General features: G+C 33.0%; 1 protein-coding gene across 1 annotated transcript; it reads left to right on the forward strand.

Annotated features, from left to right (window-relative positions):
- The first annotated feature begins 866 nt into the window (after positions 1–866).
- LOC140442224 (uncharacterized) lies at positions 867–102,097 on the forward strand. Its single transcript, XM_072533302.1, has 6 exons — positions 867–1,077; positions 21,707–21,924; positions 23,180–23,365; positions 31,936–32,174; positions 58,195–58,345; positions 101,322–102,097. Exons 2-6 carry the CDS (start codon positions 21,708–21,710, stop codon positions 101,576–101,578), a joined length of 1,050 nt encoding a protein of 349 aa, XP_072389403.1. The 5' UTR covers positions 867–1,077; position 21,707; the 3' UTR covers positions 101,579–102,097.
- The last annotated feature ends 42,082 nt before the right edge of the window (positions 102,098–144,179 follow it).

Raw genomic sequence — 144,179 nt, forward strand, 5'->3', positions numbered from 1 at the left:
GGGGGGGGGCGGCCGGGTCTCATCCCCGGGGCCCGGCCTGGCTCTGGGCGGCCCTGTGTGGATACACGGTAGCGAAGGGGTTAATCTCAGAATTATCAACTAAAATATGGCTATATACCTACAAGATCAAGGCCAAATAAGTTAACCGTCAATTTGGAAAACAATAAGAATAACAGCTCACAATTTTAAAATAATCTTTTATTGAAAACGATTTCTAGAAAGTAAATCGAAACGTCGAATAAGAATTATAAAATGTAATTTTATTTTCAATCAATTGCGGCTTAATCCTTTCCAAAGATAATATTTAATAAATATAAATAGAAAAACAACATATACAGATGACTTAACTATGAACTGAAGAAGAAATATAAAATATTTTAAGTCAACCTAATCATTTTCTCTCTTCTAATAATAGAAACATTTTAATTATTAATAATTGTAAAACTATCTAACCCAATTCCAAAGAAAACAATAGAGCAATTCATCAAACAAACATCGCATAAACATTAATCCAAAACAAAAGTTAATAAATTAAATTGGAGTCCATCACAAGTACATAATATATCATGTCCCTGTCGTTATCTGAATCAATATTAACCTCAAACTCACACCAACATAAAAATCCAGTAAAAAATCAATTTTCAATTAAATAACTCATCAAGAGACCTGTAAATTAAGACACCAACTCTCTCCCAATCACTTAGCAATCACGATGCCAAGTCCCACCCCTCCGGAACCACTGCCAATGGCGACACGAGGGGCGGGATGAATTCCCGCACGTGTTCGGTATAATTTTTCAAGTCGGTTTACCTGGTGGGGTACTGCTATGAAAGTTATACCTGGAAAACGGTCTTGAAGAGAATCCAGTCAGGTGCTAAATGTTATACGTGAAGTGTTGACTCAAAAATCGGAGCTGTTTACGAAATCTCACAAGATTGAGAAAATCAGACAGTGATAATCGCGTTACACAGTGACTCTATGCTTCTAGTGAACTGATTTTGACTTGATATGAGGTGATACGGCCGAGTGAAGTTTATTTTTTGAGAAAATTTTGTACAGTTTCGCAGTTAGTTACAGGTAAACATTTTTCGTTTATTAATGAAATTTATACAAAATATCAGCCTATAGGTCTAAAGCTATTTTAATTTAATTAGGTATTATTGTTTTGAAATGAACCAGACATTTATTCGACTAGCACGAAAAATGCCTTCAAAACAGTAATTTTTGAAAAGATAAACATTTCTAATTATCTTGTTTTTGTTATTTAAAAATAATATTTCTTCAGCAGTTGTCTGCCGAAGTCGTAAATTAGAGAAATTTAAAATATTACTATTTTATTGGGAATAAGCCACAATTGAAGGTTAAAATAATTTTATTGACGTTTCAATTTACACTTCGGAAATTGTTCTCGCTCTGTGTAGAATTTTTTCCAACCTTCTACTTGAATATGCTGAACGTAACTTAAAGCCCTTTGGTCTTTGTTATTGTCTCTACATCTTCGTAAAAATTTGATTGAATTGTGACAATGTGCCAGTTTTTCAAGTAAAGAATTTCCAATCTCCGAAAATTCTGAATAACGCTGGGCACATAACGGTTTCTTAATATTGTTCTGAAGCTATTTTCTTGTGGCATTTTAAAGTAATTACTATTTTAATGGGAATAAGCCACAATTGAAGGTTAAAATAAGTTTATTGACTTTTCAATCTCCTGGTTCTCTAAAAAAGTTCTAATTTGCAATTCTAAATTCCACTATAAAAATGAGAACGATTTCCGAAGTGGAAATTGGAACGTCAACAAACTTATTTCAACCTTGAAATGTGGCTTATTCCCATTAAAATAGTATTTACTTTAAGATGCCCCAAGACAATAGCTCCAGAACAATATTCAAAATATTATTGCATTTTTACAACATATCTATAATAATCCCAAACAATCACATCATATTCAGTCATGACAGTTATACAATATGCTTTATTGTCACTGAACATTGTAAAATTTTATGGACAAAAAACAATTAAAATTTACTAAAATTACATAAATCGTCAATATCCCAAAATAAAAGATAATAAAATATACAATCCATTGCAAAAATTTAATTAAATTGCATAATAAAACCTTACGAACTAAGTCAAACTTAACTAGCATTTTGCCTTTAGTATACTACAAAGCTTACCAATAAATCGTAATATTTCTATACAGAAGGAGACAATGGTTGAAATATTGATTACTCTAGGACCAGAAACTTATTTCTAAAAATTAAACAATTTTTTACCAAGATCTTGATCTAACTATACGATATCGCATGATAAAATGCTATATACAGTATCCTACTACATGGTATGGAAGGCAGGACGCTGACAATTAGCCTTGGAAACTATCCTTGACACTTGGAAAACTTTATGTGAATATTCCGCCATATTCTAAAAATTTCATGGACTGACCATGTTAGAAATGGATACAATGAATGGACATGAATTGGCTCCCGCTTGCAGGTAATGAGCTCTCTACAGCTAAAAGGGTTTGCGTAAATTGGCTCCCGATGAAATTCTTGGAAGTTTAGATAGGTAGGCGATAGATTGTATTGGGATGGATGGCCAGTAAAAAATTGAATTTTTCATCATTCTTTAAATTCGTATAGCCTTCGCTGCAAACCTATACTGAAATGTTAAGCGAACGGGGAACACCCATGCTAGTGGCAAACAGTTTTAAATATAGTTTCCACAAGTTGCCATGACATAGTTCTTCTACCTACTCCTCTTCAGCTCTCTTCCCTTCAAATATTATTTGTAGAAGATTAGATTTGTCATTTCTTATTATGTGGCCTAGGTAAGTATTATGTGATAATGTCTCATGGTATTTAATTTTAATGTCCAGGCTTCGACTCCATATAAGACTGACCAAACGTAGCATTTAATGACTCTATTTTGGATGTCTAAGTTTAGTTTTGTGTTATAGATAATTTGCTTCCATTTATTGTACATGTTCCTAGCCTGTTTTATTTGTGTTTTTATTTCTTATCTTGATTCTACTTACCGTTCATTACTACTCCTAAGTATTTGAATTTATGAACTTGTTATAATTGAGTGTTATTTAGGTCAATGCGAAAATTTTTATCGGTTTTACTAATCACAATTAGCACTACTTTAGTTTTTTGAAGATTAATTATCAGTCACATTGCTTTACTTGCAACTCTGTCTATAATTCTATAACTTTGTCTACAGCTCTGTCTATTTACAGTATATTTTGTAATTTTTGTTTTCTATTTTTTCTGCTATCAGAGTATCAGAACGGTGTCGCCTGCATACTTAATATTGCTAATATATTTATTGTTTATTTTTATATCAACTTCGGCGTCGTCTGGTGCTTATTTGAATTTTTTTCGAGAATAATATAAACTTTTATTAATATTATAACCTTAGTTCATTCTCACATTGACTATACACTTGACTTTAACATTTTGATTTAATTCTCATAATTAAATGTTTTGCAATAATATTTAATGTAAATTGTTGTTTTTGCATACTAAACTTTTTATATAACTGATCTTTGATTGATAATATGTATTATCTAGTTCAAAATAATTCTAAAATTATCGTATAGTTATAGATAGGAAGATTCTCTATTCTCTATTCTCTCAGATTCAGATTGAGAAATGTTTATTGGTTGAAATTACAGTAATTGTTTAAAGTACTTAACCATTGGTCAGTTGCGGATCTTGTTTGAATATGCATTCAGAGTTCAAGTTAAGAGCAATGAAGACATAACGCAGCTCGGAGTCGAACACCAGATTTTTTCCGTCCAGCTTCATTTTCTGTAGCTTATACAACAATTTTTCATGCTGGACTCAAAAGCCTTCTAGAAGTCGATGAAACAGAGATATACTTTTTTCTAGTGATCGAGGCATTTTCGAGTGACTGTTTGAATCTCATACAACGCCTTTCTTGTACCCAAGACGTTTCTAAATCCAAACTACTGAGAGTGACTTATGTCTATTTCATATTTTATATAAATTCGATTTTGTATGATCTTTAAGAATATTATACTAAATACTCTTTTATCACTAAAAGAGTATACCGAAAACCATTCTTAAAAGAAATTTCATTGAACATCAAGTACGTTTTTTATAGAAAATAATACTACCACTAATAAAGGTTGACTATTGCAAATTCGTTTCTATCTTCTGCTTTTCTGAAACGAGTCTGTGTATTAAAGACGCGGTCTAGACGCGAATGTTTTTCAGCCAGGATATTTGTCGTCTACCAGGACCTCTTTTTCCTTCGATTTTACCCTTCCTAATTAGCTGCAACCACTCGTGCTTCCCATTTCTAAGTATGTGCCCAAAATATGCTCTTTCCCCTTTTTACTGATAGTCAAAAGTTCACTATATCTTCCCATTCTGTGAAACAATATTTTGTGCAAAATATGATCGGTCCATGGTATTTTCAAAAAAATTCTTCTAAAAAGCCACATCTCAAAAGCTTCCAGCTTTCTCATCAAGTCAGGAATGACAGCCCAAGCTGCAGCACAATAAAGAAGAATAGAGTGAATATTTTACATGACGATATCGGATTTGCAGATTGAGACTTTGGTTACTTATAAATTTCCTCATCTTCAAAAAGGCTGCTCTTGATTTCTCTATTCTTATCGAATTTCTGATTTAGAATTTAGATCTTCAGTAACCCAGACTCCATTTTTTTCTATTTACTCACTATATTTATTTCCTATCTGAATTCTTGTTATGACTTTACACCTCTTACTGATAACCATGGTTTTTATTTTCTTTGTTTATTGTTACACCAAACTGTGACACCCCAGTACCAAAAATTATGTTTAGTAGCGTCTGTAGGTCTTTCTCACTTTCAGCTGTATCGTCGGCATAACGAGTGTTTCCAAAACTTTATGTTATGAAAACCTGAGGGCTTCCTGAAGTAACAAAACCCAAATTAAAGATTATAAAAAGATTTTTACTGTTTATTTTAACATTCTTTTGTGATAGCTACCCTGATTTTCCCGCCAAAACTAGGGAAGTCTTCGTGTTGGATATTTAGGTAACACCATCTTTTTATTGATCTTCCCATCTTCTTTTTGTGCCATGTAAGAATTATAAGACTTTAACGATCACCATGGCAAAGGCTTCACGGTCTTCTGCAATATGAAAAAGTATGGCGTCCTTACGTATATCGGTTTCATCCTGGATGTTTCTCAGCCAAGTAGGTTGCTTTCTGTTTAAACCTCTTTGATTTTAAATTTCATTTATTTGGATAAAGGCAATTGAAGACTAAACATTTGGTTTTATTTTCCTTTATTTTGATCCCCTATTTCCTGACTACCATTCAGCGACATCATTCGAGATACTATTCAACGATGTCTGATAAAATTTCTGTATCATCCCCGTATTTAATAACTATATGAAGGGTTCTCCATTTACTCTTTTTCCTTCAATGTTTTTAAATAATTTGTTTGGAAATCAAATACAGCCCTGTCTAAATCCTCGTTGTAGAATATCTTTGTCATCAAACGATGGAACGACAACTTGCTGGTGGCACATTGGAAAACAGACGAGACCTACATCAGACATGACCTACATCAAAAGAAGAAGAATAGTTCTTAAGATTATAATAGGCAAAGTCATCTATTACATCAAATTTAAAACTAATTCATGGAAGCTTTTCAACAACATTTCCAGCAGATCGTCGTTGTACTATCATTCATATTGGAGAAGAGAAAGGATTTGTCGATAAAAATTTGTTCTGCTCTACGAGAGACTACCATGAAGAAATGTTAGGGCAACTGTAAGAATTATTATACTGAATGCAATATGTAAATATGCTCTAAAATTGATAAAGACAGATTAAAAAACATTACAAGTCATTTGAGGAAAAGGACAACACATTCGTGTAAAGAGTTATTGTTCTATGCAATAAATATTGAATAATATATAAATAATATCCTTCATTTCTAGAGTGATTCGTTCTAAATAAACAACGGGATATTAGATAAATATATATAGTACATCCTAATCGTCTTCAAACAGTGTCCAAATGTTTATTTTGATTTATAAAAACATCAATAATGGCTTAATAATGTAATTGATTCCAACACATTTAGTGAAAAGCTTCTATCGTACACGACTACATGACGATGACGATAATATTATGATTGCAGTGCGTGTGTTAATATTACAATATTGCCCTGATGGATATATACAGAACCGGCATTTTATTTACTTTGGAAACTCTGCTTCGTTTCTTTGCTTTTCTTTTCTTTTATGGAAAAAAGCCGGTGTAATTTTTTTCCTTTCAATATATTGTACATTTTTACAATAAAAGCAACGTTGTAAATAAAATCTGGAATTTAATTAAAAACCATAGTCAAAAATTTAAATCGCCAAATATTGTATTAATAATTTGTACAAATAAAATTTTTATTTTGCAAATAAAACATGGAATGTGTTGGAATCTTCTAATAATCTTAAGTTCTGTAGGTTGCTGGTTCACTGATATAAAAGGTTATTAGCTGTGTTCGTAAGGTAACTGTCAGCAAGCTAAAATTTAACACATTTATTCTAACTGAAAAATTACCAAAAAAAAAAGGATATTTAAATATAGATATATGAAAGTATAATAATGATAAAAAATACAGTAAGGTCTCGTTTTATGAGGTGGATATTCTTTGCCTTGTAAAAGTAGTGATTCTAAAATTACATAAAACCAAGACAAAAACAAAAAAGTTTCCAGAAATTAAAAAAAATCGGCTGCTTAAATTACTGATAACTTACTTCGAATATCCGAAAAAAATTCATACAAAAGCTTAAAAAACTGGTCCATATTTCTATTCTTTTGTGACTAGGAATTTTTATTTATTTAAATTGTGTCGATAAACAAGAAAACCGGGGAACCTGTTTATTTTACTAGTATTGTTGTTGAAAGTAAACTAATTATTTATAAACTGGTCTGCAGGTGGATGTTTTCCAAAGTTGTCTCTTCTAAAACTTGTTTAAAATAGCTTAATTCTTTAATACTCTTCCAGTTTCAATCATAATGTTTTTCTAACATCAACTACTTTTTCTTATTTTACTTGTAAAGTAAATCTTTGCCTTTTAAAGCACGTGATCTAAGAGATTTATTTATTAAGAGCGGTTTCAACATCCCGTCTTCTGATGTATTGCTACAAAGTATGTACCTAATATTGTTACTCGATCTTTACTTGCTCTATGTCCACTTGCAGTTTTTTCATTCTTTGCGATGTAAGTACAGTCAGGCATTTTTTCCAATACAGTCCTGTTTCATCAGCGTTAAATACCTGATCGGCACAATAGTCCCCATCTTCAATAATTTTCGCTGGCTCCTATGAAAATATTTTTCTTCTTCTTCTCATGGCGCCGTCTCCTTTCAAAGGTTGGCGATCCAAATGGCAATTGTAGTTTTGGAAACTGCTGCACGAAAGATTTCTGCGGATGAGCGGTCGAACCATCTCCTCAGGTCTTTCAGCCACGAGTTCTGGCATCTTCCTACTGATCTTTATAATGAATATTTTTGCTGCTGCTTTATCTGATGTACATGTGATACAATATGGAGAAATAAAAATATCGGGAAAGAAACGAAAGGCAGAACTTACAAAACAGTCATCATACCAATATTGACATACGCGGCAGAAACAAGACTTGACACAGAGAGGACAAAAAGGATGTTAGAAACAGCAGAGATGAAAACACACAGAAAAATTGATTGGAAGACACTATGGGACAGAGCTAGAAGTACAGATAGATATAGACGTAGATGCAAGGTGGGGAACATCAAGAACTGGGTAAGAAATAGGAGAGTAGAATGGAACGATCATATAAGCCGAATGACAACAAATAGAGTAGTAAAGACGGCAAGGACGGTTCCCCAATAGGAAGACCATCAGTAGGAAGACCACGAAAATGATGGAACGACAACTTACTGGAGGCACATTGAAAAATAGACAGAGTCGTGTCTGTATAAAAAGAAGAAGAAGAAGAATATTTTTATGGGATTTTCGACATTAGAGGATTGAGCTTTTTAGTTTCTATCAAAAGGTTTCAATTTCGGTATAAGTATTTCGTTGAAAGACTTACTTACGGTTTATGGCTTTATTTATATATTCCGAAGAAATAGGCAATTTCTTTGAGCTCATACATACAGATATATATAGCCAGGATTTTTCACGTTGGCGAAATTAGCAGGCAACATTTTTTCAATTACTTTTTTCTTTTTATCTTTCTCTGGAACATAAACGTTAGTAATTGTAATATTCTATACTCATATAAATATATTCTTGAGCAATTGCACAATATGTTTTATGCTTTTAAAGTTTTTGGTGTAAATACATTAGGATTACAGTGTTGTTAAGCGTTTGGTTTGGGTCCGAAGGAGGCTGTGTTGGAGGGCTTTTGATAAAATGATCATGTTATTGATTAAAACCAAAACTTGAATTTAGAACAGAATTGTTTGACTTTCTCTTTAGTAACGCGTAGGGGATAGCTGTGGCTGTGGTTTTTATCTAAGACAAGTATCGTTTTGCACTGAGTTTGGGAAACACAGACGTACTTTTAAAACCTTTTTGTGTCCAAGGTCCTTTACAAGTTAGGGTTCTGCCTAGCTTTACTCTGAAGGAACTGCAAAAAACAATGCCAACTTGTCCTTTGAGTTGTTGAATTATGCGGTACTTATCAGGAGTATTTTCAATTACCTAAAACAAAGTCAACTTCAGGGTGTTTGGAGCCAATAATAGTTGGCAATATTGAAGAGAGAATGCATTATATAAACTAAGTTTATATTATTTTATGTGTTACAGACAAAATATTCTAAAATTTAACGAACATATTTTTGAAGCGATGTGGAGTAGTTTTCAAAAGCAATACGAGGGGTTGTGTACACGATTAAAGAGAACAATTAGTTCGTCATTAATTATTTAAAGCTTTTCACAACAAATTTCATCGACGACGAGATAGTTAGTACTTTGAATTGCTTCATTCGGCAATTATATTTGACCCATTGATAATAAGGACTAGTAATTTAAATATTTTATCAAAAATATTAAGATTTCTTGACTTAAAAATAAGTTGGAATTAGTTTTGGAAGAACTTGATTTAAAAACTGATTTGGATAGTTTGTCAGAGATTATAAATTTATAAGTTTTTATATTACAAGATCTTACTTTACACTTTTCTCTTTTTTTTATTATTATTGTTCGGATAAATTTCCGCTGTCAGTTAAGTGAAGTTCTCGGGAAGAACCGCGTTGAGAATTTAAAAGTCGACTTTTCGGCACCCATTTTGGAGCCATTATCAAGAGGGATATGGTTCCGTTCGAGTTCGGGGTTTTATTTTGTCTATACCCTCACGTATGACGTACCAGTATCTTGTTCATCAGAAATACCAGAACCGTCAAATGGCACTGAGGTCTCAAATTGCCTACTCTTCAGTATCGAACGAGTTACTCATTTCTGAGGCTTCTCTTTTTTTGTCATGCCTATTTTATTCTCATGAGTCGGAACAAAATGCTGTTATCATTCAAGACTATAATCTCCCAGAGTTCTCCAGCTCTATAGGGCATCGTTTAGGAAACAGTTATCCCTCTGTACCATGCATTTCATCAATACGATTAATTACTAATTTGATGGAAATAAGCTACAATTAAAGTTACAATAAGTTTATTGATGTTTCAATTTCCACTTTGGAAATATTGTGATTTCCGAAGTGGAAATTGAAACGTTAATAAACTTATTTTTTACTTCAATTGTGGCTTATTTCCATTAAAATAGTAATTACTTTAAGATGCCACTAGAAAATAGCTTCAGAACAATATCAATACGATTATGTTACACCTAAGGATTAAGAAGCAGCTAATAATGATCCACAATTTGGTAATTTGCCAATTGAGCATGCTGCAGCTGCATGTTACCAGTTGATATACGGATGTTTAAACAAATATATATATATATATATATATATATATATATATATATATATATATATATATATATATATATATATATTTATCTTCAGGCATAAGTCAATCAGTAACATTCGATATTTGGTAATTCTGGTACTTAACCTTAATGACAGTTACCGAACTAAACGTTTTTGTGTCTGTTTTGTTTTTAATTTGAATTGTGTTTGTTTCTTATATTTTAATTGTGAACGTGAATTATACAACTAAATGTTACATGTCGAAGATAGCTCCAATCCATATTTTACCCACAAATCATGACTTGATGTTATTAAAATAAATCACACTGCCGTTAACCTCAATCCAGTAAGATATAAACAACAAACAATTATTAAATTGTATTTTACCATGTTTTCAATAATTGTAGCTCTCATCTGATGATGCCAATAAAAATTGGCGAAATATAATGAACTGTTGAACAGAGTACATTTGGCTTTCAATCAGCTGTATATCCAATTAACCTCAACCCCCTTATATATATATATATATATATATATATATATATATATATATATATATATATATATATATATATATATATATTACAGAATCCAACTTGTATATACAATATTTTGAAGACGGCTAACGCCATACTTCCGTCCTATTCCGCCAATCCTCCCGGTCCAAGACATGCTCCTCCTCCAAACCTCTCGATTCCATCGCTCTTCTAATTCCTTCATTCCATGAGCGTCAAGGTCTACCTCTTTTTCTTTTTCCAAGGGTCTTCCATCTATGAAGTTTTTGGGGCCAACGTTCGTCAGGTAGCATTCATATTATTTCTTATAGATTCGTTGGTCTTCCTTGCCAGCCTTGATGTTCTAGCACTTTTTCTCAAATAATCCATTTCAAATGCCAACAATCTTCTCTTCATGTCTGCATTAATTGTCCATACTTCAGAGCCATAACAAAGAACTGATTCAACCATGGTTTACCCTAATCTTTTTTTGTTCCTTTTGGAAATTTTTCGATCCCACCATAAGGAGTTCAGACATCCTACAATTTTACGTCCCTGATTAATTCGGTGTCTTATCAATGAGAGCACCTAACCTTGCATCTGAATTGGTAACTAAATATTCTGTTTTCTTCTTGCTGACTCGTAACCCCCATTTTACATATTCTCTGTATAGACGCTTTATCATAAATTCTAGATGATAATAATCTTGAGCTAGGACGACTTGGTCATCCACAAAGTTCAGGGAGAACAGTATGTAATTTCCTATGGGGATTCCCATTCCCTGGCAGTGGTTTTTCCAATTTTGGAGGGCTGCCTTAATATATAAATTAAACAGTAAGACTGACATGCTGCATCCTTGTCTTAGTCCTTTAGTTACTTTCATTGGATCTGATTAGTCTACTTCCGATTTTAGGTAAGTAGTGTTATCCCTGTATACTTTTGTGATTATTCCTAAAAGGTATGGACTAATGCCGAGTTGTTGTAAAGCTTAACACAATTTAAGCCTTGGAACTGTATCATACGCCTTTTCTAGGTCGATGAAGGCTAAATGTACTTCGGTACCAACCGCTATTCTTTTTTCTATTATTTGTTGGAGTATAAACAAGTTATCAGTGCAAGATCTACCAGGCGTAAATCCACTTTGGTCTTCGCTAGTTAGATGACCTACGTCATCTTATATTTTTTCATTTATTATCTTTCCAAACAATATCCCAAAAGTAGGTAGGACACTTAATCCTCTGTAGCAGTTAGGATCTTTTCGATTGCCCTTTTTAAAGATGGACACTTAGTGAGCGGTTTTCCATTCAGATGGTACTTTAATTTGTTGGCAGTATTGATTCATTAGAAAAGTTATTCGTTCTATTACGAGTGGACCTCCTGCTTTAAGTAACTCTACAGCTATATTGCCAGGTCCTGGAGATTAACACAGTAAGGACCTCGTTGTTAGTAGTATTAATGTTACTATTTGTTGGTCTCTCCATACTGTATTTCTCTCCCATTTATTCCAATCTGGATTCTTGGAGTAAATTTTTATAGTGATTTTCCCACTTTTCTATAGGAATTAAGGAGTTATGGGTGTTTTTCTGTAGATTATTGATAGTTCTTCATGCTTCCGTAGTCTGAGAACCACCAATTAAATTTTTATTCCCACAAATTGTTTTTTGCTTTTTTTATTTGATTGCTTACTTCTCCTTTTTCCTTTGATATGTTACTCTATTGCTAGATGTTTTATTTGTTAGCCATTTCTTATATATTTTGTTTTTTTCTTGTATTATTTCTTTTAGGTTTTCTGTCGTCCATGGTGGTTCGTGGTGTTTTTTGTCGTTGTTCTTTGTTCCTAATACTACATAAGCAATTTTTTTTATTATCGTTTTGAAGTTGTTGTATTCTTGTTCTACATCCATATTTCTTTCCATCTCATTTAGTTCATTTTCTAATCTAGATTGAAAAAGATGTTTAATACTTGACTGGAATAAAAGGTGCAATTTATATCTCTCCGTTTAGTATTGTGTAGTATTGTTTCTCTCACTTTTGGTGTTCTGTTTGTAGTATTGTTTAAAGGGGCATAAAAGATTAGCTAAAAGAAAGTAGTGATCTGTCCCACAGTTACATAGTACAGTATGTATAGTAATAATATAATTATTATACAGTAAAATAATCTTTGGAATTATACATCTTAAAGATAATAGGATAATTCACAAATGACAAGAACATACAGTATTATTAGAATACAGTCCGGCCCATTGTAACGTCCTGTCTGATACTAATATTCCCATTTTGTATATTTAGAGAGAATAACGTACTCGCTTAATGGAACAGGGGACGTAATGATGAATAATAGAATAAGTGAATAAGTAGTTATTCACATTTATTTATTATTGTGTACAAAAGAAATCATTTCTTAGGACGAAATCAAACGAAGTAATAAAATATCGTTATATTGGTGGATTAGGAAGGCATTTATCACGTTTAAAAAAGAGGAATATACTATAAAAAAGTGTAATATCTATGAAAATTACAATAAAACTATAGATTGCAGGTATACAATAAGGAAGTACAAAAAGGCGGTACCTTTATATTGTTCAAACATTTTGAACGTATGAATTGTTTTATTTGTGGTCCATTTTTCGGACAAGTTGAACAAAAGTAATCATAGCTTAATACATTTCTGTTTTTCTTTATAGCAGACTTTGAGTATTTTGTTGATATACATATTTTATTTCATTGTAAAAAGCTTCGATACCAAAAAGCTTTTGACAATGTATGACATCATGTGTTGTTACAGCCATTAAGGAAGATTGGTCTCGATGGAAAAGATATGAGCATGATCCAACAGCAGTACTGAAATCAAGACAGAATTAAGGATCTTCAACGGTAAGGGCGTGAAACAGGGCTTTATCCTCTTTCCCTTGCTCTTCATTCATGTAGAAAAGATCTTTTAACGTGCACAACACAGGCAAAAAGGTATCAATTCCCATAAATAATTTGCGATATGCTGATGAAACAGCTATCATACCAGACATAACATAGGCTAACATAGAGGCATTATTTATAAAGCTAAATGCAAAGTTTGTTTTGTTTCATTAACAGGTCAAATAGTTGTGATTAGGAAATAAGAATAAACTTTAACACCTCTAAACTCCCAAGTTTTTATATAATTTAAAATTTATCGCGCGACTTTATGTAAACCAATTACAAGTCAGTAGTCATTTTTGACTATCTAAAAATGACTATCTACAAAGTAATTGTAGAGCCCATTCTTACATATGGAGCAGAATGTTGGCAAATGACAGTAAAAGGAAAGAAAAAAGTTGACACGGTTGAAATGGACTACCTAAGAAGAGCTTGCCGTATATCAAGAGTAGAACGTATACCTAATTCTGAAATTAGAAGAAAAACAGATAGAGTACATACAACTTCTGAAAGAATAGAAACTAGACAGTTAATATGGTATGGACACGTACAGAGGATGGACGACAACAGATGGCCAAAAAGAGCTATGGAATACAATCCAAGTAATAGAAGGAAACGAGGAAGACCAGCCAAGTCTTGGATACAAGGTGTTATGGAAACCATGAAAGACAGAGCCATTGATGAAGACACCTGGAGAGATAGAAAAAGATGGCGATCGAAATGCGGGAAGCGGCAGAAGCTGTAGGATCCCCGCTTATATATATATATATATATATATATATATATATATATATATATATATATATATATATATATATATATATATATATATATATATATATATATATATATATATATATATATATATATATATATAGTCATTTTTTTAATAACCTATTGATTTTTAATTAAACTTTCAATTCAATAGTTTCATAAAAACAATTAATAATCATTATTCATTATTTAATGCAATAAAATTGAATTTGACGATTATTTTTTCTCATACTATAATTTTTTTCAAATTTACTCCAATGTATTGGCCCTCTCACAATAATTGCACTTTCCAGGAAACACGACTTCGATCAAGTACGTAACAATGCTCAAGTGAAGCAATACCTGAAGTTTGGACTAATTGTGTAAAGCACAGAGAGAATCATTTCATCTTACTTCAATGGTTTTCAATATCAAATCGGTAAAAATAGTAAAACGAACTAGATATTTTATTAAAAATATTATGTTTACCGATAAAGCAACATTTATTTGACAAGGGATTTTTTAAAGTCCGCATGCTATCAAAGAAAGACATTTTCAGGGCGAGTTGCGTAGAAGACTTTTCCCATTGTATCAAATCATCTTAATGCCACATTTTTTTAACGAAGAATAAGTAGGGAAAGTGATTTTGAATAATGGCCACCAAGAAGTTCCGAGTGTAATCACATTAATTTTTATTTTTAGGGATTTAAAATCGTTAATTCAAACAAATGAAATGAATATTCACGAAATGAATGGAAAAACTTTGCTATACGAATCTCGTGACCTATGTATTTATAAGCCATTACCTGGGCTATGGTAATACATGTCTTTGACAAATTGTTCGTATTTTCTGACCTATCATCATCAGAAACGAAAATCTACTACACCTGACCGAACAAAAAAGGGTAGAACATCAAATAAAGTCCAGAAAGTGGGGTTGGATTGGTCACACACTCAACAAATTCCAATATTGCAAAGATTGCCCTAGAGTGGAATCCCCAAGGAAGAAGAAAAAGAGGTCGCCTAGTATAAACTTCAGACTGGAGAAGATTCTTCATGGACGAGATAAGACCTGGTCTATGGATTTTTTAATCGAAAACAGTAAAAACTTTTGTCAAAAAAGTTTCAAATCAATTTTATTGTCAGAAATCATTAAGTAGTGCCCTCTATTAGTAAATGTAAATAAATAAAATAATCCTCCGTGTCATCAAAACTATTATTTAATTATTATCAAAAAATGAAAAAAAACTTTTCTACAGCAACATTTTCTTTCGACATATTTAGTTTAACGTACTACGTACACTTTACTATGAGTTTTTTTTAAAGATCTTCTAGAAAAAACATAAATTAAAGCTATATATAACATAAACCCATTAGTCGATCGTGGAGATGGTTTAATATTAAAGTTTCCGTGTTCTACACCCCTGTTTACGTTACGTTAGGTATATCGCGTAGCAATTACGGCGACAATCTCAGTGATCAATAGACGAAATCATCGCCCATCGCGTGATCAGGCCGACTCAAACCTCAAAACCTAAACAGCAGCAACTACACTTTCCGACCCTTGTGTTCTTACCCATCCTGTCCCCATCCCCGCACATCAATTTATTCATTTGGTCGTTGGTTTGTTCATTAGATGGACTTTTATCCAATGATTCACTTTTCCTACACGGTGGACAAAATGCGTGGTCATTAAATATGAAACATGCAAAGAATCGAAGACTACTTAGCAAAATAAATCTAACGATATTTAATAATTATTTAGACGTAAATATATTCGTAAATACACATGTGATTGCTAGGGATAGAGATCGACAAAATACTACAAAATGGTAAATAAATATCAATCAAAGTCAAGATAGAGCAATGAAAGCGAAAGATAAGAACTGAATTAATCAATCAATGAAATAATAAAGAAATGAACAACAAAATGGAAACTACATATAAACAAAATGGAAGAAAATTGATTAACTAAACAAATCATAAACTACGAATCGAAATTACAAGAAAATTTAGGTAAAAAATGGAGTGATATTCGATGCTGGAACAACCGCCTAATCCTTGGATTAAAGAAGATAAGTACTGTTCATTGCAAGATATTTCGAAATTAATTTTCTAGGTATCGTTGTATACAGGGTCGGACTTATATACTGATACATTTTATCAAAATTACGGCAATCTCACAAAGTAAAAGAAAAATACATACAAGTAATATTTTATATTAAAATATATATTTAACATAGTGAAAAAATACAAATACAAAAAAAAATAATTTTAAACTTAACTATCGTCTACATTTAAATCGGTATCACTAGCATCGCTATCGTTTAAATCTATAACTACTCTATTTATAATGTTTTGGAACTGTAAGTATGTTTCTTCTAATTTTTTGGCATACTCTATACATTTTTTCCTGTTATCTGCTGTAAAATTATTACATTCGGTCTTAATTAAAAAAACAGTCGAAAATTATTTAGGAAAATTATTATTTTTCCTTACAACTTTTTAATTGAGACGACAACAATTCTATTGGATTCATTACACAATAGTAAGGACGTAATCTTAATAATTCATGGCCATAATTCTCAGCTAACCTGTCGATAACATAATTTTTTTCACATTTAACTAGTTTGAATAGTTCTACAAGTTGTTTTTTGTGTAAGAATCCATAAAATATTTCATGTTTTGATAAAAATTATTGAATTTCAGCTTTGTTTAAATTAGTGTTTGGAATTTTATTCTTCAGTCTACAATGATACAGAGCATTATCCAAAATAATACCGCCATTTCTTTTTAATTTAGATAGTAATTGCTGCTCAAACCACTTTTCAAACAAAGTACTGTTCATATATTGATGATAATATAAGCGACAATCACTTACACTCTTAGCAGAGAGTAATAAAGCATCTTCTACCTATTCTTATTCTCCCCCACAATGTAAAATACAAATTCTCTTCCTTCTAGGGGGAGGAACATTGGTGACGCAATATTACCATGGGTCCAACATTTTTTAACTATATCGTTGGTGTCGAACCAAGTTTTATCCAAATAATACAAGTAATACAATGACAAAAGAAAAATGAAGTTCTTTTCAAATAAACTTTCTTTTTACAGAAGCCCATTTAGTGATAATTTGATATTAAGTAAACATTATCCTTTTACCTGAATAAAATTCCAAGAAATTTTGGACGTGTACGAACTCATCACTATATAGCCCCCCATAAAATTATTAGACCCTCGGACATATAGTAAACTGATCACCGGCATCCTTTGGAGATTGGTAAACTCATCACCGCAGATAGGTAAACTCATCACATAACTGAGATATTAATATGTCTCACGGTGTGGCCTATTAGACGTATCTGCCAATCTAAATGGTTTTGAGATCTAAAAATTTAGTTGCATAGGATTTCGATAGTGAACTTTAAAATGAAAATATTTGTCAATATGTGCTACTTTTGTTTATATCGGAAGTAGTCCCAACTTCGTTATTTGATTTTCATTGCATTTTTATATTTATCATTGAATTCTCGAGATAATTTGTTAAGCATACATTCGGTCTAAGTCTTACCGTTTTGGCGTTATTTGACTATCTTGAAAATAATAGACGATTTTGGACAGTTAGTAAATATAAAATACCTAAAAAATAGGAAAAGCTAAAAACTTGAGTGTGCTATTAGTGCATTGAAATCGAAGGAAACTTAATTTTTTACACGTGCAAAGCTTTACATTTTATGGCATCATTGGCGGAAATTTTTAAATTTAAAGTAATCAGCAATTCATTTATTGAGACAGAATGCATCAAAATGCTAAGTACAGTTTTCTATACTTTATCTTTCAATGACTTGTACAAAGATCCCACAATTAGAGTGCTTTTAAAAGCAATATTTTTACATTTTTTGGTTAGTTTTCGCCATTATTTGTAGGAGTCAGATGAGTTGTTCATTTCATTTTATAAACATCATGACAACTAACCTCAATTCGTGTAAGATACAAAATAATTTTTATTGTGTAATTTGTACTAATTTTGTTTATTGTAGCACCCTGATGATGCATATAAAGATTTGCGAAAGCTTGGTAGACTAAAAAGAGTACTTCTTTGTCCTATCTTCGGCTGCACACCCAAATATGTAGTTGTGTTTTGTAGTCCAAGTCGGTACCATATGAAAATTTTTTTTAATTTTTAGTTTTATGAAAAAAAAATTATTCTCTAGTTCTGAATGATCTAGAACTTCAATCATCAGAATCAGATATTAGTATTCTTCAGTCATTTACGCGGTTCGTTTAACAACATGAATTTCATTGAGACTTGAGAATATCCACAATTCATTTTTTTTTTGACAAACCGCGTATACTAAACTAAAAAAAATTAATATCTGATGATTGTATTCTAGGTTTTAGATCATTCAAAACTTTTTATGTAACATAATTATTTTATATAACAAAATTCATAAAACTAAAAATAAAAAGGTTTCACATATGGTGCCGACTTAATTGGATACCCTGTATATATATATATATATATATATATATATATATATATATATATATAAATATATATATATATAAATATATATATATATATATATATATATATATATATATATATATAACAATGTGACTTTAACAATTTAATTAGAAATCTCAAAATGTAATATCGGACAAGGTAATCTACAGCAACAAAGTAATATTATGCCTTGCCTACAAGAAACATACAGTTAACTTAAAGAACTTAATTACGCTGTTTTTTTTCTGTTTGATCATGATGATTCGCGAAAACCAGGGCGAAACAACTAAAGAAAAACGGTATAAAATTTCTACTTACCAGTTGTATGACATTTAGCCTTACACCCTTTCGTCGCACAAGTTCACAAAAGGCAATTCGATTTTTTTAGAGTTTCCCGCAATTAAAATTTGAAATTATTGATAACCATCATTTTTGTCCGCGTTGGCTCAGGACGTAATCAAATAGCAGTTTACTATCCATGTTGAAGAAACAAGGGCAAATAAAGAGAAATTTTTCTTTTTCCATGATTTTAGGTAGCTATCAATAGAATTTTGTGAAATTCCCAAATAAAAACCAATAAATTGCAGTTGCATTTAAGACATTTTGATTTGGATTATTTTGTGAAATTACCAAAAACTAGCCGTTTGCTGGGATTTTATGGTCTATAACTGATCCGGGGTGCAGGTAGGCCAGTGATCAGTTTACCAATCTCTTAGGGTCTATTTTGAAAACCCTACTTTTATGGCGGTGATGAGTTTGTACGGGTACACGTAAACTCATCACCAATTACCATAAATACCCTCGTACATAGTACAAACTCATCACCGCCATAAAAGTAGGGTTTTCAAAATAGACCCTAAGAGATTGGTAAACTGATCACTGGCGTACCTGCACCCCGGATCAGGTATAGACCATAAAATCCTTGCAAACGGCTAGTTTCTGGTAATTTCACAGAATAATCCAAATCCAGATGTCTTAAATGCAACTGCAATTTATTGGTTTTTATTTTAGAATTCCACAAAATTCTATTAATAGCTACCTAAAATCATGCGAAAAGAAAAATTTCTCTTCATTTGCCCTTGTTTCTTCAACATGGATAGTGAACTGCTAATTGATTACGTTCTGAGCGAACGCGGACAAAAAATTATGGTTATCAATAATTTCAAATTTCAATTGCGAAAGACTCTAAAAAAATCGAATTGCCTTTTGTGGACTTGTGCGACGAAAGGGTGTAAGGCTAAATGTCATACAACTGGTGAGTAGAAACTTTATACCGTTTTTGTTTAGTTGTTTCGCACTGGTTTTCGCGAATCATCCTGATCAAACAGAAAAAAATCAGCGCAATTAAGTTCTTTAAGTTAGTAAGTAACTGTATAAGATGTTTCTTGTAGGCAAGGCATAACATTACTTTGTTGCTGTAAATTACCTTTTTTGATATTACATTTTGAGATTTCTAATTAAATTGTTAAAATCACATTGTTATATACATATATATATATATATATATATATATATATATATATATATATATATATATATATATATATATATATATATATATATATATATATATAAATATATACATAGAGGGTATCCAATTAAGTCGGCACCATATGTGAAACCTTTTTATTTTTAGTTTTATCAATTTTGTTATATAAAATAATTGTGTTACATAAAAAGTTTTGAATGATCTAAAACCTAGAATACAATGATCAGATATTAAATTTTTTTTAGTTGTATACGCGGCTTGTCAAAAAAAAAATGAATTGTGTATATTCTCAAGGCTTAATAAAATTCATGTTGTTTAACGAACCGCCTAAATGACTGAAGAATACTAATATATATATATATATATACATATATATATATATATATATATATATATATATATATATATATATATATATATATATATATATATATATATACTGAAAAAGCGACAAACGCTTGTAGTCAACGCTGATCAGTTAGACTACAAAACACGAGTATTTGGGTGTGCAGCCGAAGATAGGACAAAGAAGTACTCTTTTTAGTCTACCAAGCTTTCGCAAATCTTTATTTGCATCATTAGGGTGCTACAATAAACAAAATTGGAACAAATTACAGAATAAAAATTATTTTGTATCTTACACTAATTGAGGTTAGTTGTCATGATGTTTATAAAATGAAATGAACAACTCATCTGTCTCATTAAATAATGGCGAAAACTAACCAAAAAATGTAAAAAAATTGCTTTTAAAAGCACTGCAGTTGTGGGAACAAATTATCTCGAGAATTCAATAAGAAATATAAAAATGCAGTGAAAATCAAATAACGAAGTTAAGGACTACCTAATATTTTCATTTTAAAGTTCACTATCGAAATCCTATGCAACTAAATTTTTAGATCTCAAAACCATTTAGATTGGCAGATACGTCTAATAGGTCACACCGTCAGACATATTAATATCTCAGTTAAATTTTAAAGCGAACTTGCTTAAAATAATTTCTGGAAACCAGGCAAAAATCCCGGTGATGAGTTTACCTATCTGCGGTGATGAGTTTACCAATCTCCAAAGGATGCCGGTGATCAGTTTACTATATCTCCGAGGGTCTAATAATTTTATGGGGGGCTATATAGTGATGAGTTCGTACACGTCCGTTTGTACTATGTACGAGGGTATTTATGGTAAATGGTGATGAGTTTACGTGTACCCGAAATTTTCTAATCTCTTATAAACACTGGCTTTACGTACCTAGAAATTTGTAATTCTGAAATCCAAGTACAAATGCAATTAACTCAAATTTGCAATTCAATTTAAATAGGTACACAAAATTATGCTTCAAATTTTATTTACCAATCGTTAACAACTCAAAATTGAAATACGTACCTAGCTACACCTACTTTGTATCATTTAGTAAAGTATCTTTAAACTTTGGATAGAATTTAAAATTGAACCTAATGTAACGAAAGACTAAGGGTGACTATTCGTTACAGCATTAATGGAGTACATTCATCATGTTGTGCTTGATATCGGCCCAGTCTCTTAATCTGGAGAATTCCATCCGAATTATCTTGCAACGGATAGTAAATTTTGTTTTTATTATCTTTTACTTTTTGTTTCAGGATGCCGCGTTGTACCTCCCTCTCACATTACAGCCTTCCTGGAGAAACTCCACCTAGGTCTCCGTCTAGTCCAGCAAGCAGCCCCATCGCAGGTATCTCATCTAGAAGCGTAAGTCCGTCGTCGCCCCGATCTCCAATAACTACATCTAGACAAAGCGCCTTCTCTTTAGTGTATCCCAAAGATTTGCATAGGAATAAACATTATTTAACTGTTAACGGTAAGTATTTGAACAAATATTTTTAAAAATCATCAAGTTCCTTATAATTAATAACTTAAGTAGTACTTTATGTATACGGGCATTTTGTATAGAATCAATTTGTTTTTTTTTTGTTTCTTCTCTTATTTAACTAGGTCAAATTAATGAGTAAAGATTTTTGAAACGAAGCGCGTACGGTCCTGATTTCTCAGTCTATCGCCAAACTAGAGATAGTGCAAACACTCCTAACCACGGCGTAGTAGACGAAATTTGGTTTACAATAGAACCATTCTGCCTTTACGTGAATTTCGACTCCGCCTTCGCGCAGAGCCATGGTCAGGAGTGTTTGCACTATCTTTACCACACACATATACCATGGTGCCGACATGAGCGGCATTGCTGCGCGCCGTAAGACCAACAATGCACTCTAATTGTGGCTTCTATTATTGCTGTATGACTTTGGTTGATAATTGGATATTTTCTTTCGTCATATCTCGCAGTTCTTGTAGTCCACTTTAGTTTACCAACATGAGAGAATCAAATTTACTGCTTAAGAAAGCCATAGATTTTTCAATCTTTTAAAAAGAATTTGAAACTTGATGATTTCATTTGGTTTTAATTATCAAATATCAATTTCATATATACATTGTAAAAACCCGAGTAAAATAAGGGCGAGTTTGACTGTCTCGGATTCTCTTACCCATTTTGATGGACCGTGGCGATGTTTTTGGGAGAGGGATTGGATTCAAGTTTATCCACTACACTGAGAATACACCTCTCAGTGTATTCAGGGTAGAACGATTATGGACCGTAAATGAGCGAAGCGCAAGAAATCCATTTTTATGATTTTGAAGACAATTTTGTCATTTGGCAAAACAGACTGAACGTTACCTTGAAATTATAGATTTATGGTGGGATCGATCTTTGCCAATAAATCAGATCCTAGACGGACGAACGTGGCTATTATAATCTTTTTGATGTTGGAACTCGAAATCTCTAGACAACTTACGTACCTGATAGAGCAGTTTCCACACTGCCATCTATTAAGACTAATCTTTCAGTTTGGGGATTCGTCTTGTCGGTTGAGAAAGAGAATTGATATAGAAGATATTATATAGATTGAAAACCAATTACAGGCTTACCTAAAAGCCATCTTTTGCATTATATAAATATATTGTATGTTCTATATTTACAAAGCTTTACTAAATTGTTAGTCTCTACAATTAATATATTAAAACACCAAACCATATGCATATACACTTTCGTTTTGTTTCAGGAATGAACGCCTTGATGTACGCCAATTCCCTAAATCCTCTAGTTACTAGTCCTTACCCTTCTTATATGTGGCATCCGATACCAGGGTTGTTCCTCCCTTACTCACCAGCTCACAGGCCCGAATCGTTGAGTCCTGATAGGACTACAGTGGTGGATCAGGGATTTACGGAAAAAAGTAGCAAAAAAGGTAAGTCATTATTACCACAGCAAAAATATTTTCGTTTATTAACACTTTTCACTCACAAATGGGTATGAAAATGAATGGCATATAGAAAAATATATTAACAATTCCACTATAGAGAACATTGAGGGCTATGATGGCGTGGAAGAGAACTAACAATATAAGTTTACGTGTAAAAAAGAAAGAGTAACAAAATCATCAGAGTATCTGCAGACCATTTCAACCTCTTTATAAATAACAATAAGGAGCAATGTCGATAGACTCTTGGTTATTACTCGTACATATAAAGTAATGTAAACAAAAGCTTCTTATTCTACTTTTGAGGTAGACATGATTCTGTCTATTTTTCAATGTGCCTCCAGTAAGTTATCGTTCCATCTTTTTCGTGGTCTTTCTACAGATTATATTTTTATTGGGGAACCGTCTGTTGCCGTCTTTACTACTCTATTTGTTGTCATTCGGCTTATAAGATCGTTTTATTCTACTCTTCTATTTGTTACCCAGTTCTTGATGTTTCCCACCTTGCATCTACGTCGTATATCTGTACTTCTAGCTCTGTCTAATAGTGTCTTACCATCAATTTTTCTAAGTGTTTTCATCTCTGCCGTTTCTAACATCCTTTTTGTCCTCTCTGTGTCAGGTCTTGTTTCTGCCGCATATGCCATTATTGATCTGATGACTGTTTTGTAAATTCTGCTTTTCATTTCTTTCGTGATATTTTTGTTTCTCCATATTGTTTCATAGATAATGTGATGCCTAGATATTTAAACTCCATCACTTGTTCTATTATCTGACGTTCCAGCTCCAATTTACATCTTAGTAAATTTGCTCAGGCCAAAGCATGAGAACAAATCTAGACAAAAGTATTGAGGAACAAGATTAGCTTAAATGCTATGACCAAGACGCTATGATCAAGAAGTCACAGCACACTTATATAGCACATTAAAACGTAAAAGATTTATAATGTGGCGAAAAGGGATTTGTAACGGCTTCCAAAGAACTAGAGAGATGATGGTTCGGTGACGGTATAGAAGACTTCTCGAGCTCATTTTTACTTATTTAGGTATGCCAACTTCTCACGAGATCATATAGCAGATTTTTGTGTAAAAATTGTGGATGGAAGTCAAGCAAGCAAATTATCAAGCAAACCTGATTGAAGAAAGCTCGCGAGTTTTCTTAAGTAATGTTTTTTATAAAGAAGCTTTTTCAACTACTGCGTAACTTTTTAATGAATTTTATTTTTTGTCTGTTATATCAAACTCGCCATTTTTTTAATATGGGTGTTTTTATTAACTAAAATGCTCATCGTTTGGTTTTTTAAATTCTGGAGGTGAAAGCAGACCAGTTCTTATTATTTACATTTGTTTCTTCAGTTTAAAGAAACATGAATGTTCTGCGAACCATAAAAGGCGAGATATTGCAAATTTTTCAGCGCCCTTGAATTTGAAGTTCTATTTAAAAAAAAAACTGAGTTCTGCCCTACGTTTTAGTGTGATTTTTTTTTACGAGTACGATCACTTTAACGGGTTTCAATTTTTGACAACGTCTTAAATTAGGTTGTGGCTCGGAGTCACGCATGAAAAAGTGTAACGCTCGCTCACGTCTGTTACGATGAGTCACCGAACGAGAGAGAGGCCCGCCGGACCGGCGAATGCCTTGCGTCTCTCTCCCACTCAAACATGATCGGTCCGCAGCACTAGAGAATTAGGCGCGTTGAATCGGTGCGTGCTTGTGTCTCTGGGAAAAGACGTTGTCACGTAAAATCTTCGCCCGTAAAACCGACTTTACAGGCAACCGATTTTTTTTATATTCTCTGTATATGCCATCTATACATTGGATCATAAAATCCAAATCTTTACTTAAAATCTAAATCTTTACAATATAATTTTAAGAAAAAAGTGCTATCTTAGTTTATATTGGTCAAAGACGTTGCCAAATCGGCATTACAGAATATCTCTGTTGTTATTGGTCCGATAGTGAAGTGTGAGGGCTCGTAGGAAAGGGGAGGGATTAACGAATACGTTGACACAAAAAAAACAAACGAAAGATATTGCCAAAATGGCATTTCAGGATATCTCCGTTGTTATTGGTCCGATCGGAACGTGTGAGGGCTCTTAGGAAAGGGGAGAGATGCCCCACATCCAAGTCGGTCAACTCATTTTGCGGAGATTAAGAATTGTTAAGAGCCCAGGTAAATAATACCTAGAAATAAACTGACAGGCCCGGCATAATTACATCTTAATGGTTTTCGGGCTTTCCATTGCATAGTAAAGTGACGAAAATATGTAAATATATGTATTTACCACAAATATGCACTTTTTTCAAAAAATCTTTAAATATGTAATATATGTAAAATATGTAATTTAATATAATCCGTGTCCTAAATAAAACATATCAAAGTTATTATAAATGTTTATAAGCTAAAAAGTTCGGCCTTTTTTAAATGTTTTTTTTAATACCAATTTTGATAAAACGTTACATTTTTTTGAATATATCTACTGAAGAGAATGAAATTCTGAAATTAGAAATGAAAGAATATATTGCGATCTGCTAAATACCTCTAAAATTATGACTACATGTCATTATTCAAAAAACAAAGTTAGTAACATTTATAAATTACTGCAAAAATACGGTTTTTTCCAATTATCTAGATCAATTGTTTATGTATTTTAACTTGGAAACTCGCAAATTAAAGAACTTTTTAAGATCTACAACTGTTATTTAAACTATTTTTCTCTATAATGATTTTTCACTTTTCACAATGGTTTAAAAAAAAACAAAGGAAAATCAGCTGTACCTCTTCAAAGATTTGTCGCCAGCTATGCCTCATTTACCTTTTAGAACACTTGAAAACCCGTAAGATCGATAATTTTTCACAGATAGACTTATTGATAAAGTTATTAGTGCTAGTTGTTAATATATTAATTATCAAAAATTTAAACTCCTAGCTATCTTATTCCAAAAGTAAAAAAGATGTTAAGAAGAAATTAAGGTTAAAATACCATTTTAGAAAATATTTTAGGTACCTATCTATGTTTTTTTAACAATTTCAAAGTAATTTCCGTCGACCTTGAAATTCACTAAACCAATATCGCATGGATTAACCCAACCAATTTAACGTTATCATCGTAAATATGAGGCTTTTAGCCAATTTCGCAAAGTTGGTGCTTAAAGCAATTTTCCAAATATGCTTTGCGGAAAACACAGTCATTAAGTGACGCAAATCATATAGATATTTCTTATCGACCTGCAATATATATGTCTGAAAATAACTAAACCCTTTCCTTGAATGTCAGTGATTAATACTTGCGCGCAATCTATAAATATTCCTAATTGGTTATTATAACGTGAAGCAACTTAAAACAACTCAGTTCTAGATATTAGAATACTAATTGACTAGATAAGCTTAACAACCTTCGTTGTAAAGCTCAAAAAGAATTGCATATGCGGCATGTAAACAAAAACAATGTATATTTTTAATACAGGATGTGCACCAAAAAAGTTACGAGTTTCGCTTCAAAAATCTCTTTCGATGTTAGTTGTCTTCACACAAGCTTACAGTGTTGCTTGATTTTTACCTGTAAACCTCGTAACACCTCGTTTTTCTTTGTGTGCCGTGTTTTTTTTTAAAGCATTAGCTATGGTCATAATAATACGTTGATTACATGTTTCTCAGTCGGCAGCTTAGATAAAACAAAAGCTTTTTCGTGAAGTTCTATTCTTCACAAGATTTCCTCATCACTTTCAACCCTGCAGTTAAATTAGCTACCCAGATATCTAACGTGTTTTAGGATCTAATTTTAGTACTGAGTCTTCAATATTAATTTTTCCGACCACCATTCATTTTTTCTATTCGTGATGATCGTTAATCACTTTCATTGTTTACAGCGTTCAACAAGGTTTAAAGGTCTTATATGGCGGTGTCATCTGCGTATCTGTGATTATTTAACGCTATCTCAAAAACTGGTTCAGTGTAGGCATCAAACAATACCGGTGATATAACACATCCCTGTCTGACATCACGCTTAATAGAAACTTTAGCTGAAGCCTCTTAATCCATGTTAATACAAGCGCTCTGGTTGTAGTAAAGCGTTTTGAGCAATCTAATGTCATACGTGCCCAGACCAGTTGAGTCCAAGCATTGAAATAGTAGTTTATGGGATACTCTATCAAAGGCTTTTCGAAGTCTATAAAACATACGTAAATATGTTTCCTAAACTAAATGCTCTTTTGTACGAGTATTCGCATGTAAACACCTGAGTTTATCATTCTATATTCTGAGAACCCTGTAAGCTCATATTCCTTGCTTTATGTGTCAGATACTTTTTCTATTTTATTCATTATCATCATGATAGATATTTATAGACTGCTAGAAATAAAAAACAGAGTACACTCCAAAGGTATCTATTCCAACAAGGATTAACAAAAGGAATTAGACATATAAACAAAAAAAGTAAAGTTGCTGAGGTCGAAATACCAAGACGCAGCAGTCATGATTATCACCACCATTATCTTTGTTTTTATCGCTATACGAGGTCGGTTTCCGTAACCACATTTCTCCAGAAGCTTCTATACTGAGTTATACCTATATCAATCCCTTTTATTTATAAATAATATATAATAATAATAATAGATGTATTTTTGGTTCCAAAGCCCAGTCCTCCATGTATTGCTTCATATCCTGTCTTGGATTGCCGCTCCTGTGTATTAAAATCACCTTCTATTATGACTCTTTCATTATCATCATCATTCTGATTTTACAACCCTGCGTGGATCCTAGCCTCCTCAAGAATTTCTCTCATATATAAGAACAAGCTCGGAAAGCATCCAAAATAATTCAACGCAAACACATCAGCAACTATGGCTAAAGTTTTATCCAAATTAAAAATAATTTACAAGGCAAATTTTCATAACAATAAATATTAAAAAAATAGAATGTTCATAAATCCTATTTTGGATTCGACGGTTGGTTTGTCCTATGTTAAGTTAGGGGCAGCCTGCACACGAAATTTCATAAACCCGTATTGTTCATTTGGAATGTTGTCTTTGATTGATCGGACAAGAGATACAAGTCTTTGTTGTGAGGTAAATATTCTCTTTGTTCCTCTTGATTTAAGGACTTTGTTGATTTTGTCAGTAAAATCTTTGATGTAAGGAAATAAAATTTTCGTATAATGAGGGTTTAAGTACTTGGGTTGAGAATGAGCAAGATATTAATGCCTGTGGGTTGATGTAATTTTTGTGGTAACCGTTTTAGATAAAAGCTTGCTTTAAATAAAAGAATTCCGAATTAATTTGTGAAGGTGGGTAATAAGAGTTGGCATACAAGTAGCGGTTGGTATGGGTAATTTTTCGGTAAACAGAACGATGCAATTCTTGGGATTTTTTTTTTTTCCTAATGAGAACTCTAGAGTTCAGTAGGGATAAAGCAATTTCCATCGCCATGTATCTCCATTGGAGCCGTTATCAAGAGGGATATGGCTCCTTACGAGTTGGGAGTTTTAATCTGCCTACTCCTCTCACTCGTGACGTAACAGTATCTTGTTCTGTAGAAATACAAAAACCCTCAAACGACACTGAGGTCTCAATCTGCCCACTTCACACTTCTATGAATATATCTTTGTACACAATATTGTATAACATCGCCAACAGTAATATAAGCATCCGGTATCGAAACAACAATGTAGAATATGAGTTTTCCATGGGTATTTTCCATGGGGATAGTAGCGGTTTATCAAATAGCATTATACAAATCGGCGATGGTCTGAATGTTTAAAATAACAAACATCAAATCAAACAATTCTTCAAAATAATTATATGCAAATTGGTTATTATACACATATCTTTACCATTAGTAACAAATGTTTGCAGTGTTCTATTTTCAGGAAAATTTTAACCTCGTTAATGACATAAAATTTTATTTAAAAACGCAGAAACAAATAATTGAGGCGATTATGTACATTGTAGTTTGATAATTATATTGTTGTTTGAAACTATATATATATATATAAATATATATATACAAAAGTTTATGATTTAGCAAAACCTTTGCTATCGCTTTGATGAATTGAAAGACAAATAAATAAGACGCAAAAGCGTATAATTCGTCAAACGTTTCGTGTATAAATCGGTATCAGTAGGACCTTACAACGTAATTTTATACTATAACCCTGTGTAACCCTTCGCCAAATATACATTTTGCCATGTGTTTGACTGAGTGTATTTTCGCAGTGAGAGTATTTCTCCTTCGGCTCCGACTTTTTTCCAGTCGCTTTTGGTACTTCCACGAACGGCTGTAAACCGAATAATTTTCATCCAAACGGTTTATCGTATAAGCTTGTATGATGGCTCGTTGAAAAAGGGAGAAGTATAAATACCATAGCTGCTGTTGGTGTGATTTTAAGGCAAGCAAGTCTTTGGCGTTACTTCGTTTGAAAATGTCACTTTTTTGCTGCACCTGTGTGAAATTCATCTTAGTTTATAACTTTTATTATGCTAATCGCGGAAGCCTTTTTGGAGATACAGGGAGAGAAATTTTCGGGAAGGCTTCCGTCCACTAAAACATTTGAAAATATCTATAAACACTCCGTAAGTCAGAGACACACAATGTTGGCTACGTAGCGATATCATTCTGTCAAGACATTTTGGCTCAGAATATATTTTGTGATTGATGTAACTAATACAGGAATTTTTTATTTAGTCGACGACACGCTTTATAAAAGTAGTTTTTATTATTAAAATAGTATAAAAAGTAGTTGAGTCTCGGCTTCATTAACTAAAAGATCTAATTACCGTACTTTCTTGTCGTCCTTATATTTCCACGTTTCCATGTCGTTTATTAAGGTTTTGGGGTAATTGTTTTTATATTGCAGAAACGTGGTGGTGAGTTGGTTTCGAGAATATTAAAATGATTTGGAAATAGTCTGTACACTTGCTTCAGGCTTTGACTCTTTGTGGGCTATTGGATCAGATTCATTGTCTAGACTAGGGATGGAGAAACTTTTTCTTTCGCGGTCTAATATTTATTGCAACTGCAACAAGCTGTTGCATTTTTGGTTATGTTGTTAGCTGAAATAAAACTATTGATTTTGCGGAAACACTTTAATTGTGCAATATTACAAAATAAACGATTGAAATACAAAAGCAATTGTAGATAACTAAATAAAAATTTATGTTAACTGTGAAGTAGAAGGTGGAGCGAACTAGACTTTGTGGAGATATGTAACATGTGAAGCTGTTTTTGTTTTTGCATGATTTCGTCATAATTCAGCTGCATTTGTGAGGCTGACATTTTTAGTAATGAAAAAAGGTGATCATCTGACAGCCTATTACAAATAAAAATTTTTCTTAATTTTATTATTGAAAATGTTTATTCGCATAAATAACTTATACCAACCATAGCCGTTATTTTTTGGGCGTGAGCAATTATATTTGAATATTGTATCCTATATATGGCCTCCAATTTGTTGCTTTTGCTTTTGAAGAAAAAATTGCTTCAAACGATTGTTGCATTTCATATCTACTGATGGGTGAATATACACCTGGAAAATAATTTAAGCTACAGTGCTAAGGCTTTTAAATGTCCTGAAAGCTCATCTACGAATTTATTCTTGCCGTGAAGCTTTGTGTTTAATTTATTTAGGTGTGTAGGCAAATCTGTAAAAAATGATAATTCAGGAAGCCAATTTTCGTCAGACATGAGTCGCCCCATTTGCCTTGCTCCGTCCAAGAGTCTTGCATTTTCTTTTTTAAATTCCATAAATGCGTTACCGCAGCTTAACCATTTTACTTTAGTATCATCTAACAAACGCGTAATCAACTGCTTTATGCATCAAACCTCGTAAACGTATTGTATTAAGTTTAACAACCACGTTCAAAAAGTACATTATTATTAGGATTATAGTTAATTTATGGCATTTTTTAATATTACATATAGTAAGAAGATGTGTAAGAAGATATAAGTCAAAAAGACATTTTTTACATTATGTTATACCAGTTAAATTTTTACAGAAACGTAACAATAAACCATGTCCTACAAATCCTTTTTTCTCTCCTAATCCTACCACAAGGAAAAAGAATATTGTCAACCAAGGATCTAAACTACTACCGAAAATCACAATAGACGAAATAAAACTAGCCCTAAGAAAAGCTAAGAATAACAAATCTCTTACTGATGCAATCAAAATAGGAGACGATTCAAAAGGATTTAGACTATTTAAATTTCTGAGTAAGTTTAGGCTTAAGTCTTATTGAATGGAAGCTTGAATTTGTATGGACATAAATATATTCTGGAAATAATTTAATACTTTTGAAATAGCTTTCCTCGTTGAATCAGATGAGTTCCCAAAGCCATAACAATTATTCGCCTTCCGTTACAGAATCCCTTTCTTGTGTTTTTCAACAGCATCATAATCGCGCCATCGTGAAGCTAATAATGATTTTAGACTATTTAAATCTCTAAGTAATTTATCGATTTTTATTATCCTTCAGTTTTTGGTATCTTAGCACTTACTACTTCTAAGATCTGAATATACTTTACTGACTATATTACAACTCAATTTCCTATTTTCTTGCAGATGAAGATGCACCTCTAAACCTGTCTCTAAAAGGCCGATCCAGAACCCACAACATTTGGTCCCCTGGTAGCCTTTGTGAACAAGAAATGAAAACCACAGAAATACGACCCGATTCTAGCGTATCTACGACCATAATCAGTCCCGTGAAGACGATAGAAAATCGGTGGAAGTGGGATAACGAACGGGATATACACAATCGAGTGCCAACGATAGGACCTTCAGGAGAAAAACAGTTCACGGTAAGTACATCCTCACATTGATTCTCTTTGGCTTGAACCGCGTCGATTATCATTGCGCCGAGCTTTCGACATCCTCTTCGGTGTCTTCTTCAGGACTTCAGTCTTCCCGAACTTCCAGACTGCATTACTGTTACTGGGGACAGCAAACGTATCATTTATACCGTCGATAATGACGTGGTTTGGGCGAGGATTGGTGTTCAGACAGAAATGGAATGTTCATACATCATATCTTGCATTCTACGATTTGTTTGGCCTATATAGAATCGGGGACAGTCTGCACAAGAAATTTCATAAACTCTGTGTTGTTCATTTGGAATGTTGTCTTTGATTGATCGGACAAGAGATAAAAGTTTTTGTTGGGGGGTAAATATTATCTTTATTCGTTGATTGAATAACCCATTGGGTTATTCAATCAACGCTTTATGCTATTGATTTAAGGATGTTGACAATTTTGTCAGTGACATCTTTGATGTAAGGAAAAAAAAGCTTTCGTATGATCAGGGCCTGAGTCTTTGGGTTCAGATTGAGTGGTAGATTGATGCCTGTGGATGCTCCTATTGATGTGATTTTCACGGTAACCATTTTGGATAAGTGCTTGTTTTAAAGATGAGAGCTCAGTGGTCTGTTTGCATCATCGGGAAGGCGTATTGACCTGGAAAAATGGGTATTAATGATTGAATTGGTTTGTGAAGGTGGATGATGAGATGAAGTCCATACGAACACTGTTTTTGTTTAGATCAAAAAATGATTCAAAATATTTAAATCAAATCAAATTTTGGTACGGAAAAACGGGTTTTTGGACCGCCACAGTGGAATTCTAGAAGAAAAAAGAGAAAATAGTATCCAACATCTGAATTTGGTATTTTTATTGGTTTTGGGCAAAACACAAAAGATTACCAAATACTTAAAAAAATAGTAACAATTAAGAACGATGTAATATTTATCAGTTCTATGTACCAGGGATTTAAAACTGGAACTAAGAGTTAGGTTGGCGAGGTGCTATATTTTTTCGACCTTATTTTATGGAATGGAATCCTGGACCTTGAATGCTACATCAATGAAAAAACTGGAATCATTTGAGCTGTGGATGTACAGAAGAATTCTGAAAATATCATGGACAGAACACGTCACAAACAAAGAGGTTCTGAGAAGGATGAACAAAGAAATGGAAATTTTAAATTCAATAAAAAAAAAATTGGAATATCTCGGACATATTACACGTGGAGAGAAATACACCTTGCTCCAACTGATCATGCAGGGAAAGATCCAAGGAAAGAGAAGCATAGGGAGGCGTAGAATGTCATGGCTGCGCAACCTGAGAGAGTGGTACGGATGTACATCAAATGAACTTTTCAGAGCAGCCGTCTCAAAAGTTCGAATAGCTATGATGATTGCCGACCTCCGCCGCGGAGATGGCACTTGAAGAAGAATATTTATCAATAACTACGTATACTAAGAAAGAAGAAAAAAGTATCACAGCAAAAATAATACATCAGTAACAGAAAATTATGAAATTATGAAACATAAATTTGAGGTCAGAAACAGAAGTAACATTACAAGTGTTAAAACAAGAAAATGCAAGTGTAGATCAAGAAGATCAAGAGCAAATAATGAACCTAGAAATCATAAAAAATATTAAAATTGTTAATGTAATTGTTAGTTGCAGAAGTTGTGAATTGGTATTTTACAGTAAACTATCTGTAAAAACATATTTGCTGATGAGAATGTTGGAATCAATAAATATTTGATCTGTTGATAATGTCAAATTCCATATCCTTTTTTTATATAAAAAGACAGCAAGTTAATTAAGGTTATTATTTGTTTATTTGTTGATATAAAAGTTTTTTGTCATCCTCATTTTCAGTTGACCTCTAAGTTCATCAGATCGGAACCAACTCTTAAAATCCTGCCTTGTTCATAAAACTTTGTAGTAGATTTGAAATCAACATAAAAATTAGGGAAAAGTTTTCGATTATACAAAAGGAAAACTAATAGATGCAGATTCATGTTTCAAATCCTTTTTATAAATGTTTAATGAGCTCAATCGAATACCCACAACTACCAGTTCGTGTAGCTATAATTTCTCGTCAAGTGGATATCGTTACGAAAAACTTCGCCGCTTAGTGTTATTACATGTGATTTTTGTTTCGGTTCTCTTTTATTGACAAATAATTTGTCAAACTTTATATCAATTACAATAATTACTTAAAGCCAGATAGGTAAAATACGATACGTAAATAAAAGTATTACGTCGACTGTCCTGGTAATTACCAACGATATTACCAAAGAGAGCGATGGCCGTCCCACGGGTTTTTAAAGTTAAGTAAAAGCAGAATTAAACAGAGCAAATTTAACGAATACTGCTTTTATATAGATGCAAAAGTGCTAGTTTAATAATAGGTATTACTAATGATGGTTTTAAAGAATAATCAGCAGGAACACTGAAAACCCATCTCCAACCAGAGATTTAATTAAAATCTAAACATACGTAAGGGTTTTTGTATGGCCTCTCACAAACACTCAAACGATGTTGTAAAATGTGTTGTTTGGTTTGTTACAGAGAAGAGTTAATGTATGTTTGGACTTTTGTTGACAATTTTTGTAGTAATATCTAAGGTTTGAATATCATTTGTTTACCTAGTTCATTTTTGCGTTGGTTACACTCTAACCATGGTAAAATTACCAATTAATATACTTTACAAATTATGCATTGCTTAGCTATATTTAAGTAACTTGCTTTGGATTTTACTAGGACGACATCTTGGCAAATTTTTGATAAAATAGACACAACAATTAAAATTTATATCTTGAGCAGCTTAAAACAAAACAAAATTTGAATTTCTATATTCTATGTAAAATATACAACTTGATGGCCAGTTGCAATGTAAAGTAAAATGCTATCATTTATCACAGCATTAATAAGTACATTATTTAAAATTATTTTTCTTCTTCTTCCTTCTTCTATGTATGCTTTAAAGCCTGTTTCTTTTTCAATATTAGGCTCCTAAATTGTTTAAATTATCGCACCACCTTTTTCTTGGTCTGCCAATACTTCTTAGTCCATTTGGAGACTTATCTCGTACTATTCGTACTATCATATCCTCTGCTATTCTACTAATGTGTTCTATTCTCTCCTGTTTCCGTTTGGTCACAAATCCATTCATGTCTTCTATATTTCATGCTCTTCTTAGGTTTTCGCTTCTCTCCTTATTCAACAGAGTTTTCCCTAATATGGTGTATTGTTAATTGTTTTTTTGTTGTTTCTTTTGTTTAGTATGTCTTTACGTTTTCCTAGAGCATCTGTTGCTGCTTCTTCAATGTTGTTTTTCATTTGGTTTTCATTAAATCTTTGTTTTACTCCTGGAACTATTTCATTTTTGATTCGTGCATTAAAGTCACCCATAAGAATTAAGGGTTCTTCATGAGGTATTTCATCCAGGATGGTTTGCAATTGTTCGTAGAATGCCTCTCGTCCCTCCTCCGGGCTATAGATAGATATGACATTTAATTTTTGGTAGTCCATTGTGATGTTCATATGTATTATTCTTTCGGAGATATAACAGCAGTTATTTATGTTGTCTTTAAATTTTTTTATGAACAAGTCAAGTATATATAGAAAATATTGGTTATGGTATCGTTGGCCTTTACTTTTCTTCTTGGTGTCTTGGATTGCACAAATGTCTATGTTATTTTTTTATTTACAATTATAAGACCATTTATTATTTCATTATTGGGTATCTATGATTCCAAAATGATAATTGACAACTATCCACGAAATGTGAAATAGCATTTTGTTTATTTCTTTTATTACAGTTGCTGATACTTGATCGCATTAGCCTTGTTTGATATATGAGACAATTTCTACTTCAACCACCTCGCATAGTCTGCTTTTAATTCATAGCAATAAATATGCGGTATTTTGATTTATTTTTTTATCCCTATGGGATACACTTACTTAAAAATAAATTCACTGGAATTTCCACCCTTCAACTGCGTTTATCCGTCATCGATTCATTTGCCATGCTTATTTATTAGCCTGATAATTCCACGGGAAAATAAAAATCCAAATGAAAGCAATTATTTGGAATACATTATTCAATATCTTACGGACTGAAATCTAAAGTATTGATGATTTTTTTGTATAATTACAGTACGACAGTAGGGGGAAACGACAAATTAAATGTGTTTCGTGAGGAAATAGAAATATCAGCGTTGTTTTTAATTGTATCCCAACAAATTATTCAAGAAAACGATGCGATTCTTTGGGATTCTCGTCGTCGATTTAATTGTTTTCTAATTAACGCAGGCTATGTTTTTCCAAACCGTGAGTTTTTCGTTCATCCCCTTAGCACGACATTTACATCGAATAGTTCGGTAAATTGTCAGTAAGACGTTTTCTAAAAACAACGCTGCACGCCATCTATAATATCCTTATTTTAAATTTTATCATTTGTTGACACTAATTCATTTGACACTACTACTAAGCATTCTAATTAATTCCCCTTTTTAACCGTCCAAAACATTATATTTAATATTTGTTTTTCGGATGAATGTTGTTTTTTTTCTTCTAAATGGTGATATAAATCGACACATTTGCTGTTATTGGGCTGATGAAAATCCTAGAGTTTTCTACGAAACACATACCCAACCTCCATTGAAAGTGAACATATGGGCAGAAATTTATGGTAATCGTATTGTTATGCCATTCTTTAGGCAACAAAATTTGAACGGAGAAAGATATCTAGAATTATTATTATTAGAGAAAAAAATAGATCCCATTTTGACATATATAATCGAAAATGAACAGGTACTCAGAAGATGATTTATTTTTCCAACAAGACGGCGCACCTCCTCATTATAGCGTAAACATAAGGTGATACCAAACCTTAATGACCGGTTTCCTAGACAAGGGATTGGACAAAGTACATAGTTATTAAGTGGCCAACAAAATCCCCCGATTTAATTCCAATGAACTTCTTTCCATTAGGTTATTTAAAAAGCAAAATTTATAATATCATTTTTGCTTAATTGCAAGAACTAGATGACGAATTCTGCATAAATATAGTCTGGTTACTCCCGAAATGCTTCAAAATGCGTCGTAATTTCGAACAGTAACGTGAAATAGTCTGAATAAAAAAAAACAGCTTCCAACGATAGTGTTGGAACGTATTTTGGTAAAAGTGGAATATTTGAAACCACTTCTTTATAAAGTTAAATTCTTCTTGGAGATTTGAGGAATACTTTTTTTATGCTTGATATCAGGAAGTTTAATTTCTTTTGCAACTCTGTTCATTCTATGTGCTAAACAAGTAATGTGTATGTATAAAATATTTGGTATAAAATATTTTAAAATTTTGTCCTGCCTTAACCATATATGGTGCAGCATAGGATAAAAAATGCAATAATTTATGGCTAGGAACAGCTGCAGGAAGAAAAAGTTTTATATTTCTGCCTGTACAAAACGTGATATTTGACCTGATGAATCAGTGGTTTTGGTCAACATATACGTAGAAGTAATTGTAACTATTATTAGTTTTTATATTATCTATTACTGACGAGTACAATGAGTTGACATGGTTTCTCTTTAAAGTTCTTTCACTTGGAATATTCAATTTACAATATATTTTTAAAAAAGAAGTTGAGTTTTCATGAGATAATTTTGAAAGCGGTATATTTGAAGAGATTAATGCACGACATGTCTTCATTTAAAGTATCTTATTCGTTTCCTTCTTTCGAACTTGAAAGAAAACACTTAAAAACCAAAGCTTGATATTTTTCTCAAGATTTAGTTTTGTCTTTTTTGGATAAATGTGACGCAGTTCTGACATATTGATCTATCTAAAATTTAATTCACATGCAACCTGTAATAGATTTTTTAATATAAATAACTACTGCTAGAACCGCTTTCTTTATAATCTTAAACTAAAGATATCAATAGAAGAAAGTCCATCCAAGTAACTGCACGATTATTGCATGGCAGTCACTGATATTTCAGCAATAATTGAAATATTTATTTTATAATAAAATATTAACGTTTATGCATTTTATGCAATTTTTTGTGTAAATATGCACAATCTCTGCAGTGGGTGAGTTTCTAGCGATAATCCAAAACAGTCACAAATTCAGTATAGTTTTTTATGTGAACGCTCCAAACTTTACACTTTTTTTCTATAAAACTTTGCTATTTCCACTCACCCTACTTATTCTGGGTGGCCTTCCTGACAGAAATGTTTAAAAAACAAAACGAAGAACCTTTACCAGAAACGCCAAATATAATAACTGAGCAAAATACCGAAACCTCCCAAACGATGTGAAAGAAGGAATAAACAAATTAAAAAACAGAAAGTCATGAGGAGAAGATCAAATACCAAATGAACTCTTAAAATATGGAGGTGATCACCTTATACAACAACTGCAACTTCTTATTAATAAAATAATCACCACGAACAGAATACCAGATGAATTGAGGAGAGCGATCATGGTGATGTTCTTCAAAAAAGGAGATAAGAAAGACCCCAATAATTATCGAGCAATAAATCTATTAAATACAACACTCAAATTGACAACAAGAATAATAGCGAGAAAAATAAACGAACGAATATCTCCGCAAGAGGAACAGCAAGGATTTCGGACAGGAAGATCATGCACGGATGCAGTTTTTGTAATAAGACAAATAACAGAAAAGTCGTTGGAATACAACAAACTAGCATATATGTGTCTGATAGATTTGAAGAAAGCGTTTGATAGAGTGAGAATTCGGGACGCGATACATTTATTATATGAAAAGGGAATATAACTGGATTTAGTAAAAACCAATGAGAATATATATAAAGATAACATAGCTATGGTAAGATGTAAAGGAAAACTATCGCAACCTATCAAATATGAAACTGGCATTAGACAAGGAGATTCGCTGAGTCCATTAATATTTAATCTGATAATGGATGAAATCATAAAGAAAGTTAAAAAAAGAAGAGGATATAGAATGGGAGAAATGGAAATAACCGAGAAGATGTAAACTAGTCGTAAATAACAAAATAATAGAACAAGTGATGGAAACTGAATACTTGGGAATAAAACTGTCAAGCTACGGAAAAGTGGAAGAAGTACAAAAACAAGTGAACATGGCAAATAGAGCAGCAGGATGTCTCAACAACACAATCTAGAGAAACAAATACTTCACAACGGAAACGAAAACCAGGATATATAAATCAACAATAAGACCGATAATGACGTACACAGCGAAAACAAGAGCAGATACGGCGAAAACACAAAGACTACTGGAAACAACAGAAATGAAAGTCTTACGAAAAAATAACAAACCAAACTCTAAGAGACAGAGTAAGAAGTGAGGAAATACGAAGCGATATGTGGTATAGAGGAAATAAACGCGTGGACCAAAAGAAGAAAAGTGGAATGGAATCAACACATCGAAAGAATGACAGAAAATAGAATAGTACGAATAGTAAGAGACAAATCGCCAAATGGAAGAAGATCAATGAGACGACCGAGGAAAAGATGGTCAGACAACGTCAATTGAGGCTAAAAACCGAAGTAAAACAGGCATTTTGCCTATTTATAAAGTAGGAAGAAGAAGACTAATTATTCTGTTTCATTATAATAGTTATACTCCATCTGGAAATTATTGAAAGCAGCCATAGTAATGTCATAAACCAATGACGAAGACTTCCAAAATTATTTAAAATTTTCGTCTCAAATCTTGTAGTAATTTTCATAGACCAATAATGTGGGTAACTACATAGTCTCTTTAGATATAACATAATATGAATCAAAATAAACTACAAAAAATATTGTGCTTTGCGTCCATAAACAACTTAATTCTTTTACTATACGAATAGCATGAGAAGCGTTCCAATGACAACAAATTTCTGTCATTCCTATCGAATTGTTTCTTAGTCAAATCGCAGTTTTTTCTACATTCCCACCGAGCTCGCATCCACAACGGTCAATTTGTATTTGGTCATTGATATTGATTCGCCGAAAAAGGCGATCGGACCCATTAAGAAAATCACAACGTTTAACAAGCAGTTCTATGACTATTTTAAGAAATTAATCGTTGGTATGTTTGAGTCCATTTTACTTTGTTCATACCCGTTTCATAGAATTACCTTGATTGATGAAAAGAAACCGTTAAAATTAAAAAACGAGCATTTTCTGCTAATGCTACAAAAATGTAAATTTTGTACGAATTTATGGTAAGTGGAAAATCGTCTTTGCCTTTTTCGGTGTTCATAAGTATCGATTGCTTTATTTTTCATGCTAATCAACCTGATCTGAAAGTTAGACAGCAGGTTTCTAAGAAATGTGTAACAGAAAGTAGAAAAAAATAATGACTTAATTGCAGGATTTTATTATTACTTGGCCTAAAATGACTGTTATATAAGAAATTATAGTACCATTAAAGATTTTCTACATGAAGAAAATATGCAGGCAGTATATAAACTTTCATGCACTTGATTTCAGAAACTTTTGATGGGTTTTATAGGGTCAAAACTTTCTCAGATTTGTCATTTTTATTTTTATCAAATGTTCATATTTTAATTACTCATTTTTTTAGATACATATCTCATTGATCTTAATTACAGACACCTAATCAGACGATCAAATTTAATCTCAGGGTTATTTTGTGAGTCCTGAAATACCTTCGCCTTTTAATAGAGTTAATATTGAAACAAATAAATTCCAAGACAGGGTGATGGACTATCGTGTCTCTTATTTAACCTGGCATTAGAAAAAATATTTCGAGAGTCGCAGATTACTACGAATGGTACTATCTTTAACAAATCAGTACAAATTGTCGAATACGCAGATGACATAGACATCATAGGTAGGTCCACAGAATCTCTGACTTAAGCATTTCGGTCGTTAAGAGCATCTGCACACAGAATGGGACTAAATATAAATGTTCAAAAGACCAAATATATGTGTTGCACTAGGTCAAGCAACCCGACATCTACACGAATAATAATTGATGATATAGAACTGGAAGGTGTTGACACCTTCATATACTTAGGGTCGCTGCTAACCAAAGATAACAACGTCAGTGAAGAAATCAAAAGAAGAATAGTGCTCGTCAATAAATGTTACTATGGCTTAAGAAGACAGATGGCCTCAAAAATGCCTAGAAAAATTAAACTGACTGTATACAAAACACTAATAAGACCAGTGCTAACATATGGTTTGGAAACGTGGTCACTAACACAGAATGACCAAGAATTGCTCAAACGTTTTGAGCGAAAAATACTAAGACGAATATATGGAGGCATAAAAGAACAAGGTTTGTGGAGCAGGTGTTACAATTTTGAGTTGTATAGAAAATTTGGAGAACCTAACGTTATAAAATTCATTAAGGTAGCACGCCTCAGATGGATAGGTCATGTAATCAGACAAGAGGAAGATGCCATAGTCAGAAAAATTTTTTGACCGAAGAGGGCCGATCGGACAACGAAGAAGAGGAAGATCGAGACTTAGGTACCAAGACAACCTAGAAAATGATTTGAAGTCTATCGGAATTAGAGCATGGAGAAGAGTTGCCAGAGACAGGGGCGAATGGAGGATTGTTCTGAAGAAGGCTTTGGCTCATAAAGAGCTATAACGCCACTAATGATGATGATGATAAATTCCAAAATGTTCAATACAATTAAAATATATTGATAAAATACCTTTAAAAATCTTACCTCTCATTCCATTTCACCCCAAATATAAATATCACTCCGTCCCTCTCCTGACAATTGGAAACTGGGCAGCCACTAAATTGGCCTCACTAAATGACCTATACTACTTTATACAACCTATAAAACCAAACAACTGTATAACTCTAATTATTTACAGTTCTGTTTCAAAACTTGATATCTTTGTAATGTTGTTCTCAAATTTTTAATAAACCGATTAACTTCCAATTTCTTTCAATTCTAAGGTTAAACACAGACAGGACGGCTAGCGCCGCGTCTGCGCTTCGTCGGCTGCCGCGCGGCTTAAGACACATGAGGCGGTTTAACAGTGGCAGTAGTTTTGCCATTGTATTCGTTGTTATCAAATTTAGTCGAGTTTTGGACGTATAATGGTATGATGATGTCTTTAGAATGATCTAGTGAAAGTGACGACGATTTGTTATGAAGTTTACTTCATAATAGATCAAAGAAGAAGAAGAAACGCAGATATTGGATACATCCTATAGTAAATGAATGAAAAAATAAAGAAATGTTTTACACGTTAGTTAACGAAATTAAAGATGGCCTAGAAAAGCATCTTCCGAAATAAAACTGTAGGTAACCTCTTCCCAAGCATGATTTTTCTTTATTTTATTCGAATATTTAATTGAGCGCATATCCCAAATTGCTGGCCGTGTGTGAATTTCGGTAATTAATTTATCGATATCTATAGCTTCAATAATATATAATATATACAAAATTTGGCAAACACTCACAAAAGAAATTAAATAAAACCGTTGCAGAACAGTCACACGTCTGAGTTGAAGCAAGAGGTATCTATTACTGATGTGCCGCCAGATTCTGCACATGCAATGGTGACAGTAAAATTCTCATGTTATTCATTATTAAAAAACAGTCTTTCACCTTTCACCAATAACTTTACAGCAAAATAACTATAATAATAATATAAATTGTATGACGAAATAGAGGTTATGTTTATATGTTTACAACACCCACACTCCACGAGGCACAAATAATTGAAAAGGAAGAAAAGCTGTTGCCGTTTCCTGTTTCACACGTGCTCATGACGATAAACCAAAAGCGACGTTGTCATTTTTTTAACAAGGAAGCTTCAAAATTAATTTAATAATGTGGTAAATACTATTAAAAAGCAAATTTAATTTTAGTCATAACAAAATGTTGAAATCTACCAAAAATCTACTAAAAAATATTGCCTACTAGATTTTTTAAAAAAATATCAAAAATCTACCAAAAAAGTAGAAATCTACTAAATGTGGTAACGCTGCGCCAGAAGTCATAAAACCGCCGACGGCGCATGGTACTCAGAATAAGCCATGCGGCGGCCGACGCGGCGAGCTGACAATAAGACATAAGTACCATAGACGAGGGACCGCTTTTAACGCCGTCGCCCTGTCTGTGTTTAACCTAAAACTGACCCGGTTACTCTCTTGTCAACTCGCTACCTAAACTCCTTTCTTGGATGTGCTCCCAAAAATGAACCTTGATATCACATAATAACTAAAACTTCTATCTCCTTTTGGATACTAAATTCTCTTAGCTTAAGCTTCTCCCGATGCAATAATCATTTATTTATTAACAATTAACATTAACCTCAGCACTGCTACCAATCAGCATACATGGAACCGCTACTGCTACCACTTTTTCAAACACTTTACCTTTTGAGACAATTTAATTTTTTTCTACTGTTCAAATTCACCGGAATTCAATCTATTTTTTTCTTTAGATGTTATTCTTTTTAAGAACAGGAACAGACTGTCTATTTCTCTACTTTTAAAATCCCATCAAACGTACAAATTCTTCTTCCCTTTTCTATTTTTAACCAATGATCTTTTAGTATTTCAAACAAACAAACATAATTCTCAGTTTCTACGAAATCCATGCAGTTAATATTTTCTTGTTTTGGATACACACCCAACAATAGAATCTGCATAAATTAAATTTTTATACTTTCTCATGTTTGACAAGACAATAGCTGAATACGGTTATTCGCTATTTTATTAGAAACGAAACACTTTCTATTCATACAAAATTATTTAATTCTACCCAATATTTTAAATTTTGGAATTTACCATACCTCGTAAATTAAATCCATTTCACTTCCAACAGAAATAAAACCTTATATGAATATAATTCCATTCTCTAATTTTTTTTATTAGTAGAAATAACAATTTTTGTCATTCTTCCTTTTCTCTGTCTAACGTTCTAATCCTTATTTCCCTTGGTCGCGCGTTAATCTAAAAAAGACTTTATTTGATTTATATTTTTTTTAAACTTTCGTATACTTTTTATACAGGAGGTTTTTATGGAAAGAAAATTTAAGAAAATAGTGAAGAAAATTGAAAAATTTCGGAAAACTTCAACGATTATTTAAATTTTGTGCGTTTTGCAATTTTGCGAGTAATAGTTGCCACGATGCAGATTTTGTCTAATAGTTACATTGGTCGGTAGAATTTTTTTGAGTTGTTAGTACACTTTCCATTCAATCGAAATGTTTGTCCTGTTTTTAGTTTGTTCAGGGAGTGTTTTGAGAAGGATTTGTTCAAAAATAAATTATAAACATATATAAAGCAACAAGCTCTTCGATGACGAATTAGGGGAACTGCAAATTCATGCTTACTGGAAGCTATTGGACAATGTGAGGAATAACCTTTTATTTCGACAGTAGATCTACAGTTTACCCTTAAAAACATCTTTTGCACTTTATACAAAGAGAATAAACATTAAAATGAAAGTTGATGATTGCATTTTTTTGATTAAAGCTCCACCACTGCTCTCCAAGGGTTTTAAAGTATTTACCGCTCATGAGCAGCATGTGGTAGCTCAAACTGAAATGAAATGCTCTCAACTATTTGCTCTCAACTTTCATTTCAACTTATTTTCTTCACATAAAATTGTGTTTATCAAGGGTAACTTAAGATGTATTGTCGGATTAAAACGTTTTTCCTAACAATGTCCAATAGCTTCCAGTAAGCTTAGATTTGCAGTCTAACCTAATTCTCCATTAAAGAGATGTCTCCTGACTTCTCATTGTTTCATATAAAGCAGTGGTTCTCAACTGGTAATCCGCGGACCCCTGGGTGTCCGCAAGGTATGGCTGAGCTAAAACAAAGTTTTTCTCTCTAAATCTTTAATGTCTAATTTGCTACGAAAGCCTTTCGAATGAGTGTATGAAGCGAGCAAAACTTCGTCGGCATCTTGAGACAAAACATCCAGAGTACAAGAGTAGGTCATTCGATTTTTTTAAAAACAATTGAGGAGAGCTTAAAAGATCTCGTAAAAACATTACTAAACACTATAGTGCAAATGTAAATGAAAATGCAACCCTTGCATCTTATGAGGTATCTCAGCTTGTTGCTAAATGTGGAAAAAACCATACAATTGCTGAAGAACTTATACTACCCTCAGCAATAATTCTATGTAAGAGAATGTTGGGTGATGCGGCTGTTAAGATAATAAGTACTGTTCCGCTCTCTAACAGCACTGTCCAAAGACGAATTTCAGATATGACCAATAACATTGAAGATACATTGCTGGTCAGACTTAGCATGAGCGACATGTTTGCTCTTCAATTGGACGAAAGCACCGACAGATCAAAAAAAGCAATAATGTTGTGTTTTGTTTGATTTTTGTGGGAGGACCAGATATTGGAAGATTTTCTTTTTTCATGCGAATTACTTCACACAACAGCAGCAGATATTTTTACTGCATTAAATGATTTTTTCAATAAACATGACGACACGTGGACAAAATGTGTGGACTTGTCTACGGATGGAGCAAAATCAATGGCTGGCCATAAAGCAGGACTTCAAGCTCGTGTCAAAGCAGTAACTCTTGAGGTGAAATGGACACACTGTTGTATTCATCGTGAAGCCTTAGTAGCCCAAACATTGCCTGAACCTTTGCAGAAGATACTTAACGAAGAAGTTCAAATCGTTAACTACATTAAAACTTGACGCTGACGTGTTTGAATACTTGAATGTAGTAAACTTAAGTTTGCAAGGGAAAAATGTAGACATGTTCTAAATTGAAGAAAAGGATCAGTGCTATGGTAAAAAAGTGCCAGCTGTGGGCGGCAAGGATTAAAAACGAGTCGATCACTAACTTTCCTAATTTAAAACAGTTCTTGGAGTCTTCAGAGCAGAGTTTACCTGATCTGATAAAGATTAACGCAGCCGAGCACCTACGCAGCCTAACCACGACCTTTAGGATATACTTCCCTGAACCTGACCCTGATGATGGTTGGATTCGAAATCCTTTCAGCTGTCAAGCAATTGAACAAATCCAAGGCCTCACAGAAGAAGAACAAGATAAGCTTGTGGATTTATCGAGTTGTGGTACAATGAAGGATATTTTTAATGGCGAGAAAATAGCAGACTTCTGGGCAACAGCACGCAAGAATTACAAAGAACTTGGAGACAAGGCCATGAAAAAAAATCCTTTCGTTTGCAACAACCTATAGGTGTCAGCAAGCATTTTCTTCCATGTGCTTCATGAAAAACAAATATAGGAATCGGCTTGACATGATGTCGGATTTCAGAGTGAAAAATTCAAGTTTGGAACCTAACATTACAGAAATAATGGATTCTAAGGTTAAATTCAACGTATCTCATTAATTGAGGAGTGAAAATTAAAACTAATAATGTACTTGTGTAGGTACTCTATATTTTCACAAATAAATCCTAAATAGCATTAGTTCGATTTATGTTTTCACATATTTTGGCTCTTTTCAGGTAACTTTAGGTTTGTTTAGGTCTTTAGGAAATAGTGGGGGTCCTCGTCATTGTAGTACCTTGAAGTTCTTGGAAAAATTTAATTGGGAACCCTGATATAGAGGTTACTACTAGCGTCCCTAGGCATGTTATATATAGCGGCTAAATAGTTGAGAACGTTTTATTTCAGTAAGAAAAGAAATATTTGTATAAATTTTATTCAATTATGACATACACAGAGAAAAAATTATCAGAAATATTAGGGAAGCTTTTTCTTTTGGCATTATTCTAATCTTGGTTGGCTCTGTGATTGTCTGGAATTAAGACCTGTCATATTCCCTTCTTCTATTTCATCCTAAGGTCATAATTTACCTCTCCTAACTAACATGTATCTCTTTCTTTATTTCGTCTTGCTTTTGCTTACCATGGTAATATGTTTTGTTGTTATTTTTTTGTTCTATGTCTCAAATATTTGACCCCGACTTTTTCTAAATAATACATTTGAGTATACTTACATATTTTTACTCTGCTATCAATTGTAGTGAGTGTATTCACAAGAAAGGATTCCGATGGATTTGATTTCCTATTCAATCAGATTTTTAAATAGGATCAAACGAAAGAAAACCTTTAAGATGTTTAATCTAATTTACTTAGTAGCTGACTGTATAGGTAAAACTGTATTTAGCTGTTATATGGCTTGCGTTGTTCACGTTTCGTAGACTCAGCCTCGATTTAAATCGATATACAGATTTTTTTCTTTTTTACAGGGGTGTAAACTGTCGCCACTCCATTTCAATTTATATTTTGAATCCATTTTCCAGGACGACTTAGAAGATATAAAAATAGGAATAAACGAGAATGGAAAGTTGTTCTCTTTGCCAATAATGAGAAAGTGTTACAGGATAGTAATAAATAAAGTCAATAACAGAAACAATATAGGTACCTACTTTCTTAGGAAATTTGAAATAACTTAAGTCTTAAGATCGGCCAAAAACGAAGATAGATATATAAGAAAACTGGTGGATAAAACTGAATGTTTAATAGACTTAAAAATAAAATTATTCTCAAAGCTTAAAACAATTCAAAAATCACTCCAAATCTTTTGTTTTCTGACCGTTTTATGTGCACTTTTCCATCTTTATATAAGTAGATAATTATCCTTACGTTGCGGTGAAATTTTTAATTGGTAATTTTTCTATATGGATAATGTTGCACTTATAATTAATATTCACTCCCTGATTAGTATACTACTAACCTGGTCTAGATTAAATCAGTCAATACTGCGACACAACCCTTTATTGAAGACATAATCATATCGTTGAACAGCGTATGTAATTGTAGAGAACATTTCCCTTAGAACGTAAAGACTCGGTTGAAATGGCTCTCAATTAGCATACACGTTTAGCACAAAGACGTATGAGTTCCTACTAGAATAGGAAATGTAATTGAAGACAATTATTCCTACAAACGATATAACATCAGTTTAGAAACATTAGACAGTGGTGTGCTATATAGAAAGGAAAAAAATTAAATAATATTGCTCTGAGGTTGTTTTCTTTGTGGCATTTTAATATTTATTATCTTTAATCGCAAGTTAAACAGTTATAACTCGTGGTGTGTTATGTACAATATTTTATTTTTACAACCTCGTTTAATAATTCTAGTTCTTGATAAGTAATAGAGAGAAATATCCAGAAAACAATCCAGGTATTTGAAAGTTTTTTAGTTAGTATAAGCCATAGTAGTTTGTTGCTTTGAAAACTGCAAAATAAGGCAAACTCGTTAATTGTTTATAACTATTATAAGAATTAACTAAGATAGGTAAGCAAAAAATCGAAAAAATTGCATTTTTTATACTGAATTGTTAGTTAATTAAAAAGAGGCGCCAATATCTCGCCAGAAAACTGTTTCTTTATAGATTATTGGCTAATAATAATTAAAAAATATTCTTATTTTTTCAAGCCAATGTTACAGTCTGGGTATGGAACACAAAACTTGACTAGTTGTAGTGGAGCAACCATACAGCTGCACTACACCACACTTTCTCAATATTCTATTTCTACTATATAAAATAAAGATTATTTATAATTGGTTTTCTTACTAGATTATGTAATAATTTTTTAAAAAGTTTTCTAGTATTCCCATTTGACATAAGTTTCTCTTTACAAACAAAATGTTTATTAAAACCAGCGATTCTAATTTATGTATTTATTTTCTAGAATAATCTGGCATAGTCCACCTCTATTCTTGCTTGTATGAACGCTTCGATCTGTTAGCCGGTCGATAAATCATGAAAGAACAAAAGTTAAAGAGATAGTTAAGAAAGAGAAAAAGAAAAGTTGGGGAAAAATTCGGGGAAACAATGGAAGAAAACAGCAAAGAAAACGTAAAATTATTTTACAGAACACTGAAAAACCTAAGAAGCAACAAAGAAACGAAACTGAAACAAATAATGAACAAGGAAGGAACAATAATAAACGACGATAAGACAATAATGGAAAGATGGAGGGAACATTTTCAGCTGATACTGAATGGAAATCAAGCGAATACAATGGAGAAGGAAAGCCACAACAGAAGAGTATCCATGAGAAACACGGAAAATCCAGAAACTATAGAAAAAGAAGAACTGGAAGAAGCAATAAGAAAGATAAAGATTGGAAAAGCACCAGGAAGCGATAAAGTAGCACCAGAAATGATGAAATATATAGGAGTAAAAGCAAAAGAAAAATTGTTATACATATATAACCTAATATGGAAGAGAAAAGTAATACCCAGAGAATGGACAAATGCAGTAATTATACCTATATACAAGAAAGGAAACACAAGAGACTGAAGGAACTATAGAGGTATATCACTACTATGTGTAGCAGCAAAAGTATACGAAACCATAATAGAAAGGAAAATTAGAAAAGAAATAGAACATAAATTAGAGGATGTACAAAGTGGATTCAGGAAAGGACACAACACACAAGACCATATATTCACCATGCAACAAGTAATAGAAAAAGCCTTAAAGAAAAATAAAGAAATACATCTGAGCTTTATAGACATGGAAAAAGCATTCGACTCAGTCAAAAGAAAAGATATATGGGAAAGCCTAAAGAAAAAACAAGTAAGTGAAGAACTGATAAAAGCAACAAAGAGTATATACATGAAAACAACAAATACAGTAAGAATGTTAAATATACAGTCAGAACCATTTGAAACAACCCAAGGAGTTAGACAAGCGGGAAGTCTCAGCCCAGTACTATTCATAAATGTAATAGATGAGATAGTGAAAGAATCTAAGAAAACATTCAAGAAATACTGCATCGGTTGGAACAAAATGCAAATGATAAATGCTGAGATGTGTATATTTGCAGACGACATAGTATTAATTGCGGAAACTACAGAAAAACTGAAATACAACTTAGAGAAATGGAACCTAGAAGCAAGCAAATACAACTTAAACGTAAACAAAGAGAAGACTCAAATAATGAAAATATCAAGGAAACAAGGGACGGAAGATCAAATAGAAGTAATGATAGACCAACAAAAAATAATACAGACAAATTCATACAAATACTTAGGAACAGTAATCAACAACAAAGGAGACATCGAGGATGATCTTAACAACAGAATGGAAAACACAGGAAAACTATTCCAAGCATTAAATAGAGGATTCCTTAATAACAAAGAAATATCAACAAAGACTAAGATGACAATATACAGAACAATATATAGACCTACAGTGACATACGGAGCAGAAAATTGGATATTAAACAAAAGACATCAGAGCAGAATTCAGGCAGCAGAGATGAAATACCTCAGAAGAACGATAGGAGTAAAAAGAACTGATAGAATCAGAAATGAAGAAATAAGAGAAAGACTCAAAATCAAACCAATACTCGAGTCAATCAAAGAGAAAAAATTGGCATGGTTCGGACATCTAACCCGGATGGACAATAATAGACAAGTAAAAAGAGTGTGGGACGCCAAACCAATAGGGAAGAACAGAAGAGGAAGACCCATTAAAGAATGGAACAGTGACATCTCGCAGATACTGCAGAGTAAGGGTAAGACTTTTCAGGAAGCAACACAGATGGAATCCAATAGGAAGGAAGGGAAAGTTCGTTAAGAGCTAGGACACCTCAGAAGACTGTCAAATATTGTAATTTAATGAATTGTATTGTAAACGGCCCAACACCGAAAGGTACAAATGGGTTCTACTGATTAAGTAAAGTAAAGTAAATTATGAAGATTTGCGAATACACATCATCGTTTCGAGAGATTTAACCGTTATATGAGGTACTTCGAAATTAGCTTGTTCGTTACAATATGATTGTTCCTTTCACAAACTTCGCATTTTATCGGTTCCTCACAGTCTATGTCGTGACGTTACTGTCTTTGCCGATTTGTAAACTAGAAACTACGACAATGTTTGTGCACGCAGCTTAACTTACTTCCTAAATTATATAGGGGTTCTTGTGTAATTATGGTTTAATGCACCGCTTGCGTCGCCATTTCGGACAATACGAGCTATATCATATTCTCTAATAATCTGTATATAATCAGTGTTTTTTTCGATACCAGACACAAATTTATCACTCAGATATTTAGCCCACTACCAAACTGCAACACCTCTTATCCTAGCGCACCATTCGTTTGAAGTCTCATTGCAGGTTTTCGAACTAACAAGGAAATTAATGATTACGCGTCTATATTACTACTGTCTTTTTTGTAAATTTGTGAAGCAATGTCTTGTGCCTTATTTAGTCATAAGCTGCTGTCAGATCTACGAAATCAGCCCCTGGATATATTTTACTAGTGCGAGGACTAGGCCCGTGCGAGATTTTACAGGTCTGAAAGCTCCTTGTTGTGGGATGAGGTGATTGTCAATTTTTTTTTTCTATTCTTGCCAGAATGAGTCTCTCGTATAAATTGAAAAAGTGATACAACAGAGAAATAGATCTGTAGCTGCTGGGATTTTATGGGTTCATCCTTGATTTTGAAAAAGCTAGTATTTTGGATTTTCTTCATGATTTTGGAATTTTGCGGGCTTTACAGTGCGTGTTATAGAGCTGTATTGTCCATTTTTTTGCTCCTTGGCCTATATGCTTTATTTTATCACTTTATATATCATCCACACCTACCGATTTTATGCTTTTTAACCTCTTTATGCTATTCTGGAATTGGAATAAATGGAGTTTCTAGGTGGTTGATCTCCTGATTTATTGTTTGTATCTTTGTATCGGTTCTTAATTTTTCTATTTACAAGCAATTGAGTAGCGACTTGGTTTGCTGTATCCTTTTAAGTTGCTTTATGTTCCTTAGGAGCACTGCTAAATTTTTTTTCAAGGTTCCATGCTATTTTGCTATTACATATATTATTATGTCATGCCCACTTTTCCATGGTGTCGATATCGTTTCTTTTCGAGCTTGACTGAGCTGTTGGAGAAGAGGCTGCTCCGCGGTCAAACATTTTTTGGCTAAAAGGGTCAGCTGCCATCCCGAGAACATATTGTTGTGTCCTGGGGATAATTTTCCTAGACACATGTTTTATTAACTCTACAAATTTTCGTAGTTTTCTGGTTTTGATTCAAGATGTAGCAGGTCAAAATCTAGCATGTCTGCATACTTTTCCCTGTTTGCGTTTTTGAAGTTAAATCTTCTTCTGAATGAAATAGTCTGTGGTCTGACAATTGGAAATATGTTTATACCGATTGATCTATGCTGAGTTTTTGTTATAGGCCCATATACTAGCTTGGTACATTGATCTTCGAGGTTGGTACTTGAAAAACAGATATCCGAGTTATATCGTCTTTTCCAAAGTCTGCTCTGAAGGGATGGTTGAGGTGTAGGATCATGGATTAATGTGAGACCACTGGTTTGGGTTGATTTCTCACATATACCGCGCTTCCATGTTTATTATGTAGCATTTTCGCAATCAGTTTTATACCTGAGAATTTCAATCTCGCTGCAGTTAGGTCTATTCTTCGTTCACAAATTGTTGATAGCACGAAATTTGCCTTAAACTCACAAAACGGTCGTAATTTATAGGCGTTCCTAAGGTGTTTATTCATTAAATAATAATATAATGTTTTAATACTGTTATATATAATATTGATAATAGTTTAATACTAATATATTTAGCAAAAAAAAAACAATTAAAACTTTCACGACTAATGTTGGTTATTATATTATATTAATAAAAATAAGAATTTAACCATTAACAATTTTGTAAATAAGAATACCTTATCTCTTTGGATATTTCAATACTAATCTTCGCGTTTAATCACTTTACTAGAAAACATGGAATTCATATCCGAAGGTACTATTCGTTGCAAGATAATTAAGATGGAATTATTTTTAATAATATAATTATATTCGAAACTTAACTTGAAAGGGTGAAGTTATTACGAACGAAAACAATTTTTTTGTTTATTACGTTTTTGATCGCATGTAATTTACGGCTCGTCGGTGTTTCCGCGTCTACGGCAGTAATTGGCGTCTCGAATATTTCTTTTGCGAATTATATGCAGTGCGTGAGTGATTTTTTATTCCATATACCTACGAACATATACGTACCTTTCGCTCATGCTCGTTTTGTTGGATTGTTTGTGATGGCTTCATCATCAAGTTTTACACCGGTACTGTTGCGTACAGTCAGTAAGTCTGTCTATTCACCAAGAGAGAAGACTATTGTCCTGAATGTTCACGATGCTCTGGTTTCTCAGAATCCCACAAACACTGTTCGCAACATAGTCGAAAGTTGTGCCAACATGACTGGCGTAGGAGAGTCAACTTTATATAGGTTCCTATCAGAAAGAAAAAAACACGGTATAGCTAACCTAAACACAAACGAACACTTAAAGAGAGGGAAAAAGCCTATTAAAATTGATGAATTTGCCAAAAATGGTATTCGAAGGAAAATTCATGGAACTTTTTTCAAAAAAGAAATACCAAACCTAAACAAAATTTTACAAGAAGTTAGAGACGACCCGGATTTGCCTCATATCGGACGAACTAAATTGTGGCAAGTTTTAAAAGAATTAAATTTCAGGTGGGAGAAATCAGACCGAAAATCACTTTTGATTGACCGGGAGGAGAAGATGATGTTGGAGAAGAAATTATCCAAGATTCATACGAAAATTCCGGGCTGAAGAAAGGCCCATCTTCTACCAGGATGAAACGTGGGTAAACTCAGGTCATACTCTAAAAAAATTGGGTCAGATAAAAATATATTAAGCTCCAGGCAAGCCTTTATGGAAGGTTGGTCTACTGGTATCTCCCCACCTTCTGGTAAAGGCAGTAGATTAATAATTTCTCACATTGGCAGTGAAAAAGGATTTGTTAAGCATGGTTTGTTGGAATTTTATTCCAAAAGCATAAAAGACTATCACGAGATGACAGTTGATGTTTTCGAAGAGTATTTTGAGCAAATGATTGAACACATACCACCAAATTCAATTATAGTATTAGATAATGTACCTTATCATTCACGACTAGTAGAAAGACTTCTAACGAATGCGTGGAAGAAACAGGATATTCTTGACTGGCTGCAGAATAAGTATCTGCCTTACGAAGATGGAATGGTAAAAGCAGAACTTTTAAAAATTGCCCGGTAACACAAATCCAAGTTCAAGAAATACGTAGTTGACAAAATGGCGGAAAGTCGAAACATCACAGTCTTTAGACTTCCACCCTACCACTGCGAAATACATCCAATTGAACTCATTTGGGCACAAATGAAAAGTTATGTGGCTAGAAAAAATACGTCATATAAAATACAAGCTGTACGTGAATTGTTATACGAGTCTTTATGACATATTACAAAACAAAACTGGAAAGATGCAGTAAGACATGTAATAGAAGAAGAACAAAAAATGTGGGATCTTGATAACATAATTGATGCGACCGTAGAGATTATTAACCTAATTATTAACCCTCAAGACGACTCGGATTCCGAAGTTGATCCTATTTATTTTGAATTTGAATAGTTTTCTAATCGTAATTATATAAGGTAAGTATAGTAGTTGTAATCGTAAGGTATTAAAGGGGAAAGGCGCAAAATGTCGCCTGTCAAAATGTTCAATGTGTTTTAAATGTATCCTTTTTTTTTCAAATCCTGAGAAAACTAAAAAGCATTTTTGAAAAATTTAAAGGCAGAATGAAATATTTTTTAGAATAAATAAAAAGTTTCTTTTGCAGTAATATTTTCAATTAAAAATTATACTATATTTTCTCTTTTATTTTCACCCCTGTTACATAACATATTAAAATAAACATGTAGAAGTTTTTAGGGATTTTCTGCCCTGAGTAATAATGTAATCTTTCATTCTGCGTTTAAATTTTTCAAAAATATTTATTAGTTTTCTCCGGATTCGAAAATAATGGATACATTTAAAACACATTGGAAATTTTGCCAGGCGACATTTGGCGCCTTTTTCCTTAATTAAATAAATGTATCTTTTACAAATGGCAAGAAACTTTTTATTTTTGAATAAAATAAATAAGTTTTATTAAAAAATTAAATTTACATAAGTACAATTTAAAAAATATATTTATTTAGTTCAAATAAATGTTTCAATCATATACTCTACGACACTGGTCGTTCATCTCTAACCATTCAAAATACCCCCGTAATAGGATTATAAGGTATTGTATTCCTTCAGATATAAGGTGGGTTAGTCGAAAACGTCTTAAACCGTCAGTTTTAGGTTGGTTTTTACTATTATATCGTATTACTTATCCTCTCTGTATTTCAGTTTTCTAATTAGGGTTAAACTTGTAGTGAGCTATCAACAAATTGTGAACCGACTATAGTTGTAATAGTTGCAAAGAAAGGTAGTAAAGATAAGAGGAGTACAGAGTTCTTTCTGTCGAAATATTCACAAATATTCTATCAAATATAAGTAAATTTTTGTAGTATTTCGGTAGACGAATTATATAGTTCCCCGCTACTGAACAGATTAACAAAAATCCGAACTGAATCGTGAATCTATAAAGAACAAACAGAACATTATTTTTTCTTTATTTATGTATGATTCTTCGCAATAATTATGGTGGACGTAATTGATTGTTGAGGGTAAGAGACAATCGTAATCGATAGCAAGTAGATCTAAGTCATGAAACTTTATGAAATATTGAACATGTTAAATGAAAAGAAATATATGCTTAGATTTAATGAACGCTATTCGACGATTAAACTGAACGTTCAGTTGCATTATTTATAAAGGCATTAGTTGAAGGAATTCTACGTAAATCGTTATTGTACTGTTCGACTGTCGGTTCGGAACGTGTAGTTGTTGGATTTCCTTTCAACGAAACGAAACTAAACCTTTAATTATAAATGTTTGTTTTCCGATAAATGTTTATTGTAGCCTTGTTTTATAATATTAGCTAAATTACTCTAAAGATTTTTCACGTTAAAACGAATACCAAGCTTATTCAACTCTTTATATACAATAAAATATTGATACAAGAATTAGGGCTTGGATAAACCTATCACATTGCTCCAAAATACTCCATACTCCTTTTCGATTTTACATTAGTCTATCTTACCAGTCGATTGTAGAAGGTACTCGGAAATGTTGAAACAAAAAACTTAAAATGAAGTAAAAAAAAATTGTGTAAAATAATCTGAAATATTCCGAAAGGTTTCCTCGGTTATTACAATTAAACCTAGAGCTAAGATTAATACTATTACAGGTATTAATATTAAACTCAACAGTTTTCCGGGTTGAACCGCATCGATTATCATTGCGCCAAGCTTTCGATATACTCTTCGATGTCTTCTTCAGGGCTTCCAAGGTCTCAGTCTCCCGAACCCCCAGACACTACTACAGTGATCACTAATCAAAGCATTATTGGTGCTGGGAATAGAGACGGGTCATTTAAACCGTCGATGGTGACGTGGTTTAGGTGGAGGTTGGCGTGGGGGTTAGCATAGGGATTGGCGCGGTTCCAAGCGGTTTGACTCTGCAAGCCAAAGGTTTATGAAATTCCCTGTGCAGACTGCCACCGATCCTATATAGACCAAATACATCGCAGAATCCAAAATAGGATTTATGAACATTCCATTTCTGTTCGCAATTTTCCCACTCAATTTCAGCTCTAGGTCAACACCATCTTCATACAGCTCACAAAATTGATTTTGAAAAGTCCATAACCATAGTCCCTATTCGCTCCTATAAACTGAATTATCCGAGAGGCCATAGAAATTGAAAGAAGGCCAAATTGTCTTAATATAATAGATGACGGCATATGGTTACCTTCGACTATTAAATTCTTATTTCTTCTTTTATCGTCCTTAGATTATTAAATTTATTAAATGTTAAAATTTCTTTTTTTAATTAGGAATTGTAGCATCAACCATTAGAGTATATTAACGTGTTTTACAGATTTTACAGTTATTAAATATACTAATTACATATTACAAAATCATATAACTATTAAATTTTATGTAGCAAATATATTTCCTTCTGGAATTTGATTGTATTTGATACATTATAGTTTAAAGTTTATTTGGTTCTTCTAGTATGTTGCTGATGGCTCTTTCGTAGAAATAAAGAGGGTATTCAATCAATATATATGTTGAACAGTTATTGGATATTCAAGTAGGAACGTTTATGTGGTAGCTCTTTTGTTATGAGATGCTAATGATTTAACGCTGTATGTCTAATTCTTAATCAGTTTATGATCACCTGTTGCCTTTCGTTTTCTGGAATTTGCAGTTTAGTGCCAATCCTACCTTTAACATTTTTAAGTTTAGTCTTATTAGAATTCCTCATTTGTTGCCAATCTTTTACACAATGCTGTTTAATATTGAGCTGGATATCAGTGAATGGAATTGTAGTCATCATTTCCGTTTGATCGCCAATAGCAGCTTTCTTTGCCAATTGATCCACCTTTTCATTTCCTGCGACACTTGTCCTTTGCGTGTTTGTTTCGTAAACATGTGTTGGATATATTTGCCTTAAGTTCTGAAGAACAGATAAAGAGTCATTAATGAAAAGAAAGTTTGAACTCGCATAACACAAATAAAATGAAATATTGTTTTCAGCGAACTGTCAATTTCTCTTCTTTAATCTTAGTTTTTTGGCATACGACGGTCGGTTTTTGGGTAATTTCTATGTTAAAAAATCAAACTAAAACAAAATCAACGTGCGACGTTGACGTATTTAATAGAAAACCTTTTACTGGATTCCTCTAAAAAAAATTGTAGCAGCTCTTTATAGAATGTCAATATTACTTAAAAGTTTAAAAAGAAATATTAAATATAAATTATAATCATTTAACGGAAATTACAGAATAGTTCCTTAAGACATTTTTGATATTTTCAACAAGTCTGTAAGTCTATTGAAATTGTCTTACCTTTCTGGTATTTTGATTCGAATATAATATCATAAGAGAGAAAATTTTGCTGGGAATATTTTCGACTGGTATGAAAGTTTATTGCCTGGCAATTTTCACGAATTAAATTTTAACAGTTAAATCACAAGATGTCTGTAGAGTGATTTTGTCAAAATTTCATAAGCGAAAATTGCCAAAATGCAACAAACTCGAATAAAAACAAAAGAAAATTTTGCTGGTAAATACAATTTTTATTTGTTTCAGTGTCAACAGTGCGGGAAATCATTCAAACGTTCATCGACTCTTTCCACCCATCTTCTTATCCACTCTGATACACGACCGTACCCTTGTCAGTACTGTGGAAAGAGGTTTCACCAGAAGTCTGACATGAAGAAGCACACTTACATCCACACCGGTAAGTTGACTATTAAAATTATTGTATTAATACCCATAATCCGGACTAATTTAATTTTTTTTTATGCGGTAGTTATTCTGTCGGTAGATACAGAGAGTCTTGACAATTTTGATTAATTTCATATTATTATAATGAGTATTTAGTCGTAGGTACATATAAAAAATGCAGTGAGGTTCCACTACAGTTTTTCTTCTTAGTCCTTTTAGTATATCCTCTAGCCAGCATACATTAAGCACCATTAAATGTTCCCTTTAATCTTGTAGTTGTCTTGTAGTCCCCAGTCTTATATTCCATATAGATTGTCCAATATTTTAGAATGTAGCTGTCTCTGTCTATGCCTTCATAACACAGATAACCAACGTAGACGAACAAAGTATCGTGTAAACGTCAATTGTTTATTCTATCGATAATCTTTGCGTATATTGACATATGAAATGTCAAACATGTATTTCCAGTAATCCACCGTTGGTTATTTCAATAAACTTACCTCCTAATACAAACCAAATTAAATGCATTAGCACATTAAAACCTTTCGCTAGGAATAACAACGATTTCCTTCAGTAATTCCTTCAAATTGTTCAATTTAATTCATTCTCTAATATGATTGATTCGTTCGTGGTATATGTCAATTGAACACAGATAACCACTTTGAGTATTAGTGGAAATCGAGCAATTACTTCCACTCCACGTAAAAGCCCTAATGATTACACAATGAAAAAACGAGGAGGGATAAAACAATCACACAAAAATTGATAAAAATCTCAAAATGAAATCTAATAAGATTGTTAACGTGTTTCATTGGCGTATACCGTAAATTTACTACTTACGATAAACAAGTTAGTGTAATGATGTTTGGAGTAGTTTACCAATATGAAAAACCAAACATTTTTATAGTTTTTGTTCATAATTAACTCAAATTACTCAAATTATTGAGTTACTGTTTCCAGTTTTTTCTTTATCTTTCTTTATTTTTTGTAAATAATATAAGAGAGAAAATGTTGCTGGCAATATTTTCGACTGGTATGAAAGTTTGTTGCCTGGCAATTTTCGCGAATTAAATTTTGACAGTTAAATCACAAGACGTCACTCGAGTGATTTTGTCAAAATTTCATAAGCGAAAATTGTAAAAAGGCAACAGTTGCTATCATCAAATCCTCGTAGACACTTCGTCTCAGGATCAGCAACTTCATGTGGAGTCATACGTCGCCATGTTATCATATCCACTGGTAACTCTAACATCTTAAAATATAATACCAAATAATGTAAACCAAATTGTAACAGATAAATTTTAACGGGTTTTTACCCTGATATTTAGTGGCTCAAAACATGTACACCTAGATACTGATGATGGAACATGGTTTCCAAAAACGTTTTGTCTTCATGACATAGCCCGTTTGGGTTTTTTAATTTATATACCTTTTATAAAGGATTCTTAATAAATTTTTTTTTAAGAAAATATTTTTCAACATTGACTGTTCTTCAGATGGAATAACCTTCCAGTTGAGATTATAACAGTTTTAATAGGTTTAACAGTTTATTTATACAATTTAAAATAGCTTACTTATATTACAATCATTAAACGTACCAATAATATACACCGCTCTGAAAGAATGTTGGCATTCTATAAAATAATTAGAAACAACATTGAAGGCAATACATACTCTGCCAATTTAATAAGAGTATATAATAAAGAGAAAAAGAAAATAACTTTGACATTAAATGCAATTCACCTAGAAGATCAGTAATGACCAGAATCAATCCACAGCAAAACATGTCATTATTTCCTTTTGATTCCATACCATTAATAAAAAAAATGATTGCGGGAAAAAAACTTTCCTCGTTAATGTATCTGGTAACAATAAAAGATTTTTCTTTTGTAATATATAGGTGTTTAAATATTGAAGAACCATTATCACCATTAAAAAATCAATGTATCATCGTTTGTAGAACTTATTGTATAGAACAACTAACTAGGAAATAACCCTCTGGAAGTAGGAATGAAATGATATATCATTATAATATGAAAATGCACATACCCCAAACTTGTAATCGTAACGTTATGAATAGATAGGTAGGTAGGAAATGTGAGTAAAATAGGCCGATATCTGAAACTGAAAAAGGAGAAATTACGACATTAAGATCATTTTCTTAAAATCAACAAGATTTGTTAGTTAAAAGCACACAATTTCATTTTTTAATAATTTATCTCGTTGCTCTTATCTTCTCTTTATTTGAGATATATTTAATAAAAAACTGTTAATTCAGTACATTAATTCAAGTCCGAGTTCATTGAAGTCATTCAAAATGCTCATGCTGTAAATAAAAAAATTTAACCCAAAAATGATCGATTATCGATCATGGTTGAAGTTGTTCGGAGGAAAACGAGTCATTAGAGCTGATAACTGGAAAGATATTAAAATATTTACAGCATGTATCAAAGCCAACCTTGGAACTGGCTATTATAATAGCCAATGAAAATTCCAACTTTACAAATTAATGTAATCGCAAAGCTTGGAAAAAAACCCGAAGAGCTAAAATCATGCTGATCTATAAGAATGTTGTTTCTTTTATCAAAGGTATTTAAAAAGTTATTGCTGAAATGAGTGGGTCCAATTCTAGAAGGAAATAACGTTTTTCCAGTCTACCGGCGGATTCCTATCTCTAAGCAGTTTCCCTAATAATTGTTATTTAAGTTTTCGATTACGTATTTTCACACGTTAGCTAGTAGGTTAGCAGCCTGAATAGATTCAAGTCATTTGAAATATTTTTATATCGACAAATTTTGCGAATATTCTGAACTGCCCACACTACCAACTTGAAAGTTTTTGGTCAAATGAGTAGAGAACGTGAACTGATCGAAATGATTAAAAAATGGAAAACTGCATAACTTGGCCTTATAATGAGATAAAAGAGATACTAGGTACTTCCTTCAACTTATAGAGGGTAAGATCAAAGGTAGACTAGGTCCAGTGCTCTAGGACGAAGACAGTGCTCATCGCTTAAGAACAGATGAAATTGGACAGACCTGGGCTCAAACGATTTGCTAATACAGATTCAAGATAGAGGAAAATTTGTCAAAATTGTTATCCATCTTCAATAGGACAAGGCGCTGGTCAGCAGGTCAGGATTACGAGAATTAAATTACGCGTAAGTGAAAAATGCAGTACATAATTAAAACAAAAAATACAACTCCCTGGAATCAAGGGGTATAAAGGATTAAATTATCTTTTTTTTTAAGACAATCTTCTCTGTTTCGGATAGGTACTACAATTGGTTGTTGCGTTGAACCACGTACGTACATTTTTCAGCCAGAAAATTCTTCGCCTTACTGGTCCGTGTTTTCCTTTTACTTTTCACTGTAAAATTGATTGCAGCAACCCATATCTTTCGCTGTGCCTCATATTGTGACCGAAGTATTTAATATTGGCTATTTTTATTGTGGTTATCAGATCTTTTTCTTTTGTATTCTTAATAAAACGTCCTGATTAGTAACGTGGTCGGTATAAGACATTTTCAGGACTCAACGATAAAGCCACATTTCAAAAACTTAAATTTTTTTGCAGGTATTGTCTGTGAGAGTCCATGATTCAACTTCGTACAACAATATAGGAAAGATACAACATCGTAGTAACCTGATTTTTATAAGTACTGAAAAATCATGACATTTGAATAGCTTAACCCTTTTTTGAAATGCAGATCTGGCTTTCTCGATCCTACATTTGACGATCGTAATAAGGTAGCTGTATGTTTTTTGCTCTTTCTATAGGTTGACAATTCACCCTAATTCTTCCAAATTGCTGTACCTTTTTAGAGATCATCATTCATTTTGTTTTCTTAATGTTTAGTGAAAGTTCATATCTCTGACCTACTTCTGTGATTCTATTCATTAACTCCTGGAGGATTTCGCAACTGTCAGCGAATACCACTGCGTGTCGTTATTGATACATGATTCCAGTAAAGATTGCTAGTAATTCTTAGATCACAGGTGTTTATTCCAATATTTGTTAATATCTCCATCAGCTTGTCTTGTTTTACTGTATCGCAATTCACGTCTCTACAAAATTGCACTTGTATACTAAAGAGAGCCTCTCTCGTACCCTAAAACCAAAATAAAACAAACTGTGTACGGCTGATTTTTTCTTGGCATAGTCTATATATCTTTTGATGTATGATTTTTAGAGATAACTTTAGAATGTAACTCATTAGGCTAATGGTCCGGAAATCATTGCAGGATACTTATTTTGTATTCTCTGGTAGAACAATTAAAGTTGACTTTATAAGCTTTAAGAAACAAATACCATATTCCTTCTTTCCACTTCTGAATTACTACATAATAAAGATATACTTATTGATGACAAAGCAAGTCTTATACATCCAAAAGTATTCCATTTAAGCATGTGTGATATAAAAAAGTTTATTGGCACCTGCTATGAACCTTATTTATACTTTCATTCAGCAAGAGCACAAATTGCTACCTTGTCAAGACGACACTAGTCCTCGTTGTGCATTATAGACTAGAAAAAACATCAAATAATTTGTAAGCAATCGCAATAAAAGAGTTTAACAAGGAAGAAAATGAGAGCCTAATATGAAAGTTGACGAAATATGAAATATAGACTGTAAGAAATGGTCAAGTACAAGAATATACCATGAGAATTATGATGCTGTTATCCTAATTTAGTGGAATATCATCAAATACTTATATATATTTACCTCTTTTATAGAAATAACTTATTGTTCACGGACAAGCCTATAAATTGTATCAAGAGATATATTATTTTACAAGTTGGAACAGTTAAGACAGTTTGAGGTTTCAGCATTTGCATGATGAATATTCAATGTCGAAGTAACTCGTTTTGTATATCAATAATTTATTGAATTTAAACTTTCTTGATATCCTCGGTAATTTATTCGTGGCCGATCATTATCGGAATATAAGATTAAAGGTGAATTCGTGCAACCCAAAGATTAATTCGGACATACTTATCGTCTTTGTTTCTTTATCAATGCATTGATTTTATTTTAACCTTTTTAAATGAGTTGATTTCACGAGTTATGGCCATTTTTAATTCGGAATTACTATTAAATAAACAAACTGTATATAAGGGCTTATACTAGTTCGCTCCAACGGTCAGATTTTAATACCCTACAGAAAAAGCTGACAAGTAAATTCGCTCCGGCCATATGTTTCTTAGAAAAGATAGTTTAAAAATGCCTTTAGTAGGTACACAATGAATAATAATGAATAGCCATGGTCAGCGTAAATAGAGAATGTTGTCCTCATAAAGCAGGTACTTTGATACATTTTATTAATTAATAAAATTTTTAATAAATATTTCTCAAACTTTGTAGTTACCTAAATACAAAACTACGTCTTACTTAAAATTTTAAAGTATTATGATGTTAGAGCTCATATTCCTTTGTTCAATATTTGATTATGTTTTTTCGTGTCAGAATTTCAAGTGATATATTTCTTAGAAAAGATTGCTAATTAGTATTCTACCTGAAATTTTATGATAAAAAATAGGGATGATGCGTATATCAATATTATTAATTTAGTTACGGTTTGAATGTCTTAAGTCCATCATGGAGAAATTTGAAATAAGTAAATTGTTAAGCGAAAAAGGCAATTCTATGTTAGTTGTAATTTTTTTGATTTTACATCGTAGATGTTTTAATACATTTAGCATACTTTGGAGCTCGTCTTCTGTCTCGGAGATTAATGCGGCGTCGTCTGCATAACATAATATTTGGATTTCTTTGTTTCCCATTCTGTAACCATGATCTTTTCGTACTGCTTATATTATTTCGCCCATTATTATATTAATGAGAAGTGAACTTAACGAGTCACCCTGTTTGACTCAGCTTTGTATTGATATACAACTGTTAGCTTTCCATTTACCTTTGCCTGTATTCGATTATGGAAGTAGATGTTTTCGATGGTTTGTATAATATTGATTGGTATGTTTCTTTTATACAGTAGGTATAAGACGTCTAAGACTTGGGTACATTTGTCAGGTCTATAAAACATAGATATCGCACCCTCAGTGCAAGACTGCAGTAAGTCAGAATAAGTAAGTTTCGAGATAAAGACGATTTTGTTTATTTTCGTGATAATATCGGTGAAATAAGACACAAGATTTAAGAAAAATTAACAATTAATTATGATTTTGCATGCTTTTCAGCCTATATTACATTAACCAAAAATAGAAATTTAAATAAAATAATATTACAACACTTTTGCACGGAGAAAATTGTTAATCACTACACATTTAGTATTAGAATTTTAAAGTTACAACACTTTTGCACGGAGAAAATTGTAAAAAGTGTAGACACATTTTCTGTTAGTTGTTGTCCTCTTCTCGTATATCATCTTGGGCCAAATTTTTTTTATAAAAACTATGGTGGGCTTCTGGTATTCTTTTTGGCCATTTGAAGTTTTGACTATTCTTTGTAGGCAGGTTTAAGTAGCACTTCTCTTATATTATGTCTAGTCCGTGATGATTTTTTTAGATAGTTCCATAGTTCGTCATCATAGTTGTAATTAAAAAAAAATTGTGTGTGGACTATCTTTTCTGCATTGCAGAATTTTTATATCTGTCCACTTCACATTTTCTTTATTTTGATCAATTTTATAGTTGTTTCCCAACAGAAAGGAAACATGTTTAAAATCAATGAAGTCCTTTGTTTTTATTTCTTAAACTATATAGGATGAACCACTTTTTTTGCTGCATTTCATTACAATTCTATCAGTTTCTATCTCTGCACATGTTTCTGATAGCCACAATTTCTTCGCTTTGTAATGACAATGTCATAACAAGGTAGAAAAATTATTTGTAACACTTTCAATATTTTTATTTAAATTCAAAACAAAAGGACTATAATAAAAATATGCAAATCAGGCTACCTTGAGTACAGTGATTAACAAAAGGATTGAAATTCACTACCGTAGTGAAAGTTGGGAATTACTGGGGGACAATATGATAAGACACTCGCCCCCGAAAGGTTACATGAAGATTTAATACAATTTGGGATTTAGTTTTTACAGAACAAGTTTTCTGAGAATAGATTTTTTTAACCTGTCAGTATTGTTAATACACAAGTTTTAAGATAATTGTTTTTCCTTTCATAAGAAAAAATACTTTTTGGCTGTGAATAATAAGTCTTAATTTATGTGTTTTTAATCCAATCTAATATATCAATGATCAAATATAAATGGTGCGATATGAAATCGCACACATTTTATGGAAAATATATAATGTGACGCAAAGGACATAAAACTTACATGGATCGATTGGTCTCGTAAATCTTTGTTTATTGTCTCGGCCGTTAAATGGATTATGTAGACATGCTGTATATTAAAATTAAACACCACAGATATAGATATTAAAATAGCAAATATCTTACTTTTTTCGTGCCTTTCATTGCTTGTTATCGAAACCATTGCAATGTTCCGTGTAAAACTGTTGTTACTCTGTTACATTCGAATTATAACAGTTTTGCACGGAACTCATGTACAAAAACGCAAAATAGTTAAACTGTTGTTGTTGTAATATTTAGTCGGTTAAGCATTTGAAAGTTACTAAAGTTTTACAGGGGTTAGATATGCATGTTTACAATTGAATTCCATGATTACTTCATTTTCATAAAATTTTAAGTTACTGCAGTCTTGCACTGAGTGATGGTTTATTATACATGGTAACATGGTTGATTATATGGTAATATGGTTTATTATACTCGATGGCCTTTTCTGTAATTTGACTTAGTACAAATACGGCGTCAACGCAGGATCTTCCGGATTTGAATTCTTGTTGTTTATTTGATAAAGTTGTTAATTTATTTATTTTTGTATTTTGTTGATGTATTTTTGAGTGAATTTATGGCTACCTCTACTTCATGAAAACTTATTTCTATTTTGTGTCTTAATCAGGTACATTATTGTGTTTATTATTATTTTCCTTTCCTTTAACAGTTCCGTCAGGTATCTTTCCCATTCGTTTACTAATATGTTGTTGTATTCCTTTAATTCTGCCTTTTCTTTTCGTTGGGTTCTTATGAATCTCCATATTTGTTTTTATCGTGGAAAAAGATGAAAAGTCGCTTTCCATCCTTTTTGTAAACTATTCCCAATGTTCATTTTTTGTTCTTCTTACCAACTGCTTTGTTTCATTTCGTATTTTCTATAGGTGTCTCGGGTTTCTGGAGTATTTGATGTTTTGTAATTCGCGTAGACCTCTCGTTTTATTTCTTTCTCTTTTATTTTTTTTCTGAACCATGGTGTATTGTTGTTGTTTCTTATGTTCAGTATGACTTTGTGTTTTCCTACAGCTTATGTTGCTGCTTCTTCAATGTTGTTTTTAATTTTCTCCCAGCTCGCGTTTATATCTTCGATGTCGTCTAATTGTTTCAGCTGTATCTTCTGTGCTAGCCTTCTTTGGTGCATTTCTCTTTTAGAGTCGTTCCACAGTGATTGATTCTACATTGAATTGAATTTGCAAAACATTTCTCAAAACTCTACATATTTCTAACAATATAGTTGAATGCTTGTGATAACCACAACCATAAAAGTTTAATAAAAATATTGTTAAACCGGTGCGTGGTTAAACCGGTATTTGTTGGATCCTTATGAATTACCAGCCAATTTGAATAATAGCAAATAGTAAATTCCGTTAATTTTAGTACCAATCAGCCAGAAATATTTTTAAATGTTGGAAGATCGTTTAATGAAAGAATATTAATTATTAAATTAAGTTTAAAAGAAATCATTGACAACTATTCGTATACAGGGTGAGTTAAGAAAGAAAATTACGATTTTCTCATATTTTTTAAATGCACAACCCTATATTTTATGGTTTCAAAATATTTCGTTTATAATACTCTTTACTTTTTATAAAACATTCTCTATACCTAAACTCATTACTTTTCGAGATATTTCTAGTTTTCTTCAAATTTTGGGTATACCTTTAATTTTTTTAAGTAGAAATACATAAATAAGAATTTAAGATGTCCACCTCCAACGTCTATTTAAGTTTGTAACCTATATTCAAATCACCCAGTCATATTTCCTATTTTAAGTCTTTTTAAATTTTAAACGTGTATACCCAGTAGTAGTACCGAGGATGGACTTTTTAGTCCGAAAATATTTGTGTAATTTAGCCCGTAGTCATTATCATCATCATCATTAGCCATTTTGCGTCCACTACTAAACATACACCTCTCGTAAACAATTCCATTCCATCCGATCTTGAGACTCGTGTGATTTAGCCCATAAGTAAATATACCTTATATAAAGGATTTTCTATTATTTGAACAAATAAATGGTTATTTTTATAAATGATATATTAAAATCATTTATAAAAATCGCCACAAAGACCTGTTAAAAACAATTAAAACTGATGACATATTCTCGGCGTATATTTTATCCTGTCAGTTTTATGACCGGTGTTCCCCTATTCTGTTTATGGCGGCAACTTGTCACATCGTACCTCTAAACAGCGAGATCATATCTCACTCCTTTACAGCGCGTTGGATTAAATTTATAATTGTATGTTCTTTGTTTTATAGTTTCCTTTTATATCTGCCTACGTGAATATGCACCATTTCAGATCTAAGCGGATAATCAGGAAGTTCAAAGAGCGAGATGAAAAGATAGTGACAAAGTATTGAAAGTGTTTGATAATTTTCGAAATGTTTGTATTGAATATTAACAAATGAATATAACATTGGTTGAAGAGAAAGTGCAGCATACAACACAGATAAACAAAAAATTTATTTCTGCTCAAAAACCACAATTACGATACAGTTTTTTCCACAAACATATAACACAAAATAAAAAAAAATGTAAGAATTTGATATTTCAAGGTAAAAACACCATTCTCAAATTTTGTACAGACAGATCGAGGTCAAGTATGTCAATTTTGAAATAGCTTAACCAACAAAAAAACTTTGGATATCATCATCATCATCATCATCCAGCCTTCATTTATCACGTCCACTGCTGGACATAGGCCTCCCTTCATTCTTTGCGTCATGTCAATTTTGAAATAGCTTAACCAACAAAAAAACTTTGGATATACATTTTTCGAAAATTTGTATAATAATCCTTTTTAAAAAACGATCTTCTTTTCTTCCTCTTTATAAGCAATTCTGCTTGTTCATTGGCGGATTAATACCCCTATGAAAGGTTGTCATTCTTCCGATTGGTGTTTTATCTCTTGCTATTTTGACACACGGATCTCCTCCATTTTGCTTATGTGGTTATTCCATTCTTTTTTTCTAGTTTGTGTATATTCATTTATACATTGTACGTTACATTTTCTTCTATTGTCTTCACTTCTCTTTCGATCTCTCAGCGTATTTACTGTAATTCTTCTTAGTGCTCTCATCTCTGCCGTTTATAGTAGCCTTTGCGTTGTGGCTGTGTCGGGTCTTGTTTCTGAGGTATATGTCATTATTAGTCTTTTACTGGATTTATAAATTCTTAACTCCATCTCAGTGTTAATGTGTCTGTTTCGCCATAGAGTGTTATTAAGGCATCATGCCAGTCTATTTGCTTTTTGTACTTGATCTCTCACTTCTTTGTCCAGGTCTTTATAGCTAGACAGTGTAATTCCCAGGTATTTTATTTCCATTACTTTCCATAAATTTTTATTATACATCTGGTTGGTTCTTTGGTGACTACTATTGTTTTAGCGTTCTGAGATGAGATTGCCATATTAAATTCTTTCGCTCTTATGTTAAATCTGTGGACCAGTATTTCCAGACTATCTTCATCTATTGCGTCGTTTGCGTAAAAGAGTATTTTTAGTTATTTGTTTTCCATTCTGTATCCTCTTCCTTTGTTAACGCTTTTAATGATTTTATCCATTCAAATTAAAGAGTATGGGGCTCAATGAATACTCTTGTATTATTCCGCTACCTATTTCTATGGGTTCTGTAAGTTGTCCATCTATTCTGACTTCCATTTTGTTGTTTTGGTAGATATTTTCGATAGTTTTTATCATATTTAGGGGAACTTCTTTATTATACACAAGGTGGATTACATCTTTGAGTCTTGCTCTGTCAAACGCTTTCTTTAGGTTAATGCTAGAAACAAAAATGCTGGTCTATTATACTCTAGTGATTTCTTAATAATTTGCCTAATAACGATAATTGCATCTGTAGATGATCTTCCACTACGAAAACCCATTGTTCATCTGCTTCATTCCATTCATCTGCTTCATTCCCTTCACCCATTCAACGTTGTTCATCTGCTAAACTTATGCTCTGATTTATTAGCACTTGTTGTTAATTGTTCTGTCATTCCTGCTCCACAATATTTCAGTAATTCGTTAGGTATCCCATGTTTACCTGCTGCTTTTCTGTTCTTCAGGTATTCAAGTAGTTTCTGAACTTCCTGTACATTTATATTAAGTTCTTCATTTGTAGTAATTTCTGGTTTCCGGTTCTAGCGTCGTTTGTTCTTCCTCTGCATAGAGCTTTTTTAGGTAGTCAATCCACGTATCCTTTTCTATATGATTTGGTTCTATCAGTTCATTTTCTTCCGTTCTTTGTCCTCTTATGAAGCGCCATATTTCCGGATTTATTTAAAAACGATTTCCGGAGTAAAAATTGAAACGTCAAAACATAAGTTAGTTAAAAATATCATTTTCATTGCAACCAATAATTGTGGCTTATTTCTATATAATCATAATTAAACTTTGTTTTAGTGTTTGGGTTTTTTTTTAGTGGAAACATATTTTATTCCGTTTTTCTGCATTTGAATCGTGATATTTGAATTTTTGTACATACTTTTGATCGTTCTTATCAATACAATAATTATTGTTTAATTTAATTAATCGGTCTATAGGCGTTGATAACCTGAAAATAATAACAAGAACCACAGTAATACTAACAGTCTAATAAATAATTGCTGCTAGAATTTATCAAAATAATTAACTAATTCACGTGTAATACAAAATGTATAAAAACTGAAGAACGGTTTGTGAAACATATAATGGCCACCAGAATTAATTATGCAATTAATTGCAAAGCCGGTAGTTATCAGAAAATGGAACAGACCAAAATATCGGTGGATAGACTTGTGCATCCAAGGTGCTGGAAAGATCACTGCTTTCAGCTGAAAAACCCATACTTAGACCTGAAAAATGATGCAGGAAAATGGTGCAGGAAGTGATGAAATCTTAAGAAAAACCACTGATGATTATGATTTAATTGCTATATATTTGTTTTTTCTTATTTCACTATTTTCCAAATATAATTGTCTTAATGAGTTTGTGCAAACTAAGTATTTTGTTAAATTTTAACAATCCAAACATATGAGTAATCCTACCTTACTAATTATTGTTATTTATTAAGACCAATTAGACTATCAACTGTAAGCAAAAATAAATTTAACTAGAAATAGTTTTAGGGTAATTTTCCTTCATTTGATAAACTACCTAATTAGCGGGTACTTTCTTTTTACTATACTACTTAAAGAGCTTGAAAAACAATGAAATATTTATATTTTTGCCGAAAAACACGTCAGTGTTTTTGCGTATCCACGTACCTAATTGATTGCACTTCGTTTATAGACAATACATTTAGAAGAATATTTATGCCTTTGTTTTTCTATTCAGTACCTATCTCAAAGTTTTGTCTTTGAATATTTTAAATGAACATGTCAATATTAATTACAATGAAAAAGCTATTGGTTTTTCTATCGCTATCAATGGTGGTGCTTGTGTTCCACAAAGATCTCTCCAAGGACCTCCCAAGTATTCTTTTACTCGAAAAAGAATCAGTTAGAAAGAATTTTTGAGAATGCACTTTCGTCTAAAAAAAAGTGAACACTAAACTATGCTAACAGACTGGACTGGATACCATGACTTATGATTCTAGGGAAAACTGGCATGTGGCATAAAAGTGAGAAACCAGTATAAAATTAATTAAGAAATAAACTCATTTGAGCCAAATGAATCAGCGGCTTTAGACGAAATTTATCCAATACTTACATATAAAAGATCGGACCTGTACAAAAAGTTTTCTCCGGGAAGGAAATCAGGATGGAGGTTGAAAAGGATCATAGAAAAACTGCTCGATAAGCATATTAGGGATGGTGTATTGGTTGAAAGTCCGATAGATCAGAGACAGTGTGCGTATAGAGCAGCAGTTTATACTGCATCTTTTCGTACAGAGACGAAACAAGCTGCAGATGAATAGACAGGTTGTTATCTCATCTCTTTTTTATATCTTTAAAATTTGGTTGAAATTGATTCTTTAATTACTATTTACATGGGAATAAGTCACAATTAAAGGTTAAAGTACGTTTATTGACGTTTCAATTTCCACTTCGCAAATCGTTCTCTAATCCTAAAAGGGTACAAATCTAAATATGGTAAAAAAAGTTAAGTAACTTAGTGTAATATTAGACTCTAGAGTTACTTAGAATGATAAATATTGTCTAATAACATGAAAGATATGGAATTATGAAAAGATTATCATGAAATCACACTAAAATCAAAGAATAGCATTCTTCTTCGGCTAGTTTCTATTATAAGTATATTGTTTTTGTCCTCCACATCACTCTATTCTCCCAGTTACCTCTGAGGTCTCTATCTACCATAACCATAACATTTCCTATAAACGTTTTCCATCTTATAGCAGGTCTCTCTCTACGTTTTTTTCCCGGTGGGTTCCAGTCCAACATTCTTTTCGGTCAGCTGTGCTCTGGCATTCTTTATACATGCCTGTACAACTGCAGGGCTGTTTTCCAATTATTTTGTAAGTGAGCATTCCATTTCCTTTCTGTTCCATATTTTCTTTATCTTTATTCCATACTCTCTGGTAATTTGTAAACCTCATTTCAAAGCCTGATCTATATATGCTAAAAACACTAGGTGAAGACCAAATACTTGTTTGAGGTCTTTTGTTTGTCTAATTTTGTCTTGTTTGCCTAACTTTATTTGCACCTCTGTTTCTTTATACAGTCTTTGTGTTATTTCAATTTGTCGTTGTTATCCAATTATCCATTTCTCTCTAACGTGCGTTCTTCTCATTGGTTTCCATAGTTGTTTCGGGGGCACACTATCGTATGTTTTCTCCAAGTCGATAAAGATCATATTTTTTCTGAAAAAAAGGTAATTTTAACGTTTTTGATGCCATTTTTCAATAGGTTAGACCTCGACTTTAAAAGAGAAACAAAAAATATAATAGGAAGCTTGCGTTTTGGGATAGACCTAATGAATATTTATACTTGAAGTTAGAAATAGCTTAAATAATTGTGTCAATATTAGATAAACTGTACTTATCTTTTCCCTCTTAACTAATCTGCGTTTAAACTCTACTATTTTCTGGTGCATATATTGTTTTTATTACAGTAGTGTGTTCCTAAAACCTCTTGTTTAACACGCTGGTAACTTATAGGTCATCAGTCTGCAAATAAAAATAAAGTTCGTGTTACCATGGCAAAACAATGTCATCATCGGTGGTGCTTCACTAATATAATGATAATAATACGATGGCCATCGTCGTCGTCGCGTAATAAAAACGAACACGAAAGTGCTGTGGTGGCGTGGTGCGAAAACGGAAGTCCACTAAGCGGCTGACGTTGTCGGAAGGGTGGCAGTGACAGTGGTTACTCTGATTCTCCATCAGTTTCCGGAACAACACGTGGCCGTCACACGTTTCCCGCTCGCACGATCTTATCGTAATTGTATTATGATTAACGAGACTATCTTTTGTTCCCAGCCATTAACTGATTTATTAATTTTTCTAAATTTACACAATTGAGAACTCTTCTTCCTCTTTATTCCAGGGTTTAGGCATAGGTTGTCTGTTGTTCACTCCATATTTTCCTGCTGCGTCCTACACTTTTTCCTTATTGATGCTCTTATTATCTTTATAATAACTGCAGGCTTTAATAAAAATTTTGAGTTGAAGAAGAATTCACTTAAAACAGAAAAAATAAAATAAAAACTAAGAAATGTTAAAAATATTATAATTATGAGGCTTTTTAAAAAGTAGGATAGTCGGGAGGAACCACTTCAAAAACGCATATCAGAACACAATAATTTTAACAAAAACATATGCTACTTGGAAGAAAATTAATCGTTTTATGTTCTCTGGTTTTTTTTTAGTTATTTACGTAATAACAGTTTCATTATATTGAATCATTTAAATATACTACAATATAGAATAAATAATGATCAGTTGTTACAATGCTAATTGTACAGGAATATAACAATTAAACAGTATCAATAACCAACGGCGTTGATTGTGCTGATGAGGATAATTTGCAAACTTGCAGCCATTTGTAAACTAGTTATTGTGACACTGCGAACAGGTTTATAACTATCTATTAATTATCTGGAGTTAAAATAATCTTAACAGATATGAAAATGTAAATTCCATGGAAGTCATTTGGATTTTTTTTATAATAAAAAACAAAATTTGCAAAATTTTTGTTCCGTAATTTGTCTATACGTGCAATTTTAGTAATTTTTTTTTTTTAAATGTTTGTTAAAAGAATATTGTCTAAAAGATGTGATAAGGACATTTAATCCAGGAAAATAATTTTTCTCGTGATACTGACTCCTCCAGGCAAACGACATTGGTTTGAGTAGTATCTTCTTCTTCTTCTTCTTTTGGCATCATAACCCTGGATGGGCCTTTGCCTGTCTAGCTATGTCCTTCCATTCAGATCTCTCTTGGGCCCTTCTTCTCCATTATCTTATATGCAAGGTTTTCAGGTAGTCTTCCACGTCATCCAACCATCTCGTCGTTTCCCTTCCTTTTTTCCACCTTCCTACTGGCTTCCATCTTTTTTGTCATTTTCGTGTCTTCTTGTAGCTGAACATGTTCCAGCCATAACAGTCTTTGACTTTTCACAAATCTTACAATGTCATACACTTCATTCAGTTCATTAACCTCGTCGTTTCTCCTGATTCTCCATGTGCGGTCTTCTTCTTGCACCAGGCCATATACTTGTTGGACTTCTTCTTTTTTCGTCATTACCCAGGTTTTACAACCATAGGTTACTACAGGTCTAATCAAAGTTCTGTAGATAGTCATTTTAGTTCTTTTGTCTAGTAATTTCGATGTCATCAATCAAAATACGGAATTCTTCTGATTGATTTCTGTGCCCAGATATGTGAAGGCATCCAGACGTTGAATAGTATAGTTGTGTATTGCTATATTATTTTTATTCTCAGGTGTTCTTTTGATGAGCATGTACTTCGTTTTTGTTTCTTTTATTTTAAGCCCTCTTTTTTGTGCTTCAGGAACAATTTCCTTGAACGTTTCCATTAGTCATATCTTGCTTCTACTAATAATGACGACATCGTCTGCATATGCAGTAATTTGTACTGTTTTGGTGTTTATATGGCCGGTTACATTGGTTTTTCTGATGACTGCTTCAAGAACTAGGTTGAACAGCATCGTTAAAACAGCATGGTTTGAACCCTGCAACGTCATTTTTATGAGGCTGATTATTTTTTTTGTATATCTAGATTTTTCGGAGGTCTTCCAGCATTTTGTCTCTTTATATAGTTTCAGTAGTATGGACCTCTATAAAAATAACTTATATGGTTTCTGCAGTCGATTTGGTGGATTTAATTGGTTATTAACAAATTAAGAACAAACAACGGCCAATTGTTTTCTTTTTTGTCTATCAGCAACAAGTGTAGCATTTGGAATAAATTTAAGAATAAGAAATTCATACGCTATATAAAAACATTCAAAATGGCGTTTTTTTTTAATATTTCTATCCTCATTTGTTGTTTAGAAAGTTGTAAAATAAGAAATTTTGGTTTTTTATAAATGTTATTAACTTTTTTATAAATAAACTTAAAACAATCATATTAAATCAAATTTTGGGAATTGTGGCGTTTAAAATATAATCAAAATTTCAAAGCGATCGATCAAATATGTAGTTAAGATATTTTATTTGTTTATGCTAAAATTAAATTTTTTTGCAACATTATGTCAGACAATAATAAAGGATTTATTTTAATAAATGGTAAGAAAATGCATTAAACCATGTTATGGATAAAATGAAATCTTGTCTGACACATCGCCGTATTTTGATGGTTAAACTAACTCCAATTTTTACAGTGGTGGTTTTAGCTAGATGATCTAGCCTAGATTTTTGTTAAAACAATCAATTAACACCAATGGGTATTTAAGATTTAAAGTAATATACGGCATAAAATAAAATTAAATCACTACTACCATTTTTCCGTTTGAAAAATGAAACATATTCTAATTTCAGCCTGACTTAATACAGTAAACAAATAAAACAAGAAGATGCTGAGCACCTTGGCTGAGATATCTTAGACTTAGAGAATGGTTTGAGAGATCGGGTCTGAGAATCCAATAGAAAAGCGAAACTTTTTTTCGGCACCTGAAAACTATACTGGATTCCTGGTCTGGATTTAAAAAATTACTTGTAATATCCAAAGCACAGCCTCAGGGGGATATAATTGTCATAACTTTGTTACTTAATCGTTATAAATTTTGCGGTCTCCCATTCTAAATAGAAATGTGTACAAATTAAAATACTCAATTATATTTTGTCACCACAGAATTTTAAGTACCCTGTTGTCGACGATTAAAAAATCCTGAAACTCTTATCTTATTTGAAACAGTTACAAGCGAAGGTAACGTCTCCATTGGAGGAGGAAATGTGGCGAGGCCAATCCTTTATCTTCTTTACAACAAATACAGAACGAAAAATATGCGGGTATTACCTTCGATGTGTATGTGACTTTGATTGCGTATCATTGATTTATTTCAAACAAGGCAATAAAAATTTGTACGAAATTTACGATGTACGATACATTATTAGAAATACTTTATTTGCTTCTTTAACAATGAACCTTTAGTGCTATTGTTGGGAGTTATGGCAAATACTTGCGTCGTTCGATATGAATATAAAGAATTTGAAGAACGTGGACGACGAAATAAATCAAAATAAACTCAAAACAACTCGGAATATTATATGGTTTATAACAACCATTAATAAAGATGATAGATAAATATAATTATTATAATAGTTTATTGATTAATAGTGCAGAAGCTTTACAATTCTACTATGAATGATGTTCAAATGAATTCTGAAATAGTATAGCTAATATTTAATAAATTCTCATTGGAAAGTTACTTTCTTAAGTACAAGCTACTGCTTTACCAAGAAGCTCTGAAGACATTACAATGTCCTGTTTTCAGTTTCTTATTAACGTTTCCACCTGTTCTATCATAAGGGATGCCTTGTTTACCCAGTATAAATTTTTTAAGAATTAAATATTTTTACTGTATAGTCCCTTCTCTTTTAAAATGTTGAAAGACGCTGTTGTATCGATTGAGTATGTTATACTCCGTCTTTTTGTTGATCTGTCGTTTCTTTTTTTGTTTAAAGATAAAGACTAATTTTTTTATTAAAGACAACTCGCTTACTACATACTATGTAAGAGAACAGAATATCACAGAGAAACATGGACCATCAACTCAAAAGTATTTCACTGCAAGGCAGAATCAAGAAACGAAATTATCAGAAACAGAAATAAAATCTTTACAATATCTCCTTTCCGACGCATTTCACGAGAAAAACATTCATATACAAAATTAAACTAGAGAAAATTTTCTATAATTGATGTATTGACAATTTTTTGTAAACTTTTGTAAAAATGTGAAACGTAAAAAAATAATTTTTTTTTGCATTTACAAAAAAAATACATTTTAGTATGCGTTTTGGAAAAAAAATCTATTTCCACATAACCTGGAGGTAGAGTAAGCGGCACGTTTTTCTATCGTGGCCTTCCCTGTAGGCCTAATCCATGTGTAGTACACGCTTTCGAAATTTAGCGGATTCTCTTTATCTTCAGCTGCTCTGAGAGCTTTGCAATAAGTATGAGTTTCCAGCTGAATTCTTGATGTGGTCGGACCATTTAGTTGGCGATCGTCCTCTTGATCTTCGTCACCTCTGCGACACACGTGACTGAAAAATTGCAGATTACGTTGCAGACATATTGTGGACAGCAGACATATTTAATCTCGAGTTGGTTTAGAAAAGAAACGTTTATCGTATGAGCTGTCCAAGGTATGCGCAGCGTTCTTCTCCAGCACCACATCTGAAATGCATTAATTTTTTGGCGCTCATATCCGTGAAGAGTCCAAGTCTCTGCCCCGTATAGAAATATTGAGAATACAAGGGCATTCACCAGCCTTATTTTAATATTTTGAGGGACAGATCTGTCTTTCCAAATTTTAGTTAAGTGATTCATCGCATTTTTTTCTTACTCTAACACATTGGCTCTTATGGAAAGCGATGTTGTCCAATATAAAAAAATCAAAAGGTAAATGATGGGTTCTTTCCCCCCATCGCCAGGAAAGGAGCTCCCATCGCGAGCCTTACCTTTCTAACCTATACTTCTGAAAAACTACGAAAGATTTGATCTATAAGACAAACGGGTACGTTGCGCTTTTATTGGACAGTCACGAAAAAAATCTTCCTTTGTCAGGACATGCGGGCTTGAACATAGGTTGTTTAACAAAGTAGTCTCTAAATTTATTATTCAAGCCTGTTCCACGGTCCTATATTCGCATAGGATATTTTCTATTAGCTAATGGAATGTACCGTGTCGAAGACAAGAACTTTCCCACTTAGTTTGTCCTGCATGGAGTTCTACTCAGTATTGAGCTCCTCGCACAGTCTCAGACAGGAATAGGTCTTTCTGGATTTCCTCTTTGTTGTATTTTTAGTTACATGATCAACTTATTTTTTACTATTTTTTGTATTTTTAGTTTGAAAACTTTCTGTTTTTATAATCACAAGTTTTCCTTGTCATAATTTTTTTAAATAGTAAGTTTTTTAATTAGGGATCGTTTATTAACCATGTTTCAAGCTATATAGCAGTTTTTTGGAGAAAATGGTATTCTTGTACGAATCTCAGTGTTACGATTATTATTGCAAAATAAATTTTTCTGTTTTATGAATCCTGTATATTCAATCATTTCTCTGCGGTACTTTCTCACCATATCATTTTAGACTTGTGTCTGCAGCCGTATAAAATTCAACTGGTCCAAAAAAATCGGTTGCCTGTAAAGTCGGTTTTACGGGCGAAGATTTTACGTGACAACGTCTTTTTCTCGGTAGAATATTTATTGATATGAATATTATTAAATTGCACAATAGGAACAAGGAATTGAATGAAAATAAGAATTGCACAAATTTTAACTATAGAAATATATTTTGTTTACTAAAACATTGTACATGTAAACTTAAACTTAACTAATTTCTATTTGAGTGATTTTGTTGAGGATAGGACGATGATAGGAGAAATATGAAATGAAAGGAAGTGTTTCTGCTATAATGTGTCTTGAACGCCAAGAACGCTCGAGAAAGACAGAGACACAAGCACGGAAGCACGCACCGATTCAACGCGCCTAATTCTCTAGTGCTGCGCGCGCAGCGGACCAATTATGTTTGAGTGGGAGAGAGACGCAAGGCATTCGCCGGTCCGGCGGGCCTCTCTCTCGTTCGGTGACTCATCGTAACAGACGTGAGCGGGCGTTACACTTTTTCATGAATGACTCCGAGCCACAACCTAATTTAAGACGTTGTCACGTCAAAACAAAAGGTAAACAACCATAGACAACGACGAGAATTCGCTGAATGGGCTTTGTAGCAGTTCAGAACTGACTCTTATTTTCATCTAAATTCATCTCAAATGATGAGGTCCTTGAGGACGTGAACTGATGTGAATTAGCCATCGAGATTGCGCAATATGACTCTGTTACACAAAAATTACACAAAAAAGTCTAGTGATCTTACTGATCCATTAGTGAGGATCATAATTTCCTTCAATATTAATAACAAATTTTCTCCATTCGTCTGTATCTTCAGCTGCTCTATTGGTTTTGCAGAATGAGTGGCCTTCTGAATTCTGAATTTGGTTGGAATATCTGGTTGGTCAACACAGAAAAAACAAAAATAATGGTACAGACGAGAAGAAATATAATCCCACAAAACATTATGCATGAAGATGACATTGAAACGGTTGGAAAGTTTACATACCTGGGAGTAGAAATATATGCCGATGGAGCAGAGGATGGAGAAATACGAAAAAGGATAACGCAGGCAAACAAAGCTTATTTTGCCCTCTCCCATATATTTCGGTCTAAAAGTGTCCACCGAAATACAAAGATGAGAATCTATAAAACTTTAATTCGGCCAATAGCATGTTATGGCAGCGAAGCATGGGTCCTGAAAGAAACATCCAAAAACAAACTCGACACATTCGAAAGAAAAGTACTGAGGAGAATACTAGGACCTGTGAGGGAAAACGGAATCTTCAGAATTCGATATAACAACGAGCTCTATCAACTGTATAAGGAAACACCCCTGTCAGACTTCATTAGAATACAAAGATTGCAATGGGCCGGACATGTGATACGAATGGGAGAGGATAGGCTACCAAAACGAGCACTGAACGCCAGAATGCAGGGAAAGAGACCAGTTGGAAAGCCAAGAAAGCGCTGGGAAGACACAGTAAGCAGCGACGCACAAGCACTTTTAGGAGTCCGTGTATGGAGAAGAGCAGCCACAGACAGACAAGGGTGGAGGCAAAAAATAAAGGAGGCCAAGGCTCATTTTGGGCTGTAGTGCCGTAGAAGAAGATCTGGTTGGTCACCGTCCTTGTTGACTACTAGATTAGATTTAGAGATTGAACCTTCAATTCTAAAAAAAATGGAAAGGGCTTCTGAATCACTAAAAATAATAAATCATCTGGTATCGATGGCTTCACGGCCGAGATAATTAAGTTAATGGGAGAAATGGGTATCGATACAATCCATAAGTCTGGTAGGTGCAAAGAAATGCTGTGAGTCAGTTTACATATAAATTCAAATTGAAAATGTGGAAAATATGGGGACACCAAAACATCTAATTCTTCGACTTAAACTATTTAACAAGCTGCAGCAAGCATAGAGTGGGGTAAACAACGTCAACTAACTAAAATAGTTCTGACCAATAAATGCTACTACTACTATACATACTCTACGTTCTGTATAAGAATAATTAAATCATATAAATTAATTACATTTTCCTTCGTCGATTTGATTCTCATACTTGACTGCTACGACCCATTAAAAATTCATGGAAAAACTTTCGAAACGAGCCGATCCTTTGACATGACTTATAGACGATAAACTTCTTTTGATTTCTTTTAATCTGGCTTTTCATCGAATGAAGTTTCTTTGAATTATTAACACAGAAATTACATATCGCTTTGAAAAATCTGAAAGCTTCATAAAAGTACAAGTTAAAACTTTTATTGGAAAGTTTAAAGTCGATATTCTTTAATAAACCAAGGGGAGATAAAACTCTGCTGTTTTTTATCGATACTACTTGTTTTGAAGACAGGTAAAATGTATGTAGGTGGAAATATTGCAATATAAAGTTGATAAAACTATTTTTTTCTTCTCTTCGGTTTTTCAGTTTCCATATAGACTCTTTAAAGACTATTTTGTTTATTTTATGTTTTTTAAGTTTCTTTTGTGTAATTTCTCTCTGGCATATTAAATAATATGTCTCTTGTTATTGTAATTGCATCCTTGATAATGTCCCTAAAGAAACCATGTACAACTAAAGTGAAGGAAATACATATTAAAATAACAACAAGAAACAGAAAATATATTAATAATAATAAATATTTTGCAAAATGTCACAAACCTATGCTATGGAAGTAACCATAACCATAAACATTTTATGAATCTTTGATGTCAATTTACTTTCAATATTTAAATATTCTGTACCCTCTGGTTAATTATAAATTCAGTAAAGCAATCACAGCACTAACAAATCCCACTTTTACTATCATTAATAAAAGAAAGAAATATGTCCACGTACGTAAGGATTTAACGATGAATTTGAGTCATAGCCATTGTCTTTCAGTCACATACATGTCAAACAATTCATAATCGTTGGCAGTTCTGCGAATATTTTATGCCCGCCTGATCGGAATCAGTACCTGACTTGGTTTGCAGTACTGTTTTATTTCGCAAAATAAAAATAAGTAATTATTGTTAATAAATACTTTAAAGTTAAGAAATATATAACTGGTCAAGATTAGATATTATCCAAATTAAAGGGAATATCCAATACAGTTTCCCTTTTGTACGTAGTTTTTATTAGTTCGTGCGTTTCCTCATATTGAATAAAGTTCTGCGTTCATTCCGTTATATCCCTTTCTATTTTGAAATATTTTATTTTCTTTATCTTTTCAAATGATGATGGTTGAATGTGTTCATTACTTTTAATTTTTAATTTTTAAAAAACTTCTTTACCGTGTTTTAATTTCTTGTTCTGCAGACTCATGTTGCCTTCATTATTTTCATTTAGTATTGAGTTATATGCTCCTATTTTCCTTTTTTTATTTAGTTCTCCTTTCTTTAATAGTTTCTTTACATATCAAACTAATCGAGTTTATTTCCTTTTATTCCTCTTTGTAATTGTGTTTTTGCTGCTATTTTAATATCTTCTATATTTTGCCAAACAAACAACCATAGATAATGGCTGTCATGAATTATTTACAAAGGCCATTTAAGACCATAATGGAAAAGTAAAAACTGACATAGAGAGCATTGCGGAAACCTGGAAAGACACTTCAAAATATGCATCAGTCCCAGAACACAAGAAACATGCAATCAAAGAGGCAGAATTACTCATTTTACAAGGCTCCCAACCAACTAAGAAACAAAAAAACCCAGGGATAGATGGCATACCAGCGGAGATCAAAAATAAAGGGCAAGATTGGCGTAGATGTAATACTGGAGATGTACAACATGATAATATATCACAGGTGAATGGTCTGATGAGTGGTGCGAATGAACTTTTATGGCTGTCCATAAAAAAAATCACAAACCATATGCAGCAATTAGAGAACCATTGTCGCAAGCAAAATCCTGCTACATATAAGCCATAAACAGCTAAAGAACTTTCAGCTTCTAGAGATTGAGCAATGCGGATTCGTAGCATTAAAAGGAACTCGTGAGCAGATATTGAAAGCCAGACAGATAATAGTAAAAGCGAAGAAACACTATACCAATACTCCAATACTGCTCTGTTTCGGAGATTAAACAAAAGCTTTCGATTCAATAACATGGGATCCTCTCTAGAGTATGAAAAATTTGAAAGTGGCATAAGAACGGGTGTTATGAAGGAAGATCTCCAACACGATGAGCAGGCAAAATGAAGACTCTTATGGGAAAATCCTTTCTTGAACCTGTCCACTTGATACACGATCGCAACCAATGGAGGCAGCAGGCTTAGAATATTTAGAGTGTCATCATGCCCTAACAAGGGCTGAAAAACTTAGGAGCAGGAGGATGACTTGCCATACTTCCTTGAACATTATCCATAAAAAAAATGGACAATTTGAAAAATTGATATGTAGTGCAATACTGAGTTGGTAAATACCATCCTTACAGCCTTTTTTGTGCATAATATATTATAAATTACAATACTTGATAGACACAGGAATGAAGATGTAGGAGAAGAAGTACATAACTATTCGATCTATGAAAAAATAAAAGAATACAGAAGAAAATGGCAACAATGAAGAATCAAGAAAGAATGGAATAAAGAAGTTTTGATGGTAATCTTTAAACTATTTGACCCTCGCGATAACTTTCAAGTAGTTTTTCCTATTTAAACAATCTTATACGTTATCCGTTTATTTTAGTAGCTACGAGACAGACTCTTCGGGTAAATACGTCACTGTAATATCTTTGTGAATTTCTCCGTACGCTGCCAATCACGGAAACGAAGCCTTATTGTATATTTATTTATTATTATTTGCGGTTTTTACGGAATACATTATGAGTTATTATCAGACATAATAATAACGTTGAAACGATGAAAACTATTTATCTTCCAATATTGTTCAATTTTTTTATGACTATTTTAATCTATGTAAAGGCTAAAACCTATCTAAAAGAAAAAATATAACTATAAAGCTATAGAAATAACAGTTGCAGAAAAATAAACTGAAAACGGTAGCTAGCAGACTACTGAAATAAAACGTAAACGAAGAAGGTAAGAGAGAAATAGATTAGTACTGGACGAAAATAAAAGGAGTTGGTGAAGCAGCAACAAAAGATGAAATTGAAATAAAAACTTAAATAGAATGCCTGTAAATAAGCATTGAATTAATGCTAATAGCAAGAATGTAACTAGCGAATAAGATACACTCCACAGAAAAATGCTTACCCGCCAAACTACAACACTGTAGAGAACTACCAGACAAATAAAAGAGACGAAACGAGGATACATAAGAAAAAGAAAAGAAACAACTTAATAAAATATATCAAAAACGATGGAGGAGGAAGGATATAAATGGTGCAATTTGGAGAGAAATTCTTGAGGAGGCTGGGATACACATATATTACACACAGAATCTATATGTTATAAGTTGTATTGCTGCTACTAATTTTTGCAGATTTCTAAATAAAAAGAATATACCCTTGATAAAATCTTTGTAAGAATTTTAAGATGACAGTGATCTGCACTGACATGACAGCGATTACGATAAATCATATTATAATACATAACATATGTATAAGACAAATGTTTTAAAAAAAAATATAAACAACCCATTCCATAATTACAGTAAAACCTCCCTTAACCGAAACCTTTTTAACCGAAACATCGTTTAACCGAAACGGCTGACAGTTTCAATAATTTCGTCAATAAAAAGTAAATATTTGTCGCAAAACGTAAACAATTCTGTTAATTTCACTCACCAATAATTGATGTCTATGTGTGTTGGGAAATCACAAAAACCAAGAGCTCTAAAAGATATTTCCGAAAAGGCATTTTAAGGTATAGAAGCCAAAAAAGTTCATGGATGTCGACCACTTTATTTTTAGAATGGTTTGAAAATGAATTCGTCTCAAGTGTAAAATCCTTTTTAAAATCAAAAAACCTTCTCATCAAAGCATTGTTGCATTATCGACAATGCGCCCTCACCCTCAAAATCTACAAAATGGTGACAATTGTCAGATTTTTGCCACCGAATGTCACAAGCTTAATCCAGCCGTTAGACCAGGGAGTCATAGAGACATTCAAGAGACATTATAGAGAAGCATTCTTACGACATCTGTTATTACAGGAGACGAATTAATCCAAAAGTGTTCCCGAAATTCTCAAATCTTTAACAATAAAACATTTTTATTGGTGAGCTGAGTCGTGTCCAAGATCAAATCTTCAACTTTGGAAAAATGCTGGAACAAACTTTTTGATAAGATTTTGATTGACGATCCTAAAGAAGAAAATGGTAAGAAAACGACAGAAGAAATTAAACCTTTCATTAAAAATTTGCCGGGACATGACGAAATTAACTAAGAAGAGATACGTGACTGGTTAGCAGCTGATGACTCAGAACGTGAATTCATCGACCAGGACATCATTGATATAGTTCTTTATCAAGACAACCTGAGCATATCAGATGACGAAGATGACGACCCAAGAGGCAACATGCAGCACAAGACCGTCGTCGAGATTTTCAATGCTTTAGAGGAAATAATTTTATACAGTAGGCCTAATTAGTTAGGGACACGACTAGATTCTTAATTTTTGTTGTCATTACATAAAGTTTTGTCCTTTTCAGATTGCTTAACGTTTCGTCGAACAATCGAATGAGGCAAACTCAAGACGTTCTGCAACGATGGAGGGAGAGAGAAACATCGTTGTCAAACGAAAACGCAAAAAAATAGCAGATTTCTTTAAAAAAGCATGTTAAACTTGTTCATTTTCCCTAATTTTATTACTTTATTTTGGATTTACTTATTAGAAAACATTACGAAATCAGCTCATAGTATTACCAATACTTTGATCAAGAATATAAGAATAATGTTAATTTTTCTGAGAAAAAAGAAACTTGAACTGCCAACGTTCCTCTTGAAAAGCTTCAGTTAGCGGTAACGATTTCTTACATTTCGTACGGGAGTAAGTATAAAATATTGTTACGCTTCTATGGTATGGAGCTAATCTCTCGATATGAACTACCTTTGGTTTACTTCTCACCGAAAACTGGATGCGCTAGATTAGATTGATTATTTTTTACACGGGCTGTACAGTGTACGGGCCCTCCCAATTTGGTTGAAGTTTCAGACAAAGTCCTTTCTTCCGTTTGACATTGTATAACCATACCGGGTCACCTCTTTCGAAAGTTGTACCGGTAGCATGCCTGTCGAGCCTAACCTTGGCTCTATCACTTTGAAGCTTCAAACTTTTACGAGAAAATCCATAGACTTTTTCAAATTTTCGATTTACATCATATTCTGGGCTTGATGAATTAATTCATTTCCTCTTGTGTGGGTTCAATCTCTGATGTTTAGTAGCCAAGATTTTTTCTTTCGTCCTATGCCACTTTTACCTTAAATCTTGCCTTCTAATATTACCTGGAGCTGCTCAAATTCCTTATGGCACATTATGTGTCCTAGATATGATGAAAGGTATTGTTCTATTATGTTTTTCGATAATTCCGTCTAATTACGGATGGAGCGGCATATTGTAAGTTTTTTTAATACTTAAGTTTATTAGTTCTTGCAATATTTCTGATTCCAAATTTAGTCTTTGATCAGAATGTAATTCTAAGGGAACCCCATATACTGATATGGCCTGTGTTAAGAATGCTTGTACTATTCTAGTCGCTTCTTGATTAGGGGGGTGCAATTTTAGGCCATTTTGATAAATAGTCCTATGCTACTATTACGTACTTCCTCTCTCTGTCATCGAATGTTCATGTTCTAGGATCTTTTCTACCGCTACATAAATCGCATTTCTTGCACCAATCTTGTTGCAAGATTTGTTGTTTTGACTAAAAAATATCCTCCAGAAATACTGCTATCAAGTTCTTGCAACACACTTTTAATGCGTGATTTTGGCAGTACTAATAATTGTTGAACTATACGTACTACATCGTTATTTTCCTAGTTTAGATATAACAGACCGTTGGGAAACTCTGTACCCATTGAGTCCAGTATACCTTTACAGATCTACCATATTTGGGGTATTTCCTGCCAAATAGGTCTTTCTCTATTGTAAGCCATTCTCGTATGACTTTTAAGTTATTCTATTTCTAACTCTTTTTAAGGCTTTCCAGAGAAGTTTGATCATTATATTCTTCGTTCAAAGCATCTTGGAATTCTTGTAATTGTTCGTTTAGAATATTTTTTCTTCTTCACCAATATCTTTTCTTGCCTATGTTTCTCTTCCCCTTCTTGTCTACGCTTCTCCTTCAACTCTTCTTCTTACCTACGCTTTTTGTTTGCTCTTCCTATATTAAAAACTATACAGGACATTTGACTTATCAGAGAACAGAATATTGTTTTTAACAACTAGCTGATTAGTTTATGGAAGGAGTTTATTGAATTTTAATATTTCTCTGATTAATTATGTAATTTAATTATATTACGGGGTTTTAGTTTAAAATAGATTTCAAAACATTGCACATATCTATAAAAATTTGTTGTTTGAAACTTTTCTGCGAAATAACCAAAAATATGTGGTCCAAAGCTGTTCCTGGTTTGCTAATAAGTATAATTTTCCAGTTTTCACTATATTGTGTAGTGACTTGTCGTTCAGAGAGAACTATAGATGTTTAAAAATATTTAAAGATGTCAGTAGATCATTCTTTGAGTACTGTGGTTGTGCTGAGATCGGGACAGTTCAATATTTTTGGTTCAGTTTTCTGTTGATGGAATTCATTATCCACAGTTCCTTTGTTGGCTTATTAATTTTGCCTTGTTTCTAGGTGATCTTATTTTTTTTTCCGGTTTTCCAAGTCCTTCTTGTTGCCGATTTCATCTTTAATGTACGTAGAAGTCGTCATGTCAAGTGAACTTGAAATATATCAGTTGTCTTTTCAAATGCGTCATATTATTTATCTTCAGCATTCGCGGTACATTTTTCGCTTTTTCCGAAAATTGAAAAATACCATTTTCGTACTAGTTGATTCCAACGTAATAATATTACTTACGACCACGCTATAAACACGCAACGTAAGGTACACTCACGTTTACACGCATATATAGAGAAATCCCGTTAGATGGGCTGCGCCTCATTCAAATAAATTTTTAATCGCTCTTTTGATGTACAGGGAGATCCGTTTGATGACAGATTTATAAAAAAGTTACTATTCTAAATTTCAACTTACTATTAAAGATAGTGTAGATTGTTTATGTCAGATTAAACAATTGGGGTAAAATAAAGAGAAGATTACGCAGAATAAAATATAAAAATGTTTCTAGCCCTAATAATTTGCTATTCCATGCACTACTATGGTCTGAAAAGCATTGAAAGACACTATATTCCGTTCAACAAATTTGCTACATTTATTTTGATATAAATAAATATGAATGATCTTTAATATATAAATAAAGTAACTGCTCTAAAACAAAGTGGAAATATCTCGTTTTATTTAAGAAAATCTTCTTGAGTAGAGCGACAATTTCTAAGTTAAATGTTTGCCTCTGGACATTTTTTATTAGAACAACTTCAGTTTTTTTATATTCCTTTATAGATAGAGTTCCTTAAGAATGTTCTGGTTTACGAGAATTGTAAATAAAATGGTGGCAATAGGTTATACAGCGTTTAAACAAAAAAAATTAGATCACCTCTTGAAAGAAACTCATATTATGTGGAAGAATAAGTAAAGATATAGTACAAACCTATTCAGGAGGTTTACTATTATACTGTATTGGTTGAGTAGGCCACAAAAATCATGTCTCTTGTTATCACAAAGAGGAGAGTAAGGGTGAAGAATCGATACCTCTTGTAAGTAAATCAGCACGATTTTGTTTGCACCAACATGAAACCATCTTCTTGTCTTAGTTTTAGAAACAATGTTAGAAATAAGATTGCACATAGATTGGAGAGCCTTGCAAATTAACCCAAGCAATAAAGAAACCCCACATAGTTCTAAACTAGCTTGTGTAATTTTTTAAGTGGGGTAACCTTAGTCTTAGCACAAAGAAGTCTGACACCGAGGTTACTGGATAAATCGAATGAATATGCAAATGCATTTAATGGAAATATGATAATCTTGTATAGCTTAATAAATGAAGCAAGAAGGTATTTAAAGTTGCAAGGAATTTTAAATTAGTCTAAAGAGAATTTAAAGGATTGATCTGAATATTAATGCTCAGACAAAATCCTTTGAAAAAAAAATAATCTTTTATAAGATTTAGGGGATCGAAAATTTGTGTAATTTTAGATGAAATGTTTAATATTAATAAAAAACTTGTTTTTATTATGTCTTTGTTGAACATGTTTTTAGAGAAAAAAGACGAGCATTCATGCCATCTTATGCATTTGGTGTATGATAAAAGTACCATTTTAAATTGTTTTTGTTTAAATTTTTAAATTAAATTAAATTTTTCCACGATTTCTTATCAGGCTTTCTTCTCTCTCCTCTTCTTTTCCCAAAAGTAACTTACGTAACAATTCTTTTGTATAAAACCGTTTGAAAGTTTTAATAACGCATTGATCCATGGGCTGTAATAATGAAATCACATTAGGTGGAAAAAACATGACTTTTATAAAATCGTCTTTTTCATTTAAGGTGTCACATAATGAATGAGTTAAGGCATTATCAAGAAGCAATAATGTTTTCTCTCTTTAAACATTTTTTAATTAATGGACTTTAACGGAGTTAAACCATTCCATGAAAATAAACCATTCCACGAAAATTGTACTATTCATCCAAGCACTCTTTTGCGAAGTATAAACGATAGGCATCGCATTTATATTAACGTGCTTAAAACAACGTGATTTCTTGCTTTTACCAATAATAAGCATGGGCCATCGAAGGCTGCCAGTAGCATTAGCACAAGCTAAGGCAGTGATACGATCCTTACTTATTTTAGATCTAGGTGCTGCTAATTTACGCCGTGATGCAAGAGTTTTTCGTGGCTAAGCTTTGCAATTGAGCTCAGTTTCGTCTGCATTGTAAACGTTTTCGAGTACGTAATTTTCTTTCTTCAGTAATGCACTTGGTCTTATTTTGAATGACTCTGCTGCTGATGAATCAGCAGATAGTTTTTATCCTTGAATTTGAAGCTCACGAATGCCATGTCTCGATTTAAATCGTTTTAACCAGCTTGTGATTGCTTTAAAATTTTTATGAGCCTCCGAGTTTTTCATTGAATTGAACTGCTTTTTCACACGGAATTGGACCAGAAATAGGTTCTCCCTGGGATCTTTTGAGTAAACCATTTATATACAGCATCATCTAAATCCGTGATTAAGCAGGTTTCATAGTTTTACGATTTGTGGATCCATCAGAAGAATCAAGCTGCGACATAAAGTTACTTAAAAAATTTTTTTGAATAAAATCCTTTATAAAAAGGTATATAAAAAAATAATATAAAAAAATAATATTTTTATATACCTTTTTATAAAGGATTTTATTCAAAATTTTTTTTTAATATATGGTATACAGCCAAATACAGGAACTTAGTTTCCTTGTAGATTATAAAGTTACTTGTGCTAGTTTTTTGTATTTTATATCCGTAATGGTAGATTTATCAACTTTGTACTCATTGAATAACTTAGTTGCAGATTCATCTTCCTCTTACAGTTTAATAATATCGTATTTATCTTTCATGAAAAGGATAACACATTTACGTTTAGGCATTTTCTATCAAGAAGTGTTTTCTTTTGACGCGACAAAATTTCGTTTATTGCCTATCGGCTACTCAGAAGTGACTAATACATATATACGAATATTTACAACCGACAATAACTTCAAGAATGTAACGCATACACTATTTTGACCGATATTAAATGACCCTCTTATCTATGTTAAATGACGAGTGACAATTGACATTGACAGTTGATGGTCATTCGGATAATCAACGGTCTACAGTATTTCTAAAGCCAAAATGTGTTAGTTCAAGGTTTTATTCGCATTTATGGCCTATTCTGCTATGACGTATTCTTAAGAAAATTTTAACTGAGTGGCTCATGTGGCTAATTAATCGACAATCAATTTCTTCTATTCTACTATTTGGCTATGAGTTTCTTAGTTGTTTAATGTTATGCTCTAGTGTAGCCAAAAAGTTCATTTGTAAGAAGGGTAGACACTCAGCTGCATGGATTCATGAGGATAATTAAGTTCTTCTATCCAATAGTGACTATCGCGTACTATTGCCATACCACATATCCAACACCACATCCACAATAAAATACTGTCCGCACACACGATTATAAAAATATCATAATTTGAATAATTCCGGTTCACCAAGATTACCTGATTCCAGTCTAAAAAAGCGCCAATAAAAACGACTGTATAGTGTAATGTACTATTTTACAAGACCCAGTCAATATTACGAATGCTTCGAAGAATAGGCGAAGCCACAAGGTCTTTCATATAATGAAATACGATCCGAGTAAGACACGAGAAACATGCATACATGCTGCAAAATTTGGGCAAAATGCCATTCCCTTTGTATGTGTGTGCATGGAGGAAACTAAATGATTAATAAATATTTTTTGCATAAGTGTTAATAACTTCTTAATGTATTAAAATTGCCATACGATCAATAAATTGTCTTTTATTAAGTAAATATCTTAGGCTGACCGATGAATTAAGTTTTCACATACATCCTAGTCTTGTCCGTGTTGATTTTGATAATATTAGTTGTTTAAGAGTATTCTCGAATCATCTTGTATGCTTGTGTCCGTGGTGGTCGACATCGATTCACCGCCAGATTTATGATTCATTTTACGTCCAACTATCAATCAAGTGGTCCGTTTCGCATCGGTTCCAACCTCTTGTGCCCTCTTATTTTTACAGAGAATGTGTCTGTAACGACGTGGCCGGTATCTTATCGACTGCGATGTACCGCCATTGCATACAAATACGAGGAGCAACATCAATTTGCTTAAATTACTTAATTTATAAGTCACGAGAGACGGGATACCTACCAGCGGTAAATTATGCGCAGTGATGGCTTGATGGTTCAACAAAAACGATTAAGGTGATCTGATAAAAGGATAAATTTTGAATTTTATATGGATATTCATAAAAAGGTGGACAAAGAAATAAATTACAGACTTAAGACTGGTAAAATTGGTAATTTGTATTGCCACTAGATTGTTTACGTTTGAAATTATGAGCAGACATCGGAAGAAATCACATATATTAAAACTTTTGTGCAAGTGCTTGCAATATATTTCAGTTGCATAATAAGTAGAACCACATGTGCAAATAATCTAACGACAACGACGAGGCTTGAATGGGAACTCCGGTTCTGATGGACACAAATCTGGTGTGAGGATGAAAAGTAAACTTCAGTGTGAAAGCCATGGCTTGACCTAAATAAGTTCTTAAAGCCAAAATACTTAATCACGTCCCGTCAAACAACAATGGTATTTAAGATGAATTTAGACTGTTTTCATCAATCCACTGGCTCAGTAAACAATCAGCCAACACCCGTACGTTGATGAAACTTAAGATCTACCAAATACATCGCCACGAGAGTGTACACGTGAATCCGAGTCAGTTAATTTCACGTCACAAACAAGATCTCGGTCGTTCACAGACCACAATTTACTAAATGTTGCATCGTAATCTATGACTGCATTCGTATTCGAACTAACCTTAATTTTCGGCCCTCAACACCAACATAACCCATACCATTTTTTAAATTCAGCCTGATTTATTCACCAGAGTTATTATCACCATCATCACCCAGCTCTTTGCGTCCACTGCTGGATATAGGCCTTCCTCATTTTTGGCTATTGTGCTCTATCTTAAGCACTTTTCATCCTTAATCCCGACATTTCCTTGATATCGTCAGTCAAATACTCTTTAGTTAATCTTTTTCTCAATACTTCTATTGGTCTCAATGGTATGTTCGATTTGTTTTTAGTTATATTTTCGAGTGTCTTGTCTAACAGCTTTGGATATTTCTTTATTTAATTTTTGTAGTTCGTCTGCTTTAGTTTCCGTCTCGCTTCTCATTTCTCTTCTTCTCTGCATTAGTTGCCTGATATTTTACCATCAGAATTATGGACAATAGGAAATTTTGAATGAACGCTATCCAACAAAGCCGCGGCGGGTCTGTGAACGATGGTATATTCATTAAAGGCCTTCCAAATGAATAAAAAATTTTGAATTAAATTGTTGATTTTCAACAAATGTTTAATCTTTTAGTTATTATCAGTCTTCTTTATATATATACAACTTTATTAACTGTCAAACTCAAGAGACCATCTAACTTACCGAGCATTAGAAGGTTTAAACTTAGGGCCCGATAACAGGAAAATAACCCACCAAAACTCAACCTTTTGACATCGTAGGTGTCTGGGAAGAGTGAATTTTCTCATCAGAGATATTCTACTTAAATATAATACCCAGTCCATATATTTTAATATTATGTAAACAAACTTTTAACTCAAATTAATTCCATATAAATCTGATAATATCCATGCCGCCATTGTTGGAAACCTAAATAATATAAATTTTAAAGCATATCCACTTTTCAATTATATAAAAGACTATAATTTGATTTGAATTAAATATTACACGAATTCAATAATTACTATAAATATATTAATTTTGACAAAACCTAATTAATATATACGCCGAATTCTAGTTCATATTCACATAACTCCCCTAAATATTTAGATTCCTTATCTGCATGTTATGTTTCATTTTTAAACTAAACACAACAGACCATTTGCAGGTAACAAGAGAACAAAACGATACGAAAAATGCAAAGTCAACCCTTCATAATTGAAATTGAGTTATAGACCAAGCAAAAAGTCACTTTTAAGCGGCACGAGAGTGCCGCTTCGTATCTCTTACGTAAAGGTTTCTAATATATACTTGAAATTTTAAGAAACGCTATAAAAGTGTTAAACATTGTGTTTATAAACTTTCACATTAAACTTTATTTTATTTATTAATTAACATTATCAAATTACTGACTTTTATATAAATAAGTAACTTCTATCGCGGTAGAACGGAAAACTCTGTACTAGAGGCATCTCTGTACAACCACTTCTTATAGAAAACGACGTCATCGACGCAGTTAATGAATTGTATACCTGGGAGCGCTCCACTGAAAATAATACTACCACAGATATAAACCGCAGAATTTACATGCCAATAGTTGCTATTTTGGGCTCAATCTCCTCCTTAAATCCACAATTATATTGAGAAATACAAAAATATAACTCTACAAAACAATAATACGCCCAGTCCTAACATATGGTTCGGAGACCTGGACTCTAACAAAAAGTATTAAAAACATGTTAGGATGTTTCTAGAGAAAAATACTAAGGCGAATCTGAGTAACAGTGAATGTCAATGGAGTGTGGAGAAGACGATACAACTTCGAACTTTATAGAATATACCAGGAACCAAATATCGTAAAGTATATGAAGATAGGACGTCTGAGGTGGATAGGATACGTAATGCGGATGAAATAAAATACTAGAACAGCTAGGAAAACGCTCCTTGATCGGCCTATTGGTCAAAGAAGAAGAGGAAGACCCACAACAAGGTTCCTTGATAACATCGATGAAGACATGAGAAGTATGGGAAAACGTGTTTGGCAGAGGAAGGCGATGGATAGGGACGACTGGAGAGAACCCTCCACGCAGGGTTGTAAATCCAGAATGGTGATGAATCTCCGACCAAGCAGCGGTGATACTGGAAGGTGAAGTGAGTAAGCCTTAGGAAAGCATATCTTATAAAATGCTACAATAGCCTAAAGAAAGGATTGTAACAGAGCGAGTATTACCGCCAATAAATAATAGTTATCAACAGCTGGCTCACTCCCAATTTCTTTACCGACCGACTGCTGGGATTTGCAGTCCCTCTCTTGTTAGTCAACAAATTCGGGTGGACGAATTAGAAGAGAATAAGGACTCCCCTTGTCCCTGGAACAAGAAATTGTCCCAAAAGACGAATGAGCCGATAAACGGCCAACGGCATGGAGATATAGGAGGCAATGAAAAACCACTAAGGATATTACAAGAGCAATCGTCATGTCAAACAATAGCGACGAAATAGTAATTACTGATCATGGAATCTCTTTTTTTTTTCTATTTATCTGTCCACGTCTGATCTCATTTCTCAAAACAAGTAGGGCACCTTAACTTAATTTTACGAACTTTTTTCTAGGTCTCATATCAATATTTTTAGCTCTTCTATTGTTATTGCTATCAGAAGTACATCACCAGCGAACTAAAGATTGTTTAAAAAATTTTTGTTAATGCAGATTTTTTATTGTCTTAATCCATGGCTTTGAAAATATCTTTTAACGCCAGAATAAAAAGTTTTGGTTGCCACTAAGTCTTAATACTACTACAGTGTCATCTTTATCCATTGCGGTGTCGGAAGTAAAAGCAGCTTTAAAGGAAAAAAAGAACGATCGATTGCCTGGTGATGGTGAACTCGTTATTGAAGCAATAAAAGCCGGAGGAGAAATCCTACTAAAATCAGTAAGCAAACTGTTTAATAAATGCTTACATGAGAGAACGATTCCATAAGTGTTCGTACAAACTTATGAATGGAAAACAAAGAAATAAAAATACTCTATTACGCAGACGATGCAATATTGATAGCCAAAGATGAAGATAGTTTGCAAATACTGGTCCACAGATTTAACATAAGAGCAAAAGAATTTAATCTGACAATCTCATCTCAGAAAACTAAAACAATAGTAGTCAGCAAAGAACCAACCAGATGTAAAATAGAAATTGATGGTATTAGTATTAAACAAGTAATGAAAATAAAATACCTGAGAATTACACTGTCTAGCTACGGCGACCTGGACAAAGAAGTGAGGGATCAAGTACAAAAAGCAAATAGACTAGCAGGATGCCTTAATACCATTACATGGCAAAACAGACACATTAACAAAATCCACAAGGAAAATAATTCCTGTAGCTGGCTGTATACCACGTATAACAAAAGAGGTTAGTCTTTGTATGTGGGTATATTTTATTTTATAAAAACCCTTAAAAGGGCAACATTAAAAGCACGAACGTTTTCGGAACAACTGTTCCATCATCAGGTTAAAATACAGGTTACCATGCCTGAGCCACCAAAATATTTGGGTAAAAACCCTTTAAAATGAAATGTGTTACCAAAGATTTGTATTGTACAAATTGTACAAGATTGTACATGATGTTGATAATATTATATGATGTTTAATATTTTAATTAGATTTTACTTCAGGTAACATACACCCATGCTTAAGACTGGAACTCACTTAAGCATGGGTGTATGTTACCTGAAGTAAAATCTAATTAAAATATTAAACATCATATAATATTATCAACATCATGTACAATCTTTGGTAACACATTTCATTTTAAAGGGTTTTTACCCAAATATTTTGGTGGCTCAGGCATGGTAACCTGTATTTTAACCTGATGATGGAACAGTTGTTCCGAAAACGTTCGTGCTTTTAATGTTGCCCTTTTAAGGGTTTTTATAAAATAAAATATACCCACATACAAAGACTAACCTCTTTAGACACATTAACACTGAGATGAAGTCAAGAATTTATATAGCCAGTCTAAGACTAAAGATCCGACACAGCCTTAATGCAAAGGCTACTGGAAACCGCAGAAATGAGAGTACTGAGAAGAGTTACATAAAATACGCTCTAAGAGATCGAAAGAGAAGTAAAGACATTAGAAGAAAATGTAACGTACAGTGTATAAATGAATGGACACAAAATGAAAAATGGAATAACTACATAAACAGAATGGAGGGGACTCCTATCGTCAAAATAGCAAGAGATAATTGGTAGAAGAAGTATCGGATGACCGCGCAAAAGACGGAGTGACAACCTTCCACAGAGTTATTATTAATCAGTCAATGAACAAGCAGAATTGTTTATAAAGAGGCAGAAGAAGAAGAGAAAAATCCCAGTGTTACACAACGAGTTATAGAATGTGCAATGTGGGGCTTAAACCTTCAATACCGTATAACAAACCAAGAAATCAGGCAAATTTTAAGCGTTGTAGACGTCATCGAAAGAATCATGACGCTCAAGTGGAACTGAGCAGGGAATATAGCTAGAACACAAGATGGACTAGACGAACCGACAATTTGTAGCATAGAAAGTGGAGCGGAAAACGGGCCACAAGTGGTTCAGTGTAGACAACATATGTCCAATAGTGGAAGCGATTGGCTGAATGATGATGATGATAAAGTCCTTTAGTATATATTTTTTTTAATTTTCACGTTTGAGAAATTTCCAAATTTACTGTCTATTGAACTGTAGAAACGGCCCGTTTTGCATTAAGCAATTTAAAAATTAACTCATTCTGATTTACCCTTCCTGGTCTATGACGTTCTCCCATCGTCCACTCAGCCAGTCAGGCCACGGTTGATCCCTTAGGGGAATTGCTAATATATTTTAGTAGAAAACAGTGTAACCGAGTTGTATCTACGTTACATCAGACCATACAGTCTATCATTTTTAATCAAACGGATAATTCCGTAATTGCCCTGTTGTTCCTTCTCCCTCTGCATTATTTATGACGCCGTTACCTAGTTGTTATTTGTTCTAAATGATGAACACTCTGTTTTAATGTATATTGCAAACAATGGATGTCTCACTGTAATTACTTCTCGTTTGTTACTAACAGATCGAATTATGATATCACTTATTGAAAGTGCGGTAGCAGAGGAAATGTAAAGAACCGAAGGGGTAAAGGTCACAATCATTTGAATGATAGAAATGGTCGGTGGCGTCTTGATGGTTGGACTTTAATGAATGAGGTGTTTCTATTATTAATAACTTTATACATATTCAAGTTGATTAAATGTTTGTATCTACGGATCATATTGGATATAGGAAAAATAACAAATGAAGTAAAAACTAAATGAAGCACTTCAAGGTGATGGTATATTCACTAATTTGTTTTTAACAAACAACAAAAATGCAATTTATGCTAACTCTTTAATTAAGTCAGAATTGATATGTAGGAAAAGATTAAATGGGAGTGATCACTTCTAAATTTTAATAGAAAAACATTCGATGAAACCTACACCAGTTAAATCTGAACCGAAATGGATGCTAAATAAAGCTGATTGGATCATTATCAAAGATTTGCTTAGAAAATTTAATAAACTTATAACGGAAGTAGGTCTAAAAGCGATAGATAAAACAAAGTATATTAAAAGAGTTGTTACTCCCTGGTGGAATGAAGAATGTAAAGAAGCAATTAAGAAAAGTATACGAACTCTTCAAAAGTACAAACGGTACAAGAACCTAGAAAATTTAATTGAACCTAGAAGAAGTAGGGTTAGAACCAAACTGGTAACCATAAGTTCTAAAAGACAATCGGGGAGACAATATGTAGAAACTATCAATAATTAAGCACATTTGTCGAATATTTATTTATTGTGTAACTGCCAATGTGTAACGATAAGACTACCAAAGAGAATTGAAATACTATTGTAAAAATAATATCTCAATCAACCATGGGAGCTTATCGTCTATACCTTGCCTAGCTCAGTATCTCAAGGGTGAGTTCGTCTTGTCTTAAACTACGGATTGAACTTGAGTTCTCAGTTGATAGCAAATAAGACAAATTTTAACCAATCATATTTATTTAAATCAATAAAAAAAACAATAATTAACCCTGCCAAAGCTTAACAGTTATAAGTGTTACTTATTGCTTCGATGGGCGGCTTGTGTGTTCTAGCTGTTGGATCCTCCAATTAGAAGTTGTGGCTTCTGGAGAGCTGCAGTCACACGTGGCTGTATGTCCTGACTAAGTTTTGGTGTCCAATAAACCAATAAATTCAATAAAGCCAATGAAATGTCCAATAAAAATAAACTGTCCAGTAAACCAATAAGGTTTTGATATGTCCAATAAATAAATAAAGGAGGAAAATAAAGTATATAACAGGCTCTAGTTCATATTAAGGAGTGGATTCGTTAGAAATAGACAATAAATCATCAAACCATGCAGAAATCGTAGAAAAAATAACAGAAACATTTCAGATAACATCAATACATTCTAGCTATGATAAAGATTTCTTAACATACAAAGAACCAAAAAATATATTCTTATCAACATAGTGAACAATAATGAACCTATAAATGCACTTATCACAGTTAAAGAACTAAGAGATATGGTAGATTCTTTAAAGGTCCTGGTAACATCCCAGCTTTTTTTCTGAAACACCTACTTGACGGAGCTGTAGAAATTATATTAATAATATACAATCGTATAATGGACTAAATATGGATTTTCCAAATTATGGAAAACAGCTATAACTATTCCCCTCTTAAAAACTGATAAGCCACCAAACAAAACAGATTCTTATCGTCCTATCTTTAACTTGTGTAATGTGTAGCTTTTAGAAAAAATTGACGTTGATTATGGTGTCTGAAATAAAATTAATCAATTAATTAATGAACAATCTGAATTTCGTCGCTTAAAATTGACTATCGACAATTTAGTAGATATAGAAACACATATTAATAATGCCTTCTACAACAACCAAAAATGTATTACAGTTTTATTTTAATTTCCACAAAGCGTTTAATATGGCTTGGTATCACAAGATCATATTAACACTGAAATCATGGGCTATCAAACAAATATACTTTCTTTTATTCAAAATTATTTCCTAAATAGAAATTTCAAGGCAAAAGTAAACGGTCTTTTATCTAATGTGACAAACCTCAAGCCCCCGCTCAACCCATTTAAGCAAGATTATTCGTGGATGATCTTATAATATTTTTATAGAGAAACACTGTACAAAGCATGGCCACATTACTACAAACTCACCTCGATCATTTATAGCATGGTATAAAAAGAGTGGTTTTCAATTTGCTTCATCTAAAACTCTCTGCATCATATTCTCAAAGAGACCAAAGCAGGTAAAGGAAATGTATGTATGTACAGTGTTAACAGGCCTTTTAGGCCTATTGCTGGATGGATAATTTCCATCATTTTCTGTTCTTAGCTATCAGCTTCCAATCTCTGATTTCCATCTCTCTGACATCTTCCACCACTACATATCTCCATTTCTTTCTTGGTCTTCCTCCCTTTTTTTGCCTTCAGGTACCCTCCAAGCCATATTCTTGACTAGTCTATTACCTTGCATTCTTTCTAGATGTTCGAGCCATTCTGTCTACGTTTTTTCACCACTTTTGTTATTGTAGAGTTAGCATAAAATTGGTACATTTCTGCATTAGTTCGTCTTCTCTATTCTGTTTCTACTACTTGTCCACCAAACATTCTGCAAAGTATCTTCCTTTCCCATGCTTCGAATCTATTCTGTACGGTTTTTTTAATAGTCCATGTCTCGGCAGCGTTCTTGGTTTAATTATAGTTTTATATACTCTTATTTTTATATTACGAGATATATATTTGGCCTTAATTATTTTGTTCATGGCTCCAGCACACCTGCTGTCTCGGGTTAATTTTAGTTTTTTCCTTACATGTCTGATCAATAAGAGTACCTAAGTACATAACTTAACAATTTTTTATGCTCGGTACGTTCTACGACTGTTTTGGTTGTTTCTCCAAAATCTCCGAATGGTAACGTGCATTATCTAAAACTATAACTGATGGTTCACTCAGACTAGGTAACAGTTGCTCCTCAAGTCATTTAACAAACATATCTGCATTTACGTTTTCATGGTAATCGGCAGATTTTGATTTTGAAGAAAAAATCAAATCTGCGTTTTCTATAAAGCCTTCTTTTCCCCTGCATGAAGAATTATGTATCTTTTGCCTTCGCTATATGTGTGTTTTATTGATATTCTGTCGTCTTACCAAATTCTTTTAATTTTACCCTTTGCAAATATCCATGTCTCATCTAAGAATACGAATGTTGCATTTTCAGATTTAGGTCTAGTATATTCTCTTAAATGTAATTCTTTTGTGAACCACACTACTCCTTTCGCATAAAAGTAAACTATCCTATTCTTTTTTGAATTTAAATTCTAAGTCTCCCAACACTTTCCAAAGGCTAGTCCCCTTAATTTCAGAAACTTGTCTTTCTCTTATTTTGGCCAGTAAAGTATCTAAACTGACATGTTGATTATTTTCTCGCATTTGATACAAAATATTGCGAATTTCAAATTTTTCTCCATCAGGTAAGCCAATGCTTCTAGAATGTTTACGAGTTGTTTTCTTTGTTTTCGTGATACTCGGTCACAGTAATATCTTGAGAATCTCTGACAGTCTTCATTGCAGATTTTAGCTTACTTTCACTTATCCTGAGTGCGTTAAAAACGCGTTGATTTATACATAATAATGACTTTAAAGGTCCACCATTGTCTCTTTCCATGGTAAAGTATTTGTGCACATTTGCAATTAATTCATTAATATCCAACTTACGTCTAGGCATGATGGTTACTTGAAACTACACGTTTGAATTCGAATATACTGAGTTTAGATCAATATAACAGAAATTTTCTAACTGTTGTGCTTGAGAGGTAAAATAGAATATAACCGCCTACAAAGATTATAGTTTAATTATGTTTGATAAAAAGTTTAGAAAAGATCCTGCTTTCTGATGCATTTTTTGCTGACATACTAATTCGTTTTTTTAATACATGTTTTTTGTTCTGTTTGAATAAATTTTAAGCCTAATATTTCTATTTCTGTACATATTTTTGATTGTTCTAATCAGGTGTACAATATAAAAAACCATTCCGCAATGACCAAGGCCCTCTTGAATACTAATGAAAAATCATTTTATGCAATTTACCAAAAACCTTCTTTTACGCAAGGCATTTATAAAAAAAACATCATTTTACTAGTTTTATTAAATATCTTATCTACTTAAGTCCTTGAGTTACGTGATACGAAGTAAAATACTGTAAAAAAACTTTGACTACAATGTAACACTACACTCAGAGATGTAAACGACCCTTCTCATACTCCACCCCGAAGGAAACCCCTAAAATCCTAATTAAATCCTTTTTGTTGCAGGCGAGAAGCCCCACAAGTGCGTCGTATGTTCGAAGGCGTTCAGCCAATCCTCTAACCTCATCACGCACATGCGCAAACACACCGGCTACAAGCCATTTTCCTGTGGGTTGTGCGAAAAAGCGTTCCAGAGGAAAGTCGACCTGCGGCGACATCGGGAGTCACAGCATCCCAGCGTCCCCGAATCTATCATGTCGATGTACAGACCCAGCGACATCCGCATGGAGGATATCAAGGCTGAAGTCACTAGTAGTAGTTAGAGGCCTGAGTTCAAATTGTTTAATTTAATTAAAATAAATAAGGTTGGTATTGGCATGTTATCGAAACAACCACAAGGCTATTATAAGAATTACATTGTTCATCTCCTTTGTACTTCTGTTCGAATTATTGTTATTTAAGTTCTTTATATGTATTATAAATTAAATACATAATAAATTGAATTAGAGTAAAAGTATACGGAGGAATGAAACTCATTAAGGTGACGCCGAGTGAGACACGAAGTTAATGCACAGCTAAATCTTCTGCGATCGACCATAACCTAAAAATACAGTTCCAATACACAAAGACAAATCAAAAATTGGTGCTTAAAGTATTAAAAAGAAGCCAAGAAAAATGGATGAGTATGAAATATGAATGAGGACGGACTAACATTACCTCTGTGTCTTGAATTACTAAGAACGTTAAGACAAAATCCGACTGGAATTTTGAATTACAGAAAAATATAAATAAGTATAAAAAAAATAATTATCTATTGACAATATTCTTTCAGATTTATCATTTATTATAAAGCAAGCTGTACTAAAAAATCACTCATTAAAATCTTTAATTTTGTAAATTTCCTTTGCTTATTTTATTGAATGCTTTTGTGTTCAAGATAGTTATCAAAATTATAACATTCAGATTCTGTTGGGCCTCAAAAAGCTTCAGGGCCCTGATTCTATTTCATTTCGATGTCGAAATTTAAAAGCGACTACGCCATGACAGTCGCAATCGCTAGCGATTCTCATTCATTTCGATTGTAGTTAAAACTGGGGATATTTACTTTATCATTTTGACACTGCTGAAAATTTGGGTTGGCCCTGTTGTTTATTGGCTGCACTACGCTTGTTGAATGTTTGTTTTGTTTACGTTACTTGAACGTCTTTTTTTTTCTTGTTTGAGTTGTTAAATCATAAATATTGGCTTATCAATTATATTTTGAATTGAAAGAAAAGATGGCAAAAAAAAGGCGATGTGGGAGATCCTTAAGTTATAACGACTAAGATTTGACTTATATATATATATATATATGTGGTTATATTCTAATATATTTTTAAATTTACTGCAGCTTAGTAATACTAACCCTAAACATTTTGGGTATCCTAGAGGCATAAACACCTTCTTCCAAATATGGTTCTAATACCCTTATTAAATAATTTGCAGCTTGTTTATTAAGCCGGAATTGCTGCCTAAATTGAGCATCACTTAGTGAAAAAGAATTTTGAAAGATACGTAAAACACAGCCATATTGATACTTTTTGCCTCAGTTTTCCTTGCAAGGATCAAAACACCGCCTACCTAAACTGAACCTAAGTTCACTTCTCCCAGTCCAGTCAGTCATGTCAGATTAATTTCGACTCGAAATGAAATTTCAACCACTTTCTTGAAGTTGAAATTAATTTCGATAAGTCGAAAATTAGTGACGTCGTTTGGTTAGTTCAGCTGAAATCCACAAGGTTCGCAAAGTCGCATTTCGACGTCGCCATATTAATTTCGACATGTTTTGAGTCGAAATCTCAATTAGAATCAGGGCCCAGAAACATCGTCATAATTTTCATTTGTTTCTAATGATGAATTATTCATTGCTGTATTGTTTCTCTTTCATTGCAACTTGAGGTAATTAAATTATAATCTGCATCTACAAATTATTTATAATATTCGTCAATTTCAAACTGCATCAAGAGTTTTTTATATACTTCCGTAACAAATTCATTTTCTGGCGTAATACCTGTTCACCATTCTGTAAGTTTCACTAAGCCGCACATGCTACAACAAAATATGTGTCTTTTGTGATTTTCATCCATATACTTCATATATTCAACCACTTTAGGAATAGCGTCTTAGGAAGAGGTCATCTTTTGGTCTTCGTTGTCATAAAATATGTTCTTCTTTGCATCTTTACATCCTCATGCCTTTATATAAGCCTTTATATACCATTTTCCGATCTTCAATCATTGCTTTCATTTCTTCAATCGTCTTTCCTCTGTTTTTGTCTAATTATTTTGTTAATTTATTTTTTACTCTGCATTTGTTTTCTGTGCGTCTATTATCCTCATAGTTACATTTTTTTGTTTTTTCTCATTAAATCTCTATACCAGCCGACAGTTTCCCCCCATTTTTTCTTGTACGAGTTCCTAATTTATCTGTTGTCTAATTTCTTCAATTCACTATCTATTTATTTAGTTTTTTCTAGTAATCCTTTTTCCAGTAAGATATTTCATTTGAAAAGCTCGTATTATTGTGTTTTTTTCTGTAATCTTTTCTGAAAATGGTTAAATATTGTATTTATTTATTTCTTTCAAAATGTGGTTTAATTTAATGCCCAGTATGTTCTCCTTGGTCTTTTTGCTATATTTACCTCTACTTGTCTATTATTAAAAACTATGGTTCCTGAGTAATCATATTTTCCCACTATATCTCAATCTTTCTGTTCGATTTTGATTGTTTTATTGTGTGTTTTCTTTTTATTATTACTGATCCAAAAAATAATGAGAAAAAAACAGAATGGAGATCAAGCATTCTAATCTCTCTCTTCAAAAAGGGTGACAAATCAAACCCGGAAAATTACAGAGGAATTAATTTATTAAACACAACACTAAAATTAACAACCAAAGTGATAACAAATAAACTGAATGAAATTATAACACTAGCAGAAAAACAACAAGGTTTTAGGTCGGGAAGATCATGCACCGACGCTATATTTATAATGAGGCAAGTGCAAAAGAAATCATTAGAATACAACAAACGGACATACCTATGTTTCGTGGACCTTAAGAAGGCATTTGACCAGTTTAAATTAAAGGACGTTATCCACTTATTGTACCCAAGAAAGTACCTTTAAGAATAATCAAAAAGATCAAAAATATCTACCAAAACAACACAATAAAAGTAAAACTAGAAGAAGAACTAACTAGCCCTACTGAAGCTAGCAATAATATAAGACAGGAAGATTCCCTGAGCCCTCTATTATTCAACCTGAATATGGATCAAATAATAAACAAAGTAAGAACTAAAAAAAGTATACCAAATGGGAGAAAAACAACTTAAAGTGAAGATGATTTACAACGTATACTGCACCAATTTAATAGAACGGACAGAAAATTTAACAAGTTTAAACATCTAGACATCACATTATTTAGCTACGGAAAGCTCGAAACAGATGTGAAAGAATAACTGAATATAGCAAAGTGATGTTAAGAAACAGCAGAGATAAAAATAGTTGATGAAAAATTGATGGTAAAACATCATGGAACAGAGCTAGAAGTATAGATATACAACTTAGATGCAAGGTAGAGAACATCGAGGACTGGGTAAGAAATAGAAGGGTAGAATTGAACGATTATATAAACCGAATGACAACAAATAGAGTACTAAAGACGGCAGGAGACAGTTCACTAATAGGAAGACGATCAGTAGGAAGACCACAAAAACGTGAAGACACATTGAAAAACAGACAGTCAATATCTACATAAACAGAAGACAATGAAGAAGTTTTTATTATTTATTATTAATGTTTTGCTCTTCTGCTAGATTAGTTACACTTCATATTTTCTATCTTTTCTGTATAGATCTACGTCGGTCGCTAAAAGAATTAGGTTGTCTACGTACATTGGCGGGTCCACTTATATTGATTCCGTTCTATTATACCTTATGGTTGCTGGTTCGTCTTCTTGTGTTTTTTCATATTGTTTATATTATTATTACAAAAAATAGTGGATTTAGCTACAACCTTGCTTCATACCTTTTTTGTATTTCAAAACTTTCAATTTTCTTCAAATAGGAAATCTAAAATTCCTATTTTAGGTTTTACCAAATTTTTTCACTCTTCGTTGCACTATCTTCGTATAGCTTTATCTGCGCAGGTAAACATATAACTCTATGATTATTACATGACATTGGTCATTACTTTTTTCTCACATATGTATACCTGTCTTTCATTGGTTGGTCCTAGAAAATATTTTCTATCAGTAGGTCGTTGTACAGAAGAATTCTCACACTTTGTTTCCATTTCGGTTTATAATATTCTCTCCGTATTTTCTTGTACTCTTTATATTTCTATTCGAATATTTTTTTTTCATTTTATTTTCCAGATTTAGCCATACGGCTCACACTCCCTCTACGGGGAAAATTCACTCATCCCAGATACCTACGGTATAAAAAGAATCTTTCCATTCTTTATAATCAGTACCGACAAACGCTTGGCAACCCCCGGTAAGATGTTGGATGGTTTCTTGGGTTTGGCATCCACATCAGCATTTGTCATTTTTCATTTTCCTATAATTATTATTATTATTTTTTTTGGGCTATTTTATTTTGCTTTATGTGTTCTCTAATTGTTCCACTCTCTATTGATTAAAGTTCTATGGTGAATATATTCATAATATATTGATTCTTCTTTTAATTGACATTCTATGTTTATTAATTTTTAAGTCTATAAGTTCAAATTGTATGACTTTATGTTTAATTTTTCCGTTACCATTATTCCCAATTTTTTTTTTGCTCTATCTATTAGTTTTGTAATAAATTTTTCTTTCCTTTTTATTCACTATTTAATAACGTAATATTCCAAGTTGTGATTGTTATTTTTTCTTTCATTCTGTCGCTTTTTTCTAATTTTGATTATTTAATTCAATTTTTGTGAGGTATAAAGATTCCCAAATCAAAAGTTCCTATAAATAAATATTTTTACGTCACCATTTCTATTTACAGGTTAGTATATTTTTGGAACCGCTTGTTTGGTTTTCTCCGATATCTTTATTACACTTTCATAGTTTTCCGTCCATAATTATGTTTTGCTAGGCCATTTGCTTCTTTAGCTCTTTTCCTCATTTCTCCTGCAATTTTCAACCCTTTCTTAGTTAGATCGATGTTGATGTAGATTTGCTCATATTTTACTATTCCAATGGTTGTACATTTCTTTTTAAAAAATAACAAATTAGGACCCAAAATTTAGTTTTGATAATTATTACAGTATCTTCTTCTGATAAAATAAGACAGGTAGTTTAAATTACAGAAGCAATGAATTTGAGTTGCAGAAGTTGAGTAAAGATGCTGAAGATGATAATTAATTTTGAATAGGCTGCACATTGTTATATTTTGATAAAACTGCACAGGCAAAAAGAACAATGGAAAAGCTGTTCAAAAAGCAGCTCACAACTCTTTACTGTAATGTTGAGATTTAGATTGGTGATTTTTGTGCTACAATTATTTTTCTCCTCTCTTCACGTTTCTAAAGCTTTCTTTACGACGTTTTTATTATCGGCAAAAAATATTTGTATATTTGTTTTTATTTATTCGCGTTTGATCAATTTGTATATTTGTTTTTATTTATTCGCGTTTGATCAATTTGTATATCCGTCCGTATTTTTTAATCCTCTATAAATATGTTATCACCGTTTTTTTTCACATTTATTTTTCTAATATTAATCTTTTTTTCACTATTTGCTTGCCCATCAAGTCGTTTTGCCTTTTTGCATGACATTTATACGGATGAACAAAAATGTGTGTGGTTCGATTGATAGCATGCCCCTGAAAGAACCACCTGACAGAAAAATCAGAAATATATAAATAAAACTTTTAAATTATTGTTGTAATATTGGCAAAAATATTTCAATAATCTCTTGCAGTATTCGCCAAAATAAATAATACAGAAATTAATATGGCTATTAAACGGCAAGTTCCATTTATATTATCACTGCTGGCAAATATTGTTCAAATGTTCAAATTGTACAAAATCGGTATTTGCCACGCATTGTTACACATTTTCTACTTGTCAGTTATGGGAGATATCAATCAAAAATCATCAAAACAATGTTCATTTTCGTATATAATATCATAAGAGAGAAAATTTTGCCGGCAATATTTTCGAGTGATATGAAAGTTGGTTGCCCAGCAATTTTCGCGAATTAAATTTTGGCAGTTAAATCACGAGATGTCACTCGAGTGATTTTGTCTAAATTTCATAAGAGAAAATTGCCAAAAGGCAACAAACTTGAATAAAACCAGAAAAAAATTTTGTCGGTAAATAATTTTCTCTCAAATTGATATTCGACAAAACTATTTCACGAGACAATTCATGCACCATATCAACGAAATATAATCTTTATTTATTTGTCAAAATATTAAATGTACAATTATTATAAGCCAGCGGCAGATATGGTTTTAGAGAGCTTGCATTTGAGTGACCCGTTAATTTTATCTGTTCAGAAACACCTTGCTTGAACAAGGCTGATTCAGCTGAAGATCGATGAGAATGGTTTGGTATTTTCTGTTTTCTGTGTCTATTCCAATTTTTTTCAGCTGACGTTTTTGTCCACTTAGATACGGTGTTGATTCCAAGTGGACAGTTTTTGAATCAAGATCCATCCTTCCAGTTGGGGTGCACGGTAAGAAAGAATCTGTCTGATAAAATCTTTGGCCCCCTTTCTTCCATTAATTTCCAAAAAAAAACTAACTGAGCATAAATTTTCGTTTGATAAATTTCTTACCAGCCATTTGCTGCTTGCCAAACTTTTCAAAGGGTTCCAAACCATTCGGCCCCTAAATTCTCCGATAACACCAAATATATATATTCGGTTTTTTATAACGTCTTACGATGTTGTCCGACTCCCAAACGCCACTGTATTCTGTCTTGAGTTAGGTCTTCGTCCAGATTTCGAGCGCTAATCGCTTTCCTAACTCCCAGGTTCCAGCTCTGTGGTGGTCTTCCTCGTTTCCTCTTCTCTGGGGGTTGCCACATCATCGTTTTTTTAGGCAATCTTTCGTACCCCATTCGGCTCACATGCCCATACCATATAAGCTGTTTTCTCTCAATATCCTCAACTATAGTGCCCTCTATTTCCAAATTCCTTCTTAAAAAAGTGAATCTTGCAGTTTACGGCCTCATTGTCTCTTCAAGCAAGTTCATATGAGCAAAGGTGCAAAAACTTTTTTTGTGCTCCATCGGGGGTTTCCTCGTCGTAGCTTTGGATGATTCTTTATAGTTCTTCGGTGGATAATGTATTTGAACTGAGTTTTCTTTTTTCTTGGACACTTTGAAGCTGCCTCCGCTTGGTAACTCTGACCAATCTTGCACATTTGAAAGATATATCTGTGAAAGAGTCGATTTTTATGCCGTACTCCGTAAAATGTTTTTCTTGTACAATTTTTGCTGTAGTATTCCACATTGACTTTACAGATGAGTCTTTATAGTCTTCGCCATTGGTTTTTTCATGATAAAGGCATAATCCTCGAGAACAGTTCCGTTATAATAGTACATCTTTCAAGCGTACAATTTATCACCCGCAGGAACTCCGAAAATTGGGTCCAAATAGAGCTTCTAGACCTCTGCATGTTCAATGGGACATTTTCCGAAACTAATTTTTTGATTTATTTACCTGACTGGTATCCAAATCTAGATTTTTCGTCAGGATTCATTATATCTGTCCAAAATTGATGACTCCTCAATGAGGTTTGTCAAACTGACAACAATAGAATTACTAGACACCTTCGTGACGGATCTGTCATAATTTTGTCGATGAGAAATCTCTGGCAGGAATGAGTATTGTCAGTAGGAAACGTGGCGTTGCTACAACGTTTTATCAGTTAAAAATAGTCTAGTGAAATAGTCGATATTATTTATTTTGGTGTACTGTAAGCTTTTTGTTTCTTTTAAAAATATTGTAAATTTGTTTTAACTCAAAATCAAAAGTTTAGAAAGAACTTATGGCATAATTTAACTAGGTCTACAAGAAACCGCACTGAAATAAATTACACTAAAGGTGAAATTATGTGTTAAACAAATCCCTCAATTTGCGGATTAATCTCGAAATATGCTTGCATATGTCTAGCATCGTTGTTAGCTTGCATTTTTAGAATAAAAACAAACATTATAAATTCAAAGTTTTATATTATAAACAAAAATACTACTTTCTGGTCACAGAATACGTGTCGATAACCTATAAATTTAAATTTTTTTGGTGTTTTGTGAATTGTACGCGTGCATTCGCTGCAGAGCACTAGTATCCTATATGCAGTCGATGCAGCAGACGCATAAGGTAGACAGCTTGTATTAAGTTACAATACTTATTCAATAGGGAGTTAAAGTGCAGGGCAAAACGTTAACGTTAACGTATAATTTGACAGCTACTCGTGCGCAGTAGAGGAATACACACGTTTGCGTTAACGGGTCTCCGTAACCTTGCGTGCGTATACAAATTCCCTTAACGTTATCCAAATTGTCCCGAGTATTAACGAATGTCTGTCAAATCTCCGAAAATTAAAAACTTTTTGTTGTTTTGTGATTTTAACCAAAGATTTTTCTTTTCTTTGTATTATTGTAACCTAAGAATAGTGAAAAAAATCGAAAAAAAAATGACTGAAACCAATTTCCCAATAAATTATTACCAAATACATGTAGAAGTACAGCATCGTCCATGTCATTATCCTCGAAATCAGATTCCCCAAACATTTCAATATTAAGGATATCTTACATTCTGCTGTAAAAGCAATCAAAATATTTCATAAAAAATCTACCTAAACCAGGAAACAAATATAAAAAAGGACACTGTCTAATCATTCAAATTTGTAAACAATCCACAACAAATCTGAGTAAAGGTAAAAGTAAGGTTAGAAACACACGTTAGACGTTAACGTCTTACTGTTTTACACTTCACAGTTAAAACGTATAGTGGCCGTAAACGTAATTTCTTTACGTTTACGTTAGTGTTAACGTTTACGTGTTACCTGCACTTTAACTCTCTAATGAGTTTACAGCGCATCGCTTGCGACTGCTGCTTGCTTCGAACGAATACGACAATCGCATAAGAGAGACTGCACCTTAACTTCATTTTGGCTGAACGCAACCCGTTATACATATTCTGCACTACGTGTGGCCTAACTTTTAAAATAATACCCTGGCAAATGTATTATTTTTGCAAATTTTTAGTTTTGCTAGTTTTTTTTTCAATTATTTTACGAATGATGAAATGCATGCTCTTTCATTTGAAACATACTTCGACCTTGAGTGATGATTGTATTTATTTTACTAAAAGTATAATCTAAAATTTGCCGAAAAGTTCGAAATCATAAATTGTTTCTTGTGAGTGATAAAACTAAGTTTGTATTTGCCAAAAGTTTGCTTTGACTATATTATTGTAGCCAAAAAGTGCCATTAACACAAATCCCGTGACTTAAAGTTGCCATTCGAGAAACAACAATAAGGCCATCGCAACCTATGAACCAATTCCGTCCAAAAATGACCAAAGCAAAAACTGTACGCTTAGAATTAGTTCATGTGAAAATGATTGTTCTAGTGAAATTTTGTTTTTTCTTTTTTATGTCGTGTATATATTTGTAAGTAAAGCGATTGTATTTTTATCATTTCATTGTTAGTAGTTTGAGTTGTCCATAAAAAGTATGTAAATATTTCCAGGGACACCGACCAGTCTAGTCCTAAGGTAGAGTAGTTTGTTACCATGTCCACTGCAGAAAGTGCAGATACTCTGTTGACAGTTGGAATTTTATTGTAAAAACCAATATTTTAGATGTTCCATAAGGATTGGACACAGTTTTTCAAACAAAATCGTAAACGAATGGGGTAAAAATATATATTGTACAATTTTAATGATAATATTTTATACCTGAACAGATTATGTAACCACCCACATTATTCGTTTATTAAAACTACTGTAAGATTTAAGAGACGAAATTTTTAAATGATTTCAAAATTCTTCCTCGCTGGTTTATAACACTATGTTGGATATTATCAAATGCGTCATGAACAATTGTGCTAATAAATAATATAAACAATCTAAACTGCTATAGTTCATTAATTTTCATTATTTTTTATCCTTTATAAAGCCTTTTGCATCCAAAGTTGATCCTCCCCTAATTTCATCCAGTTCTATCGACCCTGAGCTGCTTCCTGCAGCCACTTCCCAGCTATTTTTTTGTAACCAACCGTGTAGTTGGTCTACCTTTGCTTCTCTTTGTCCGTGGTCTTCACACTGTTATTTTTTGGTTCTACCGTCCATCATTTATTCTGAACACATTGCCCAGCCAGGTCCACTTCATCCACGTGCCTTACATTATGTGACGCCTGTCCTTAATTTTTCGTTTTTAAACCTGTCTCTGAGAGTCAGTTAAAATAAGGACCATTAAATTTTTCTTTGACCTACTCGGAATTTGGCTGCTGTGGCCTGGGTTAAGGAAAGTGTTTCTGCCGTAAGTCATGTCTGATAGTACGACACATTGCTGGAACTTCTGCTTGTTTAAATTATTTGGCATATTGCTCTTAAAGATGTTTGATAAAGCTCCATATGCGGCCCATGCTGAAGTGATTCTTCTTTGATTTTTTTCCAACAAGAAACTAAGTTTCAGCGTGCTCAAACCAAATTTTCCTAGTAATGTGTCCTTATCGTCTGCCTCTCTCCACATTTTAGCATTCAGCGTAAAGTCACCAAATAGTATAGTGTGTTTAAGTAACCACACTTTTAATTTATTTTGATGTTTAGCTTTTAACTTCGGAAATCGTTCTCAAAATACAAATCTAAATATCCAGCTGGAAATGGAAATAAACGTATTTCCAAATAAAAGTGTGTTAATTTTCAATAAATATATCAGATGACTATAAACGTGGCAAGAAAATAGTCTCAAATAACATGTTAATCTATTTTGTATGTAGATAGTAAATTTTCGTGATTTGTTTGAAAAATTGTCTTGTAAAACTCGTCATCCAAATTTGTAACTTTATTCGTGTATTTTTAGTACTGTTGAACTTTTGTAAAATTTTGTAAAAATTGCACCATTGTCCAGTATTGCACTTTTCGGTTTTACTAACAAATTTTCGATTTTGTGAAAGTTTTTAGTAAAATTTCATGCAGCTGATGAAACCAAAGAATATTTGTGTATACATTTTTTGTACATACAGTCGTAAGGATGTAATGATTGGTGCCTTTTATTGTTATTTATACTTAAAAAAGGGAAAATTTTTATTGAACTCTGATAAATTTAGGATAATGTATTTTTCGAATTGTCTATGTAAAATTTTGAAAATATATGTTGATTTCAATAATTTGTATGCAGTTCTTTTTTAATTTCCTCCTTTCCTATATTATCCGCTGGAACAAGTTATTCACATTAACCACCAGAAGTAAGATACAAAAATCAAACCAATCGAAATCAACACAAAGAGTGCGGTGATCAACCAAAGTATAGTGAGATATTTTCGACACAATAATACAAAAACAAATATAGAAAAAATAATAGTTGGCAAAAATGTAGCTGGCAAAAGGTCTATACAAATATGTCCATCGCAATTGTCAGACCAAATAGAACCAAAAATATAAATGAGCAGAATTAGTCAATCATGGAGCATAATATCACTACTCTACACAGAACCATGCAACAAAAAGACTCGGACCAAGCGTCCAAATCTGCCATCTAAATATAGAAGGTATTACTAGAAGTAACTGTGAATACCTCCAAAAGGTTTTACTCAAAATAATATTGATGTGATCGCAATTCAGGAATTCTAAATCTAAGAAAACGAACAGCAATATCTTGCTACAGGAATAATTCATGGTTATGATTTATTGGGTGGAACTTACCATACACCTTATCGTGTTCAAAAAAAAAAAATACAAAATTATCACAGGCTCTATTTAACCTTGGTACAGAATGGGCACAGGAGAAGCACTTTTTGCAATGACGGAACTATTGCAAAAATGTAGGCGATATAATGAAAGTGTGTTTGTATGTTTTGTAGAGTAAATCTACACGCGCACTAAGAAATATAAACCTACATCGTAAGGATATTACTATAATCAAAAATATATACTACAATGAAACAGAAATAATGAAGAAGAATTGGCAGTTGACATTAGATAAGGAAAAAAGACAAAAAAGAAATTGACAATTAACAAATGGTTCCGGACTTGGCTAAAACTTGATTTATAGTTTGACGGACTGTACGTAACGTACACATCAAGATGTTCTGCTGAAGATGGGGAAGGAATGCGAAGTCATAAAACTATACAAACGAAAAAACTGGAATATCTGGGACACATAATGAGAGGAGAAAAGTACTCTCTGCTTAGACTCATTATCCAAGAAAAAATCTCGGGAAAGGGAAATGTGGGACGTAGGAGGATTTCCTGGTTGCGAAATTTAAGGGAGTGGTATGGGTGCAGTTCAATACAGTTGTTCAGAGCTGCAGCCAACAAAGTAAAGATTGCTGTGATGGTAGCCAACCTCCGATAGAAGACGGTACTGCAAGAAGAAGAACGTAACGTAGACGTACTGGGAACAGATTAACATAGAATTTTGTGTATTTTTATTATAGAATACAACCCAGACCTATTTTTTTCTCTACAAACGAAAACAATCAACCCCTGGCAGCTTCACGTACAGTACTCCTAGATTTTCCACATAGTCAACATAGGTGTACTATATAATAGAAGTCGGCATCAAAATACCAATAATATGTTTTCCTCAACCTAGGTAAAACTTTAAAAAAGCAGGCTGGTCGACTTTAACTGAGAGATTAGACAAAGGTCTAGGATGTATTGAAAGATCACATATTTGCTCAGCAATATTTTTGGATGTAGCATGTCAAGGTCTGGCACAAAGGTTTGAAGCATCAGATAAAAAGTACCCCTCCTACACTGACTACTTACTAGCATGCATTTTGTCTTCTCTTCATTTATTCGAAGACCCAGACTATCTGTTTCCTCAGCGAGTTGTGAAAACACCTCTCTCGCGTCTCTTGTAGAATGAGCGACTGCATCTATATGATCAGCAAAGGCCAACAATAGTTTTGATTCTATAAATAATTTTCTTGTTTCATTTCTCTCGCCACTTATGTCCAGTTCTTATATTTACTGTTCTATGTAGCTCCTCTTTTTAGTTCTACTTAGTGGCTCTGTACTGTTGTTCTGTGACAATCTGCTTTGTTCCCTTCTGTAGGGTTTTGTAGCATTTTCAATATTTAGTGGTCTTATTCCAAGCAGGTCCTCGGGTTGTTTTCCAAGCAAGTTTCGTTTTGGGCGATCCCTCTTTTTTCCCAGCAAGAATCTGTTGCTTATAGCTACTTGATAATCCAGTTCTCTATTTGATGTCTGAAGAGCTTCTTTGTCCCATCTATCTCTTTGTTCTTGTTACTCCAGTTTCTGTACTGATATTCGTGTTCTCAACTTTGATATTTTACCTAAATGATCACTATGCGAACATAAAGAAAACCAAATTTATGACAATTAGTAAAAAACCAATACTAAACGCTCAACTTACAATCAACCAACAGAATATCGAAAGAGTCGAGCAATATACATATCTAGGCACCAATTTAAATAGCCAATGGGACCACTCAACAGAAATTAAACAGCGAATAATAAAAGCAAAAGCAGCATTCGTTAGAATGAGAACTATTTTCAACAGTCGAGACATATCATTAAAAACAAAATGCCGTCTATTGAACTGCTACATATTCACAGTTCTGCTCTACGGAATGGAAGCATGGACACTGACTGTTGCATCTATGAATCGGCTCGAAGCTTTCGAAATGTGGTGTTATAGGCGCATCTTACGTATATCCTGGGTTGACAGAGTTACTAATGTGGAGGTCCTGCGTAGAATGGGGAAAGAATGTGAAATTCTCATGACCGTCAAAACTAAAAAGTTGGAATATCTAGGTCATGTAATGAGAAATCAAGAACGTTACGGCCTTCTCCAGCTGATTCTCCAAGGGAAAGTAAATGGTAAGAGAGGACCGGGAAGAAGACGCATTTCCTGGCTTCAAAATTTGCGAAAGTGGTATAACACGACTACCACTGAACTGTTCCGCGCTGCAATAAGCAAAGTGAAGATAGCCGTGATGATCGCCAACGTCCGGAACGGATAGGCACTTTAAGAAGAAGAAGATCACTATGCCTGCTTCTCTGATACTTTGCGAAATACTATTGTTACTAGAATGTCTTGCATTAATGAGTACATGACCTATTTGTTTACATGTTCTTCCATCATTTTAAACCAAGTGACCTTGTAAATGTCCTTTGTTTCAAATTGGGTGGATTTATCTATCATGTTATAGATATTGCGAATTGCAATAGCTATGCCGATTTCTATAGCCATATTAAAACCAGGAAAGGCAAACGGTGAGCCTCAAAACTACCGATCGATTGCACTGCTGAGCTGTGTCTTTAAACTGTTGGAACGCTCAATCTACAACAGAATTATTAGAAACGTATTTGAATTGATACCAATTGAGTTAGCAGAGTTCAGACCTAACCGCAATTGCACAGATCAGATCCTATTTCTAACACGTATTGAAGCAGGTTTTTAAAGTAAGCTGAAAACATCTGTCGCTTTCATTGACCTTCCAGCTGCATACGATACCGTCTAGAGGCACGAAATTATCTGCAAAGTACTTCGTGCCATTCCGTGTCAGAAAATAACTAAACTCACAAATCACAATGGGCAATTTTAAAAAAATCAAAATGAAGCTGAGCAATGGACTGCCGCAAAGATCTGTATTGGCACCCTTGCTGTTTAATTTATACATCGCGAACTTGCCTACGATATCTTTGTAGAAATATGGCTATGCTGACGAATGGGTGATTGCAGTAAGACATAATAACATGAATGTTACAGAAACCATAATAACGTATGACCTTGCCATTACAAAGTAAGCAGTTTCCATCGGAGTATTGCCCAAGTCACCAAAAAACTATCTGTTTACTTTCTAAATAGACTACTGACTGAACTGAACATAACAATACCTTGGAGTAACTCTTACCAGTAGAGGCAGCGTTTCTGTGGTCTCGACATCTCGATTGATGTCTCACCACCACTCACTCCATCTCATTATTACGACAGGACCCTAGTTATAACTCTCTCATATAGAGCTTTTACACTAAAGCACATTATTTTGTAACCTTATATTTTCGTTTAACATGCTCCATCTTTTTTATTGGTTTCTTTAATAGCTCGGTAATAAAAAACCACGTAATTACCGAATTTACTAATAAATTAATAATGATTAAAATAAATATTTCTTAAACTTATTAAAATACCTAATTTTGTACATTAAATATGCAAAGCATAACAGGAAGTGAGCAAGCTCAACACTTTAGAATTTAACGGAAAAGAGAAGCCTCAAGGCTACTTGGTTCTATGGAATTAATTAATTAATCAGGTAAGCCCTTACGAATCCAGATTCCACGCGCGAGTTAAGCAGCAGGTGCTGCAATAAATTCAACTCGAGAACTGCGTACAGGTCTAACCATAAAAAATAGTTAATTGAAATGATTTAATACTATATATGAAACAAAATATATTTTACGGATTAAAATATGAAAGAAAAATGCGAAGGAATGGGAATATCAGCATAACTAAGCCAAAATTGTAATCTGGACAAAAATAACAAAGTCAAGTCAATGAAAAGGAAGTGAAGAAATTTTCTACTTTATATAATTGCAAAATAACATTAAAAAATAAACCCAGTAAAATATTGTTACGATAAAAGTACCAAGATGAATTTTCGTATGATTACCTAACGATTCTTAGGTATAGGTAACGATAGGACAATTCTGAGTAGCGGGTGGGTAATTGTGCGCATAATTACAAAATTGTGTATATAAAATAAAACAAGATCAAGATTTGTAAATATTTATTTTTTAGTCCTTAATGATATATCAGCTCCTATACGTTCTGTGTGCCTCCACACTGTACATAATTTTCACAAAGTGTGACAGCCAATCAATAAACAGCTTGGACTTAATTCAGCCATGTTTAGAGTTCTTGGTCAATACAAGGTCGCTTGCATCGTTTGTTGTCTGCTTTTTAAGTAATAATTGTGTAGTTTTTAATGTTTCTAATGGCGTTGGCAACTAAGCCAATTTTACAGGGCTGTTTTCTCAAACGAAGAGGTTAGTAGAAGAACCATGGTGACTGGCGTCATCGAAAGGATAGCCAGAATAAAACTGAGATGTGCAGGACACATAGCTAGAATGACAAGTGGGCAATGTACGAAAAAGTTGTTGGAATAGAGACCAAGGGAAAACAAGAAGTGTCGGTTGACCACCTACACGATGGCCTGACGAAATAGGAAGAGGCCTATGTTCAGCAGTGGACTTTTGAGGTTAAATGATAATATTTTCTCCATAAATACACTTTAAATTAGACTCCATTTGGTTCCTCCTGTTATAAAGCTGAGATAACAATGATGTCGAAACGCTTCCTTAATTTTATTAAATAAAAAATTGTTTTACAATTTGTGGTTTCACTTGGAGAATGATAATTGTCATTACTATAACCATTATCCAGAAAGGCTATAGTAAAACTCAAAAACATTGTAAATGCTGTATTAGTGTCATATAAACCAACATCTCCAAATAATTTGAGATGATATTGCTAATAAGAATACAACTCATACTCAATCGCAAAAAAATTATTCCTTCCCATCAATTTGGATTCCACAATAAACACTTAACGATAGACCAAATACATCGCATGACAAATATTATAGAGAAATCTCTAGAAGAGAAAAGACATAACAAAAACATTGGATAAAGTGTGATACAAAGACTTGTTAGTTAAATTCAAAAGATATCTTTCCATATTCTATATCCCGCCAAGACATTCATATTTGAAAGAGGAACTTTAAAAGTTAAACAGGAAAGGCGAATATTCAGAACTTCGACCAATAAAAGCAGGAATTCCACAGTGCGATGTTCTAGAACCATATTATATTTATTATATACCTGTGATATACCCGTTAAGGAAAAAAAGGCCACATTTTCAGACGACATATTGAAGAAATAAATAATCACCCAGTTAGACTAAACAATAAAATCGTCCCGTACAAGAAAACAATGAAATACCTAGGGCTACATTTGGGTAGTAAATTAAAGTGGCAGAAACGTATCAGAAGGAAAACTGAAGAACTGAAATACAAGAAGTTGTATTGACTATTAGGCTCACAACTTACAATCAAAAACAATGTATTAGTGTACAAATTCTTATACCAGTAAGATTTTTTTGGTCTACAGATATGGAGCTGTACTAGTGAAAGTGCTCGCTTTCAAAGATTCCAAAACCGAATACTAAGGAACGTAGTCAACGCTCTGTAGTATATCCGCAACATAGACTTACATCGGGAACTCTGTATAGTAACAATTAAAAAAATAATTAAGAAGATTATCAAGGGTCACGATAACCGATTCCATAATCATACAAACAGGAAAGTGTTAGAACTGCTAGATAACCAAGACCTAGTTCACAGGCTCAAATGCACCAAACCTTTCGAACTTATGCTAGTCTTGGTCTCAGCAATAATCTTTTCAATTGATGCAAATACCGTTCTTTATACTTGATCAGTATTTGCTAGGGACCATATCTAAAAAAATGTGGTGAATGTAGAAGAAAATTGAAGTGAAAGTTATTTACATTAGTCATCGTTGAGATAGCCAAGACTTCTCTGTTTCAATTGTCATTATTTTTTTTACAATTGCTTCTATTAATCGTACCAGTAACATTTTAAAGTTTTGTTTAAAAAAGATAATTGATGGACCGAAAACCATGCACATCTCAAAACCATATCGCTTTTTTCGCTTTGGACGGTTTTTTCTGTACCTCTCTGAATTTCGATTTGCATTTGCCGTAAATTGGTGCAATATTTCATGGCTTACGCCACTATAAGAGTTGTTCTCATTGTACAATTAAATTTCATGAAGGACCAAACGTTGTCTGTAGAATCTCTGTGAACCATAAAAACAGTATTAGCTTCGTAGGGTCACCGTTGATTTTAAATATTTAACCAGACGAAAAATTACATTTACTGACATTAATGTTCATCGCAGTTTACACCACGAACTCTTTGTATCATAACTTTATACAATTTTGTAAACTTTTACTAGAATTTTCTTACTGGAAGAGTCCTCTTCTTTCTTTCTCCACTCTTTTTTTCTCATCCTTTTCTTGATTAACGACTGTCAGATTTTTGTTTTCTTTTTCTCGGTGGGTTCTACTAAGTTGTTATTGTCACTTCATAGGCCTTTGTTTGATTTATAGCAGATGTAGCTTGTACTTTTACAGATTCTTAAACCGTCTCTTGGTGGTGTAATAGTGATTCCTTTATTATAACTTTTACAGCATTGTCTAGAACTAGATGGATAATAAGAGACACCATTTATCCTTGAAATTTAATAAATGATTTATTACTTAAAAGTTGTTCAGCAATTGGAGAGACTTTTTTTTCTATTTCCAGGATTGTTTGTAGTTATTGTTGATAATGTAATAATGCGTTGGCATTCCAGTTCAGGATTCTAAATTAATTAACCATTTTTAACTATAGGAATCGTTCCTTGAATTCAAAATTATAAATATGAGATACGGTCATTCATGCAATCAAATCTGCTGAAGATTCTCTATAAAGCTGCGATCTGACAGGCGAAGAGGAATAGAAAATACATAATAGAAAAAGACAAAATATAAAAACGTAAACTAATTAAACGTGGAATATCGTTTGTACCCTCAATATTTGTGTTTTACCAACCCTGGGATAGTGCAAATATGTCTATTTACGCCTTTACGCCAACACGTCAAGTCCCGTCGTTTGTCGGTAAATTGACACATTTAAAAGGAAATTGGAAGCTGATGTATAGCACATACTTACCCCTCCAACCCTTTCGACGTAAGTAGGGACAGATACGGCCAATGTCGTGGTAATTTTACTATGGAGTGGTCCAACGAAGTTGTGTATGAATTTTTTTCCTTGTATAAATTACCCCACTTAGTAAAATTTTTACCGACAACACTAGTCGACTAAATCCTCGATCTGGCTTCATTGAGGTAGATATTAAAAAGTAAATATTTATTATTTTAACGTCAACATGGGGTGTCAACCGTGTTCTCTTTGCTTTTCACCAGCGAACAGCGCCTTTCCACGTTCTGTGAGATGTCGGCTTAACATAGCATCAGTTTGGTCTTTGTTATTCAATTGTTGAAAGCAGGGACTTTTTTATGCATATTCTGCAGTTGTTTGACCATATTTTTGTGTTGGTTAAGGAAGATTATTTTGTGGAATACTATTTTTTTTTTTGTAATTTTCATTTGCTTAGTTTCTCCGATCATAAACTAATCTCTTTAGTTTTTAACTGGATTTTCTTCAGTTACTTGGAGAGATTTCCAGTTCTTCCTCTTTTGTCAAGCTGCGAAAAGTCTTATTGTGGCTGCTTGAACCAAGTGTTAAAAATCATTAATTTTTTTTTCTTCTCAAAACGGAATAAGTAATTATAGATGATCATAATAATTTGTAATATTAAATAATTCTATAATGCCAGTAATTGGGAGTTCACTAGAAAACAAGTTAGCTGGAAAAAACTATTCTCAAGATTCTTAATGGTTTCAAGCTCATTAGATAATAAATTCTACTGGTATATATCACTCCTATTATATTGAAGCGAATCAGTATATACGATATTGGCCACTTAGCGTATTAAACCGATAATAACTCTATTCCTTATACATTCACTACATACGCACAAAGCTGTTTAACACAGCCACTATAAAAGTGCGTAGTTAACAGAATACCCAGATCCCATTAACATTTCATAGACGCGTTAGGGTATTTGGAATATTATCAGATCGACAGCGACAGCGAAAATAACACTAACCGTTTGTTGTCTATAAAAGCGACCATCTTGGTAAGTAATGTATTTTTATTATTGGCAGCGGCTGCCACTTCTCAGTCCAGATCCGTCTTGCGCTACAGAATATTATTTTACGAAACTTTGTAACACACTTTAACTTAACAATATCAGTTTTTACGGAATATTGCTTTCTGTATCCACACTGATACCAAAATAGGAATAAAAATCAATCCAGCTGAAAATACACTTGAAAATTTTAGCATACCTGGTAAAATAAATGCCGGGTATTACTTGATTGCCTATTCGAGCGTTAAAATCCCCCAATATTATCATCTTTCCTCTGGCTTGATCAACTTCTTCTTTATGTGCCGTCTTCTACCGAAGGTTGGCGACCATCAAACGATAGGTTTCTCTGTTTTGTGCCGCATGTATTATGTTCGCGGCTTCTGGTATTTGAAACCATTCTCTCAAATTTCTCAGCCAGGATTTCTTCTTTCTACCCAAACCTCTTCTACCTTCAATCTTGCCTTCCACGATAAGCTGTAGCAGACTGTACTTATCATTACGTAACACATGGCCCAGGTATGACGCTTTCCTCCTTTTAACAGTTGTTAACAATTCCATCTCTTTACCCATTCGTCTTAATACCTCTGTGTTGGTCACTCTGTCTGTCCAAGGTATTCTCAGTATGCGTCGATACAGCCACATTTCTAGAGCCGCTAACTTCTTTATAGTTGCTGCTGTTAACGTCCACCCTTCAACTCCGTAAAGTAGCGTAGAGAGTACGTAGCATTTCGTGGCGCGCCATCGGAGGTTAACGCTTAGGTGGCGGTTGCTTAAGAGCTTTCTCATTTTGATGAATTTGGATCTTGCTATTTCAATTCGGATCTTAATCTCTACATCTGGGTCCCACTTATCATTTACTGTATATCCCAGATATTTAAATCGGTGTACTTGATCAACTACTTGTTATAATTGGTCATAAAACGCTTTCCTTGTTGTTTGAGGCTTGTTATTTTCTGGACCGTATACTAAGATGATGTTCAGATCTTCCTTCTCCATTCTTATCTTTACTGTTACTATTTTTTCTGATATGTACCAACCCAATAATAATACAACACAAATATACATTTAATAACACCCGTGGACAACAATCTGTGATAGATTATGTTATAACCAACATAGATATACATCCATCAAAAATAGTCGACGTAAGATGCCTCAACTCAGCAAATGTAGGTAGCGACCATAGCCTAGTATGTAAAATAAGAATCATCCTGAAATACTTTTACAGAAACACATTCACTTTAACAGAAATCATTAGAATACAACAAACCGGCATATATATATATATATATATATATATATATATATATATATATATATATATATATATATATATATATATATATATATATATATATATATATTTCGTGGACCTTAAGAAGCCATTTGACCAGGTCAAATTAAAAGACGTTATCCACTTACTGTAGACAAGAAAGATACCTCTAGGAATAATTAAAACGATCGAAAATATCTACCAAAACAACACAATAAAAGTAAAAATAGAAGAAGAACTAACTGACCCTATGAAGCTGGCAATGGGATAAGACAGGGAGATTCCCTAAGTCCTCTATTGTTCAACCTGATTATGGATGAAATAATAAAAAAGTTCTTTTCTTCTTACGATGCCTATCCGTTCCGGATGTTGGCGATCAACATGGCTATCCTAACTTTGCTTGCTGCTATTCCGAATAGTTCGGTTGTCGATGTATTAAACCACTTTCTCAGGTTTTGAAGCCAAGATATCCTTCTTCTCCCTGGTCCTCTCTTTCCAAATACCTTGCCCTGAAGAATGAGTTGTAACAAGCCGTATCTCTGTTCATTCCTCATAACATGGCCAAGATATTCTAGTTTGCGCTCTTTGATGGTGTTAATAATCTCGCATTTCTTGCCTATTCTACGTAGGACCTCAACATTAGTCACACGATCCACCCATGAGATTCTTAAAATACGTCTGTAACACCACATCTCGAATAAAAAAGTAAGAACTAAAAAAGAATACCAAATGGGAGAAAAACAACTTAAAATAATCTGCTATGCAATACTACTCTCAAAGTGAAGATGATGTACAACGTATGCTGTACCAATTTAGTAAAACCGCCAGAAAATTTAACATGTTAATTTCCCCAAAAAAGACAAAATGCACGATTATAACAGAAAATTTACTAAGATGTAAATTGGAGAACGAAGGTCAGATAATAGAACAAATGATGGAGTTTAAATATCTAGGCATCACATTATCTAGCTACGGAAAGCTCGAAACTGAAGTGGAAAATCAAATGATTAGAGTAAACAGAACCGCAGGCTGCCTAACTGAAAAAATATGGAGAAATAAAAATATCGGGAAAGAAACGAAACAGAATTTACAAAACGGTCATCAGACCAATAATGACATACGCGGCAGAAACAAGACCTGACACAGAGAAGACAAAAAGGATATTAGAAACAGCAGGGATGAAAACACTTTGAAAAATTAATGATAAGACACTATGGGAAAGAGTTATATGACGCAGATGCAAGGTGAAGAACATCAAAAACTGGGTAAGAAATAGAAGAGTAGAATGGAACAATCATATAAGCCGAATGACAAAAAATAGAGTAGTAAAGACGGCAAGAGACAGTTCCCCAATAGGAAGACGATCAGTAGAAAGAACACGAAAACGATGGAACGACAACTTACTGGGAGCACATTGAAAAACAGACAGAATCATGTCTACATAAAAAGAAGAAGAAGCTCGTTATAGATTTAAAATAAGTATATGATCATACATTTACATACAACCACTATTATTTTAACCGCCTCAATTGTAGCGCGACTTCACTAAAAGTGAAGTATAAAAAAGTTTAACTTCCGAACCATAAACTTGATTCATTCTTCGTTTATTGTTTTTTTTTTTTTTTGAAGAAATACCAGAAGTAAATTTAGTTTTTTAGACTTTCTACCTTAGATCGACAAACAGAATTTCAAATCACTAATATGAAGGTTTAGGAACCACTCATAAATAACTTGTGTTTGACTTGAGTCAACATATTGCAGCGACGTTGTTTCAAGAATTAAAATAAAAAAAGTTCCAAGTGTATTATCGTTAACATAGTTACCCCTTCAAATGCTTCACAAAGAAAACGTCTCTTTCTTTTATTAAAAAGATGGACTGAAGTTTGAACAGGCAACAACTTGCTAAACCTTGAAATGAAGAAAAAGATATCTGCGACAATTAGTCCAATTACTGTGGCATTTTCCCTTTAAATTTTTTATAACTGCACCGATTTATCTGAAATTTTTACAGTGGGTAGTAAATTACTCAAAAAACACTCAAGTTATATGGTGTCGATGTGTGCTTCTACTCCTGGGGTGGTTGGCACCCCATCTAGGAGGTTGAACTTTTTACACTCAAAATAATCCCAGGAATTGATATAGAATCAAATTTTAAACAAAAAATGTCATATAATTTTTTTTTGCTAAATTAATACTTTTTGAGTTATACGCACTTGAAAAAGTTAACTTTTCGCAAAAAAGAACATGTTTTCCAATGATTTTGTACGAATAACTCAAAAACAAAGCGTTTTATTGAAAAATCTATAATGAGCAAAAAAAGAGCTTATAAAAAAACAAAGAGAATGTTTTTTTATTAAGTGTTATAACTACAATACTAAGCGATTTATAATTGTTTGAAGATGACTTTTTGTTTTTGGAATACTATAATCGATGCATTTAACATCAAATATCGGAAAATGGACATCTTTTTTGATAAAAACTCATACAACACTTTTTAAAGAACTAGAAAAAACCTTTAAAATGAGCTATGTTAAAAGCCATTTCGATTAAAACAAAGCGAAATACGAAGGAAAGAATTTGAATTACTCTAGCGTTAAAAAAAAAAAAAACGAGCAGTATAAGTAACACTATTTCGATCAGAATTGAAACTAAACGTATATCTTCTATAATTCATTTTATTTTAGTGTTATTTATAAGTTTTAAAAGTTTAGCCTGTTTAAAATGCGTATTTTTGGAAAAAATCATGTTTAAATTAAAAAATCTTTTTTTTTTAATTATCTAAAAATTTACATTTTTTCAAAATAAATCTAAAACTATAAGAGATACGTGAAAAATGGTTCCGTACCAAAATGTAGTTTTTTTCTTAACAAAAATTTTGATTTTTTTATTTTTGTTGTAGCTCGAAAAATAATAGAGATATAGCCAATTGAAGTTTGAGATACAGCGGCTGACACACCTGTAATCAGCACTTTGGCCCTTTACTATTTAAAAAGAAAGAATTTTAACATATTTTAATCTACTTAGTCTTGTAGCTTTTGAAATTACCTTCAAAATATTTTTTTAATGGATACAGTAGCTTAAAAATTAACGGAGTTATTCTAAAAAAATTTTGGAGCATGTTATTTATATTTTGGAGCATCAACTTATTTTCTGTATATATAAATGCTTTATTCAAGTATATTCGAAAAACTGGTAACAGACACACTAACACTCACACAAATATGTATATAATACATACATACATACATATATATGTTATGTATATAATATAGGCACCTCTAAACTGAACATTTGCTTCAGAGAACTAACGAACACAGAGAACCGACACTCCTTTGAAGTTGCGTGGGCAAGCCGCCAATGAGTGCCAATGACAGGAGTACTTCAGATCTCGAAGACATTTTAGAAGCTGGGAGATACTGTTAAATTTTTCTGCCAAAGACACCCACATGAACAAAATGAATAAGGTCGAAGATTATTCATCATTACTTAAACAAATGCGATACGAATCGTTTATTAAAGCCACAACTAAAAATAGTGCAGTTAAATTATCATCTCTTGTACCAACTGTAAGTGCCCTGAATGAGCATATCAAAAGAGTTTATTTACAAACTCAGATATGGCTTGGAAACAAAGAGATTGATATAACGGATTGGGGATGGTTCAAGAGTGATGATATTTTACAACCAATAAAAATGACAAGTTCACCTGCACCAGAAGAACTATTGAAACTGATTTTTTGCAATTGCAAAAAGGGTTGCGGCTCAGCGTATGGCTGTCGTACACTAGGTCTATTTTGCAATGCTACGTGTGGAATATGCTCTGGCGACAATTGTCAAAACTGTCCTGAAATAGACGAAGAGGTGCAGTTAGAACACGACGAGAATGACGCTTCAGACAATGAATAATTTGATATATTGTAAATAATTTTTATTTTTTTAAATATATTTTGTATACTTTTTAATGTAAAGTATTTTCATGCATAATTTTTTACAATAACAACAGCATGAGTATACTTAATTTTTTTATTTAGACATTTACCAAAGGGGAATTTGTTTCGTGAGCATAGAGGTGGTTTTTAAGGGTTGAAAATAAGCAACCAATACAAAAATATTTTATTGATAAGAAAGGAATTTTTGAATATAAATGTACATTAAAAACTTTTGAAGTTGTTTAAAAAGATTTTTTTATATATTTTGACAGAGGGGGTAGTTTTTAAGGGCTGAAGTGTTGCAATCAACCAAAATTATTTTATATAAGCAGAGAATTACATTGTAGATGATATAAATGCACTACAAAAGCGTTTGAACCTGTTAAACGATTTTTTACAATTATTTTTATTAAAAGGGGTGGTTTTTAAGATTATTTAAGGGTTGAGAATGTACACAATATTCATTAATATAATTGACAATATTTCAATTACCTAATTTAACACGATTTAAATCCATAAAATGCTTTAATATAAATTTTTTTCATTATTTTCAATAAGGGGTGATTTCACCCCTTAAAAATAAAAAGCTCACCTATCGCATATATAACTTTTGAAGAGGGAGGTAAGATAAGCCTAATTCCAAATTATTAGCAAAATCGATTCAGTTATAAAAAATTTAGAGGTATTGACCTCTTTTCCTCCACAGTGACTGGACTAAATAGCATCATCGATATTATAAATTTTTCAATATGTTAAAATTTTTGTAAGGTTTTCCAAAGATCTGTTTATCTTTTATTCTTTTTATTAACCAATATTGGTAAAATTTCAACAGATATTTAAAATATTCGTAAAAAAGTGCCGTTCGGTCCTGTTTCAGCCGGTTGGTGAGCGTCTGTCCTGAAAAAAAAAACCAAAAGGATGCCTTGTTTGTAAAGCACTTCCAGTAAATGCGATTGCACGAAATGCTTCAACGTAATTTTATAGAACAAAAATCAATGGGCAAAGATCCGCGCAAATATTCAGAGTCCAGCAAAATTCGAGGCATGTCCATTAAAAAGCTTGGTTCCGCTTAAAACTAAAATGTATTAAGGATATTTGGCATTTTATTGCGTAGCCCGCGTTTTTACTCGTGCTTCTCTCTCGACATTTGGTAGTTGTTCAACTTTAATTATTCCACCGTACCATTTACAAGTCTTCGTTTAAAATGTTATGTGTTTTGTCAGATGGCTCACTAATATGGCCAAGAAAACAATTACACAATTTGGATTTGTTTATTCTTCACTTCGACCATAATTCTTTAGCACTGGCTTTCTTTTCATACGGTTGTGTCTGCCGTATTTTCTCGCCGAATTCGCATTACAGTATCTCTTCACTGTCTTGTGTTGGATTCGTATCTTTGATACTTTCGAGACCAGAATTTATCAGAAGAAATGCCATTAAATATTTTTAATGGAAAAAAAAACCTTTTGTGAAAAGGTTATTTTCATAGAAAAATTAAACTATAAGAACTTGAGTGGTTAATATAGTAAAACTAAACAAAAACCATCATACAAACAATGAATAAACCTCTCAATTATACCAGAAATAAATTTTAAATTTGGCCTTAAACTATGTAAGTAAATATAGTCAAAACAAAGAAGAAGTACTAAATAGATGAGTTGATCACTTTATAGAAATATAATACCAAAATAAATCCTTAGAACATCCTTTTGAATAGAATAGAATAGAAGCATGCTTTCAAAATCTACGATACTGATTTGGCTGTTATTAAGAAGCAAGGGATGAAAAGCTCCTTTATAGGATAATGCTACTATCTTATCCATGATAAAAGAAAGTCAATTAGAGTCGGACCAGATTTTTATTTTGAGTAGATTAGAAGTCATAGAAAGACTAATTGACCTGTGCGAACTGAACAATCTGAAAATTACTAACGGCTTTTTCAGACATAAGGACATACATAAATACACGTATGTACAAACAACGAGCAACATCAGATCCATTATAGACTACATAATTGTCAGCAAAAGTAGTACTATCAAAATTAGATATACACAAGTAAAGAGAGGAGCCGAATGTGGCACTGACCATTGATTAATAATTTCACAAATGGGGTTTCCGTACACGTTGAACACAAAACTAGAAGGAAGAAAGAACACGAAGAAGACCAAGTAGAAAATGAACAGAAAGAAGAAGAAATGAAGTTCAACATAAATTCACTTCAAGAGGAATCCATAAGGGACCTATACCAGAGAAGACTGGACCAGAAGTTAAAGGATTTCGGTTTCAAAAACGTCAAAGAAATGTACGAGCACGTCAAACACAGCATAAAAAAGGCGGCATTAGAAGCTTTGGGGAAACTTGAGAAAAGAAAAACCCAACACAAAGTAAAAATAAACAAAGAAACCAAAAAACGTATTGAGGAGAAGAAAATTCTATATATGAAAAGTATGAGCACCCAATCCCCAGAAGACACACAGAAGTACAAAGAGAAAAACAGAGAAGTAAAACGAAAAAGGGAAAAGAAAAGAATGGAGAATGGGAAGAAACATGTGCACAAATTGAACAATACATAGCAGGAACAAGGAATTCGGAATCCTGGAAAATACTGAAATCTTTAAGGAAGAATAATAACGAGAAAAGGTCCAAATACAATACATATCAGAAAAAGAGTGGGAAGACTATTATAAAGAACTACTCACAGAAAACCGCCCAGATTTCATAGAGACAGGCACAGAACAGGAACAACAACAAAATCAGAATGAAGAACAGATTGAGATAATATTAATCGAAGTAAAGAATGCCATAAAAACAATAACAATAAAGACAATAAAAACAATAAAGAACAAAAAATCAGGGGCACCAGGAGGAATGGTTAATGAACTAATTAAGTACGGAACGGACAAACTACACAGAATTATACACGAAATGTTCAGTAACGCTATAAACCTGAACGAAATACCAGTTGAACGGTCCAAAGCATATATAACCTCGATACACAAAAAGGGAGATAAGAAGAAATGCGGGAACTACAGAGGCATTAGTGTGATAGCATGTATGGGCAGGTTATATGGAAAAATACTGAAAGAAAAACTGGAAAAATCTATCTCAAATAAAATCGGAGAAGATCAGAGCAACAGAGCAAGAACCAGTGAGAAACTTGGAAATGGACGATAATAAGGAAATTAACGGCACTGACAAATTCAAATATTTAGGATTCATACTCTCAAAAAATGGAACCACCGAGTAAGAGTAAGAGTAAGAGATAACTAGCAGATTAGCACAGACAAGAACATATATTAAATAAATGAACGGTCTACTGTGGGATAGACAGATTACCAGAAATACAAAGAAGAGAATGTATAACACCTTGGTACGCAGTATAATGACCTATGGAGCAGAGAATTGGGTAATAAATAAACGAAACAGGTCCAAAATCACAGCAACTGAAATGAAGTTCATGAGAAGAAGCTGCAGAGTGACAAAAATGAATCGCATCAGAAATGAGGAGATAAAACGAAGAATGGCAGTAGAACAAGACATACTCAGCTACATCGCAGAAAAACGTTTAATTTGGTATGGACATGTGAGAAGAACAGATCATACAAGGTGGATAGCAAAGATTTCGGATTGGAGCCCAATAGGAAGGAAGAAAAGAGGTAGACCCCGAAGATCATGGAGGGATGAAGTGGACGAGGCCATGGAAAGCTTTGGCATAGTTACAAAGAAGAGTGGCACTGTAAAGATTATTGTTTAGTGCTTGATAGACCTCATGTAGTACAGAAAACGTAGCATCACTGCGACATTTATTAGATAAAAAGCCGAACTGACTTTGTGATAAAATGTTGTTTTCAACGAGAAAGGACATTCTTCTTCTTGATGTGCCTATACGTTACGAATGTTGGCGATCGTCATGGCAATCTTTATCATATCTGCAGCAGCGCGTAAAAGCTGCACAGATGTTGTATTAAACCAGATTCTGAGGTTTTTTAAGCAATATGTTCTTCTTCTTCCTGAACCTCGTTTTCCAAATATTTTTCCTTGCAGGATGGCTTGAAAGAAAGGACATAAGTCGGGCTTTTATAAGTCTCTCAATAATTTTGAATAGGACCGGTAGTAAAGCAATAGGTCTTATAGTTGCAGACATTAGATTTTACACCATCCTGATAAAGTGGAATATTAACGGCTGTCTTTAGGCACTCTCCTCTCTCACTTCCTTTTTCAAAGGAATCATTAACTAGTGAGACTAGGACTTCAAACACATTTTTTAGGAGATTTGAGAAAATTTTTATGGATAGTCCATCAGTACTACTGGAAGATTTGCTTTTGATACTATTGATTGTTTGGATCAGTTCAGATTTATCAACTGGTCTTAAAAGACTGAACTGAAAATCTGAACCCTTATTTTTTAATACTTAAATAATAAGTATTTTTATGTTTTCTGTGTCTGCTCTCATAACATGTCCAAAGTATTTTAATTGTTGTAGTAGGACTTCGGTGGAGGGTCGTTTGTTGACTTTTAACTCATTTAAAATTGAAATATTTGTCCTATAGTCGGTTCACGGAATTCGTAACATTCGTCTATCTTTCTTCTTTCCGCTTGTCAAAGTGTCCAAGATTTACATCCGTATGTCAGTATTGGGAATATTAAGCAGTTAATCAACCTCATTTTTAATTCTTGGAACTTAAAAGTTCTTTCATATTTTGGCCACCTTTCCTACAGCTATTTTTGTTAGATCACATCTACGTTTCATTTCTTCCTGTAGTGACCCTGTGTTTATGATATGATAAGAAGGGAATACACTAGATAATATTAAGAGCTTGGAATTAAGTACGTCCTATTCTATTTCTATACATTTCTCCCTTATTTAGTATTCATTTGGCATTTCTTTCTTTTTATGATCTAGCTATTTAGGCTCGTATTTTTGCTCTTATCATTGGATATCCATACATCCACGTTACTTTTTTTGTCTCCTTTTTCTTCTCCTTTATATATCTTTAAAGATTTTTTAGCATCTTTTTTTCTGGGATTTTAGTGGTATAACTGTTTCATGAAGGTGAAGCTTTTCTTGACATATTTTTTCAATTTAACATTATTGAACACCGGATTGCAAAAGTGCTTTCGTAGATATAAAAAATCAACTTACAGCAACACCTCTCCTAGCCTATCCATAAGAAGATGGAAAACTTCTGTTGGATTGTGACGCATCTCAGCATGGTATTGGCGCCGTATTATCACAAGAATAGGAAGGCGAAGAAAAAGTTATTGCATATTTTAGAAAAACAATAGGAAAGGCTTAAAGAAATTGTTGCGTTACCAGAAAAGAGGTCCTAGATATTATAAAAGCGCTAGAACATTTTCATACTTTCCTTAGTATAGCCTACTTTCCCTAGTAAAGCCCGAGAAATTTTATAATTAAAATTGTTGCTCGGTGGATAGAGAGACTCCAACAGTATAAATTCACGTAGTACCCTAAAAAGGGCATCTCCATAACAATGCCGATATTGTTTCTGGGCGGTCCTTTTTGGAACGAGAATGCCTGTACTGTAAAAGACTTGAAGATAAAGAAAACATAACCGAAGAAGTTATATAGGCAGAAGATAATAATCAGACTTCTCTGAAAGCCCTTAAAAAGAGTCAAAAGATAATAACTTAAAAGTCATACGAGAATGACTTATAAATGGAGTTAGACCTGTTTGACAGGAAATAACCCAAAACAGTGGAACTATAAAGGTGTACTGGGCTCAATGGGAATCTCTGTATCTTTCCAATGGTCTATTATATTAAAAGTGCGACAGTCCCAATGGTGGATGTATAGTTCAACAAGTGGTACTTCCAAAATCACACATTAAAAGTGTGTTACAAGAACTTCATAGCAGCCTTTCTGTAGGACAGTTTGAAGTCAAAAGAACACTGGCTAGAGTTCGAGACACATTTGTCTCGAATCGAGATCAATTGTCGCCAAGATGTACAAGATTGTTGTAATAAATGTGATTTATGTAAAGATAGAAAGGGTTCAAAAACAAGAAGTCGTGGTAAAATGGCACTATATCTTTCCAGAGGGCCTTTTGAACGACTTGCAGTGGATATTCTCGGTCCACTTCCGATGACAGAGAGAAAAAACAAGTACTTATTGATCACAATTGATTTTTTTCAAAATGACCCGAAATTGCACCTCTTCCTAATCAAAAAACGACTACAGTAGTAGAAGCATTCATATTCTACCTCATATCATGACATGGAGTTCCTTAAGAGCTATATTCTGATCAAGGACTAAATTTTGAATCAGACTTATGACAAGAATTAATGAAAATGTTGGGAATTAAAAAACTCGCAGTACGGCTCTCCGTCCCCAATCAGACGGAATGCCCGAAAGACATAATAGAATTGTTTGTCAATATTGAAAGACATAATTGAATTGCCATATTTTTCATCGATAATGATCACAAGAAGAGAAATAAAGCTTCTTCAAGATTTTATTTTTGCCGATTACCTCCCTACGAAGAAGAATGTTCATCCTTGACGAACATCGGAAATTTGAAAAAAAAAATGGAAAAAGTCTACGAATTTGCTGGCTAAAAAGTTCTGTAAGTGATTCTTACGTTTAAATCATCCTGCAAGATCATGTTTTGTCATATGTTGGTTACATCGGATATGAAAGATTCACGTTAACGCACGATAATGTTCTAACCATTTGCCACTGCCATAGTGAGTAATTATCTTGATGAGGTCCAAATTCAAAGATTGGATTGGCCACCGTTTAGCCCGGATTTAAATCCAATAGAGCACATGTGGGATCACCTAAAACGCAGAATACGACAAAGAAATCGCGTTCCAAATACGATAGAGCTGCTTCGGCTTGCTGCACAGGAGGAATGGAATGCAATTTCCCAAGGATATGTCCAAAATTTACTTGCAAGCATGCTGAGAAAGATGCAAGCAGTAATAAGAGCTAGAGGGGGGAATACTCGTTACTCATCATGCACTTCTTTCAGTTAAAACGACTTGTTTAAGCAATTTAAATTATCATTTAAGTTTAGAGTAAAATAACCTTATTTACCTAATATTAAATATTTGTTTTTTTCACAATTTTCTCCGCATAAAAACTTAAAATTGTTTATTAAACATTGTTAAAATAAACTTTATTTTACAATAAACGACTTGATTGACCAGAATTTATTTTGAAAAAACAAAAATTTGAAAATTCCAAAATATTCGATATATTTGTCCACGAGTGTATATTTTTTACTGCAACTATACGTCTGAATCAGAACATTATATGGCCTGGATTTTTTACTTCTCGGTAAAAGCACTTTATTTCTTTGTTTCTACAGAATTCTCCTATTGATTTTATGTGGTCCTTCAGTTGTTTCTTTGTCTTTTTCAGTTTTGCGTCTCTTTTTATAGCTTTATAATTTTACCCTGCATGTTGTTCGTATCTTTAGTCAAGCACTCTTTTTACTTTTGCTGGTATTTGTGGTACTTCCCTTATATCCTCTTCATGTATAGCCTTCATATACTTAATATATTATATTCAGTTGTGATTTTGTGTCTTATGCATAAAACTGCAGCTTGATTTATCCGACGAAGATTACAACAATATTATATAATCTTTAGGACCTCCAGTGTTGAATGTATAAACCACCTAAATAAGTGTAATTAATGTCATAATCGATTAATTAAAAAAAATAATCGAACCTAACAATTATCAACAAAGTTTACGTCGATTACATAGCCTCGTAAAATGTTTTCTCGTCGAGTAAATAGGTATTTACTTGGATCAGATCGGTCTTAAAGATCCGATGGTTATCCGTCTGCTAATTGTCGGGTTGCTTCCTTCATACGAGACATTTCGTACAGCTGAGACTAGGCGAAGCTTGACCTACATCACCAAAGCACGCGTTTGGAGTGTGTTTCGGCATATGCCGCTTGTTCCTCAGGTGAATTCTTTAAGGTATATGCATAATTTTTATTTCCTGTACTTCGAATGTCACGTAAAGCAAGCTTGAGAAAGGATTTAATAAAATGAATTGCGACAGCAGATGCCACGACCGCTTAAAACGATTGAATTGTTTATCGAATTCAAACATATTTTGGAATAAACCAGGAATTAAAATAATCGTTTAGTTATGGACGTTGCTACTGTCTGATGGAAGCAAAAAATTGAATTAACAGTAAACAACAGGATAGTTAATTTGTTCTAAAAAAATTATATTTTGAAAAAATGTTTTAATCTAGCAATCCCAATTGTATATCAAAGTACGTGTGCAGGAGACGGGCAGCAATACACTGACTGGCAGGCATTTACAATCTTGCACTTTTTCATCAATTCACATTACAGTGCCAATCTTGCACTTTACAGAAAAATATATAGCGGGTGTGGAGTAATACTTTAGTTGCATTGATAGTCCGTTGTCTAAATTGTGCTGAGTATAATGCTGTTAGCAAAAGGAATATCAGAAATTTTTTTAAGCTATAATAATGAGAAGGCTTTCTCCAACATAACAAAAATTAACGTGAAAATTTTTTTTACGTATATATTAAACAGTACTGGTGAAAATATGCAGCCTTGGCGTACTCCTTTACATACATTGAAATATGTGGATAGATATCTATTGATTGTTGTTTCCGTCGTTTGATTCCGATACAGTTCGTGTATTTTCTTCTTAGGGTGCCTGTCCGTTCCAAACGTTGGCGATCATTGTGGCTATGATGACTTTGTTGGTTGCTCTACGGAATAGCTATATTGAGGTCTTCCTATACCATGCTCTCAGGTTAGCAAGCCAGGATATTTTTCTTCACTCTGGGTTCCTTTTTCCTTAAATTTTACCTTGCAAAATGTATTGTAGCTTTAACTGTAACTGTAGGAGTAGCTCATATCTGCCTTGATTTTTCATTCTTCTTCTTCTTCTTCTGGTTCCTATCCGTTTCGGATGTTGGAAATCATATTGGCAATCATGACCTTGCTCGCTGCGGCTCGAAACAGCTCCGTTGAGGTTTTCTTAAACCATGTTCTTAAATTCCGCAGCCATGATATTCTCCTTCTACCGGGTCCTCGCTTACCTTTGACTTTACCTTGCAATATAGACTGCAGCAGGGAGTAACGGTGCTGATTTCTCATAACGTGTCCCAGATATTGCAATTTTATGCGTTTGATCGTAAACACAATCTCTGGTTCCTTCTTCATTTTTTCTAGAACTTCGTTGTTCGTGATCCTTGCTGTCCATGATATTCTCAGCATTCTTCTATAAAGCCACATCTCAAATGCTTCAAGTTTGTTAATAGTGGTGTCTGTAAGCGTCCATGCCTCCGCCCCGTACAACAACACAGAGAAAACATAGCATCTCAAATGTCTCATTTTTGTATCCAGGGATATGTTGTGACTTTTGAAGATGGCGCTCATTTTGTTAAAGACCGTTCTTGCCTTTCCTATGCGGCACTTTATTTCCTGTACATTGCTCCACTGTTCGTTTATAATAGTTCCCAGGTAGCAATACTGTTTTACTCGCTCTATCTGCGTCCCATTAATGTATAGATGAGCCCCATTTATATTCTCCTTGCTGACAATCATTTGTTTGGTTTTGTGGGTATTAATGTTTAGTCCGTACTGTTGACTGTACTCGTTTATTCTGTCCATTAGCCTCTGAAGTCCCTCTAAACTATCTGCTGTCACCATGGTGTCGTCGGCATATCTAACATTGTTTACTCTTTCACCATTTAGAAGGATGCCTTCGTCTATTCCGTAAAGAGCCTCGTTAAATTTTTTTTCTGAGTACATATTAAATATCAACGGCGATAGAATACATCCCTGTCTAACTCCGCGTAGTATTTTTATGTGATCTGTTTCTTCTCCGTTAATTTTCATGTATGCGGTCTGATTCCAGTATAGTTCTGAAATTATTCTGAGGTCTTTGTCATCCAGGTCTGCTTCTTTTAAAATGTTTATCATCTTTTGATGTTGAACTCTGTCAAATGCCTTTTCATAGTCGATCAAGCACGCGTATACGTCGCAGTTAACGTCCCTGCATCTTTAAATCAGTACCTGTACTCCGAAAAGTGCCTCTCTGGTACCCACTGCGTTAATGAAGCCGAACTGTCTGTCTGATATTTGTTCCTCGCACTTCTTATAAATTCTTCCATGGATGACTCTAAGAAACAGTTTCAACATGTGGCTCATTAGGCTGATTGTTCGATATTCTTCGCACTTTTTAGCCCCCTGTTTTTTAGGTATCTGTATTGTATATTTTATTGAAGACAACCGTGATCCAATTTATTCCTTCATCCTCCAAGAGTTTTAAAAATTCAGCTTCGATATTATCAGGCCCTACAGCTTTTCTGCTTTTCATCCGTTTTATTGCTTCTTCTACCTCGGATTTAAGTATGTCCGGGCCCGTCATCCTCTCTGAAAATGGATGCCTATAATCCGTTCTTTGATCTTGAAAAAGTGTCTCCAAATATTTTCTCCATTTATCCTTCATCTCTTGGGTGTCAATGATTAATTTTCCATTGGTGTCTATGAGTTTCATTTGTGTTCTCTTTTTAAAAGTACCCGTTATTTCTTTTACCTTTTTGTGTATATTAAAATTGTCATGCTTGGCTTGTAGTCTTTCTATTTCTTTACATTTATATTTTTTTTTCATTATATATCCCAATTACTGCAGCTTACGGCCCCTCACGATGTTGACCAAATCCGCGGTTGTATTCATCCTCCGTAGTACTTCTTCATTGGTGACTTTGTCTGTTCATGATATCTTCATGATCCTTCTGTATAACCATAGCTCAAAAGCCTAAAGTTTTGATAGAGTTTCCGCTTTCAATGTCCACGTTTTGACTCCCTACAGAAGCACTGAGTCCCCGTAACATTTAAAGAGCCTTATTTTTATTTCTAGAGTGAGGCGATGGCTCTTGAACACAAAGCTTATAGTCAAGAATGGATTTTTTTGCCTTTACGATGCGATATTTAATTTCTTGTTGTCCCACGACTCATTGATTATAGTTCCCAAGTAGTTGTACTGTGAGACACCTTCAATTCTCATTTGGTTCACATACAGATTTGCTCCAGTTATGTTTTCCTTGCTAATGATCATTAGCTTAGTTTTGCTGGTGTTTCACTTGTTTTCGTATTGGCAAAAAATTATTGTATCATCTGCATACTGTAGGTCATTGAGCTTGACTCCATTTATTAAGATGCCTGTATCAATATCTTTTAGAGTCTCTTCAAAAATGTGCTCCGAGTACAGATTGAATATCAGTGAAATTATGCACCCCTGTCTCACTCCCCTTAAGATTTTGACCTGATCTGTATATTCTCTATCTGTTCGGAGCACCGCTGATTGATTCGATTACAGGTTAACAGTAAAGCTTCATTTCCTGGCAAAGTTCATTAAATTAAATAGAAAACAGAGATGTTTTCTTCAACATCGTAAGCCATTTTATCAATTGTTTTTTCTTTTTTTTTTTTCTGGTGCACTCCATTACTGGAGGTTTGTTGTTTTGTTTTCACTCTTAGTAATTGTTAAACGTTCATGTCGGTCCAAGTTCTGATATTGCGAAACCATTTTTGTGAAACAATACCTGCACGCTAAATAAAGCTTCCCTCGTACCAACGGCGTTCACAAATCCAAACTGGTTGGGCGCAATTTGTTCTTCGTATTTTTGGTTAATTCTTTTGTGGATGACTGTTAAAAACAGCTTTAGCAGATGGCTCATTAGGCTTATGGTCCTATCGTCTTCACAAACTTTTGCTCCTGGTTTTTTGGGCAATGGTACGAACTCCGATTTGAGCCACTCTACTGGTATTTTTCCTGCCCTGTATCTTCTTTTTCTTCTTCTACGGCACTATAGCCCAAATTGAGCCTTGGCCTCCTTTAATTTTTGCCTCTACCCCTGCTTGTCTGTGGCTGATCTTCTTCACACACGGACTCCTTAAAGAGCTTGTGCGTCGCTCTTTACTGTGTCTTTCCAGCGCTTTCTTATCTTTCCAACCGGTCTCTTTCCCTGCATTCTAGTACTCAGTGTTCTTTTTGGTAGCCTATTATCTCCCATTTTCATCACATGTCTGGTCCATTGCAATCTTGTATTCTAATGAAGTCTGACAGTGGTGCTTTCTTATAAAGTTGATAAAGCTCGTTGTTGTATCAACTTATGAAGATTCCGTTTTCCCTCACAGGTCCTAGTATTCCCCTCAGTACTTTCCTTTCGAATGTGTTGAATTTGCTTTTGGTTGGATGTGTCTTTTAGAACCCATGCTTCACTGTCATAGCAAAGTGATGATCGAATTAAGGTTTTATAGATTCTCATCTTTGTATTTCGGTAAACATGTTTAGACCAAAATATATGGAAGAGGGCAAAAATAAGCTTTGTTTGCTGCGTTATTCTTTCCTGCTCTGTATATTTCGTTATTATTATAAATATTTTAGTTATTATTTTTATTTGTTCTGCATCTAATAGCTTCAGCAGTTCTGCAGGAATTTCATAAAGTCCCGGTACTTTCCATCCTTCAGTTGTTGTATGCTTGTCATCTATTCCTATTTATTCAATATCTAGTAGTCTATTTATAAAGTTCTATCTGATCTTCTAAGAGCAATTAAGCATATAGCTTTTTTATGTGTTGCATAGGTCTACCGGGTTGAAAATCAACTTTACATCCTGTTTTAAAGATGTTATAGGTTTTTTGTTATACCAGTCATTTCTTTAGTCTTTCTATAAAAATTTACAGCGTCATTCAGAACATGCAGGGGTTCAAGCTTTTTGATATTCTTCAATTACTCAGTTTTCTTTAGCTTGTCTACATCTTTATTTAATTATGCCATTCAGTTCAGAATACTTTCGTTTTTAATATTGGACTTTTCCAATCCTTCTGTCCTCTATAAGGCAGAGTATTTTTCTTTGTTGTTGATGGTTCTAGAAAAACGTTGGAAGTTGTTTGAATTTTATGTTTTTTGTTGTTTCATTTTGCAAATAATTCAAATAAAATAGGTTATAGAATTGCCGTTTTATAGGTTACTTTTGTAAAACGCAATGTCAATTAAGGTTAATTTGTGTTAGCGTTATTTCTGAAAGGACCCAAAAACGATTTTAAGTAAAAACGTTATCGCTTATTTCTTACTCAATGCGCATGAGTAAGATAACGTAAGTATAGCATTTTACGTTTAAAATACATAAAAAAGTAGAGGGCCTAAAAATTATCTAATTATACCAAACAGTGGGTTAAATGTAGACGGACTTAAACGTCAAGTTGGACGTAAATATTGTACGGTAGCTGCTAATTATATTAGATAGCCCGTGGGAACTAGACTATTGTTAAACTTTTGCTTCCATTGTTTTTCAGACTAAACTTCTTGACAACGACTTCTGTTGGTATAAATAATAAAACTCCTGCAAAAATTTTAAAATATTCAAATTCAATCTGAAAATTACCTCTAAATTTTGGTGCACTTGAGTATTACTTTTCCTGTAGATCTTCTTGCATTGATGAAAAACGCATTAAAAATGCAAATCAGGTGAAAAAAGTCTCAACCACACCTCGAGTAAGTAGTTGCAGCAAATCATCATCAATTTTACGCCTGCCTATATATAATGATAAATCTATTTTACAAGGAGACAAGAAAAAAAAAGTAAAAAAAGTTTTTCCGTAGCGACGCCACAACAACAATGGCTTGCAGTATGATTTCCATTCATTGTGACACTTGTATTAATATTTTTCACATCCGTTACTCCTAATTATTAATTTCAATGGAAGGCAAATGACTAAATTTGAAATGAATTACAATAGTGAATATAATACCGGAGAGGATATATCAGAGAATCTTCCAAAGCAACATAAATCATACATGGAATAACCTGACATGTAAATGCTGTATTGTTATTACATAAGTTTATGTTAATAAGTGGCATTAAAAGCGATACACAATCGAAATAGCATTCAAAAGAGACCATTTGTCATCGAACAATTTTTTTCAGAGATGCCTAACAACCGTATTCTATTTAGAAAACAGTTTACTACTAATGGTAGCAATAGATAATGATGTGCAAAACCAAATTTGTTTCAAGTAATGACATTTTACGTAAGGACTCATTTTAATAAATTTCTAATTAATTTTATTTCTTAACAGAATCCGCGGTAGCAAACAGCTACCTCATTTAGCAGGAAAATTATTAATTAGAAAACTGGATGGTCTTATGCCAGAGTGAACCAGTGAAAAATTGAAAGTTTTCAGTACGAAAGTTTAAAGTTATACAGGTGTTATAAAATATACACAATATATTATAATCTCTTGTTTAAAGTATAAAAGGTTCTAAGACCTATTCAAAAGAACACTTCTTTAAATTTTTTATTAACAGCACATGATTTTGTCTACTTTTAAGGCTCTTTTATCAGTGTTTGCAGTACATGGTTCACTTTGACAACCTTTTTATCATTTAGTTCTGTTTGGTATGAAAAGTATAAATAAATCGTTCTTTTTGTTTGTAATCAGGTTTATTAACAAATCATTAAAATTGAACTAACAATACATAAGAATAAAATAAAAAAATAATAGTAGCAATATTTAGAACGCATGGTTCATCTCATTTTCCTCTTCATTGTTATTGTCGTTCTCTTCTTCCATGTCATCTTCCAATACTTCACTTTGTTGAAGTTTATTGTAAAATTGGTGATGGCATGGTATTACGAATTGCAAAAGTGATCTGATATCATCAAGTTTTGTTTGACTTAATTTTCGTCCTTCGGAGTAAGGAATGCTTAAGTTTAAAGAAGCTAGGTTTACAGGTCGACCTTTCAATCTCTTGATTGAATTTATTTAGATTTACTGAATAAAATTCTTTTCTTTGTTATGTGTGTATTTGAATTCCATAACTCTTGGATGGTCTTGAGTAAATTTAATTTGCTTTATTTTTAACCATTCTACTTTTTGTTCATCTGAGTCTTTTTTGCGATTTACCAGATTTTGTTTTAATGCATCCATACTCTTGAAATCCTCTTTTTCCATGCATACTATTTTAAATTTGTTCTAATTCTTGAGTTTGAAATTATAATAATAGTACGCCATAATAACAGCCGAAAATGAAGATGACCTACAAAGATTAATTAAAGAATTCGAAGATACGGCGCTCATATACAACATGGAGATCTCAACAGAGAAAACTAAAGCGATAGTGATATCAGCGGAACCGAGAAGATGTAAACTAGTCGTAAATAACAAAATAATAGAACAAAATAAGTGATGGAAACTGAATACTTGGGAATAAAACTGTCAAGCTACGGAAAAGTGGAAGAAGAAGTACAAAAACAAGTGAACATGGCAAACAGAGCAGCAGGATGTCTCAACAATACAATCTGGAGAAACAAATACCTCACAACGGAAACGAAAACCAGGATATATAAATCAACAATAAGACCGATAATGACGTACACAGCGGAAACTAGAGCAGATACGGCGAAAACACAAAAACTACTAGAAACAACAGAAATGAAAGTCTTACGAAAAATAACAAACCAAACTCTAAGACACAGAGTAAGAAGTGAGGAAATACGAGCGAGATGTGGTATAGAGGAAATAAACGCGTGGACCAAAAGAAGAAAAGTGTAATGGTATCAACACATCGAAAGAATGACAGAAAATACAGTACAAATAGCAAGAGACAAATCGCCAAATGGAAGAAGATCATTGGGACGACCGAGGAAAAGATGGTCAGACAACGTCAATTGAGGCTAAAAACCGAAGTAAAACAGGCATTTTGCCTATTTATAAAGTAGGAAGAAGAAGAAGAAGAAGAAGAAGAAAAAGAAGTAGAAGAAGTAGAAGAAGAAGAAGAAAAAGAAGAAGAAGAAGAAGAAGAAGAAGAAGAAGAAGAAGAAGAAGAAGAAGAAGAAGAAGAAGAAGAAGAGTTTGAAATTATGTTATGCCATTGTGTAGGCACATAAATTTCAGGGTGAGATTTTAACTTTTTTTCTATATCACTAAGATCGCTATCGTTTTGTAGATACGAATGTCCCGGCTCACCAAATTTATGAACTACTTTTAATTTTAATTCTAAAATACATTATCCTATTTCCTGGAAACCTCGTGAGGCAGTGTTTTCATCCCAAACATGCATTGTCCCGACATAATTTTCAAAAATATGTATACCACGATTGTAGCATGCAAGCTGCCTCCTATAGTAAACAACTAATGTGGTTAGTTTAGGAAGAAGCATTACTTTCTGTCAGATCAAAATTAATTACTGTAGCTTTCCCCTATTTACTAATCTGTACGTCTTCATTTAGTTCTGAGCGAGCTAACTGTTCTTTTCTGTGGTGTAGTTTCTGGTTTAGTTTCTGAGCCTATAATATTGCTTCATCTTTGTTCAGCTGCATTTATTTCAATGTTCAACCTGTCACATGTTTGACAGGTGTCTTTTCGTGGAGGTTTAAAACTAAGATTAAAATTACGTCTGAACACTTTTTCATAAAGCGATTGACTTTAGGGATATAAAATTCACAATTCTAGGCATCACAAATAAAACAATATGGAGAAATAAAAATATCGGGAAAGAAACGAAACAGAATTTACAAAACGGTCATCAGACCAATAATGACATACGCGGCAGAAACAAGACCTGACACAGAGAAGACAAAAAGGGTGTTAGAAACAGCAGAGATGAAAATACTTGAAAAAATTGATGCTAATTTACTATGGGACAGAGCTAGAAGTACAGATACACGACGTAGATGCAAGGTGAAGAAGAGTAAAATGGAACGATCATATAAGCCAAATGACAACAAATAGAGTAGTAAAGACGGCAAGAGGGGTTCCCCAATAGGAAGACCATCAGTAGGAAGACCACGAAAACGATGGAACGACAACTTACTGGAGGCACATTGAAAAACAGACAGTCATGTCTACATAAAAAGAAGAAGAAGGAGAAAAAGAAGAAGTTATAGAGAAATATCAAACACAAGACTATGAATATGGATCTTTTAACATCACATCAGCTCCTTATAGATTTAAAACAAGTATATGATCATCATATGGGTGGAATGCCATGGCGGAACTAAGCATATCGAAGAAATTTAATCTCAGAAAAGTTGATTTCTTGTACATTAACTTAGCTTAAGATAATTTTTTGATTTTCCTGCATCTTCAGTAATTTTCTTGTCAATATTCATCTTACAGTTAAGTTAATCTCTTTATGTCTCTTAACACTTCTTTTAACAATGTATCAATTTGAAAATGATCTAAACTATTGAGAGAGTTCGTTTTAATACTTTAATTATTTAATTTATAGGAACTGATAACTCAGAAAATACTCAAATTAGAATATATTATGTAATATAATATTTCATATATAATAATTGTTATAAAGAAATGTTGTAAACTTGAGAACCAAGAAAAGAACTTTTTCACTAGTGGGATACAACAAATACCCTTTTTCATCGAAAATGCAAAAGCATTTAACCGATTTTCAGCCACTTAAACTGCCAATTTTTTCGGCAATCGAACGTTTTTCTCCAACTACCATCATACATCGAACATAAAGAACGAAAATCCGCGAAGTTTGAAACCAAAATAACACCAGATACCTGAGTGAATGAAGTTAATGATAGCGAAAAAGAACGAACATTTTCGTCGTTTCCTGGTAGGATGTGACCACCAAAGGGACCCGACTCGTTCAAGGCATCACGTCTTGGTCTTCTTCTTCTTCTCGTTCTTCGTCGCTGCCGCGCTTACCG

This window comes from Diabrotica undecimpunctata, chromosome 1, assembly GCF_040954645.1.
Source record: "Diabrotica undecimpunctata isolate CICGRU chromosome 1, icDiaUnde3, whole genome shotgun sequence".
Taxonomy (NCBI): Eukaryota; Metazoa; Arthropoda; class Insecta; order Coleoptera; family Chrysomelidae; genus Diabrotica; species Diabrotica undecimpunctata.

Coding starts and splice junctions, on each gene's coding strand:
- LOC140442224 (XM_072533302.1), top strand. CDS start 21,708: ATGCCGCGTTGTACCTCCCTCTCACATTACAGCCTTCCTGGAGAAACT. Junction 23,366..31,935: donor GGAAAAAAGTAGCAAAAAAG/GTAAGTCATTAT, acceptor ATTTTCTTGCAG/ATGAAGATGCACCTCTAAAC. Junction 58,346..101,321: donor GCACACTTACATCCACACCG/GTAAGTTGACTA, acceptor TTTTTGTTGCAG/GCGAGAAGCCCCACAAGTGC.